Source organism: Micromys minutus, assembly GCF_963924665.1.
Source record: "Micromys minutus genome assembly, chromosome: 7".
NCBI lineage: Eukaryota > Metazoa > Chordata > Mammalia > Rodentia > Muridae > Micromys > Micromys minutus.
In genome coordinates this window covers 19459461-19603639 of record NC_137976.1, presented here as the reverse complement: position 1 = coordinate 19603639, position 144179 = coordinate 19459461, and the positions used below count along the sequence as shown (strand labels likewise).

Genomic DNA, 144179 nt, shown 5'->3' with positions numbered 1-144179 from the left:
TCAGGTTTTGTAGCTTCTAAAATAATTGGGTTGTAGAAAAAAGTCAGGATTCCCTGAAGTTGAGACAGGTCCTTGGGGTTTCAGTCTTTTCTCTTTCAACTTTTCCTATGCAGACAGGAGGAGCCAAAGCTATGCCTTATCCCTAGGTATAAAGTGTGCTTTCTGTAATATACAACATTTAATTTGAAAGACCACTCACATCAAATTCAAAAGTGACAGAAATAGTACAACCACAGTAAAGCAGAAATATGTCGTTAGGTTCAGATTCTAGCCTAGAAGATATTCGGCTGGATGGCAATACATAAATGGGTCAAGTTTTCCGTCATATTTGTGTATAATATGGGCACGTTCCCAAACACGTGAAAGAAAGAAATCTCTCTTGGCTCTAGTCTTCTAAGTAGAGGTTTTTGCATTATTGACATCTGAAGCTGGGTTTGATGGTTTTATAAGAAATGGCTCCCATAGTCTCTGCTCTCTGAACACTTGGTCCTCGCTGTTGGTGCTGTTTGGGGCAGGTTGGGTAGTGCTTCCTTGCTGGGGTATGTGCACCACTGGGAGTGGCCCTGGAAATGAGAAGGCTTACAGCACCAGGCTTACATCCTGCTTGAATTGGAAAATGTGAGCTCTTGGTTTGTTACCATGCTTCCACACCACGATGCACCTTAGCCTCCTGGAATTGGCAGCATAGAAGTAACTGAGTAATCCTTGACTGAAGACCAGTGGTGAAGACTGTCAGGTTGTGTGCTCTAAGAAGTTTAGCTGGTCTCTGCCTCTACTCTTGCCATTTGATGCCTCTGATGTTACTTCTTCCCAAGTGTGACAACCGAAAGCATCTATAGACCTGTGAAAGTGTCACTGGAAAACACGACCCCCTTCTCTGCTACTCTCCTTTTTTTTTTCTGGTAATTTGTGCTCTAAACTAGTGCTACTAATATGTAGAATGATCTCCTGATGCTGGTTTTATATAATACAGGGGGAATTTGTAGCATTATTAATTATTAGTCATATTAACTTGTTGTTCTACCACAAGTAGGTTAGAGTCAATAAAATATATTCTGATCTGTGTCAAGTTTTACACACTGACAACCTGTTTCCTTTAAGCTATATTCCCAGAGTAGACAGAAATATTTGGAAGTGAGGAGTAATATACAGATTATCCACAATAAAAATTTAATATGGTCAAATATAGCCTACACCAGCTTTATAAACTACATCATAAAGAATACTTGCAGCATCTCACAGTACCAAAAGTTTCTGTAGAATAAGTGGGTCAGAATTACCATCAGGAGAGCTGCACTCAAAATATCCACGGATTATTATAAGCCAAGTCAAAGCAAGCAGTGCTCAATTAGACTGAGGAAGCACCCTTCCAGCAGTCAGACAGCATTTGCAAGAAACACAAATCCGAGTTAACCCCGTGAGTGCTTAATACGACTTCAACTGTTCCGAAAAGCTGACACTAGACAGAGCAGGCAGAATTTTCAGATCCATTCTTACTCAAGCTAAGGTTTTAGGTAAGCAAACAACAAACAGATGAGCTCCAAAAATCACCCAGAGGAACTTTAGAATTTACAGACCATAAAACTTGGGTTGGAGCAAAGAAAGTCTTGACTAAAAATCAAACTCTAACCAAAAGTGATTTTTTTTTAAGATGTAATTTCTTTCCCTATTCCTTGGCAACCATGTAAACAATTAATAACTTAAAACTCACAAATGTAAACCCTTGACACCCTCCAGAGAACAGAACTCAAGAGAATCAGGCTGTGTAGCAGATAAGCTCTATGCCGCTTTGCAAGCCCAAACTCAATCATTCAACAGTGTCACCAAGACAGCATCCACGGAAACAGCAAGCTATGTGGACGTTTGCCCTGGTAGGGAGTGGAAACCCGGCCTGATTGCACCAGAATCCACTACCTGTGTGATCTCTGACAAAATGTATGGTGCCAGAGAGGACAGCTCGAGGACCTGCCTGCTTTACCTCCGGTTAGAAATACAGGAATGTGGAAAGCCTTGTCTCTCTGTTGTCTTTTGCAAAAGAGGCTTCCAGAGGTGGAAAAGAAAGCCTGCCACCATCACCGCTCAGAAGTTGACGCTTTCTACCCGTTCCATTTGCAAACGAGATTTTCTTCCATTTTCTTTTTGGTCTAACACCTCATTCTCAGGCAGTATTGATTTTCCTGCAATGAGACACCTGACTCTGCTCTCCTGCTAATTGTTCTTGAGCGCGGTGTATTTTGTAACAACCTAAGAACACACTGATCTAAAGCTGAACATTATAAATAGTTATAATCAGGCACATCAAAAAGTTGAATGTAAGAGTGGGCTGAAACAAAAGTCGAAAGGCAGAGTAGGAGATTGAAGAAAGTGATAACAGAATTGGGGGAAAGGAGTCATTTTTGTGGGTAAGGTAGGAGAGAAGCTATTTTTCTAGGGTTCGGGGGTGGCGGGTTTCCCACACTGAAGGAAAGGTGATACACATTGTTCTCTGCCCTTTCTGAGTGCTCCTGAGACTGTGATTAGGGTGTGGGGAGGAGAGACTTGAAGGTATTGTTTCCTTCATGTTTGCATATATGTGTATGCATGTTTACCGAGGCCAAAAGGCAACGCTGGGTGCTTTGCTTACCTGCTCTCCACCTCCTTCTTTTACACAAGCTTTCTCGCTCATTCTTTACCAGATCACTTCAGGGGAACTACCTGACTAGCAGGCTCTTGTCTTTACCTATGCAGGGATAAGAGTACACTCGTGCGCCATGATGCTCACCTGTTGACAAGGTGCCGGGAATCGGGACTCAGGTCTTCAAACTTGTACAGCAAGGTTTTTTGTTTTGTTTTGTTTTTTGTTTGTTTGTTTGTTTGTTTGTTTTTACTGATGGAACCATCATACTAACCGACTTTGTTTTATTGTTACACTGTGTGGCTCAACACAACAAACATATGTTCATAGCTAAGAAGAGGTAGCCTTCACAAACAAGGGATTCTTTGGCCAGTTTGAAGAGCCCGAATGTAACAAACAGGATCATGTTCTAAGAATCATGTAAATGACAGGTCTATAACACCAGGCACGCCCACCACGTAACAAACCAGCTCTCAGATTTTGTACAACCCCACCATTCATCATTACTACATCACCCATGACATGCATACTTTTCCATGTTTCTCTTTTGGATGTGTGGTAGCTTGAATAGGAACGGCCTCCATGGGTCATGTATTTGAATGGTTGGTCATTAAGGATTAGCACAACTTGAGAGGGAAAGTATGTCACTAAAAGTGGGCTTTGATTTTCAAAACCTCAAGCCAGGCCTAGAGGCCTCTTTTTCCCTGCAGCCTGTAGATTCACATGTAGAACTCTCAGCTACAACTCCAGCACCATGTCTGCCCATATGCCGCCATGCTCCCCTCATGACGAAAACGGACTAACCCTGTGAAACTGTAAGCAAGACCCAATCAAATGCCTTCCTCTATACAGGTTGCTGTGGTCATGGTGTCTTTCACAGCAACAGAATGTTCACTAAGACAGGGAGTTTCCAATATCTACAGGATAAAACTTTACAGACGCCTGGGGAATTTACTGATCTGCCGTCTCGAGAATGCACAAATGGAACAGACGAAGGCAGACAAAGCTCAAACTGTATAAGAGACTCCTTTGGAGATTGAATCTCCTAAACTCGTCATCTTAAACAACAATCAGGTCAACCTGATAGTTCAGTGAAACCCTGTGTTTGAAATATGACTTCTTGAAGTTAGAGAGATGGCTCAGTTCATCACGTGTTTGTCAGGAAAGTATGAGGGGAGGTATTTGACCTTCAGCATCCATGTAAGATCCAGGGTTGGTGGCACATGCTTGTGATTCCAGTGATGAAGAGAGGCAGGTTGCCTGCTGCTCTCTGCCCAGTCAACCCAGACCAGTCTGTGAGTAAGAGAGTACCTCAAAGACCAAGGTAGACAGACAGCTCTTGAGAAATGCACCTGAATTTGACCTCTGACCTCCACACAAATGCACACATGTATGAACTCCATATTACACACACATATATAATATAATTTCAATGTCTGCTTTAGGTGTGATTTTTGGTATTTTTTAAAATCTGCCCATTTAACATTTTTAACTGATAATTCCTATTGTGTGTTACTTAAATAGTATGTCCTAGAGGTCTTAATCATTCTTACAATTATCATTGTAGGAATATTCACTTTAAGATACAGTCTGAAACCTTTGGCAATATCTTCACAAGTAAAGGCTATTCAAAAACTGCAGAGAAGAAACACAGGTAATTGGCTAAAATATAAATTATTGGAATTCAATGTCTTCTGACATAAAGCTCTTGCAGTCACCAGATTGCACATGCTAAAGAGGTGGTCACAAGCTTTCACGTGCTAAAAAGGGGAAGGGAACAGCCACGAAATGCTGGTGGGAACATATGGTGTCCATCTTGTCAGCATACGGCTCCTGGATTCTTTGCCACCTTCCCTGTGCTCAGAGAAGCTGGAGGAGCCACAGGGCAATCTGCTGTCCAGTGAGAAGAGAGCCCGAACCTGGTGGGGCTGACTGCATCGGCTCCATCCTCCTGCCTGAGCCCTGAGCCTGTACTCAGCATCCCTGTGCCCCGAAGACATGCTCAGAGGAAACCCAAGTGTGAATAGTAGCTGGTCACACTTGAAATTTTTGTTTCCTTTCTATACATTTTTAATTGTGTGATTTTTAGAATTATGAGAAAAATACACATTTGATTTTTATATTTTGCTGGGCTCCAGCCATCTATTTTTCAAACGATAGCATGCTAACTTCAGAAATAAAATATTAATAATCCATGAATTCTGTTATTTACCCATCTTTTTTTCTGAGCTCTTACACCTTTAAACTTTATTTTGGAAAAAGCTAGCTGAGAAAAAAAATTTAATTGAGAGTATATCAACTGTAGAAATGATTTTAGGAACACAGATACCATAATGATTTTGTGTCCTCTAGTTTCCAAATATAAGATCTGTTTGGGTATTTTTTTAATGACTATTGGCAATACTTTAAAGTCCACTCATTTTAAAAAAAAAAAAATATTTCCACTCATTTAGTGAATTTTTCAAATGTTATTTTATTACTATGCTTTAAAGGGATTTCTAAAAATGTTATTACAAGCTTTTTTTTTCTTCTTCTTATTCCCTTACAGTGGTGCTAGGCCCTCACTGACTAATAAACAGTCCACCACTGAGCCATACTCCCTGCCTTTGCAAACTAAATGTGGATGGTGTGCCTTGAAAACTGTCATTTTAAAAGTACACTTTCTGTTTGTGTACTTTTAGCAATAAAAAATAAAACTGACTTTGAATCTTAGCCCTAAATTTCTTAAATTACTAGCTATTAATTTGTATATGTAGAATTACAATGACAATTTCTGCACTTGTACGCATGGTGTGGAGGAAAATGTGTCCAATTCTTTCTAATCTGTGTGTCTCTCTCTTTGTTCCTTTTCTAGATTCATTTCACAAGAATCAAGTGAGAACTTTATTTCGGGGTTGGATATGTGTGACAACATCACTGTCATGTGTAGACTCTTTAAAGTATCTCTCTCTCTCTCTCTTGTCTTTTTTTATACATTAAGGCTTCCTCATGGTATTACTTCTCTATGGTCCAGAGAATTTATTTAAAGGTTTATTGTGGTTACGATCCACTGTGGATTCTAAAAAAAACCTGTCAATTTTATTTTCCTCTTCTTTTTGCTGTTTATCTATTCATTCATTTATTTGCTTGTTTAGTCATTGATAAGAAAATAGGTCTTTAAGTACATTAAAGGAAGGACTGGGGTGCTCGGAGCCAAGCTCTACCTCAACCTCCCTTGTCTCTCAGAAACTATTTCATCTTCATTTCAGAAGGTTGTCTTTACAAGATAGGAAAAGAAAGTCTGGCAACCTTTTTTTTTTTTTTAAGCACTTCAGTGGCCTTCCTCCGTCACTGTTCTAGTCTCTGCCCTTCCTGATAAGAAAGGATCCATTATTCTTAGCCTTGTTCTCCGCAGTATGCAAATGTCTTTGTAAATTGTCCGTTTTTAAGATGCTCCCAAGTTTATTTTTCAACCTCCAGTCAGTTGACTACGATGTACCTAGATAAAGATGCTTTGTATAGACTCCACTTAGCAGAGACGGGTCGCACTTCTTGCGTGTCTGTCAACTACTTGGGGAAAAGGTTCCCTCATTACCTCTTCCTCTGTGTGCTGTGTGCTTCGTTTTTGTCTGTCTCTCTTCGAAGTCCAGGTGGACATATTAAATATCTACGATTTGTGTCCCGTAAGCCTTACAGAATCTGTTCCATTGCTTTCACTGTTCTGTCAACTGCACTTTCCTTTAGGTAGTTTCTGTTGATCTATATCAATGTTCACTAATCACCGTCTAGATTCCGGTCAGTTGCCAAAAAGTTCCCTAAACGAGATCCTCCTTGTACCAAGTTCTCATTTTGAGTGTGCCGACTTCTCACTACTGTAAACTGTTCACATCTAAAAGAAACATATCCTGTTCACACGTGTTGTTTTCCTTCCTTGTATTGACTACTAATTTCCTTGTGTGGCAATGTCAACTTTGGGACATTTATTTATTGTTTTATTGTTTTAATTGACTATATACCTAGTCTCTTCAACTTGCATGCATTTCCTTCTTTTGTTACTTGTTCAGTAATTTTTTTTTTTTTTTTTTTTGGCTAAAATAAATAGGAACAGAAATGGCTAAAGGAAAACAGTTTTTGTCTTAGAAAAACCATGTCTTTTGTCATATCTGAGAGAGGATTTGTGAGTTGAGTCAGTCTAATGCTTGACAAAGCTACCGCTGGATACTTTTCAGGTTTAATGAAATTCAGTTTATAGCAGGCTTGAAAATATATGAGGAAGGAAGACAGGACTTTCTACAATGGTGCTTTGAATTTCAGCACAGATTTTTCTCCTTAGTATCCACATGGGGCAGGGTGAGGAGGGGTGTCCTGCTTTCCGAAGGAGGGCAGAAAGTCAGGTGATAACTTTTGGGCGTCAGAGTCATTTTCTGCACTCTGGATTTCAGGTCAGACTGAGGTCATCCTGCGTGTTCAGGAAGATCCTTTACCTACTGAGTCATCTAACCAACCCCCTTAGAATTCTGGATGATGATGTTACCTTCCCTCCTTCCCTCCCCCACTTTCTCCCTCCCTCCTTGCCCCTCTCCCTCTGTGCCCTCCCTTTCTAAATTTATAGATTATATTTGTATTTTACTAGGCTTTATTTAGTCTCTGAAATGTTTTATTTGCATTTCTATCAGATTGTCTGACTTTTAACTATGGACCTGCCCATGACAGAGTATCTGACTTGAGTGAAGCCAGTGAGCTTTCCCATCTTATTAACAAAATAAAGGAAAAAGCATGCTTCCCATGATAGAGATTTTAAATGCACTAAATAGCTCACACACAGAAGGAACCAGTGGTGTTCTAATTGACCTTGATCTGAACAAGGCCAAATGTGGTGCAGAAAATTAAAAGTTAATACTTTGCACATTCTTCTTCCTATTGTTCCTATTTTAATATCCAATCCTGTTGAGTTGCTTAGTCTTCTATATTTATGCTATATTTCTACTATAGAACAATCAATCTCTTTATAAGGAGGAAAATACAAAGTCATTCTTATTTGTCATGAAGAGAACAGGAGCAATAGGTAAATTACCACCGAATGGATTGCTGAATGAGTTTATTCTTTATTTTAGCAATTCCCCTCGCCATTTAGAAATGTACTTTTTAAAAAATGGGTTAAAAATGCTGAAAGACAGGTAGCCTGCCACTGCTTTGTCACGCATACTTTGTGATATAGCCTTTAGCAAAGGTTAGAAACTGAGAGAGAGAAGGGTAAGTGTATGAGATTAACATTCAGCATTATTCTGTCAACCATCTACAAGGATCACATCTTCTATTATAGCTATATAGAGAGCACAAAATGTCTGTGTTCTCCCTGTAACTGCAGTTAGAGAAACCAAGCTTGTTGAAATTAGACCATATCCACTGCCCAAAGTACATGATCCGGTGGCTAACATGTAATGATGCTATTTCTGAAAAGTGTGTTGTAATTAAATGTCACAGTCTTGCATATATTTCAGACAACTCAGCACGGAAGTCAAGTCGGGTCACAGATAGAAAGTTACTGGTCAATGATCCCATTAAGCATGGGAAGGGATGCTCTATATTCAAAATGACTTCATCTTCTCTAAGGATAAAAACCACCACAGAATCCCAAAGGATATATCCTTGTCCTCATGAGAACTCGATTAAAAATTAATACCTCCACCAATTACAATAAACTGGAAGAAGATTTTGCTTTTATTGTGGTTAAACTTTATTATAATGAGAACATTGCTAGGAAATACCATCTCAAAATAGCAGGGTATAAGGTCAAGAAAAGAATTAAAGGCACCTTGTCTTCACCTTATTGTTTTACAGTAAGACGTAAGAAAATATCTGTGACCCAAGTTTGCTGCAGTATATGATTTACTGTGCCCATATTTATGAAGACCAGCCCTGGAAGCTAAATGAAATCTTGAATTAAAGGGTCTTCCTAGGACTTGGAGAAAATAAATTTTACTTTTTGTAAATCCTTCTCACAAGGGAGTTGTGTGTGTGTGTGTGTGTGTGTGTGTGTGTGTGTGTGTGTGTGTGTTTAAGACCATAGACTGGGTTTGAATTTATATTTTTACTTCACTCCAAATCAAATATTTATTTTGAATAACAAAACATTTTATTTCAGTATAAAGCTGAGTCAGTGAACCACATTCATTACGGGACATGAAGAAGATGGAGAATATGTACTATTGTGCACAGAGAGAAGGTTTAAAGGTATTAAGCCCAGTTTCCATAGTTTCAAGATTTATGAGCAATTCAGATAGGAGTCATAGGGAAGTTAATTGGAAGCTGCATTTTGGGAGAAAACTTCCTCTATTCCTTCTTCTCTCTGTCTTCTGTGCTTGATGACCTTAACTGGTCAGAGAAGAAGGTCACAACTGTGATGTCTTCTGTATCCAGTTCTAGGAACGATGTCAACCTTCACATTTGGAAGAAACATTAATTCTAAGTGTATTCTATGTACATTGGACCATGTAATGGTGACTCTCAAATACAAAGTTATAGACATCCAAGAGTCTTCAGTGTTTTTAGAAAGTCAGTAGTATAGTAATGAGGTATTGACATTACTAAAAACAAGTTCATCTCTAAGAGGTTGATAACTTTAGCAGAAGGCATCATAAGTTACATTGTAATTAACAAGCTTTAAAACTGCTTGCAAGTAGAAATGTTGCTTAGGTATCAAAGAACTTGCAAATGAAAAACAGGCAACATAGAAATATTGCTATGCTGCCAATAGGATCAGGAACACAGGCTGAGCAGTTAGATCTTGACTTGAAAGACTAAGCGAAAGCATGTTCAGACCAAACTGAATCTGCATACAAAAAGAGTTAAAGAAAACCCCCAAATCCCTACCATAAGAGTGTCACAGTAGGAGGAAAGAGAGAATATGGTGACATACATAATCAAGTAAATATATAAAAAAAAAATACTCTCGGATCTGAAAACAGGTTGGCTGGCTCTTCAAGTTAGAAGCTCTCAGACAGGTTTTTAAAGAGCCAAATCATCGCACTGACTCTTTAAAAAGCCAATTGTGGACTTTTAGAGACTGTATTAGCTCCTTTTCTACTGCTGTGACAAAACACCAGAACCAGGGCACCTCACAGAGGAATGGTTTGTTTGAGCTAGTCATTCTGTAGGTATAAAAGCACAAAGCAGCAGGCAGTGTAACCAGGGAAGGAAGCTGAGAACTCACAATCTCAAAACTAAATTTTACAATGTTCTTGAACCCAAAAAAGAGAAAAGATTGATCAGCCTGCCAGAAGTATAACTTCCCATGAGCACAATGCAGTTTTGAAAGGCAAGCAATAAACTTCCTCCAAATTAAAGGAGACAGGATTTTAACCCTTTATCCCTATTATCAGCTGTTGCGGTAAATATTAAAAAGCGGTTCCCTTTAATCCTGCGCTAGTGCTGGCTCCCAAGGGGCCATCTGGCACTCCAGGGATTTCTAACTTGGCACTCTGAGCCACCTCTAAGAACTCAGGCACAGTTCACTCCACCACCCTTGCTGCATCTGTCCAGGGTGGATATAACAGCCCCACCACCCAGTACAAACATGACTCTACAGCCATTTATTTATCAAACAGGTTTATATGTTAAATTCTCGATCCACAACCTTCAACACAATTAGCTTAGAATCAATGGACAAAGATATAAACTGCCCATCTATATGAGATAAATTAGACCCATTAGAAATAATCATGACAACCTCATCAAGCCAGAGATGCGCCGAGAAGAACATACACATCTTCCTCCATCTTCTCCTGAATCAATCTCTGCCTACTGCCTCCCTCTCTTCTTCTCCTCCAGCCTCTTTCCCCACATACCTCTTCACTGTCTAATCATATATTGCCTTAACAACAGCCAAGCTGCCATTTGAGTTAAAGAGAATATGAAGTGTACATATGCAGACAAGCAAAGCCTCCCAGTATGTACCAACCAGAGCAACCTGGAAGAAAGTTTTTGAGGAGATAATGAACCCAAAGACCTATCTTGTAGGCCTCAGTATATAAGAGTAATAAGCAAATGTTCTGTCACAATTAAATACATTTGCTGTGGTTTGAATGTGAATTGCCTTCTAATGGCTATTTCAATACATATTTCCCAGGTTGCAGTGCTATTTGAGAAGATCGAACAACCTCTGGAGGAGAAATTTATCAGTACAGGGTGAGAACTGAGATTTCAGAGTCTGGCTCCACTTTCTGTTCATTCTCTGCTTCCTGTCTCACAAAGGTGTGAGGAATGGAATAGACCCAGCAGCATGCAACTGTCTCCATGCAGCCACAAGTAACCAGGTCTGCTTCTCGAGAAACTGTGGTTCCTCAAACTGTGAGCTCACGTGACCTTTTGTTCTGCCAGCTACTTCCTATCAGGTATTTAGTCACAGAAATGAGGAAAGTTGATATTTGGGCAATATTACCAAGCTGTTCAGTGAGCTCTTAAGCTGAAAGGTTGAGCTGAAGCATTTTCAGACGAAGCAAAACTTTTAGTATTTATCGACATACTGGTACTGGCACCTCCCTTGAGCATCAAAATCCGCAGACTCTCACAACTCATCTAAAGTACATTCATATTTGCATATAGCCTTTACACATCTTACTATGTTTTCTAAATCATCTCCAGGTATTTTAGCATGCCTAACAATGCAAATTGTTGTTAGAGTGCATTAGGAAATAATGACAAAAAAGTTGCGATTGCTTTTCGCAAATGTTTTCAATTCATGGTTGTTTGGACTGTTGAATGTAGTGGAGTGTCTACTGCAGTTGTAGATCTACAGAAAAGTAAAATCTAATAGAAATGAAAATTGCGCTGAAATATAATGTGGTAAAGTTGGTAGAATAAAAGTTTTTCCTTTTGAGGAGAATAAATATAAATTGTGTGTGTGTGTGTGTGTGTGTGTGTGTGTGTGTGTGTGTGTGTGTGTATGTATGAAAATACAATCTTTCAAAATTATGCTAAAATTTGAAAGAAGAATAAGATGTATAGCTTCTACACAGTATTTAGAAAGGCATCTTAGAAAGACAAGCAAATGTGAAAGGGTCATACTTCCCATCTTTCTCTTATGCCTTTGAGACTGAAGCCAAGTGCAGTCATTTTCTGCCAAGAATGCACTCCCTATGCTGAAGTGTTTGCTAGCCATTTGTCTATTAAAATGCATTATTTCGCAATATATGCTACACCTTGCAGTGCTAAGAATGCCCTGACAATTCACACACTCTAAAGTTATAGGAAGTTATTAGATTTGCCCCAGGTGTGGTGGTTTGAATATGCTTGGCCCAGAGATCGTCACTATTAGGGGGTGTGTCTTTGTTGGCCAGTTGTGGCCTTGTTGGCAAAAGTATGTCACTGTGGGAGTGGGCTTTAAGACTCTCCTTCTAGCCACATGGGAGCTAGTCTTCTGTTTGCTTTCAGATCAAGATGTAGAACTCTGAGTCCTTCCAGAGGCTGCCTGCCTGGATGCTGCCATGCTTCTTGCCTTGATGAAAATGCACTGAACCACAAACCTATAAGCTAGCTCCAAATAAATGCTATCCTTTATAAGAGTTTGCTTGGTCATGGTGTATCTTCACAGCAGTGGAAACCCTAACAAAGACACCAGGTTATTATATCCAGGCTGTCTGAGTCTTTAGAATTTTTAAAGCTAACTTTGACCCATGGTTCACCTACAGTGAATTTGGAAAATCCTAAATGTCTTACATTCCATCTATTTATTGCTAGAGAGGTAGGATAGGTCTCTAGCATAGTTATCAAAATTTTGAAAATATACTCAACTCACATATTGTGGTACAATCTCTAGACTGAAGGACATTCCTCTGAATAATAAATATATCTTGAGATAGAAAGTAGTGTTCTCATACATCTACTTAGATACACATAGACACACACACACACACTCAAACATGTGCTCAAACATGCCAAACTCAGAAAAGTAAAATGGCAAATTCTTTAATTTCCAGTGTATTGTGACAGACAATAAAAGCTCTTTTCAGGATCTCAAAACAAGAATCCTTAGAAAAGGATGGAGTTGAAACAAAAGCTGATCTCTTTGCTACTCACTGATATTAGTTTACTTTTTGGGACCTCATTTCTCCAGGCAAGTGCTTTATCTTAGGGATCTAGATCCCCGGCCCTGCTGTTCATATATACCTGCAGTATTAACGCAATTTTGCTTCCAATAGCTCAATAATTTAAATCAGTTTTCATGAGATTCATAACTACTTTTAAAACAAAACTTTCCCTGTGCATTAGATGTAATAAACCCAATAAACCAGGGTTGTATGACTGAACATATATGTGTATTGTATGGTTTGCAATAAACCTCATCCTCAGATCCAGGTGTGAAGAATACCTAGACTTGACATTTACTTGAATAAAACAGAGAATACACAGCTCACGTGAATAAGGAAATATTTGGTTTATATCAACATGCAGAGAAATCCCACATTAGAAGATCTGCTATATATTGTATCTAGTCCTTGGCAATAAAATAAGAAAGACTAGAGTCTGGGTTAATTATCCTCCCAATTAGACCCTTCTCACAAGCCAAGCTTTTGCTGTCTAACAATGAAGAGGGGCCCACTGATTTGTGGGAGTAGAGCAATCCTACTTGGTAAATGTTTGTTTTGGAAGGTGTTCCTAATGGAAACGTGAGAGGCTTACAGCAAGGGAAAAATGAGCAGTCTTGAGAATGTTTGTTTTGCTGGGCTTTGTTCCTTCTCACACCACCTCACTATGCAGAGAGATGAACTGCAACACAGAAACATCCACGGTCATCTTATAAAGCACAATGATGTCTCACTAAGACCTCATCATGACTCTAATCTGTACTGCCCAAGCTTAGTGAGGATTCTAAGACCAGCAGTGGTCTGGACCTGACTATGTCTAGGTACCATGTTAATGAACTAGAATATTAACACTCTTTGCAGTGATCCCATTATGACCTCCTATTCCTTTTCTAATATTTATTTTATTATCAGTCATGCACATGTATTTGTAGGTGTGAGCTTGCTCACATGCATGTGGTGTACATGAAATCCAGAAGAGGCTGCCAGGAACTCTGGTGCTGAGGTTACAGGTGGCTGTATGCAGCCTGGCACTGGTGCAGAGAAGTTCAAAATAAATGTTTGAAACTGACTCATCTCTTCAACCCCTGTGGTCTATTTTTAATGCAATTAAACTAAAGCTCAGAGAAGTTAAGTCACTAATTAACATTCTATCAGGTAGTAAGTAGAAGGCCACACTGTAAAGTGAGATTGTAACCTCTAGTTTATATGTATGTGGATATGTGTGTGTGAGAGAGTGTGTGTGTGTGTGTGTGTGTGTGAGAGAGAGAGAGAGAGAGAGAGAGAGAGAGAGAGAGAGAGAGTATAGTCATGCCTACCATGTTGTCTGTCTGTATTTAGAACTGTGTCTCAGCAACATTGTGAAATGACAGAAATATATGATTTTTTTTTCTTTAAGATGTAGAGAAGAATTATAGAATAGACTTTTCCTACAGGAGACATTTTAGCATTACAATAATGCACAGATTATGGCAAAGGGAGTGTGCAAAACTACCAAACCAACAGACACCAAACCAAACTTCTTGCTTTTTAGAAAGGGTGGACACAGGGAACTGAGGTGGGAAAGGGTGGCTGGGAGAAGGAGCACCTTCATGGAGGCAAAGGGAAAGGGAGGGAAGGGAGATGGATGTGTGGGGGAGGAAGGGGATAACATTTGAAATGTAAATACAGAGACTATCTAATAAAAAAAGAAATAAAGAAAAGGTGGAGACAGTCCTGCTAAAATGAAGCAAGTCTCACCAGGAGACACATTATTTATGCTCGGTTGCAACACTGAAGCAATTTTCCAAAATATGATGGGTGGCTTCCAAGATCCACTTATAAATGTTTACATATTCATTTGATTTAATCTTTAAAATTGTATTTATACTGTTGGAAAATTAGCCAATTAACTTAAGAGCCTCCCCCCCCCTGCCACAATCTCTTCCTGACTAACTGTATCTATCTGTGGGAAGGAGTACAAGCATTTTGAAACCTGGATTCTCTCCCTGTTTCCTACGATATGTCCAAGTGAAGACAGCTAACTTGGCTTTGTAGTCACAGAGTCACAGGAGTTTCTTCTACACCCAAAACTCTGATAGTCTAGCTCCCAGAAGCTTGTATGGAGATCTCTGTAACTTGCACAAGTATTTGATAGTATAAAAAAGCAAAACAATAGCAAAACCCACAAACCTTACTGATCTTAAACACTGCTGCACTTGCAGAACTTACAGGACTTGACCAGCTTTCATATCTTCCCTAAATATAAATAAGAGATTATTCCTTAAATGGAAAACAAAAATTAAAACTAAATGTTTCCAAAGAAAAACTCCAAGGGGGAATAGATAAATATTTAATTTATAACGGACACATTTTTCTTTTAGGGAAAGAATTGGTAATGATTTCTGCTTCTTCCCATAGATTTAGTTTTTTGAAAAGCTGGAAAGACCTTTTCATTTCCAACAGTTCTTGATTAATTCATGGAGTTAGTCAGGCTTCCATCCTTGTGACAAAACAGGTAAAATGGCCAACCTAACAGAAATGAGGACAGATGTTGGCTCCCAGCCCCAGAGGCTTCTGTCCATTGAGGCTTGCCCTGGTTATGTTAGACCTATGGAGGGGCAGGGCATTGAGACAGAAACTAGAATGGAACTGCTTACCTAGTAACATCTTAGAAACAAGAAAGGGAGGGACAGATATCCCAATACCCCTTCAAGCACTTGCCTGTCAATGTCCAGAATTTCTTCTACTATGTTCCATCTCTTCTAGCTTTGGGCTTATGAAATGAGACTTGAGTCTTGGTGGCCATTTCAGATCCCAAATGGAACATTTGCCAAAGACTGACAGTTGCCAGTAGACATGATCTTACAAAAGTAGACAATGTGCGTTTATGTCATTGTTGCCATTGTCTTTACAACCACACAGATCACATGGGGGCAACTCACATCCTGTTGGACATATGCATTGAATCTTAGCACTCGTCTCTCCTCAGTACCTACACCTCATATCATCTCCGTTAACATGATCCACCAAGGTCAGACTTTGTATACAAACAAATTTAGTAGTGTTTGTGTAATGGTCCCTACATCTTAGGAACTCAAGTGACCAGCTTGGAATGGTATGCACTCTTCAAAGGTATTCAAACAACTTTTACTATCAAATCCAAGTGACAGAAAGTTACTTATGTTTAATTTTAACTCCCTCTCTTTCCTCTACAGTAATGAGAAGCACAGGGAGAGGAATAGAGGGAGGGAGGGAGGGAGAGAGAGAGAGAGAGAGAGAGAGAGAGAGAGAGAGAGAGAGAGAGAGAGAGAGAGAGCACATGATGTGTAATTTGTATTATTGTATTTATGAAGCATTCCTTAACATATAAAGTCTCATGCATACAAGGTTCTTCAAACTATTTGTGACGCAACTCAAACAGGATTAAAAGGGAATAATGGGATTACATCTCAAAAATCAATAAATACTTGTTTTCATATAAGCACTGTCTGCAATGTTACGTTTTAATGTGGAATCAAATATTTTTCAAGATGTGAGTGGTAAAATTCCATGCTTTCGGTATAATCTAAAGACTAGAATTTTATACATACTAACATTTACTTCATCATTAATGTGTACACACCACAGTCAAAAGTATTACTACTTAATAGCTTCTACTCCAATATATTAAGAAACACTGTTTGTGGGGCTGGAGATAGTTCACAAGTTAAGAGCACAGACTGTTCCTGTGGAGGACTCCAGTTCACTTCCTAACACCCACTTAGGCTGCTCACTGGCTATGGCCACTTTAGTCTGCCTGGACCAACTGGACTCCCTCTCTTCCCTCCTTCCCTCCCTCCCTCCCTCCCTCCCTCCCTCCCTCCTGCCATGTCCCTCAGTTCTTCACGATGCTTGCATCCTGTATCTGAACAGCTTCTGTTTTGGTGGCTCAGCATCAGATGACCTTAACTTTCTTGTCACATGCCACCCTTCCAAGCTTTGCGATTCTACTTACAACCAGGCTTCGCCACCAAAGCTGAGAGATTCCCAAATCCTTCTTTTCCCTTTCCCAGACCACTTAGGATTTTTCTCTAACATTGGTAATAATTTATTTATTATGACTATCTATCCCTAGTTTCTTTTATTTACCTACTAAATATAAACTCTTCCAAGATTGAAGCTAATATTTTGAGTTTCTAATATATTTTATGTACAATAGTTAGGGTATTACAGGAATACCATAAAGGTTTATGATGGATGAATGCACAGGCAGGTAGATATATATTGCAATTCTGGCTAATACTTAATTTTTTAACTTAAAATATCCAATGGCAAGTTAATGCTGAGGCTTTATACTTTAACAGGGTTATGGCAGGACCTACCATTTTTTTTCCAGCAAGACTCTTGCCATCCAGAAAAGAAGAATGAGAAAGGCTATTTTTAATTATTTGCTAAGCAGAACTAGATCCTAGGGTCATTCTCAGGCCTACAGAGCCTGCAAAGGCATCCCAGGATTCAAGTAACCAGACCACTCATGAATAATAAGAGCTAGATGAAAATGTGGCTAACTGCTCCACTGAGCTATGCATCACTGGGAGACCCCCGGAGACAGTGGGAGATTGCCACCATCATACTTCCTGTGTTCTCAGAGATGTGGCAATCTTCTTGTTGAGCCAAAAGTAACACACACACACACACACACACACACACACACACACACACACACTCAGACACACACACACAAGGGGGGGAGATTGAGAGAGACAGACAGATAGAGACATAGAGACACAGAGAAAGAAAACTGCAAAGAAATACATTGTACAGTTTGGCTTCACTGAGACACCATAGAAGGCAGTTCTTGAGTTTGCCTTCAGTTTTGTTACATGGGATTCCCAGGGGAAACCAAAGCTTACTTTGGGGCTGCTGGAAAGAATGATCAGTAGTTAGGGGCACTGGCTGCTCTTCTGAAGGATGGGATTCACTTTCTAGCACCCAGTTTTATGGAATCCAACATCCTCTTATGGCATCTGTGGACCCCAAGCACACATGTAGTACATAGACATACATGCAGTACATAGACATACATGTAGTACATAGACATACATGCAGTACATAGACATACATGCAGTACATAGACATACATGCAAACAAGCAAGCAAACAAACAAATCCATATGGATCAGGGTTCCTTTTTAATTAAAACAAATGTAAAGCCTTACTTATGTTAAAGACCCTATGAGTATGATGAACAGGGGAGAGCTTCCCAGGTGTGTTTTCACAGTCTGCGCACTGCGCCTCCAAAGTCAAATGACGTCAGACTCTCTTTGCTTCTGCTGACCTCCCTTAATATTTCCACCTCCAAATTTGCCCTTGTGTCCTTTCAATTGATCAGGTAAAAAATTTTTACTGTATCACCTTAACAAATCACTATTCTCTACTCACTCAAAGGAGAAGAAAGTCACCAAATAGCATCTGAAGGTTCTAATAGAGGTTTCCCTCCTTCCTCATACCCCAGATATTCCCACCAACATATTTAAGAAGTACTTTGATTTATGACTTCCTTCTGGTCTCTGACTATAAGTTTAGCAAACCACATACACATCGGACCATGTTATTCCGAACAATCTGAGTCCCTGTTCCTGAGCCACAGTCACCCACACTTGTCCCAGGATGAATTAGATTGCATTCCCATGGAGGTAAACAGTTATTTTACATGGACAGACCAAGGAGACATGGGGTCCAGAGTGGGAGTCTTGTGAAAATACTAAGTGAACTACAAATGGTTACCAAATTCAAATCCAATTGGCTGGTTACAAAAGAAAGCAAAACTGCAGCCTCTAAGAAACCAGGGCCACAGAAATGTCACAGAAAAGACCTTACCCTATGTGACTTTACATCTCCTATAAGAATCTATGGCTTTCAAGGGTGTCACTGAAAGCTGTTGGTCTAATTCAGTGTTTTCATTGTGAGAATGAGGAAGCCAAAGCTCAGAGCTCTGAATTGATTTCCTTAAGGTCACCTGGTAAGTTCATTGGCCAAGACAGAAGTGGAGTCAGGATCTCTATTACATCAATACCCTTTTCAAGTCTTATTTAGGACCAATACACTCCCTTCCCAAACATTCATCACCACATAACAAGATCCTATTGTTCTCCTTCTGACCTGACTGTACTCAGTTATGGCTGAGACATTTGTCAGTAACAGAAATGTATGTGTAAGCCCAAGTGAAAGCACGCTTAGTCACGTGTCAAGCAATTCACTGATGGGAAATTGGTCAAGGAAAATTCAGCATCTGCCTTCCCAATCAAGTATCTCTCTCACTGTAGATGGGATGATTAGAAAGCACAGTGCTTTGTCCTTGAGAAATAATGCACTCATGAATATTATAGTATCCCAGTCTTGGTGCCCACACTTCATGGGGTTAAGATTTTTTCTAATATTTGCAAAGCTATAAAGATTGCCACACCTTAAAGGGTATTATAGAGAATTACTGCTCCATTACAGAAATTGATCTTTCCCCTTATTTATTCATCTGTACCAAGTGAAGGGAAGTACATTGCAAATATTCGAAAGGCTCTTATTGGAATAGGTCAGAAGAAGGAAGCAGGGCACTTCACCCCACAGACAGAAAACAAGTATTTCCAACCAAGAGATCATTTTGTACTGACTTCAAGCAGGTCCATTTCCTCCAAGACTCCGAGTTGTTCCCATGGTTCAGGAGACACAGCTATTCCATTTTACACTACATGAATAACATGCCTGAGGGACTGGGACCTTGCAGAGTGGTAAAGGCTGAAACCCCTTCAGTCTGAAGCATTAGGAAATTATGTCACAACAGTTTCTGGTCCTAAACTCGGGCAGATGGTTGACTTTGGAGGGGACAACAACCGGCTTAGAGCTATTCGGTGTCAAGTGCCACCTGGTTACATGTCATTGAACAGGTAACAAAGCACAAGAGGCTGTGGTAATAGGCGGAAAGGTGTATCTCGAATTACGTTCCGAAATCACAGTCTTTCCCAAACAAATGTAAATCCTTACATGCCTCTGAATCATTCATTTTGAAAGCCCAGCAGAATCTTTCCTGGCCAGGTAGGACAGATTAAGCAACAATAACCTCTGTTTTGCTCAACTGACTTTCTTGATTGGTCTAACAAAACTCTGGTGGAAACTTGGCTCTGCTTCCTTCTGAGGACAGAATTACAATTCCCCTCTCCCCCAGCATTCTGGTGCTAGAAAACAAAAAAATGAAGAAATACATCCAGGGAACTTAGAATAGAGGACAGGTGACAGACGGGCTGGGAGCTGAAAGGGTGAAATTGGGGCTATGCGTTGGTCACGTTTATTGGGGGGATAATGATATTATTCAGATTTAGATAATCATATGGTCAGGACCAAGTTCACCTGTGACTTTGTCAACATCTTGCCACCAACCCAGTTATCCTTCTGGTAGCTGTGTATGTAGTACACAGTGCATGGGACACCTGCCATAGATCCCCTGTTACCAGAAATCCTTTGTGTCATAAGCAGAGATGAATAAGGAATCACTTTTAAAATTTTTAATCTGTTATTTAATTTAAAGAAGGCAGAAGGAAGACTGAGAAAGTTTATTTTCCTCCAGGAGGAGATAAAAGCTTTCTTTCCCTTAACCACTCTTACAGATTTCTAATTGGTCATCAATTTACTGGTTTATTTTTCCCAACTGTAGTCCCTAATTCATTTTTTCTTTTGGTCATTCATCCTAACTTCCCCCATCTGAATTCTTAACAAAAATCTTTGTGAGTAGAACAGGGAACTTGATGCTGACTGTGACTGTAAGATTAAATAATAATAATAATAATAATAATAATAATAATAATAATAATAATAATAATAATAATAGCACATAGCACCTGTCAGATGCAGTGCAGATCCTGGGGCAGACTGAATCAACTGGAACCTCAATTGGGGGAGCCAGGGCTCTGTACTGAGCCAGGGACCTTAAAAATTCTTAAGCAGAAGAGAAAGAGAGGACTCTGAGAGGAAGACCATTGTTAAGGGATGAAGAAAATAAACCCAAAGACTGCTAAGCACAAGGTATTAAGCACTGGAGGTCCTCATGAAGCTTCTGGCTAAAAGAACTCTTTAGTAGACCCAGGGAGGAGGATGGATAGATAGATAGTCAGGGCTGGAGTGATGGCTATAGAGCTGGAAAAACAGACTGGTGAAGTCTGTTTTTCTACACGCTGGCTTCTCAACCCACCATGGTAAGTAAGGTCTTCTTCCCTCCTCTGCTCTAAAGTACCTTTGTCAAAGCAAACGGTGACCTAATTAGAGTGTCTCCAGGGATGAGTTTCAGGTTTCGTATTACTGTCTTATAGATTGCCACTACAACAGAGTTTGGACAGTGAGATCCGTGTCTCCTGCATATAGGGAATAAGGAAGTCCCTTCTTGGAGAAGATTCTTAAAAATAATAGTTATGGTGTGATCAAATGTATCAAGTTTTTATGATTGTGGTGCCTGAAACATTCTAAGCAGTTCTAGTATAAATGTCTCTTCCAAGAGCTCTTGTTAAAGAACACGGTAGTTAGATTTACATTAAAGAATTTGTTATTTATGTATGCTACTCTATGATATAGTATATGTGCATTTACATGGCTGTAAACGTTACATGGCTAAAAACAGCATTTATTTTGACTTTTGGTTTACTTGCTTGTGTCTGTGTGTATTTATGCCATGAGTGTGTACCTGCCCTCGGAGAGCAGAAGAGAGCAGTGGAGCTCAGGAGCCAAGTTTTAGCTGTTGTGGGGGACTGGATGTGGGTGCAGGGAACTGAACCTGGGTCCTCTAGAAGAGTAGCAAACTCTTTTAACTGCTGAGCAATGTTTTCAGATTTAAATTATTAATAAGCATATTTTCATGAATTCTTAAATATGTCTGATCCATACCCAGAAGTTGGTTTTGGAAGCTTGAGTGACATTGTCTACCTATTAAAAATAAAAAGGCTTATCTCTTTATCAGCCCCCGAGGTCTCACTCCACGGACGCCAGTCTAGTGTGGAGCAACATGCGTTGACTCTGTCACTTGGTCCAGGAGCTACACCCTCCATGAGATTACCTTCCCAAGTGGTTCACACCGCCTGCCCTACTGCCTCTGTCCTGGGTGGAATTACTGCCCCGGCATCTTCTTTCCTCCACTGCCCATCACAAACATCACTTCAAAGCCCTGTAACTTTTCAAATGAGTTTATATAATAGATTCTCAATTCACAAACCCTCTACACAGTAAGATTACATCCAATAGACAAAGATGCAAACTGCCCTTCCATATGAGATAAAGACCTATAGAATCCCTTTAAAGATTTATATCTACCTAGCACCAATTAAGTCCACCTGAGCCCGGATCACCCTTCTCGAGCTCCGTCTTGGTCTCCCTTTCCCTCTCTCCCTTCTCTTCCAATTTCCTCCCCTTTCTCAGCCTACCTCTCCCTGTCCACTCAGGTAACGCCTTAACATAAATCTACATCTACCCAAGACATTTATGGCTACTACTACTACACCCCCTACATGGGATCATGATGTCTAGTTGTTCAGTTTCCTCCTGTCTCTTTTGTAGATGAAATTTAATAATGACCTGGAAGCACTGAAGCTGGCTTTGGGCAGAGTTCATCTCCAACCTTGTGCTATACAATCAAACAGTAGACAGCCTATGTTTCACAATGGATCCAAAACCAACAATGACAGCCCAGAGACAGCCCAGAGATCACTAAGACAAAAGCACAGACCTAGGTTAGTCCTGTCACTTTGTCACCTCTAGTAGTTTCTTCTTCAATCTGCATTTGAAATTGAAACAACAAAGAAGTGTAAACTGTGAGAAGCCCTTAGTAGATTTGGTATAAATTAAAATTCATATGTGAAATAGTCTACCAAATGTGGGTAAAACTCTTAAAATAGAATGGTGTTCATTTGAAAGTATATTCATCTTTAAAACAGAGAAAAGATTTAGAAAATAGAAATGATTGCTAATTTGTTTATGTTTATAATACAAAGGACTACTTCATCTATAGAAATACTGAAAGTGCCTCACACAAACCCTGGGCACAAGTATCACACATACTGGGTCAAGTATCTCTCACACACACACACACACAGGAATGGAAGACATATGTCTGTTTATAGTGTGATGGGCAACTTGAAAGTTGATATTAGTAATTAAGATTGGAATAAAATAATTGCTTTTGATTCAGCCAGGCTACTAAGTAAAATGGATTTTTATGACAAATTGCTGTTACTGAAACTAAGTCACTAAAATTTACAAAGTTCTGAGATTGTGGAAAGACACAAACACATTTGTCTATATTTCTGGCATGGGGTGTGTGAATCCCTGAGGGATCTCTATGGATCTGTGACTTTTATAACAGACTGACTGCAAGCTGACGGATCTCAAGACTAAACTGTTGGCCCAAAGTCTCTTCCCTGAAATCACTTACTTATCCAATTCTTTGCTGAGTATCTTTTAAAACTAATTGGGACACATCCAATTTAATTATCTCCAATTGACTTCATTCCTTTCACCTCCTGGTCAATATGGAAAGCTGGAAAGCCTCCTTGGTATGTCCTTTCCCTTCCTCTCTGTTGACTCCTCCATCATGTAGACTTCCATACATCTCCCACAGAACCTGTGCAGGATCCACATCTCTCCATCTCCCGTGTCAGCAGTTGGACTCTCTGGTGTATACATCTGCCTCAGTGGATTTAGCAGCTATGTCCTGTATCACACTTGAAGACCTTTTTATGACAAATAGATTGCTCACAGCAACTAACCAGAGCACCACCATTTAATGACCTCAATATTACTTAACGATAAGACCTATTAAGAGATCTCAGCCACTGTGATAACATTTCAGTTATTTTAATTTGTTGCCTCTTCCCCTCTCCTCCTTCTCATACTCCCTCTCACTATCCCTCTCCCCTCTTCTCCCAGCTCCCTCATTTTTCAGTGTTTGGGATCCTATACAGGACCTTGAACATGTTAGGCAAATGCTATACTACTGAGCTATAGAGCTATAAATCTGTGTAGGGAGCCGTTTGTGCCGCACCCAAACATGGCACCAGCTTCCCGCCGATGACGCAGCAAACAGAGCCCAAGAGACATAGTGCGCATGTGCCACAGACGTCACAGCCCGCTCTTGGGCATGCTAATGAGTTACTGGAGGGCACACCAATCAGGTAGCGACATGAGTCTCCTGGGCATATATAAGCAGTGCATTTTTCTTCCACGTGGGGTCCCCTGCTCAGAGTGTTGTACAATAAAGGTTGTTCGCAGAAGAATCCTGTTGTTGCACGCCTTTTCCTGCCGGCAGGAAGTGGGGCGCGCAACAAATCTGGACCCACGTTTCAAGTTTTCTGTTTCTGAATGTTAATTCTACTACTTACTACATGTTAAGGACATATTATTTTCCCTACAAAGTCTGACTGTCCTTCATGTTTGGGCTACATGCTTTCCCATTGGACATTATCTGAACAGTAACTAATGATGAGTTTGGCCTCTCTAATGTAGGCATAGCCACATCTCTGCGAGGTTTTCCTACTTCTAAGACTGCACAGTGCTATTACAAAGTGAATGTTAGCAAATATTTTGTTGGATGAATGAACATATGTATGAATTGCTTTTCCACTGAGTTTCTCTAGACCATGGATCATGGCTGTTTAGCCCATGGCTTAAAACATTAATTGTTCCATTTTTGACTTATTTCATTCCTAGAGAACTTCTATGCTTTATTATTCATAATCATATTAATGATTTATTTCAGAATGTATTATAGTATAAAAATGATATATGCTAAATGAAATCTGGCAGGTTTTATTTTTCACCCTAAGGAAGGAAGTAGGGAATATAAATACATTTAAAATCTACCATGCAGTGATGGAACACAGGGCTTTGGGCCAATCTTAGAATTTTCCTTCTTGTTTTATACTCACACTACGAATGGAGATGATCACTCTAACTTGTTCGTGCTCCCGAACTTCAGGAAAGAGGTTTCAGAGGACAGTTTCGGATTACAAATGAAGACATACACAATACTTGCCAAGTCGAGGCAAACCAGGATGTTTCCTTCATTATGGGGTCTCCTCCAAAGGCCGAGACTGCTAGTTGGAAGGACGCCAGTGGAGGGGTCTGCCCACACTGCGTTGTCGGGACAGCTTTCCTTTCCTATTTTTATCAACAGCGTAGCAGACTCCCTCCCAGCAGTCCGGTGTTTACACAGAGCTGAGGGACAACTGGATACATTGGCTCCATGCTGGCCCCAGGCAGAGTTGACAGCAGCAGGTAACAGGTACCCGGATGTGGCTTCCCAATGGGCCGTGGCTGCCTTTCGGATCAGCATCTCTTAGCTGGCAGAGTTTGAACTGTGGGTATGTTCCAAATGTGTCAGAACACATTTTTCAAAAATCACTGCAGATTTCGTTTGGTATGTCTTGCCGTTTTTAGGCCTTGACAATAAAGGGGCAGTTCTCATGAAAGAAGGACTGGGGAAGTCAGCACACACTGATGTTTTATGACATGCTCGGAGCCACAGAGAGATTAACCTAGTTCTTTAGGACCTTTGGGCTCGGTTATCTGGAATTCCTTGTGGGTTTTGTTTTTGTTTTGTTTTGTTTTGTTTGTTTGCTTTCATTCCATGACTACAATTTTATTTCGAAAGGGGGAAGAGTCAAGCTTTACTTTCATGTTATATATTCTGAATTACCGTGTAATTCATCAAAGTGTATGGTACAGGGAGGACCTTACAGAAATGCACTACTCTGAACTAACTCTTTAGAGAGACGTGTGTGCATGTTTGGACACATGCACCTGTATGGATGCAAATGTGCACCCCAGCTTAGACTATACATGTGTAAGCACGAGCATCTCCTCTGCTTTATGGCTGTCCCTAGGACAGTAAGTACGCAGTTTCTACCACCATCTGTTTACACAAAGGACAAACCTCCGACAAATTTTGGACATGTTTCCTGGAGCTCCTGTCTACCCAAGCAAGCTATTTGGGGGACAGAAATGTATTCTTCCTAATTTTGTTTCTATCTCACGTAATAGGCAGTAATAAGGAACCTTGACCAAACTGGAAAAAAAAAAAAACCTAGAAATTTTCAGTGGCTTTAAATAATAAAAATTTATATTTGCAATGGTCTAGAGACCAGCTGTCTGAAATCATTGTGAGTAAACCAAAGTCAAGGTGACAGCAGGCCACACTCCCTGCAGAGTCACTAAAGGAGACTATGTTCCTTGATTCTTCCAGTCTTGGGTGACTCTTAGCATGCCTTGGCATGTGTGCCCCAAACACCAACTCCCTGTTTCCATGGGCACACTTTCTTTCCACTGCTTCTTCTTATAAGAGCACTGTTGATTACATTTGGTACCTTTGTTTAAATTAGTTATACTATTTATTCTACGGAAAATCCAAACCTTAATTACCCCCTCCAGTGTGTGTGTGTGTGTGTGTGCAATCATCTAAGGTAAAATGTGTAGGTTCTAGTAATTTGCAGATAGTTTGGGGGTCCTACTTATCCTATTGTACGTGATGAGAACACTCCCTCACTGAAGAAGAAGCAGTGGGAAGCAGTGGGAAGAATGACTTTCACAGTGTGACTATGGAACCAGGGAATAGGTGTTTGAGGCTCACATGCCAAGACATGCTAGGAGTCGCCCAAGACTGGAAGAATCAGGGAACACAACTTCATCTGGGGTTCAAGCACTCTGAAGAAAGGGTAATACTTCAATACCTTTATCATTCTGAGCCAAATGAAGTCAATTAATGTAATCTGGGGACAAACAACATTGACTTTTATCCTCTAAAATCGATTCTATGAAAACAGTAAGAATTGTAATACTCAACCAAGTGTGTGGAAAAACATGTACATCAATTGTATATATAAACAAAAGTTGGGAACAGGAGGCTGAGGCAGAAGATTTGAAAGTTAGAGGTCAGCCTAACCTGCACAGTGAGATAATCCCTTAGTCTCTCCACTCTGAGAAACTTGCACACACAGTGAGAGAGTAGCTATGCGATAACCCACAGAGATTTACATAGCACGCGTCAAAGGCTATCAGGTTAAGCTGATAGAAAATGACGACAAACATAAAAAAGTGGGCATGCAGGACTTGACAATGTTTATTTTGGTGACTAATCTGTCATTCGGACATGGCTTTTGGGGGACACTTCTTTCCATTTCATTTGGTTTTAGCTAAAGTAGCCCTAAGGAAAGAATCAACCCCAAGCTTGTTCACTTGTAATTGTAACAGATATGCTGGACAGAACATCACACAGGCTTTTATTGTGACCTAGCCTTTCTCACAACATGGTGGCCTGTGTCCCAGAGCTATTGTCCAAAGCATGAGAGCCAACAGAAGCTGTTGCACCACCTGCTCGGACACAGCCTTACGGGCCAGGCGATGTTACTTGTGCTGTAGTCGATTCATCAATGAGGTCACGTGCTTTGGCCAGGTGAATGTAGGATGAAAACTAACGCCGTGCTGATGAATACAGTGCGTCCACATTTTGGAAAACAGAGTCTGCTATACAAGACCACAAGCTCCATACGCAGCATAATTTTCATAATGCAAAACACATGCATAACTATTAAAAAGATAAGAAAATATGAATACTATTTTAATTAACAAGAGACAGCATTTAATTTGTCAGTAGTAGATTTACAATATTTCAATTTTTTAAACATACATTTCTGGAATTTTGATAGTTTGTACAAACAAATACAGTTCCTATAATTGAAATTATAGGCATGCTCAGAAAAGCAAGCAGGTGAAAATCACTTTGTCTAACGTGCTGATGTAGATGACATGGTGTTCAGGATACCAGGTTCATTTTCAGATAATGGGGCTGAAACTCAAGCAGGTTCACTACAACTTTTAGAGTCTTTAAATTCAAGACTTGTGATTCAAAGGCTTGTGTTCTAATGTATTGTACTTCTCAAGGCTTCTCCTGAAGACATGTTCAAATGGCAGTCACCGTGTATCACGCTGGAGGGATAATCTTTCCTGTTTTCTTTTTGCTTCTTGTCTCACTCATGAACCAGTGAGTCCTGTGCTCTGTGCCAGCTTCTCTCTAGAGGTAGGTGTTGGGAAAATGGAACTAAAAACCCTGGAGAGGTTTATGGAGATGCTCATATGGAAGAAAAATAAAGCTTGAGATAGGATCTAGGGAGAATTCTTGTGTAAGAGGGTCTTAAGTAGGAACAGCAGGATAAATTGGATCCTGTTGAACCATAGCTCAAATGGCACAGGAAGGACCAAACAGGGCCATGGATTGTTCATGAGCCCAGCAATGCAGAGATAACATACAAGAAAGAAGGGAGGAAGCAGGGAGAAAGCTTCCAAGGTCAGCAGGTTAGGGCGGAAGAGAAGTTTCTCTGGTCAAGCTAACAAAAGAACAAACATCTAGTTCTCAGAATGGTTCCAACAACAATAAAAAAACTTTCACAAGTTATTTTGTGGTAATCCAGACATTGCCAGCAAGTTATGAAAAAAAAATAATTTATTCAGGCAATGAGTTCAAGAGCAATGAATGGAAATGTTCTAAGTAAAGCTTGTCTTTTGAATTTAAAATTTGCTTTAGGACATTGTCTTGGTTCCAGTTTCATTGCTGTGAAGGGACACCATGACCAAGACAACTCTTATTAAAAAAATCATTTAATTCGGGTGCTTGCTTATGGCTTTGATGGTTAATCCAGTGTTGTGGCAGCAAGCAGGTAGGCCTGGTGCTAGAGAAGTATAGCTGAGAGCAATATTCTTATCTGCATCAGGTAGACACTGGGCCGATCATGGGGTTTTGAAATCTCAAAGCACACCTCCAGTGGCACCATCTTCTAAGGACACACCTTCTAATCCTTCCCAAACATGTCACAAAGTGAGGAGTAAGCATGCAATCATGGAAGCTTCTAGGAGCCATTCTCATTCAATAATTGAATCATAAGTGAATACCCTTATATTCATATGCTGACCTGAGATAAAACAAATTTATTTTCATTCACTTTGAGTTCTATAGTGTTAGAAAGCCCAAACATAAGCAATATCTTAGTAGATATGTTCATCTTCTTTTTTAGGAACTCCAAAAAGCAGACTTTCAAACTAAGCCTCTTCCTTGGAATTAGCAAATATTGTTTTGAGTTCTCAAAACTCGATATGTGTTTGCTTCCAGACACTATTGTCCATATTTGGAACAAGAATGTCAAACATCAAAACACAATTACATTTAATTTAGTGACTAAAGATCATTCTTATGCACTAGGATACAAAGTACTGAAATGCGTTAGTGAATGTTTATGATTATTCTTTCACGTAAGTGATATAATTATACTTCCTATCCTGTTAGAACAAAGCAAAACAATACTTTGTTTGGAGTAATATGGTGTTAAGTTCTTTAAAAACTCAGAACCCATTTTCCCATTTTCTCTCCCATCTGCTATAACTATCCCATTGATCATCTGAGGCAGTGTATGTACCATACTGCTGACCTCTGCAGTGAGGGTGAGGTAGAAGAGAGCATCTTCTTCTGATTCAGGATAGACAGGTATCACAGATATGGATTAGACTGGTGTGGTTTCCTGCCATCACCTGTCTAAGGTTGTGTAACACTGAAACCTGATTCAGCCAGTGAAACGGGTACATTCAGAATGGCAATTGAGCATTGGTTGATTTCAGGGAAGTCGGGAAAATTACATTACCGAAAGGCTGAGATTTCTGTAAGATATTTTCCAAAAAAAAAAAAAAAATGTGGCGAAGGAGAGACCAGTGTTTTCACAGAAATCTACACACTAATGTCTATAGAATTTTATTTATAATTAATTATCCAAACTTGAAAACAGCCAACACGTCTTCCAATAGGTCAACATGCAGGCAAACTTTGTTAAGATTCAGAAATGGGTTGTTATTCAGCAATAAAAGTAAGTGAACCGTCAAACCACAATATGTAGAAAAATCTTCAGTGCTTATCACTAAGTGGAAGAGAAAACTCTGAAAGCCTACGTACAGTTAGGTTGTGACGACAGGACACTCTAGAAAAGGAATGACTTCTGTGTTGGAGTATTGTCGTAGATGTGTAGTCAGGGAAGGAGGGAGCCATAAGCAAGGGGATTCTTCAGAGGCTAATCCTGTTCTACAGGATGATACAATACTGCTGCACACCATAATTTATCAACTAATAGGTAATGACTAAGCACGAAAATTGAAACTAATGTCAACTATGGGCCTTAGGTATCAACATAGTAATATTGATTCATTAATAATAGCAAACTCACTACCTCAATCAAAATGTTACTAACAGAAGGGAAACTTGGGTGAGGTGTGTGGTAAATCTTGGCTGCTTCTTGCTCACTTTTAAAGTAACTTTAAATAAAAAGCTGGCACAAGCTGATGGGGAAGCACATGGCAGAGCAAACCATCCTCCTTGTGGCCACCAAGAGATGAAGAGATGACATGAAGAACTCCTGCTAGGTAGCATAGCATCTGCTCAGGCTCCACCCCTTCTCAATAGTGCCTCCTGGGGCCAGTTACTTACCATGTGGGATTTGGGGGTATATTTCAGATCCAAATTATACCCATAGGGCCCTTTATCACCATGAAGTCCATGATTTCCGTGAGCCTACATTCTTACCCCCGGGGCAAAATGACACTAGAAATAAATCTGATTTAAATGTATGGATTCCCAACAGACTTCTTATCTTTGGTGTAGGAAGAAGGATTATCCTTTAAATAGTTTAAGATTAAAAGACATCCTGCTTTTCTCAAGCAAGAAAGCAAAAACTCTTTTTTTTTTCCATTTTTTTCCTTTTCAGTCCAGGAAGTCAAATCTGGAAGATAAGAAAAGGACCTCACTTGAGCAAAGGTAGGGATGCTGGACTTGTAACTGCTGTCCTCATTCTTACTGTAGCCATCTGTCCTCATGGTCCTTCAATTAAGGACTACCTCTAGAATATCCCTTTTATGTTAACAAGCCCTGACTCCAGACCTCCGTTCACTCTTCCTTACAGCCTCCAACCTTATGATGAGCAGAAGTCAGGAATGATGTTTATCAACTCTGCTCTGCTAGAGAAAGTGAACTAGTCCATCCTCACTGAAAACACCTACTCATCCTGAATATACTCTCCATTTACATTTTCAGGACCAGTCACAAAGATTCCGAGTGCAACGAAATTTCAAAGATCTTATTTCTTCTCTGGGGATAGGAAATGAATTCTCATGCCAATCCTAGGCAAACAGAACACACTCGTTAAACATACTTATGCTAATTCTGTGGAATCAGAATAAAGGGAAATCCTGTCTAGCAGTGTAGCATCACAGAAGATAAGCTTCGCCCCATCCTATGTACACTTATTGGACATGCAGCTCCACCAAAATCCGAGCGGTTTGGTCATAATAAGGAAGTTGCTCCATTTAAAACACTCCAGTGGCTGACGGGTGAGCTAGTTAGCATTTGGTACCAGTTGGCGTTTCTGTACCCACAGGAATTTATAGTTCCTTGGGGGATCTGAAGTAGGCTAATATTAACTGTAGCTTCTGTGAGGTCGAGAATCTTTATCATGAAGAACTTTGGTTGGAGTGCCTTTTACATGTTAAAAGGAATCAGAAGTATATTGTTTATTCTAAGGAGTGCAATAACAGAAGTTTACCAAAAAGTGCTATGCATTTGTAGAGGGCTCAGCAACACATTTATCAGATCCTTTGGCAAAGAATGTTAAAGGCCCGAAGGTACGGATGGCACAAAGGGAGGAAGGCTCAGAGACACCGAGTCATACTGCAGGCAGGGATGGCCTTCTAATACCTTGGGTAAATTGAATAATCCAGTCGAATTCACACTAGGCTTCAGTTGTGCTTTGTTTGAACGGCACAGTGAGTTCTTATACTTTTGGACTAGAATGTCTTTAAGAGATGAGAGGAGGAAGACCAAGCAGATGCTGAAAACTTGAGATGACAAGATAAAGCTCAGAGATGGGTTCGGGAAGCAACAAATTAAGGAAATCTCAGATGAACGATAGTGACCATAAGCCAAAGTCACGGAGTGACATGTTGACAAGGTAGATAAATTAGAGGAAATAGCCAAACTTAGGCATGGCTGGATATTTAGAAGGAACTGATATTTAGTCTGAGCTGTTTGAAGAGCAGAATGATTCGTATTGTTGAAAGTAGATACAAGAAAAAGTCTTAATGGAAGAGAACGTGGAACACAGGTGATCTTAGCACCCTGAAGAGGACTGAAAGACATTTAGCTATAAAACTAAATAGGTCACATGTCAACAGCTCTCCCTGGTTAGGATGGGAGATAGGGACAGAACTTGCTGTTTCTACCTCTGGTTGCCGGGTTTCTAAGATGGTGATCTTTAATTTCTGGAGACTATTGAAGTCACATTATAGACATTAATGAAAGCAGGCCAGGACTTTCTCCCTGGAGCAGCTCTGTTTTTTTTTTTTTTTCTTCTCCCTAAGCACACATCTCCAAAGTGAAAAGAAAACGTCCCCTTTAGAGGGTCATGGTCTGTGGCAGAGGAGCTGGCAATGATGTTGATGGCATCTCATGAGTGGAAATGACACAGGGGTCTCAAAACCCCTAACTCATGCTCATCATGTTGGAAAGATGGCTGTGGAAATTTTTATTGTTATTAAACTAGGCAGAGTGAGGTTATTAGCACACCTGATTGGGGAGGTGAAAGTGTGCTTGGGCCTGTTACACCCTACGTTACTCCAGATGACCAGAGCAATGTACAAGAGACCCTATTTTTAGACTCTAAGATATATAAGTCTCTGTGCATTGTTGGGAGAGGGGGAAATGAAAGATATTTGCTTTTAATATTCTAACCTCACATCTTTAGAAAAACAATAATGGGTAGAAGATGGTGGCTCATGCTTGTAATCATGATAACAAGTTGCTCAAAATGAAGGGTAGCATGCACTCCAAGAGTACTGTACTACACTAAAACCTTGTCCTGCCTGGAGGCAGGAGTTGATGTAGAGGCCATGGAAGAGAGCTGCTTACTAGCTTCCTTCCCATGGCTTTCTTAGCCTTTCTTGTAGAGCCCAGGACCACCAGCCCAGAGATGTCTCCACGCTCAATGGACTGGACTCTCTCACATCAATCACTAATTAATGCTTTCTAAGTTTGCCTACTTCCTGATCCTATAGAAGCATTTTCCTTATTGGGATTCCCTCTTTTCAGATGACCCCAGCCTGTGTCCAGTTACCATAAAGTGAGACAGCCCAGAAGGAGCCTATGGAATTATGAAGGACAGAGTAAAGATGGCTCTTGCTTTCTTCCCAGACAACTGCACTCAAAGATGTCCGCATGACCATGAAGGATGAACGTAAATTGATGCACAAAATCAGGCTAGAGGTAAAGCACACTTCAAGATACCACAAGGTTGGCTAACACAGCCGATGTGGTGTCCCAGACCTCAAGGGGTTACAGCCAAAGACTCACACAGTGGCCAAGAGAGGAAAGGCTTCAGGCTCTGAGTAAAAGTGTACTTTTCTGATTACATGAAAAGCATCCCCATTGTTGTCTTTGAATTAAACAGCCTCAGACAATAAACCTGTGCTGGTCCTCGTCTCTAGAGCACTGATCACAAAGCTTTTCAAACACAAGAACCACACCTGGAGAACATTACCTCCTATACAGTGGTCAAAAGTGAGAAATAAAAATGAGAAGAGATCAGTAGAAAAAGACTGCAGTTTTCTCAAAGTTGGAGGAACATTTCTATTGTGTTCTAAAAAAACCAAGAGGCAGATGGCAGCTCCTCTTTGTCTGTGACATTACAAAGGCTGTAAAAGGCTCAAAAACTCCAATATATTTACTTGCACATGCTCATAGGGGTGGGTCAAGTGTCGCAGAACTTACAGGGTTTTAAGACTGTTTCCTACTGCTGATGCCAAGAAGTGCTTGCTGACAAGAGCCTGGTATGGATGTCTCCTGAGAGGCTCTAACAGACCCTTACTGATACAGATGAGGATGCTTGAAACTAAACAGCTGACTGAACATGGGGACCCCAATGGATGAGTTAGGGAAAGGACTGAAGGAGCTGAAGGGGTTTGCAACCCCATAGGAAGAACAACAGTATCAACCAACCAACCCCAGAGCTCCCAGGGACTAAACCACCAACCACTGTGTACACATGGGGGAACCCATGGCTCCAGCCACACATGTAGCAGAGAATGGCATTGTTTGGCATCAATAGAAGCCTTTGGTCCTGTGAAGGCTCATTTCCCCAGTGTAGGGGAAGGCCAGGATGATGAGATGGGAGTGGGTGGGTGGGAGTGGTAGCATCTTCATAGAAGCAGGGGGAGGGAGTGGGAGCATGGGAGGAGGGAAGAGGATAACATTTTAAATGTAAAAATATAAAATATCCAATAAAAATATAAAAACCCTATAATTTCTGGAGGTCTTTAACCTACTCCAGAAGGCAGCATCTTGAAAGCATAAATAGCATTGCATTAAAGACATACGGAATTGGAGTATTAACTCAACGGCACCTGCTGCCAACAGAATGCCAACCCTTAAGAGTCACCATAGCATCCAGAAGGGCGCAGCATATTTACCAATTGAACATTGAAAAATCTATTTGCTCTGGCCCATCAGGTCAGTTTAGTGATCCCAGAGGCAGGGAACAAAATTTCAGTTTGTTGTTGATAGCTCCAGGCCAATTAAGCATGAAATAGAACCTTGCATAGCACATAGCAGGGGCAATTCTAACTCTATTTGGCTTTGAAGACTTTTCATATTAAAGACACTATGATATAATATACACATACATACATACATATGTATATATATATATATGTATGTATGTATGTATATTGTCCTGAAGCTGTTAGTATTTTAATGTTAATTCTACTTCCCCAAGAAGGGCTACCTAGTCACGTGATTCTAAGTGAACCTTCCCATTTTAATTAGTAAAATAAAGGGAAGCCAGTGACTGCGCGTGGCGAGGGAAGTAGAGAGGTCAGAGGAGGTCAGACAATGGATAGAGAAGATCATGGCAACACGGAGCTTCCCAAGGACCAGCTGGACCCAGGTGGGATTGGTTGGTGTTAAAAAGCTATGAACATTAAGGATTTTACAAGTCTAGTATCTCATATAAAAAGGCAGTTTGTATCTTTGTCTATTTGATGCAATCTTGTTGTGTAGAGGGTATGTGGATTGAAAGTTGGATATATAAACCTGTACAAAAAGCTATTGGGCTGTAGAGTTGTGTTTGTGGGATTTGGGGGTACAGAAACACCCCAGGACAGAGGCAGAGACCAGGCAGTAGTAAACTGCCAAGGGAAGGGAGTTGCACGGACAGGTTGCATGGTGGCAGCTCAGACCAGGTGCCAGAGGTATATCCAGCTCCGTATCAGGGCCGGAAAAGAGACAAGCATTTTTATTTTTTAATATTTACTGCAACACACACACACACACACACACACACACACACACACACACACGTATATATTGGTGGTACTTTAAAAAACTTATCGCAGGCAGTGTACTTAGGCTTTCTCACTATGTAAATAAAAACATGTTCTTTTTCCACTTCTCATTTTGAAGTTACCATCTATAGAACCAGCCAGACAAAAGCTGCTGCTATGCAGATACTGTACAATAGCAAGGTGTGTCTCTAGGTTCTGGGCTGGGGCTTCGTGAGTGTTTGAGAGGGCTTGCTGCTGAGCTGGGCCTCGGCCTAAACATCTATGAACCTGTTGAGAATACCTGCTGAGACTGTAAGAATATTTTCGTGCCAGGAAATAGAATTTGTGGTCAGGAAAAATGCCTTCAGCTCATGAAAAAATATAAACCGTCACTACATCAGAATGCAAGAAAGACAAATGTTAATTTTCTTCCCCCTTTTCCCCCCCTACAGAAGCTTGTCTTAGCTGGGTGTGATGGCTCAGATCTATACTCTTTTAGCTCCTTGGGAGGCTAATGAAAGATGAGTCTAAGTTCAAAGCTTGTGTGGACAACAAACTGAGCTCAAGGATAACCTAGGCAACACAGAGAGGCCTTGTCTCCAAACAGTGAAAACAGAGTTGTGAATACAGTTCTTGTGCAGACAGAGGCCTTGGGCTCAGTCTTGGCTATTGCTAACTCAGAAGTAAAATGGTCTCTATTGCTGATCACATGTGTACTCAGGTCACCACATTCAACTATCCTCCTGTATACATGCAGCTTTGTTCGGAAAGTGACACATTCTTTTGTCTCTTGGATTTAAAACAAAGAGCCCCATTAAAAATGAAAGAAAAGCTTCCGATAAAAATCTTAGGACAAAGTATATGTATCTAATTAACTTTATTTGGAACACCGTACAAACTCCAGTTTAAAAAAAAAAAAAAAACAAAACAAAACATGTAGTGGTCATTCAGTTACATACTGAGAAATGGAAGACAGACCACAGGCCAGCTGTCACTCTGAGCTACGCTTTAATTACATGTTTCCAAATATACTAACTTGCTGGTCAGTTGCTTATTTTACCTTCATCTTTTTTTCTGAAACAGATAAAATACATGATCTATTGCTTTTTTCTTTTTCTCTTTGTGACCTTGGACTTAAACAGGAATAATGGGAAACGTAAAAATCAGAGAAAGCCCACAAAAATAAGTCATTTCAAGTTAGAGACAGTGCATTTTTTTCCTCATTTATTCAAATTCACTGCAGGAAGTAAACACTAAAAGATTAAAAAAAAAAAACCAAAAAATTCACACTGCAGTATGACATATATATACAGTCCGTGACATCACATAAAGAAATCAAATTTAATAATAAAAATGGCAAATTATATCACTAAGCAGATTGCATCAAAACTGGCTGTAAACCCCAAGACTCTTACCATGAATGGTAATGTGCCTGCACTCTAGTATTTAGGAACACTGAACTATTCCTGGTTATGTTTCCAATGGCATTTTACGATTTGTGAAGTTGCTATGTGAGTTCTTTATGTTGAAAGTGGTTGATTAAAAAGAAAAAAAAAAATTAAGACCCTTGGATTCAAAGCACATTTTCTCACAAATCCTAAGCCACAGAGGGTCATGTCCAGAAATGGAATACTGTCGTTTTGGATGACCATCTGATCTGACTTGAGACATTTTCTGTCAAATGCACAGATGCACAGGGTTTCCCATGCACGTGTCATGCAGCTTGTAATCAAACTTAAATAAAAGGTTTATTTTATACATTTGTCCAGACTTGCAACTGTATACATACATGCACATTTTTAAACCTGTCTGATTATATTTACACTTAATACATGGAATATACAGGAACCAAAGAAATTAAAAGGTTTTTCTGTTGCATTAGAACAATACAAAATATGTATTTTTTTCATTAAGGAAATCATTATTTACATCACCTTTAAAAACCAATTTTAACATCTTCATGTAACAAGTCAATATATATATATATATATACACACATTTATATATATATATAGAAAATATATAATCTCACCAGTTTATTCTCCTGTAAGATGTAGCAGAGAATAAACAGGTAATGCCACCTCAGTGATGTCAATGAGGGCTGTAGTGCCCATTCACAAAGGACGGTATTAGGAAGAAACTGCCCAGATGTCAAAAATAGTCCTTGAAAATGTGTATGTGCATATTTGAATCTACATATGCAAATAAGGTGAATTTGTGGACATATGCCATTTCTCTTCTTTAAGATTTCTCTAAACGAAACATGGGGAATATTCTCTAGTAAGTCAGAACAGCATTCTTTATAGTCATATTTATTTTTGTATTACATAGTCTCATTCCAACAAAAACAAGACAAAAGAAAGCGAAGCGATGCTGGCTCTGGACATTTCCCTGACCTAAGTGCTGTTCCATTGTAAGGAAACTACTGCTTCTGACTGAGGATGGACTCCAGCAACCTACAATGTATTTCTAAGGCTCCAGCCCTGTCACCATGACCAAGAAAAATGACTTAGTGTAAAGCTTATTTATATAGTGTAGACAATGAGATTGTCACAGTATGAACATGGAGTAAAGTGTCTTCACTGGCCAGTGGAATTTTTCATAGCAGAATAAGCGTACGCCTTCTCCTTCCTCTGACGTAGCATAATATACACTCTGATTACCATATAACATATCCATTAACTATTTACAAATCATCTTGAGAGAAAAATAACCATTTAGAATTTTAGATAATTACGAAATAATGTCCATTTGTAATATAAAAAATCTTAGAAACAACTTCAAGTACACACAACAACTTCAAATAAACTTCTGCCTACCTAACTGCTGAGTACTCAGTAATTTTTGTTAAGTCAGTTGTTAACCTGGCTCAAAATCGAAGAAAAAAAAAAAAAAAAAAAAAAAACAAAACAAAAAATCTGGAGGACACACTGTGGGTATAAAAACTGAACTCAAAAAACCAACTTGTTTCGAGATTGAAATTCCACATGGCTCAATTATATATTAAGTTCTTTCAAGACAAGTGTCTACTTTTAATACCTGTTATAAATGACTCGACCCATGCAGTGACTGTGTAGGTCCTGTCGTGGATAAGTAAGTGCCCTTTGATTTGGTTTCAGGTAATCTGAGTTGGATAACTTTCTTGGGTTGAATCTGTTAGCTCTCTGTGTGCAGAGGACAGTTTGAATAGAAGGAAAGGATGTATTCAAGAGAGGTTTCCCAACCACCCTGGGATCCCCTGAGTTTGCTAAGTGGCCCTGTTATTCCACCCCTAAGGCTAATTAAGTTAATCTTACTAATTAGAGCAAATAAACAATCACAGATTTTCCTGAGATGTTGACCCAGATAGGAAAGTTGCCCCCTCTACCCAATTATTTATTTAGTTTTTTTGTCATAAAAAGTACTGAATCTGATTTCCAAAGATATAACAGCAATATAGGAACTACAACATTGCAAATTTCGAGTGGATATGTGACTGGATTGGGGGAAATATAGGCATCAAATAGTTACTTTAAAGTCCCATGTTCTGGAAAAGTCATAAGCCAAGGTTTTTAAACATCAGTGTGCAGAAGAAACATATACAGAACACGTCAGGACACAGGCGGAAGGAAGACTCCTGGGTCCACTCAGAGACCCTGTTCTGTAGACCTGAGATGCTGCCTATGAATTTGCATTTTAAACAACAGCTCCATAGAGTCAGATAGCACGAATGCAGTTTCTGTGTCCAGAATTAAGAAATCCTGGTTGTAAGGGTTACAGGTCCCACAGGAGTGGTGAGGATTAACTTTCAAAAGGGACGGTGAAAACCATCCAAAGAAAACCCATTTCTGCTTTTGTTAAAAACTATTTCTAAGTAGTCAATTATTCAGGAAACAGCCTGAAGGTGAACATTACCTTCTCTTTTTGAAAAAGGAGGAGTATTAATTTAGTAAAGTAGTCAAAATATTAAAAAAATGGGAATCTGCCTTTTATTTTTAAGGAGCTATTAAACTGCCCTCTATTGTAATCAATTGTTACTAAACAGTACAAGGTTTAAAGAAATAGATATTGAAAAGGTCTGGGCGGGGCAGACTCATGGGGAACTGTAAAACCCCTTCCAAGAGTTAAAAAGAATTTTGTTTAGCAAAAGTGAAAAATGTAAGCATTGCTTTTTCTTACTTTCAGACAGATGAGGTGTGAATCAGCACAAGGCTTCTGGGTTTTTCCCAATTTGGTTTTCTTCCAAATAGCTAACAATTTGGACATTACAAACATGTTATGTAGGCTGGCTTCTGAGATGGGAAATGAAAGACCCTAATAAAAGACAGCAGGTTGCATTAATCCGCTACTGGTGAAGTTGTGCATTTTAATGTTTGCCTCCTATTTATGATTATAAAACAGGTTCATTCATAGGCGAGAGACAGTTGTTGTCTGATGCATACGGAAATATTAAACAACCAACCTCTAGTTTCCTCATGGCATCTAATGTTTAGCAAAAATTAGTATGCATATTTAAACATCACCAGTGACCAATACTTTCAAAAGGAAGGACGTTCAATTATACATGCTTTGCTCAAATCATGCTCTTATTTATACAGATCTCAAGTTCATACCGACTAATTTTAAAAAAGATCCAAAATGGTGCGGCAGGTACACATTTATTCTGACTCTTTTTTTATTGTGAGCACGCTTCCCAGAAGTCCGTAAACTTCTCCATTTGTACTGTGTGGGAGAGAAGCATGATTTCCCATATGGCTATTGTAAGGGCTTCTTAGATTAAAGAAAGAAGCCTTCGGATCTGCAGTAGGAAGTAACTCTTCTTTGACTGTAACCTGGGGGAGACTCTCGGCAGATGAAGGCTCCCTCCAGATGTCTTTGTCCTGTGTTTCTTGCGTGGTAAGAGAATTGCCTCCTTTCTGGAGCATGTAATAAAGGATTGGATTGGTTTTGGTCAGTCTCGGAGAGTCTTTTTCATACTCATTCTTCCCCATATCGGTGATGACCCACTTAATGGGTCCCTTCTCACTGGGCATGGGCACAGAACATTCATTCAAAAGCCCAGGTTCAGGTCTGGACCCCACACAGCCCAAGTGCTCTGGGAAAGGAGGGCTCAGGGGGTTTTTTACCACTCCCGGGTAGGGAAATGTCCTATGATCCACAGAACCGCCAGGCTGCGGGGAACTATACACCAGGCCATTTAAAGAAGAAATGTTGAATTCAGGTTTGCTATTGGGCACACTGTTTTTGTGTCCTTTCTTTTTATGGTCGGCGACAGAGTTACTCCTGTGTGGGGACAAATCTCGCACACAGTTCTCTGAGAGAAGCAGCTGCTTGAGAACATTGAAGCTTTTGCTCTCTCTGGCCCAACTCCTATGTTCACCATCGCTGGCTGAACTCTGACCAGCAGGGTATTTATAGTCGAGATCATTTCTGCTAAATTTCAGCTCTTCCTGATTAAGCAACGACCCATAGAGAACCTCAGGGCCGCCGTGATTACTGGCAGTGTCTACCGCACTAGTTTTCATCTTTTTAAATGGGTTTTCTAGTGGTTCCGTATAAAGCTTCCTTTTCTTAGGGACCATGCAAAAGTTCTTTGACTCCAGGGGTGTCAGCTCACTGTTTCTGTGACTCTTGTCCGGATCGTCTGCCGGGTAGCTCTCCGGATTCTGTCTCAGCAGTCGACTTAACAGACCGTTCTTGGAGAAAGAAAAATCCTGAGGTGAAGCAGGCTCTGATTTAAAGTCCTCCGACAGTGGTAAGGCCGCCGTGCTCCTCTGGATGGTGGGAGTCCCGCCTAAGAAAGGGGTGCTCTTGGCATCGTGGTTTAAATGCACGTTTGTGTTGTGGGTCTGAAAGTCATCACAAGGCTCGGATTTAATTTTTACCATGAGTATCTGCTCATTGCCGGCTCTCTCCGGAGGCTCCTGAGGAGCCTCGTCGCGCACGGGAGTTTTCTCTTTCTTCTCATTCTTCCCTTTGTTGGGATTGCCCAGGAGCAACTGAAGGACAGTCCGTCTCTCCAGGAGATTTTCTATCTCACAACCAGGAAGTCCCGGTTCAGGTGTCGCACGCTGGCCGCCGAAGGCTTTGTTTTCTTCCGCTGCATTTGTTTTGTTTGAGAGCAGAGGGCTGTTTAGTCTGTCGATCAGCCCGAGAGGTTTGTCTGCGTGTCCACTCCCCAGCCCTTTGCCGGGTCTCTGCTCTTCCACTGCCAGGGACGACTGCATTCCGCACTGAGCCAAGTTCTGTAACAGTTTGCTGGCGCTGAACGTCGCCGAAGTCTGCGCCCCTTCACTCAAGGCTGGCTTCTCGGCTGGGGATTCTTTGCCTTTGGTGAGGTCCATCAGGTGGCTGGCCGCCGGATTTGTCAGTTTCGAAGTGGGAGGACTGCAGGCATATGGTGGGGAATTCCACTTGATGACCAGAGAGTGTTGAGAGAGGTTGATGGGAGACTCTCCTTGGCTGGATGTGTGCAGTGGTGGAGTGCTCACTGGGGTAGTCCTGTTGGTACCGGGGCTTTCAATGACAGAAGTCCTTGTGTAGTTCTGAGGACTGAACTTCGTCACATCGCTATGGACTTCCTGAGGGCTAGCATTCCTTTCAACAGTCTCTTCACCCTTGTGGCCAAGCAGCAGTTGAAGAAGAGTGACTTTCTGGTGCGAATTCAGCTTGGAGTTTGTTGAGGTATCTTGATCTTCTTTGATGTCAACGCCGGGGACTTTGGGATCCCACGTGTTTAACAAGGACTGGGTTAGGTTCTCGAGAGAAACGGGCCGCTCGGCTTCCGGTTTCTCGATCCGGTGTTTGCAAGACAGGTCTATGGGAAGGCAGTTAGAGTATGAGCTCTCATCTCCGCTGCTGTCATCTGTGAAGCTAGGATTGTTATCAGAGAACTCATCAATCGTGGTGGGTGTGCTACTCTCAAAACTGCTTCCTCTCTCATTCTGGCTGTGCCCGTTCATGGGCGCGGGGATGGTCTGGCTTTTGAGCAGGTGTAAAAGCAGACTGTTGTTAGCAGCCTGCTTCCCGTTGTTCCTTTCCAGCGAGTTCTTGTAGCTCGTGTTTTTGGGGGAGGAAGGAACGGCGCCCATTGGATTCTGGAAGCTTGCAGCGTTATTCTTGCTAGCCACCAGTTTGCTTGACGGCAGTGTTCTGGCCTGCCCATCGAGATGGCCAGGCACCCCTTTGGAGAGCTGGAAAGCGCCCATGTCTTTCTGACCGTTCTCTTGCAATCTGGCCATGGCTGCAAGTCGTTCGCTGGCTGCCTGATGTGCATTCTGCGTTTTCAGCGCGTGCTCCCGGGAGTACTGCTGCAGGTGGGCTTCGCTTGAAAGGAGCAGCGCTAACTGGCTGCAGGCGACGCTGGGCTTGGGGGAGGCGGCGGGGCTCGCCCTTTTCTCCACCATGCTGGCAACAGCCTGTAATCTGGCGGCACACGACAAGGGCTCACTCATGACCTTTGTCCCACTTTGTCCGACATGATGAGGTGACTCAACAAAGCTATCTCTGATAAGGTTGGGAGTCACGTCAGGGAGGGTGGTACCCGACTTTTGATCCTTAGTTTTACTTTTCTTCAACAGAGTTTTTAAGTGACTCGAGGCCACGCCGTAGCACCTTAAATCCTTCTCCACTTTTAAAGCGTCCTGACTGAGGGCATATCCTTGCTCCTTGAGGCTCTGTCTAATCTGCTGTGACAGAGCAACAGTCTGCAGCCTAGTGCTGAATGACTGAAGTAAAGAGGCCAGTAACGTGCTATCCTGTTTGCCTTTAGGCCCATTGTCAACCACGCCAGCCAGCAAAGCTTCCTTCTTTACATTTAAATTCACGATGGAATCAGACAGCCTCTTCCGCTTTGCCGCGTTCCAGTCCTCAGAAGACTGAAGCAGTCTGGCTTTTTTGAGGTGCAGCATGCCAGATCCTTGGTACGTCTGCGTACTGAGGGTGGGACCATTGCTTTGACAGGTGGGAAACGTGCTGCCAGAGAGGTTAAAGTTCTGGTCTTCTTCCTTGTGGCCAGCAGACTTTGTGTCAACGGCAGTACCTGGTCCCCCTGCTGCCTGATGCATTAGTAATCCTTCTAGGTAAGTTAAAACAATAGAATCCTGATGCACGTCAGAGCCAAGCTCTTCTCCATGAGTCATGTTCAATACAAATGCTCACAGGGGCTCAGCTTCTGTTCACTTTAAAGATGCTTTTCTTGTCTGTAAGAGTCGACTTCAGTAAGTGAGTGTCGGTCAGTCACCTCCAAGATCAGTCAGAGAGATGCACTGTTACATCCTGACCATGGTCTCTTCTGGCAGTGACACCCGAGAGGCAGGCAAACTCTAATGCAGACTACAGCACAGATTACAGGGCAGGCAAGGACCAGTCTCACAACTTCCTGGACACAGTGGCAGCGGTGACAGCCAGGTCTTAGGGAATATCCTGTTTCTCTTTCTTCATCTTTTGTTGTTCACCAAGCGCACATGTCAGTATCTGAAAATATAAAAATAAAAATAGTTAATGTGTCTATCTTATATGAAACACTTGTGTAAGCCACAGTTGATTACCAAGTTCAGAAAGCTTGATAGGCAGGTAGATTTTTCTCAAATTCAAGAACAAAATGAGTAAAGAGGTCGCCCTAAAGATAACAAGAAATACAGGGTTTTCATTCACGGAACTGGAAGGACTTCAGCATTCTGAATTTTTACTGTTGGGAAGCCAGAACCCCCTCTGTCCACCAAGACTCTGAGCAGCCAAAGTTCATGCGAGACTCTTCGTTGAAGTGGGAAAAGGCTGAAGGCAGGTTCATGACAAAAGAAATCAGAAGGAAAGAGACGATATGAAAATGAAACTATTTATGCAACTGGTTAGCACAGTTGCAGCTGATCTAAAAATGAAGAATATTTACCAATTATTAAGACAAGAAAGGTTCCTGCCCTCGATTTGGCATAATTGGCTGTAAAGGTTTCAGAGTAACACATTCTGGACCGAAAATGAAATAAAATATAAATATGAGTCTACAAGTAGGATCTTGCAGATTTTGGGTGTACAGCGTGATGGGTTACACAACAGCTCTGCAGACGGCTCTGAGGGCGAAGACACTTTATGACTGCCCCGTCTGCTCAGGGACTCCATTACTTTCCTTTTGTCTTAAGCACAGTGACTTGAGATGATCCATATTCTTGTCATCTTGCTGAGATTGAGAAACACCTAGTTCAGTAAGGCCCATCCCTGGGCGGACCTGGATTAACTGCGGAGACCCACCCTGGGTGCAGGCAGCACCGTCCCATAGCCTAGGAGCCCATGGGAGGAAACTGACGAAGAGACAATGCAGGATAGTCTCTGCCTCAAGTCCACCAGGATGTGAGCAGCTCTCCACCCGACAGACGGAGCCACCTGTGAACACGTGAGCCTAAAACTTTCTGTTCTTTGCTTTGCTCTGGCATTTCAACATAGCACTAAAAACTCCAACAACAAAATGGAAAAATACTGAAAGTGCACTTATTGAAAAACGCATAGAATATACTATAGACATAATGGAAAAAACATATAATAATATATATATATATATATATATATATATATATATATATATAATTATATTCTAGAAACACACTCCTGGGTGGAATACAATTCAGTGTTAAGTGCTTGCTTCCTATGTACAACACATAATCCACAGGCCTTGGGTTTGGTCTACAGCACTCTATACACACAAACATGAAGATCACTGTAACTTTAAAGATATTTTCATGTAAAGTAATCCTTTTTGTCAGTTAATAAATATCCTTTTAAATAAGCCTTAAAGATCAAAACAGGGTCTAAAGAACCATGAGAGTGCTCTGGGGACTAATTCATTTCATAGAGAATTAATGTAATTCTGCTCATTTAATGAAATATCTGTTATTCAACAACATTAAAATTATAAAGCAAACCCTGCTTTTATTAACTTAAAAGTACTTATAAGCATAAAAATATCTTCTATATCTTTTTTATGAAATAAAATTTACTGTTTATTTTTTTACTATGCAGTAGGGAAAAAACAGCATTTCTGAGAGAATTCTAAAAAACTAAAATATGAGAAAATTTATGGAGTCTTGATATTACTGTTAAGACAGATAATTAAACATAGAAAACGTTAGTGAAATACTTGGAAATGTTTGAATTAAAAGAGTGTATTTTCAAAAGGGGATGAACGCAAGAAGTTCACATGTGAGCAGGTTATGAATAACTATAATATAGCCAGACTATTTCCAAAGCAAAGCTTTCTAATCTCCATTACTTTTGGTTGAAGACACACAATAAAGACTAGTATCCAGGTGCTTCTAGATTCAGTATTTATAATGTCATATAGCACGCTACTTCAAATAAGCTTAAGCAATGACTTCCAATTGTCCCCCTGAAAATTTACCAATTTTCTCACAGGCAGGTCATAATTACCTGAGTATTAAAATCTCAAGAAATTTCTGCACTGAATCTTTAATGAACGTTTTGGTCTTTGGCTCCAGCTCATAAAAATATAGAAGGGCTCAAGGACTTCTTGCTGTTCCCCTCAGTAGTAGTTCCTTTGACAACTCTATCTACTTTGGGTCCCTTCAGGGGCTTTCTTCACACAGAGTTTTTAAATAGGACATTAGAGTATTTCATCAAGTATTAATAGAAGACATACGAACATCCCAGTCTTGCTCCTTGACCACTTTATCCAGAGGGATGAACGCGCTTCTCTAACCAAGTGTTAGTGAGAAAGGACCCTCGCCTTTTCCAGGAAGGAGCGCCCTACTGTAAATCACACATGCGGATGCTGCTGGGCCCGAACACTGAAGAAAGAGTAGAACACACAAGCCTTAGAAGCTACCACACAGCAGGGATGACAACTGGAAGGGAGGAGCCTGAAGGGCAGTTCTGAGTAAATACTTAACCTCTTAGCTAAATGTGTGTCTTTTCCTAGAAGCCAGGATACCAAGATAACTTTGCAGTGTTACTTCCATCTGAAGATTGATGTGGAGCTGGAGGATTAATAAGTACACACACACACACACACACACATACACACACACACACACACACATACACACACACATACACACACACACACACACACACATACACACACACACACATACACACACACACACATACACACACACACACATACACACACACACACACACATACACACACACACACACACACACACACACACACACACACCACATGCAAAAGAACTTATTTAAATCAGTTTGCTCAAATGAGATACTCACTCTGGGCAATTAAAACTTAAAAGCTCCCTCCTTCCCCACAGAGGTAGGGATTGCAGGAGGCATCCATCCACTGACACCCAAACTCCTCTGTACTGAACATGGAGGAGGGGGGTCATCAAGGCTGTACTTGCTCCTAACTTCCAGATACACACTTTTAACTTGCCTGTAGGGGGCTTGCACAGGTTCAAATCCGTCGCTTAAGTACCCGCATTTTTAAAGCTTCACCAGGAGACAGAGCTGTTTGACCAACTCAGGTGTTCTTTATGGGCTGGACTTAACTCCATGATTCCAAGCATCTTGTTAAACTGTAGTTGACAAAATAGCACACAGCCAGAAGGATAGGCTGGCATAGGAGTGTACCAATGGCACAAGTCTTAGAGGTTTCTTAGTGAATTCTGGAGGATGGAAATGGTTTTGAAGTCCACTCAATCCCCTATGTATCATTTCTTTTCATGAACTTCATTTTCTAACACTGCCAACATTTTAAACCCATTTTTATTTAAAAAGCTAAGATGAACATACTCACACTGGAACTTTCACTTGTAGTGGTTATACAACTAAACAAAATGCAAGAAAATGTTCAGGATCTCTGAGTACCCAGACAAATGGAAGAGACATGACAGGAGCATCCTGGGGACAGAAGCCAGCATCTCCGTGCTGATGTAATAAAATTCAGAACTATCCCCAGAAGACTGAACATCAGAAAACAATCATTAACAAATTACTTTGGTAGCACATTTCTTTTCTTTCTCTCTTTTTCTTTTATGTATAAATCCATAACTAACACAGGGGATTGCTTTTAGGTTTTCTTTAGCACTTCTTCAGAATCACGAGACCACTCTTTGACTTGTGAAGTCTATTCCGAATCTGTCAGAGGATGAGTACCATGAAAAACAACATCCCTTCTCTTGGAACTGCCCATCTCTAACACGTATGCATGGGGGCATCTTTTGAGACTGATGCGTAATTCCTATTGACCTCAACTACAGTTTCTCCATCCCTAAAATAGATTTGACATACAGACAGAAGCCCAAGGTCAAGGTCACAGACCAGCAAGAAAGATTACCAAGAAAACTGATGTAACAGCTGGCAGGTGCCCAAAGCTCCCAGGGTTCCTAGCACACTCCACAGACATCCTGTCTTTACTCACAGGATACACTCTAGTTTAAAAATATTCCTTTCTTCCCGAAGACAGGATCTTCAAATTCTTTTTTTCCTTACAAATCCCGATTCTACTAAATATATTGCCTCAGCTCAAGGACAACTAACTCTTTCCTGCCTCAGAATTGTGAATTTTCACCTGTGCATTACATACACATGCTTGTGGTTTTGTTTGTTGTAACTCATCTTCTTCATAAAATTTTTGAAGGTAAACGTAAGTTGCATATCTCCAAACATACACTGTTCCCGTACAAATCCAATCCAAGTGAGATTAAATTAAATACTGTTTCACAGTATCTCACACCATGCCTAGATTTAACTGTTAAGTAGTGGTTCTATAGGAATATTTTATAATATTTCTATCACAATCTTTGCCATATATCTGGGAAGAAAATTTAGTTATCAAAAATTGCTACAAAAGTGCTTTATAATGAGATTATTATCATCAAAGGTGCAATTAGGTAGCAAAATTACAAACATGCAAGGAGGATGGTGCACTTACAGATCTGTAAATTAATTTCAAATTGTCATATCAGCTTCAGATACAAGCTTAATGTCTCTGGGCATGGTGGCATGCGCTTTTAGTCCTAGAACTCTGGAGAGAGAGGTGTAGCTGGATCTCTTAGTGAGTTCAAGGCCAGCCTGTTCTAAAGAGCAAGTTCTAGGACAGCCAGAACTATATAATAGACTGTCTCAAGGAAGGGGGACACTTAATATGTAAATTATAATCCATTCATTATTTTAAAAAATAGCAATCTATTTCTGCCAAGAAATGCAAGTTGCCTTGATGAGTTAGTTCTTCTAGAAAAGAAGTAAGATTCCTTATAAAACGCATCATCCAAGCTGTCTTAGTGAGAGGCTTTATCAGTTACCGATGCATTTCTCCTTTTCACATCTTGCCTAGGCAAAAGTACTGACTTGCTGTGAACAGACCATAATTTCCCAGAAACGGTTAACATCAGGCACCATTGCTCTTTCTGCACCGGCCCAGAACACAGGTAGGTTTAGATGGAATGTTCCATTATGGAAGACAGATACCACGGCAGACACAGTCTGTGGACAGACGGGCACACAGTGACAACACAGCAACAGGAGAATTTAATACAGCTAAACTCAGACGTTAACCACAGCACAAGGATACAACGTGCATACTGCTCTTTGGAAAGTAACTTTAAATATTAGCACGCACACCAGTCTTTCCACTGGTAAGTGGAAGATACTGTCAGACCGTTACTTGGCTACTTTAAATGGTTTCCTATTTATTTAAGAAACTGCCATGCGTGCTTTTCTCTGACCTCTTTCAGGCCCATCTGTGCATATGACCCAGTGTTTGAAGTGATCTCTAGTTGCAGCCAGGAACTGCTAATCTGAGGCAGCTTTACTGTTATTCAAATTTAAGTGTCCGCCACAGGGGTGGCTTGCTGATAGTCCTCCCCAGGGCACCTGCCAATAGGAAGTAGATTTAGACAGGGTGGGGGGGGGGATAGGAAGGGAGATCAAGAAGAGCACCCTGGTGAGCTGCCAGAGAAACAGGAGTGACATGTCTGGCTTTTGTGACTTCACATACTGGGCTTAGACTATGCGGAAATCACTTTTTACTTAGCAATGATGTAGACAATAAAAAAGAAAAAGACAGAACTTTTTACTATTTTTATCATTGAATAGAATCAAGTGTGCCATTGCTAAAGAACCAAGTACCTCAGCCATATGGAACTCAATCCTTGTTGGCTAACCTCAGGGCAGTGTGTGCACAGCGGAAGACCGACCATGGTCCTTACTTCTCTGCTTAGTGCGTCCAATTCTGAAATCACCTAAATCCCAGCAGCGGTGGTTCTTAATATTTACATTTGGCTTCGAGTTTCTGTTTTCTCTGTGCCTTCCACTAGAGCATTTCTAGACATAGATCATGTTTTATGTTTAAATTCCTATCAGTACCTATAGGGACATAAATCAGTGTGTAGGGGAGAAGCAGTGTGGTATGAGAGAGGGGACATGTGCTCGGTAACTTTCTTCCCATGTGTCCCTCCAATCCCCACTATCGTCCAAATTCCACACACGTCCATAATGTGCAGACCAGGGGCAGTGTGTTCTGTGTGGCACGCAGAGGGGTTCTCCATCTTCTCACCTGCACAATTGTGTGTCCTTTTGTTTGCTTGTGTATACCTTGCTCCTCAATGTGGAGTAAGTTCTTTATAGGCAAGAAGCAGATCTTCTCATCCTGTGTTCACAGAACTGGGCAGACAAAGTAATCTAAGAATGCGCCAAGAAGTCAACCATGTGGTCTCACTTTTACAGAAGAGATGGGAGGCAGGGTGACAATGCATCTCTTTGGAGGTTTCTGAGTCTGATAACAACAGAGACACTGTCTTGATCCAAAAGGTGCATGAGGCTCTACACTGGGGCGTTCTTCTTCTACATACATGCCATGGCATGCACATGCCAAATTCATAGCCAGATCATGGGCACACATGTACACACACACTGTACACATGCACATACACACATAAGCACACATGAATATGTACAGTAACAAGCCTCGATTCAAGACATAAATCAGGGAAACTGAAAACCAGCACATCACAATGAGACATCACCAAGGTGGACTTCTGGCCCCGAGCAACCTGCTATCCCCGGGGGACTTCCATTCCCCTGCCTCCTCTTCTCCCACCTTTGTCAGACATGCTGAGCCTGAACCATCCAGGTAAGCTTCCCTTCCCCACCATGATAGAATTTCTTGAATATTAAGCCAGGTGAAGAGCACACTGTTTACTGTGTCTTTAAAACACTGGCCTATGGCCATCATTAGAAACACCAGGGAAGGCATTTCTGGGACCTGTGTTAAGAAGGGAAGGCTCAAGGTCACTCTTGGCAGTTCAGGACCATTATTAAATAAAATTAACTCTGTGATTTTTAAAACACAGAAAAGAATTATTTCGTGAGGGAAGTTCTAGTAGTAGTAGAAGTAGCAATGCTAAACCTGACTTAAACCAGAGGCTCAAGGCAGAGAGAGTTCAGTTCAATTTCTAGGCCTTTGATTTATCAACTGTTTAACCTTGGGCAAGCACTTCTTTGAAGTGCTGGTTTTTTTTTTTTTTGTTTTTTTTTTTTTGTTTTTTTTTTTTTGTTTTTATAAATGTGCAACACTAACTCCTATTTCATACAACCATATTGAGGAATAAATGTACTCAGAAGGAACACTTGTTGTGAGAATTTGTTATATATTGGAACAAATCAAACTATGAAGTTTCCCCTTGTACTGGACGACAATCTGCCTCTCATTTCATCTGTTAACTTATACCCTCACTTATTTTTGTGTGTTCAAATGTGTGTGGACATGCACGTGTGTCCACAAGGTCAGAGGTTAACCTTGGGTATGCTTTCCTCAGGAGACATCCACATTTTCCTTTCCTGAGACAGGCTCTTTCACCGTATCTGGAGATCACACTTAGGCTAGGCTGGTTGGCCAGTGAGTACCAGCTTCCTGGCCCTGAATCCACAGTACTAGGATTACACATGTGAACCACTGCATCTGGGTGCTGGGATCCCACTCAAGTCCCCGCGGTCAATGCAGCACTCAGTTCACTGACAAAGCCACCTCCACAGCCCCTGCTCCGGTCTGATCACTGGTCCTTTTGGCAGACACAGGACAGAAGGCTGATCACCGCAAACCCAGTGTCATGCCTGACAGTCTGGGTAACATAGAAACATCTGTTGATTGGAATCTATCAAAGGGCACAGAAAGAGAACAAATTGGTGTCACCATTGCTTACAAATTCTTGACATGTTAAAAAGTCACGGGAACGTTGTCACAAACTGTAGATCCTACGAAGCCTACTACTCTGCCTTTCAATCTTCTGCTTCCCCAAGGCTGTGCCGCCATATACCCTGCTCCAAGGAAACGACTGGATATATATGATTTCCCTCAGGAGGTGGCTGATGTATTATTTACCTTCATTCACATCTCACCGGGTAAGGGCACTGGTGTTTGCAAGGACTAAGAGACTGGTTGATGGCTTCAGCTGGTGGCTGGCTGGTAACCAAATGAAGGTCCTTGGAATTCCAGCCCTTCTTGCTACATCAGATCACTACAGACATGGATAAAAAGGTGCTTGAAGATATTTGGCCAAGCAAATACTTTTGTAGCCGTTGGAAAATGGTAAGGTTACTTTTCCCATTCTAAAATCTTATCTCTGCTATCCTAACCTCAAGGGTTTTTTTGTTTTGTTTTGTTTTGTTTTGTTTTGTCTTGTTGTTTAAATTGTTTTAGAAGGGCTACAAAAGTACACTGCTAGGAAGGGGCTCAGGCAATCTGATTCCTGACTCTGCAACTCAGCAGGTGAGTGAGTAACTCTCTGCGACTTATTTTTCAAGTTGGAGCCTCAGTTTCTTTAAACCGTGAAAAAAAATAGAATCTGCCTCATACATACATATATATGTATATATTCATATATATTTACTGTTAATACTCTCTACAGTTACCTCGAATTTTCTAGACTAGTGTTAATGATTCTTTTACTTATAGATGGATAACACAGTGCCAAACCAGGGAACTTTCTCCTAAGTCGCTGTTTCTGAAGCAGTCTTTAATACATAGCACAGGTAACTCACAATCCTGCCCTGGCCTATGCCTGGCTTTTTTGACTTGTTTTTTTGACTTGCTTGTCACCCCCTATCATGCTTGTAGACAACAGGTTGACTGCATGTGCCTTTGTGTTCCCATATTTTACAGGTCCTGACATTGTCTGTTGAATCTTTCAGTGCATTCAGTGTGTATATGGGAAGGGGTGCACTTGGATCCATGACGGACTTTAACCTAGAAAATTCTGTAATCTTAGAATCTTCCAACATAGGTTTAAAGGAAGGAGAGACTGCACAGATAAAAGGTGACCAGTGAGCTTTCTTTCCTTAGATCATTTTCTTCAAGCACCTGGGAACCTAACCAAAATGGATATTCCTTCCGCTCCTAGGGTGCAGAACACGATGGCATTACTTGTGGCCTTGATGAGGACACAGTTCACAAGCATCTGAGAGTGGTACTGTGAGACGTGTAAGACAGAGACTCAGCCTGGAACTGGAGCCAGGCCTTCCTGTCGTAAGGAGCTGCTGAGAGCTGCCATGTTCCTGAAGATCTGGCGCATGTCTGTTATAAGCCCCCTGCATTTGAGCCTGGTCCAGAGAGTGTCTGCTCCATGTCATCACACCTTGGCCGCCACACTATGTGCTCAGTGTGGAAGGCCGACTACATCTGCATGATCCTAAAGAAGTCCTACCTTTCTCGCATCTCCTCCGTGACTTTCCCTCACTAACAGTTGAAGAGCAGTGTGCTCCTCTGATTCTCAAGAAAAGAAAGTTAAAGACACAAAGAAGAAAACAAGGATGTCCAAGGTCACACTTAAGTTTGGAGGGACCGAGCTGATGACAACAGCCTTTCAGAAGTCTTATTCCCCAGGGTCTGCACTAACCAAGAATCCAGCTGCTTCCCCTGACGGAATGAAAGGATGCCAATTACTCAAACTGTGTAGAAAACACTGACCAAAACAGGGGTTAATTGGACATTGGTTGTTTTAATTCCATAATCAGCTCTTTGCCTGAGCTACCCTGGGAGGGAAGAACATATCTTTTGCAGGAATGGGAAGGAGGCCAGCGCAGGCCATCTGGCTGCACATGTCCTTTCCTGAAGTTATCCCTGCAGCTGTGTGAAACTCAGTGATGGTGAAGAACTCTTTACTTTAAATGGTTTTACTATTTCCCTTCTAACCCACTAAATGTATTTAAAAACTTTAAAATTAACTTCATTGTAAAAAAAAAAAATTAAACAGAAAAACAAACCAAAAAACAAACAAAATAAAAAATAAAACAAACAAAAGACATCACACTGCAACTAACCAGACTCAAAGTATATAAATCTCATTGAATTTGTATTCTTTTTAGAACAGGCATTCTGAAGCTATGGAGCTACAAGCTATTGAATTTCACACTTCCAACATGGAGTATGTTTTTATGCATCTATCCATCACCAAAACAACCACAAACATTCATGACAGCGGCAGACTATTATGTTTAATCTTTACACACCAACAAAACTTTGACTATTTCCAGGTCACATCTTGTTTTACATGTACTTTATGCTCATTGTCACTAGTAAGATCTTAATGCACACTATCAAACCTTTAAAAAAAAATCAAGTACTGACAAAAATATATTCATATAGCTTCATGTAAAAATGTTTTTAAAATCTGTACATTTATGTTTTTTTTAAAAATAAAGTTTAATTAAAAGAAAAACATTTATCTTTATGTTCTCTTATAACTCATCAGTACCTATATTCTTATCCTGTGAAATGTGATAGTATATACATTTTCATTTTGCATAGGAGCCATACAATTTTAGTGACTGAAGTTACTGTGTGCACATGAACCAAAGCGTCACTTGTGTGCTAGCATGCACGTGTATGTGTGTCATGTATGTGAACAGGGGTGGTGTTGTAGGAGCTGTAGCTTGAAACTTTTTTATATAAAATTCTCATATCCACAAAGACGACAATTAAGACTATTAGCAAGCAAATACTCAGACGTGGACAATGGACACTTTTCACACAACCACTAAACATATGGGGCCTCCCATCAACCCAGGAAAAAGGGCCTGAACACATGCATCCTCCTGCCTCATTCATTTGCCTTCCCTTACTCTCTGTAAGTCACAAGTTCAAGAGAAACCTGCCCAATACCTGCGACCAGACAGACAACCATCAAGTGGGACTCAGATGGGACATCAGTGCCACTCAGCATTAGGTAAGCATACGCTCCTCCCCCCACCATAGTCCTGCTTCCCAATTTCCAGTCTGACAGGGTTTATACTTCCCTCCCCTCACTTGATTAATTCTCAGGGCTTAAATTCTTGGCATTCACAACTAGAAAGGATTCTGAGGTGAAAAAGTAGTTGAATTACAGCCTTAGCTCCTCCAGCCTCTTTTCCTTGACAAAACAGACAGTTTAAATAAATTAAGAAGCAAACAGATAATACCAGGAAATGCCATACTGGGGTGGGTTACTCTGACACATTTGATTGTGAGTCTAGTCTTTAATGGCTGAGCCATTTCTCCAGACCGGGGTTCCTCTTAAGCAATGCATGTAATCATCCTTAACTGTGGGAGAGAGTAGGCTTTCCCAAGCCTTAGGTGATGATCCTTGAAGCTTGGACAGTAAGAGAAAAGCAAGCATGGAGGGAACATCTGTACCCAGCATGCAATCCTGACGCTACATGTATAATATGTTAGGAGTCCAGGCCAGGAAGCAAAGGTAAGGATCAGAGAGGAGGTGATGGAGCATTAAAAGAGACAATGGGATTCAAGCTGGATGAGTACGCAGATGAAGACGATTCCAAGCAGAACTTAGAAAAGATGGTGGCTAAATGGTTAAATTGGCATTGGCTAGCAAAGACCACACACTCCTTCCTTAGATGGTGAGGTACATCATGATTCAGCCAACTTTTAATATCACTCGTCAAATATGGTCCCATTTTGCATAGAAAATATTCATGGCATCTAACAGCAAGCAGCCTTCACTCTATGTCCAAATTCACTGATGATGTGGAACAGAAAGAAGGGTTACTCTGGGGCAACTAAGGCTGGCTGTATCAGAGCACTCGGGAAACGTCTCATTTCTTTGCTACCATAAACTACTCCTGGGCCTTTCCATGTCTCCACCTCTACTTAAGCTTTGGTAGTTCCTGGTTTTATATTACAAGCCTGAATGTTTAGACAGTTGCAAAACTGCAGAGTTAGATGCATGAATCACTCCACAATAGAAGACTTTGGGCAGGCTGACGTAGAGCCTTGATTGCTCCAGATCTCTGGGTGCATCACACTGTGTTACTTCCTTCCTACACCTTTGCCTTTTGCTAACGGGACAACGCTGGGAGGGGAGACAGAAGCACAGAGTGGGCCCCGTGGGCCACGTTTTGAACTCTGGTGGGACAAGAGATACGTAAGAAACAACGCATAGCATCTCCTCTGTGTCCTTTGCTTCACTCATTTAAATGTAGAAGACTCCACAAGAGCCTCTGTAAGATCCCACTGCATGTTTCTGAGTTCTGGATACTTTACCTCCTTATTACAAAGGGCTGGCACAGCTAAATCTGATCCCTCTGCCTTTGGTTGCTCTGCTCTTTAGCACAGGCATAAGCATATGCAGCCAATTCCAGATGGGATAAAACACCTATTTGATCTGCCTTCTTCTTTAAAAAGAAGGAGGAGGAGGAGGAGGAGGAAGAGGAAGAGGAAGAAGAGGAGCAGGAGGAAGCAGCAGCAGCAGATCTTCTGGATAACAATGCAGACTTTTTTGTAGTAAAGTTTTAATGATAATTGTATCTGGTATTAAAAGGAAAGTATATGTGGCTCCAAGTTCCCCCGGTTTCTTCTAATAAAGAAACTAATATAGGGGTATGGAGAGATGGCTCAGTAGTCAAGAGCATGTACTGTTCTTGCAAAGAACCTGAATTTGATTCCTAGCATTCATGATGTGCAGCTCACAATTGTCTATAACAGAGGATCCTAGCTAGAGGAGATTCCACACTTCTAGCTACTGCAATACTGATATTCATATACACAGACGTACACTCAGATGCATATACATGCAAGTAATTAAAAGTAATACAATTATTTTTTAAGGAAGAATTTTTTATGGAGAGAAAAATAATCACGCTTCCCTTCAATTTTTCTACAACATTCTTAGAGGCCATGTGTATAGGATAAAGACTTAAAAAGTATACTGTAAAGCCAGAGAGAGCCATGGACAGCTGCTAAGGAAAGCTGCTAAGAGGAGTGGAACCAGCCCAAGAGAAAGAAATCTGCTGCAGTCAACAACGATGAATGAGCAGGAGAGATGAAGAATGCTTTTATATCAGACATAGAGATGTAGAGTTTGAAGTTTGCCCAACTTTTGGTTTGTGATCTTGCTTTGGTCCAGTATTTCCACACTATGATGTTTTGATCATATATCCTGTGATAGTGGAGGCATGTAATCTGCCGTTTAATTTTGATTTTATAGACTACAGTTAAGTGATTGGATGAATCTAAGAGACTTTGAATTTTGGACTTTTAAGATTGTTGAAACTGTTACAGATGATGAGACTTTTGAAGTTGGACTAAATGTATTTTGTGTTATGCTATGGTTAGGTATGGCCCAGACTGATTCATGTGTTTGAACATACCTACAGGGGCAGGAAGTGGAATGTGGTTGTTTGAATATGCTTGGCCCATGGACAATAACACAATGAAAAGGTATGGTCCTAAAAAGTAGGTGCAGCCTTGTAGTAGGAAGTGTGTCACTGTGGGGGTGGGCTTTGAGACCCTCAGAAGTCAGTTTTCTTCTGGTTCCCTTCAGCCCCTCCTGTACCATGCCTGCCTGCATGCTGCCATGTTTTCTACCTTCATGATAATGGACTGAACCTCTGAACCTGTAAACTAGTGTCAACGTTGTCCTTGTAAGAGTTGCCCTGGCTGTGTGTTTGTTAAGATGGTGTGAAACTGCAAGTGAACAGAAAACAGTTTCCCTTTACATTTAAGGACCTCATCCAAGGCTTTAAAAGAAAAACCAAACCCTGCTTTTCCTTTCGCTTCTTTCTTTTTTTCCCTACTCATTCTGATTCTCTTGCAAAACCTAATGAAACCCTTTAAGATAAACAAGAGACAAAGGTACCATCTCAGTGACCCATCAATCCCTGAAGTACAGTTCATGATAATATGAAGAAAATAGTTGAATTTCTACATCCTGTTCATAGGTAAGGACGTTTACAACAACACACCAGACCCTTACTCCTGCCTCAAAATGTCAAGCTGCAGATGGTTTGGTGACCAAATAAGAAAGTGACCCTCCAAAACCAAGTGTCTATGCAGCAGGGAGCTCAACACAAAGCAGAGTAAAAAGAGAAAAATAATCAACACACTTCACTATGATTAAAACCAAAACCTACAGTACATTAAAACTGTCCCTAAATTTGGTATTTTTTTTTTCTAGTTTTATCATCGGTTAGCACAAACTTTACAAAGCAGAACTTGTTGGAGTTTATGTTTAAAATGAACGGGACACATTGACTTCTGCCTACCTAGCAGAAAGGAAGACAAACTGAGATTAAAACACAGAAATCTATGACACTGGTAATTTCATGGACGGTATGACATATAGATGAAGATCTATATATTGGTAAGAATTTACTTCCTTACCTTCTTTTGACTATATAATTTAAAAGGTAACCTGATAGATGGCTCTAAGAGAAATTTAGCAATGCTATCATTGAGAAGAAAAAGAAATCAATGGTTTCATGTCCTTAAAAGTCTCAGTTTAAGTCAGGCAGAGGTTCATGTAATGTTAGCAGTTGAAAAGCTGATATAGGAGGATTACCATGATCCTTAGGGAAGCTTTGATCACAGTATGAGCTCCAGCCTAAGTCACAAGTGAGATCTTTTTTTTAAGAAAAACAAAACAAAGAGAGGAAAAAAAAATCAGAAACCACCTGTAAAATGAACCAGACAGACATTTGGCCAAGGAGATCTGAGATGTACACAGCTCCAACCAAATCACCAAACTAAAAACTTTGTATTGTATGTGCGTTTATATACTCTTTTAACGTAGTAATGTTTGTGTGGATTCAAGATTGTGGGAGGTTAGGAGACATTTGACTTTGTAAATATTGGATGTGCCATAAATAAGACAGAAAGATGGTTCTCAGACTTGTGAGACCAACCTAAAGCCAACATCCATATTTTCTTCCCAACAACTGTTGTGCTGACTGGCTTTAGGCTGTGCTTACGCATGTGTTTTGCCAGATTTGTTCCTAAGTGGACTCTTCAAACACACCCTGCAACCTGTAGTCAGACCTCCTGTATGTTACTCCGTCATGTTGCATGTTACTCTGTCATGGGGTGCATGTTACTCCGTCATGGGGTGCATGTTACTCCATCATGTTGCATGTTACTCCGTCATGTTGTATGTTACTCCATCATGTTGCATGTTACTCTGTGATGGGGTGCATGTTACTCTGTCATGTTGTATGCTATCCTTCTAATTTCACTTGGACCCACGCTGAAATTCCTTCCTAACCCACTATTGAGACACCAAGGCCCGACTGCCTTGAAATATCTGAAGCTCAAGAATTATCCCGGGTCATCCAGTTCATCTTTTTGATCAATGCAAAACTGTAAAGAAGGCCACAAATACTATTTTAATTTTCTTTTATGAAAACTCCTTTAAATGTTAAAAGGTTAAATGACAGAATCTTTTATCTAATCTAAAATATTAATTTGTTGCGTAAAAACCAATAACAATTCTTAGGTTTTACTAGATTCTTTTATCTGTACGCCCTGTGCACATTATCTCACTGTGCTCTCTGCTGGGGTGTGGGCGGTACCTGGGGCTTTTTCTGCCCCCCCAGGGCCAGAGGCTCCACACATAGAATTCCTTGCATCCACTTCCTAAGTTAAGCCTTTCCAGTGACCACTAGTAAACCATCTGCACACATTCCCTGATAAAGTACTCAAAAGACCCCCTGGTGTTGGTCCTTCTTCATGTGGTAACTTCTGCACCTTTTACTTTCTTTAACACTGTTTATTGATGCCTCTTGCCAGCACTGGTCCACAACAGTGGGTTGTTAAAGGAAATACTGTGTTTACTGTTCTCAATAGGACATATTCGGCACATTTTGTTGAGCAAATGCATGTCTAGTCCTTATGAACATACACACACACACACACACACACACACACACACACACCTCTGCACATGCATACAATCCAAAAAACAATGGGTACAACTGACTTGCAAGGGTTCAAATTGTTGTAGAATAAATGAAGGTATGTTTTATAAGAGAAATTGTTATTTTCTTTAAGTACCATGCTTGTATGGCCCACAGAACTAATAATTACTTCTTTTACAAACAGAATACTGTATGATGAAGAAGAGAAACATTATTTACACTCACAGCAAATCCCAAGGTGTGTCTAACATTCCCAGTGCCTGGCCTGTCAGAGGGGCTTATTCCGCAGGCCATTTATTCTTGTTCAGTCACATCATGCCCATTTTCTCTAAAAAGAGGAAACTACCCAAATTATATAAATGCTCAGACAGAGGAGGAGGAGAAAAGAAAGAAGAGGAGGAAGAAGAGAAGGAAGAAGAAGAGGAAGAGGAGGAGGAAAAGGAAGAGGAGGGGAAAGAGGAGGAAGAAGAGGAGGGGGAAAAGAAGGAGAAGGAGGAAGGAGGAGGAAGGAGGAAGAAGGAAGGAGGAAGGAGGAGGAAGGAGGAAGGAAGGAAGGAGGAGGAAGGAGGAGGAAGGAAGAAGGAGGAGGAGGAAGGAAGGAGGAAGGAGAGGAAGGAGGGAGGAAGAAGAGGAAGGAGGAGGAAGGAGGAGGAAGGAGGAGGGAAGGAGGAGGAAGGGAAGAGGAAGGAGGAGAAAGGAAGGAGGAAGGAGGAGAAAGGAAGGAGGAAGGAGGAGGAAGGAGGAGAAAGGAAGAGGAAGGAGGAGGAAGGAAGAGGAAGGAGGAGAAAGGAAGAGGAAGGAGGAGGAAGGAGGAGGAAGGAAGAGGAAGGAGGAGGAAGGAAGAGAAGGAGGAGGAAGGAAGGAGGAAGGAGGAGGAAGGAGGAGGAAGGAAGAGGAAGGAGAAGAAGGAAGAGGAAGGAGGAGGAAAGGAGGAGGAAGGAAGGAGGAAGGAAGAAAGAAGGAGGAGGAGAAAGAAGGAAGGAAGAGGAGATGCTGCAGCAGCTACAGGTCATGAAACTGAGCAGTAACCTGAAGAAAGCAGATGCTACAATGTATGAAAAAGTCTTTCTCTGGCCCACCCATTTTTCCAAAACATCACTGTGTTTTTGACTGAAAGTCATGGTAGCCTGACATACAAGCATGTGCTCACTAAAAGTTTTGTACATATTTGATATCTTAATAAAAACAATGTAAATAAAATTATCTAACAGATAGAGGCAGAATGTGCACTCTGGGAGATCCATATTATTACTAAGCCACAGACTTTATTTTAGGCTAAGTCTGAGCAAATGTTACTAGATTAAAGCAGTACAAACCCCGGAAGTAAAGGGAAATCGCATTAGTAACCTGGAAGTTCCAGAATGACCATCAGCTGCATCCCAGACTGTGACCTGGTCATCCCCTGTCAGTCAGAGGAAAAGATGCAAAGTCATCATCTCATACATGTTGCTCCATGACAATCCTATGTCTTTTCAGTGGGGGACACTGAGGCTAATTTGCTTGTAAACTTTGCCTAATCGTTGACCTAAAGGACCCAAGCCTGAAGATTTCTTTTCCATAATGGAATGGGGTGGAAAGGGTTAAAAAAAGTTAAACTGCCTACCCGATGACTTGTAAGCTACTAATCATATCTGTGTTACCAGACAGGTCAAGTCCCCACCCACATGCCCATCGCCCATTGGTTTCTCAATAACTCCATTGACTTAGCTCTCTAGAATAATCCTGATTCCTTGCTCATTTCTCCCCTGTAAATGAAACTTAAGTCATTGATATGGATCCAGATGGATGAAAGACTAACTAACACACGTTCTATCATCTGCTCACACCGACCTCATCTGAGGACCCCCTTGCATTGCTAGGGCGTGCTCTGCAGACCTGCAGTCCACCCCTGAAGTCTAAGCTCTCCATACGATCAGAGTAAGCATGCTTCTTGAATTTGACAGCTCAGTATGTAACTGACTTTGAAAGACTCCACGTCTGTCAAATGCTCCTCTCAGCTAAGAGATGGCTACGCCACCAAAGAGCACAGTGTCCTAAGATGTAAGTTACCAAGAGACTACAGTGAGTTTATGAATATAATATTCAGAAATTTATTGCAAGTCTCTATGAAATGGTCTTTAAAACTTTTATTTTTCTTGGTGATTTTTGTCACACATTGTTGGCATAAAAGTAATTCTGGTTTTATATCACTAGGAGGCAATCCATAATAGGTGGTACATACATATGTACATATATGTACATACTATGTACATACATGTATGTGTCTATGTGCAGTGTCATTTTACTTCTATTTATAGTCTACTTAGTCATAAACTAAGTTAACTGTGGGTACAAGTGTAAAACTTGAATAGGGTTAATATTTTAGTGAAATTAATTCAATTCAGGTGATCTCCTAAGACAGAAAGAGAGTTTCAAGAAGCTAGGAGATGTCCGTGTCAGGTCCATGCTAGGTGCTAAGCTGTCTGCATGGAACAGCATACATGAAGCCTAATGTTCTAATGATTTCATGACCTCTGCCACCAGTTCCTATGTTTCTTGTTCCTAATGACAGAAAACAAAAATTATAAAACTCAAACTTCTCTTTAGCATTTCTGCTCTCCTGCCCTTAATTTCTTTTGTTAATATCCTTGGTCTCAGGGCTGAAGGCACGCTGGTTCCTGCCCACAGAATGCTAACTGCCAAATAAGAACTAGGGTTGACGAATTAAGTAGGTTTAGAAAGGTGTCACACACATAATGCTGTTCTTGTGAGAAATTTTAACCCTACAGCTCCGATTAATTGTCAAAACTAAATGTTTGTTAAAGTTGGCATTCAATTTTCCTGAACTTTTAAACTAGTCAATATTAGTTAAGAAACAGGCAAATTCACAAATGGAATCGTTATAAAATTGTATAGCTTTATATAAAAACAGCTTTAAAAACACTCGAAATCACAACAGATCAGCAGACAAGCAGGGGAAAAGCAACACCTGCTGTGGACAGGCTCCTCAGCACACAACGAAGGCGAAGGGGGCCAGTGTGAGGCTCAGTTACACGTCTGAACAAATAAGATAAAGAAGGGAAGAAACGGTGTCACAGCTGGTTCTAAAAACTGGAATTCCTGATTCTTTAATACCTATACTACTTCTAGAAGCCAATAGGTGCTAAGAAGTTCACTTCCATGGGCGCAGTGCTAACTGAAGATGGAAACAGACAAAAGAGAAAAGGTGTGTGGGGAGGGGTATCATATCTAGTCTAGCTTCCGTTGTTCAAAATCAATTTATTGAGCAGCTATTATGTACCTGACAACATGCAAGCATTATGAATATTCTGAAAAACAAAATACAGCCTTGGTTCCTTGATAAGAAACAAAAAAATATAAAAATAAAACTTTTCTTTGGTTATCCTTTTACCTTTATTTTCCTTGGCTAATTATTATGGTATATATATATATATGTGTGTGTGTGTGTGTGTGTATGTGTGTGTGTGTGTGTGTGTGTGTGCATGGTTATACATGTATATGTGTATGTGACACACACACAAACACATGCCTAGTATTTGTTCTGAAAGTGGGAAAGACCAAGACTCACAAGAAACATCTTGGGAATTGCTTAGGAAACCCTTGGCTTTTAGACCCTGAATTCTTCAGCCACGTGTGGTTTGACCCTTTAATCGTTTTGTCACTGGATTACAATATAGCAGGCTTCCAAGAGGATTTCCACTCTTTCTTTGGGATAGCCCTCCTCCCTGATCCCTGAGTCTCTATCCTTGGGCAGATTTAGCCAGTCACATCCCCAAGGTGAACCCATCAAATCCATGGTCATACGTGGCTCCTCATACAACTTGTTGGGGTACAAAATAAAAGGAGAAAACAAGTTGGAAGTGGAAATGGAAGGGTGATGTGGACAAGAGCGGATAGAAGATGGAAGAGGGTGTGTGTGGTGGGGGTGGATGGGGTGTGTGTGGTGGGGGTGGGGGTGTGTGTGGTGGGGGTGGGAGTGGGGGTGTGTGGTGGGGGTGGGGTGGGGGTATGTGTGGTGGGGGTGGATGGGGTGTGTGTGGTGGGGGTGGGGGTGTGTGTGGTGGGGGTGGGAGTGGGGGTGTGTGGTGGGGGTGGGGTGGGGGTATGTGTGGTGGGGGTGGGAGTGGGGGTGGGGTGGGGGTGTGTGTGGTGGGGGTGGGGGTGTGTGTGTGGTGGGGGTGGGGTGGGGGTGTGTGTGGTGGGGGTGTGTGTGGTGGGGGTGGGGGTGTGTGTGGTGGGGGTGGGGTGGGGGTGTGTGTGGTGGGGGTGGGGGTGGGGGTGTGTGTGGTGGGGGTGTGTGTGGTGGGGGTGGGAGTGGGGGTGGGGTGGGGGTGTGTGTGGTGGGGGTGGGGGTGTGTGTGGTGGGGGTGGGAGTGGTGGTGGGGTGGGGTGGGGGTGGGGGCAGAGGAACAAGAACGCATTGCAAACTTGTGTAAGACTGTCCAAGAACAAACTTAGGGCAAGATACAAGTTCTTACAAAGAGGGAAAATATTCCGACACTTTATCAAAATGTTAAAGTAATGAAAAACTATACAACTAAAAACAGCAAAGACTTTAACTTTTCTTATCCTGGAAAATCAGAGATTCTGGCTCTTCTGTGCCTGTTACTCCTTTACCTTTTCTGATAGTAAGTGACTCACAAACTAGCCGCACTAGATACAATTTAAAATATACTTAGTAATGCTAATTTTGCCACGTAATATTAAAGTTTTTAAAACAACGTCATGTCCTTGCCAGGTATTATGACCTGAAGAGACTGATTTTCATTAGTATTTGATCTTTAATTCATCACATAGTAACAGCCACGGATCAAGCACTCAGACTGTTCAGCAGGCTGAGACGTGGTCAGAGGAGGCAAAGGGCACCTGGAGTTCACATGAGGTAAGACGAGAGGGAGTATGGCTCTCCCCACACAGGACAGACGTACACACAGCCAGACCATGCAGTGACCATCTCAGGAGTGCCTCAGATAGATGAGGTGTCCAACTCTAACTGCACTTATATGAATCATAGTTAAAATTTTAATATGCCCATTCAGTTCATATATCCCAATCCCAAACTGCCCACTACAAGTCCCTATCAGAAAATAAGACCTTTTTTTTCTTTCCAAAAAGATATGAGGAAAAAAAAAAAAAAAACCACGTAATTTCTTTTCGTACCACAGAACCCTAAGGGTATGCTTACACAGAAGACCCATCGAAAGAACAAACGAAGTAACACATTTCTTAATATAGTTTCAGACAACATAGCAGCTGCTTCCCTTCTTTCTAACCTGAAAAAAAAGATTTCTTACTTATCTTCTCTACTCCACTGGACCTTTAAGAATAGGACATATTAAAAATAATTTCCTAGACTAATTATGTGCAGAACAATTCCCACAGCCCCTCCCACTCCATAGTTAAAACCTCACGGAGTTAGCATGAATCTCATCTTTGCCTGACACACTCCGAGCAAGGGAACACATTAGTGCCTCACGATTTTCCAGGGTCTCAATATCAATCAGGTTACGTTCCCAGTGGCTGCCTTTTAGCAAAATTATCTTACTCGAATGAACTCATGGCTGAAGTGAACCAAGCCTTAGCCTACTCCTCCTATAAACCTTCATTCATTTCTGGTTTTTCTTTCCTCAGACGTACAGCACGTGCCACAGAAGGAGCGCATGTTAAATATTCCTGGAGTGTCACAATATGTCATACAATCAAACAGATCACAGCCCTACCTTTCTTGCACAGCAGTGGAGCCAAGCACAGGTATACCGGAGCAATCAATTTGGTCTGCAGACAGTAAGGCTTTCATAGCATACTAATGCAAACCTCTTTTCTTTCTCCTTTGCCTTGACTCCCCAGTGCCCGGGTCCCGACCAATACAAGGAGGAGGGCGGTATGTCTTCTGCTGAGATAACCACAACTACTAATCAAGTGTACATGTACAAGGGCACAGGATTAAACCTCCACCAAGCCCCGAGTCAGGGTTTGAGAACAGCTCAACACATGCCCAGTGTAGGCAAATCATCATCTTACACGTGAGCACACACACACACACACACACACACACACACACACACACACACTATATTTTATTATTCTTCAATTTTTAATCTCAGAGGGATAAAATTTCCCACTGTTCCGCTGAGAGCTTCCACCTAACAGCACGTAAAACAATTGTTTTTCCACTACCGAGAATCATGGTCGCTTCTGTGTTAAAAATGCCCACTGTTTTCAAAAACGACACATTCCTACAAATTGTGCTACGCAGTGTATCACTCACAGATAGAACTTCCAAGTATTGTGATAGGGTTAATAGATTCAGCATGGGCTCTTCTGATTTTACACTTAAAATGGAATAGCTCAAACCTACTATCAAAAGAGCATGTGCCGTACTAATAACAAGGAAAAAATTTCCATTTATCTTGAAGCTATTACACTAAGTATAATTCCATGCCATTTAAAAATACGTTCAGGTCTCAGAAGTGGCTTAAAGAGTATCTGTAACACTTTAGAGTCTGGAGGCTCAGTTCTGTGTTTGATCCCTTCAATCTAGAGTTTTCAGGTTCTCTTTAATTATCCAGTTACAGTTGTCTTATTTTTCTTTTATTCAACACACAAAAGCTATGCCAGTCATTGGGGAGCGTGAAGACAGAAGGGAAATACTCTTAGAACAACACACATTCCCTCATTTTAATCTGTCTGCCCTCATGTTTGAATACCTTGAGAAGTCCTGTTAGTCAAAGGGCTGCAAACTAAACTATAATTAAGAGCAGAATAGAACACCCCGTCTAACTGAACAAACTTCATTAGGAAGCTTCCTCTGCAGGTCTGTTTTCATGTCAACAAATGCTCCAGCAGTTAAAACACTGCTTACTGCATCCTGCGCCCTTCCTTTGCACTCTGAGCTCTTCCTTCTTCCTAAAAAACTCAGTAGCAATAATTAAGAAATAGGGATGCAGTGAAGTATTGCAGGAATGCTTAATCAATACGGGTACCTTTGTCCTTGACATGCTGACCATGTCATCAGGCTACTGTCATGTGATATCATGTCATTTCTCCACCTGGCTCATGACCTTGTCCTCCAAATGACCTAAAGCCTCCCTCAAGTAGCAGGAGGCCCCTCCCCGCTGTCTCAGCAAGGTCGAATGGGTCAGCCTGTCCTCATCTATAATCCACCACCATTTGTCAGCAGGGAGGCTGGAGGAGGCAGGCTTGCTACAAGGGGAGAATGCCCAATTAGGCAGCTGTCACACAAAGCATAGGCTGCAAAATTATCCCCTGTCAAAAGAAAGAGCAGCTGCGGGTGCCAATTACAGCAACCTTTCAACCCTTTAGGTACTGGAAACTACACACAAGTAAATGAAGAACAATTAGCGATAACAAATCGATGAATTAGGACGGTAAATTAGACCGAGTAGCAGGTGAGCTTGGGTCATACATGACATTTAGGGCACACCAGACTCCAGGCAAGGGCAAAGCTCATGCCTGAGCCATGTCCTTGCATATAGATTCCCTTGCAATATGACTTTTGGCAAACCTGAAATCCTTTTAGATATCTATACCTAAAACTGTGTGTAAGGATATAAGGATCCTTTTCCTTTGCATGGGCTCAAGCAAATGATTCTTGACAGAAAGAAAAACCCCTCACAATAACAGGTCTAGTAAACTCTAGATATTTCTTATACAATTTGCCACGTTATCCTCTTAAACTTAAAAACATTAAGTGGAGCCCACAGAGTCCACACAATCGGTTCAAATACTCACACTGAAAATACTGTACTACACATCTTTACAAACTCCTTGGCCAGATTCCCATTCGCTCCTGTTTGCAGAAAAGCAGCAATGGTCTGAATTCTGAGGAAATTCTTCTGCCAGTATCATAACACTGAAATCAAATTCCTCTGCCCAAATGTGATTTTCTTTCACATAATGAAATAACAAGTTTAATGGTTTTATATCTAATACCTATAAAGATAACAACGATAAAATTATTCTCTTCCATTATTGGGCCCCAATACTATACGAATGCCATGCATAAAGTCAGGCAGAAGACACTGACTCTCCTGGAGTCTAACATATTGAGTACTGGCTACTTAGCACTAGTCCGCAGCAGAGCACCAAGCCACAGTAGAAAGGGAATCCAACATGGCTGCTGAGTATTCATGGGCTAGGCTTCATTAGCCTTAACATGTCAACTACCCTCAGAAACAAATTTCATAAAGTCCGTTTTAAATCCATATCAATTCCCAGGAATTTGAAAAACCTGAATGGTATCAGCTGGTGATTTTAAAGAAACAGAGGCTAACCTGTTCAGTGAGGCATCTCCATCAGAAATGGGTGTGTCAGGGAGAGAAAGAAGGGATCAGGCCCTTTCCTGACCTCCCTCCCTTACAGTACAAATCAATTACAGCGGCCAGAGGGTCATCCCCAGTTCTTTAAGACATTTGATAAAATTTCCAGGACCCGTGTCATGGAGAGAAAACTTTATTAAAAGTTTATCTCACAATTACACTTATAAATTATGTCTTGTCTCAAAAACTAAACTAGACATTTATAACAAATTTTCTTTATGTCAGAATGCAACCCCACAATGTCAGACATGAAGTATGCAAAGAAACAGCAAGTCTACAGGGAGGAAGGAGTTAATGCCTTTAGAATTCAGTTGCCATCATACATGGGTGACTATCTCTTTAAATAATTTAAATCCTCTCCATCAACTACAAAGCTGTTTTGAAGCCATTTAGCTTTGTTCTTTACATGTGTTCTAATTAAGAAATGACCTTGTCATCACGCACACCAGAAATCCGGGATTATTTCCTACAGCAAAAAATTCACAAAGCCTCCCCCAAAAAAGAAAGGGGGAGGTGGGGAGAGAGAAAGAGAGAGAGAAAGAAAGACTTCTTCCCCAGTTCCCTCAGTGAGGAAGTTGTTGGTTGGCTGAAGGCTGAAGCAGTTCTACCGCATAATTTTTTTTCTGTTGTTGTTGAATGTCACAGGGCGGGTTAGTGTGACCTTGAGCTGTAGCGGCAGCTCAGCAAGGGTCGAGAAGCCTGCAGGCGCCCTTGTACTGGATTTGCAAGACAAAAACCTTCAAACTGGCTGAAGGACATCTTAAATCTCTTCAAAGGTTTCCCGAACTAATCTGGGCTGCTCTTAGCAGGATCAGCGCCAGTATGAGAAGCAAAATTAAAAACAAGGTCTTTGACAGGATGCTGTCTCCTCTTAACCCTTCCAGAGCAGAACAGAACACGTTACAGGCATTCTGGAGAGATGGCTTACCTAGAAGCACTCTTTCATAACGAATTATGTAAGCAAGAAATCACAAAAAGAAGTGTCTGTGTGTGTGAGGGGGGGGACTATTAGTCCTCAAAAGTAAACACTCCTTTCTGTTTTGTTTGTAAAGAATTCAAGCTGGGTATTTTTTCCTTGACTGTACTTCAGTGTCACGGAGATAAACCTGCAAACTACAGCTCCATCCTTTAGATTTGCAGCACAGTGACAGGGGAAGACTGAAAATCACTCCATGGACGCAAATCTAGGAGTTTCAGTGTTTGAGAAACAAGCTTTGGGCTGGTTAAAGCCCAGACTTCATGCAACTGCGTAAACCTTGCTAAAATGAGAAGCAAACATTGTCCTGTGACTAGAGGAAGACAAACTGGGGGGTGAGGGGGTGGAAGGAGGGGCAGGGGTGGGGGGAGGGTCAGTGGGCCCTTGATGAATCCGGTAAAGCTAGCTTAGTGCTGCTTGTTGGGAGACGCAAACTTGCCCTTTTCCACACTATTCTCAGCATCACCATGCACAGGCCAAAAGAGAAAGAACAAGAATGTGGAGGTTAAGGCTTGCTTGCTAGGGTGTGAGTGTGCCCCCCCAAGCCCCCCAGTTTATGTGTTTGAAATTGCAATCTTGACTTCTTCCACTAATGGCACTAACAGGATGAAATGACATCATTAAGGTGTGGCCCCTGTGAAAGGAGAAATTAACACTTAGAAAGGTAGAGCTCTGAGTGCTCTCACCATAGGATGCCCCATGCTAACCAGTGACTCTGCAGTCTTCAGCAGAGAGCAAACGTCAGCACAGTGCTCTCAGAATGCTCAGTACCTGGGACCCCAAGAAATCCACTCATTCCTCTTCCAACGCTCAGCCTCAGGTGTACTGTTAGAGCAGCAGAAAACAGACCCAAGAGAGGTGGATGTTTGCTTTTTCCCAAAGCAATGCATTTGGATTTTAATGGAGCAGCTATAGTAATCCGTCAAGGTTCAAAATCATTATTCTAAAACAAAACAGCCACAACAAAAATGATAAGAAAAGACAAAAACATAAAACAGGTCTGGCCATAGTAGTGCACACCTCTGATCCCAGAGTTCAGGAGGCTGAGGCAGGGGGATCTCTGTGAGTTTGAGGCAGCCTGGTTTACAGAGCTGATTCTAGGACATTCAAGGGCTACTACAGAGAAACCCGGTATAGGAAAAGAAAAACAAAAACAACCACCACCAACAAAAACCAAAACACACACAGACACGAGCACACATACACACACGCACACACCAGCTCTAGCACTCAGAATACAGTTTTGTGGAGTGAACTGGGTACTGTTGTTCCTGGACTGAGAGATAGCTCAGCAGGTAAAACAGCTTGCTACATAAGCTCCTCTACTTGAGTTTGACTCCTGGAACCCACATAAAGGTAGAGAGGGAGAACTAAAGCCAAAGTTGTTGTCCCTTGGCCTGCACACGTGCACACGCCATCCCATGATTTAAAAAAAGAAAAAAAGAAAAAAGCAAGCAAGTAGATAGCAGAAGCAAGAGGTTGTAAATTATTTCATTTTAGAGCAGTGAATAAGTAAGTTCAAGATTCTACTGAACCTCAACTACATTTCCACTCACATGAATTCAGGTATGAAGTTGCAGGAAACACAGGGTCAGGGCTGCAATACCTCACTAGTTTATGACAGCACTGTGAGTGGCACATCTTTTCTTTGTTCTCTGTGCAAAGAGGCAGTGATGCTGTTAAGGGCTATGCTGCACACACTCCTGTAACACATGGAGTAGGGGAGTATCGATAACTTAAGTTTCGGTTCCCTGTGTATGAAGATGGTAGGAAATGGTAGCTAAAGATGGAGATGGCCCACTACAAGAGAATGGCCACATTCTAGGTCACAGCAATGGAAGTGAAGGCAGTGCAGAGCTGGTGAGACACAGGAAGGGGTGGCTATTTATTGTGGCTGGAGATTAAGCTAACAATGCTTGCAGGTCCAAGGACTTTTGAGTCAAGGCCATGCCAAGGAGCTTAGGCCTTTATCTGGTGGGAATGGATGGTTTATAGGAAATGATACGAAAACAAAAGAAACTGTGGGGTTGTTGATGATTTAGTCTGAAAATTCGGGTAGACCAGTTGGTGCAAAGCAGAAGTCAAGAGTCAAATGAAGGCATGGGCAGCCAAGTTCAACACAGTTCAGAAAAATAATGCAGCCAAGACTGAACATTTAGGAAGCAATTTGTGTAACATAAAGAGTGCTACAAAATAGACGTTAATTAACAGCAAAAGATGAAAATAACAGAATCACTAGATTTCTAGCTTAGGTGTATAAAATAAGTGTGTTGATATGATCTGTATGAAACTTCAAAATTCCAGTAGAAATCAGAATTTAAAGTCTTAACTGTATATAATTCAAATATATTCTCATCCTAGGCAAAGGCTTTGTTTATTATAAAAGCAGTGTTTAACATTTTTAAACAATGTGAAGGCATATTTCTGCTCTTTTGTTTGTTTGTTTGTTTGTTTTATTTATCTGATAAAGGGTCTTACATCCTATGTAGTCTCTGCTGGCCTTGAACTCATGATTCTACTGAAGTACCAGGATTACAAGATTGGGTCATTGCACCCACCTAAAGGCATATTTCTTTTGGCTAGGAGCCAGAGGCTGGAGTAGCATTCTGGCTTAAATTATTCTATGGTTGCTAGAGCTAAGAGTTTTATACAACGCTAATAAAGAAAAAAAAAAAAACTTGACAAGCATTAACTGAGGACCTACTATGCTTAGAACAAAAAGAAGAAAAATTTGGATTTCTTGCTGTTCTTCCAGATTATCACTGGTAATCACATGAAGCCCCAAATTCCAGCTCATATCATGACATCACCATACAATAAGAGAGTATGAGCTGTTAATAAATCAAGAGTCTGATGAGTAGCCATTTTGGGATTACCATACAGCTGCAAGGTACACGCTGCATTCCCAGAACTCTCGGGAAGACCCAGTACTCAGGGAATCGAAGAGTCGTTAAATACTCTAGAGACTGACTGTCCTGCTAAGACCTCAGAAGGAATTTAACAGAGTGTCAGCCAAGGTAGAGCAGGGGGGTGTGGGGAGCAGGAGTCACTAGGGCCAAAGAAGTATCTGCCAGAGAACAAAAGGCAAGCCAGCATCAGGGGTCAGGCTGAGGCAAGAGAAAGGAAAGGGCACACAGAGGAGAAGAGAATGAAACACTTGAAGGGGAACCTACCATTGTCCCAAAAGAAGACTATGGATTTCATCATAAGACCATTAATAAGGAAGCCTCCACAATCTCAACAGTGAGATTTCCACAGGAGAAGGATGTGGAGTGTCATAAGTCATAAAAAGGGACAGCTCTTGAAAGCCAGGGTTACTGACAGTGCCTGACTAGGAATGACCTTATGAGTATCCACAAATAAAATGACTTCTTGAGTAAGCATCTCTGTCTTATGACTGCCAAGCTGACACTGGTAATAGGTTCCAGTACATTCTATGTCTAGACATTAATAGAAGAGTGGGTAACATGATGAACTCTGTAGACGTTAAGAAAAAAGCATGCAAATGTACAAACACAAGTTAGGTTACATTAGGAGGAATGTATAGAACATTCTGAGGGCAATTTGAATTCTAATAACAGCAGCCTCAGAATATTGAGTCAGTGATCCTTAGTCAGGATGCAAAAGAGATCAAGACTATCTTCATGATACAAAATATATGTGCTTTGGGGTATCTTTCTAATGTGTGTACATGGTGCCATTCAGAAGCCACATGCCATTGCTTTAATGGCTGTTGAAATGCATCTTTGAATATTTTTTCATTTCAGAATGTTCTCAGTTCAAATTTCTCATATGGTTAAAAAAAAAAAAAAAAAAAAAAAAAACAGGTGTTATGGCTGACCTAGGTGAAAACTCACCTGGATCCCCAACAGATTGGGGATATAAATCGGTCCTGGAAAGCCCAGGAACCATGGATGACACACTAGGGCAAAAGCCAAGAAGCAACATCTTGACTCCCATCAAACAAAGGACATGTTTTCTAGCTTCCAGGCTGTCCACTATAACTATGCCAGATAAAGAAAGCTCTCAGCCAGGGATGTGGCTTGGTGGTAGAGGCTTGCTACAGTGCACAAATCCTTAGATAGGTTCAATCTCTCCTACCATGGGAGACAAAAAAAAGTAAGCAAGAAGAAAGGAGGAGAAAGATATTCCCTGAGTCAAAATGTCCCCAAGATCAATTTGAAGGAAGAAAAGGATGTTAGTTGTTGATGAGTAGAAGACAAAGGAGGACTCAAAACATTTCCCATCTTTGCAGTCAGCATCTTTCCAAACTTAACATTAGGCACATTCACAAATGCTGATAAAGAAGATGCTATATGGTAAGAACCAAGGCTTCCAGGATGATCAGTGGCAAACCTTCCTAATCTGAAACCAGCCTTACAAGCTTCTCAGTCATACTGAGATCATAGTTAAACAAAGCCACGAATAAAATAAAAAAGCACTGAGAAGAAAGAGCAGGGTACCAATGGCAACCCAGCAACAGACGTGGCATGGGAAGTGGCTTAAGGGACAATCAGGTGCTTTGCCAACTGGGACACTTTAGGGTGTGGAAGAGCCATGAGAACAAGGAAGAGATGCACATACACACAACACAACACAGTCTACAAACATTGTTACCTCATCAAAATACAGAATTTCCCAGGAATTAGGAACTTTCTCAGGGTGTGGCACTCATAAGGTATCCTCAAGTCTGGTGAAAAACTGGGACATAAGATCTCTATGCCTTTAGCTTAATTTCCATCCTAACATGACAGAAGCCATTGAAAAGCCATAGTGAGTGGGTGCTACTATAGCACCAAACTGGACTGCAAACAGAAGAGAAAGCAGACCTTCATCGTGCACACAGTAAAAGCACCAGCTCGGAGAGCATCTGAGTCTGGCAAGGAGGGGTAGGGTTAATGGCAAGATGCTAAATGAGACTTCTCACCACATGTAACTCGGGCTTTCTTCGTGAAATCACAAAGGGACCAACAGGGTTAGAAAATGAGACTGATGTCCAATTCTACACAGGGAAGTTTTGCTACCAAAATAAAAGGCTCTACTGTTAGAAACATGCCAAGTCAGGGTGGCCAAGAGTGCAGATAATCCAGAAGATCAAGTTAGCTACCTAAATGAAAAGGAAAACCATCTGAGCAAGAATGTGTGCTTAAAGCTGGTTCGGCAGTTTTTTTCATTGTTTTATTGACGTCATTTGAACCTATCACAGAATAGCAAAAATTCCAAGTGAATCCGGAAGTTTGGTACAGTAGGGATTTCCCTCCCAAATGACGTTAGTCATATTAATCATTCAGAAGAGTCAAGGGAAGGCCATTCTTTACAGATATCAAATTTAGAAGAAATGTTAATTATGGTTTTCCCTCTGTAATAATAACTCAGGATTAATTAAGAAAGGCTTGTTATTGTCCTACGATCATTAAGCTGTGAGAATCACTCAGGCATAAAATGACAAGAAAAACAACACAAGTAAATTTGAGTTTTGGGGAAATGTGGTGGCTAAGACATTGGGACCAGGACCTCGGTAAAGGCTGTAGGCTTAGCCTCTGCAATAAGATGTCTGGCTGCAAGGAAGGGAATTATAAGTAGATGGAAGCAATGTTGGAAATTAACAACACTTCATGTGAGCCAAGGATCTAGATCTCCTTACCCGGGTTGTCCATGGCCAGAGAAGTTCCAAGGGGGCAGCCAAACTGGTTGGTGGCAGCCAACTTGACTTAGGGCAATTAATTCCAATTAAACTGACTGATCTGGGTTTTGCCTGCACTACATTCCTAAGCCCATTGTGTAGAAGTCTAAATGCTTTCACAAACTGTTACAGCAAAAGGCAGTGCATCAGCTCTGTGTGGCCAAGGCTCTGCTTTCTGGTTTAAGTCCCCTTGGCCCAGAACAGTTAACATAATATAAGATGCTTCAAGATAAAGATAACTCCACAAAAGGTTTACTATTCCTTATTTTCACATTGTCTTATTAGTTATTATTGCTAAGCTCTTATTATAGCTAACTTGAAATTAAACTTCATCACAGGCACATACATAAAATATGGTGTACTGTTCCTAGAAAATTCTGTATTATACCTGATATCAGGCACACACTGGGGGCCTCTGGATCTGAAGAAGTGGTGTTTAATTTTTTTTAAATCTTTCCTTATATTTATTTAATGTATTTGTGAGCACACATGTGCCACAGTTTCTGTGCATTAGAAAACAAATTACACAGAATGTGTTCTCACCTCTGTCTGGAGCGTGAATTGAGGAATGGAAGACCACATCCTTACATGCTGAGGAATCAGCAATCCCAAAAGGGCTCTTCCTAAATTAGAACATTTTAGAAGGACAATTCCATGTTTTTTTTTTTTTTTTTTTTTTTTTTTTTTACTGACCTTACCAACCTGACATCCTGATCTCTCAGAACCAACTAAATCTCTGGCCATTTTCAGGTTTTTACAGAAATATTTTTTTTTCTGACATAAAAGTTGAATACTCAATACTTGTTGAAAGTTATCCACAATTTAATTGGACTAAAAAAAAACCATTTATATATAATTTTTCCTAGTGAAAAGGCATATCACAGAAAGGGTTTCCTTCTGTGGAAATTTTATTATAGTCACATATTTCAGCTAGAATGACTCAGAGTCCATTATCAATTTTATTTAATCATTATTTATAAAAATAAACTAGTGAATATTGTACAAAGGAAGTGAGCCAGGCTCAGGGTCCTGTACAATTCACCTTAAGAGTAAATTTCTTTGGTTAGTTACTATATAGAATTACTCCATTTCTTGGGAAAAAAAAAAAAAAAAACTGAGCTAACACATAGAAAAACTGGTATAAGTCATTAAAACCTTCATATGTGTTCCATGCTTTATATGGCTTTCAATATTCAATAATCTTCAATCTTCTTCATTCAAAAAATACTACCATTCTTAGAAGTTTAACGCTGGCTTCTTCAGTGTGGTTATGCAACAAACTATGATAAAGAAAACGTTTTATAAATAATTGATATGTCAAACACTGTCAACCACATCTTGCTTAGGATAAAACACAGCACACTGACTGATGGGAAGACATTAGAAATCGTGACCCGGGGCTGGAGAGATGGTTGATATTCATGACTGTTTTCTCAGAGGTCCTGGGTTCCGTTCCCAGCAGCCACGTGGTGGCTCACAACCATCGGTGATGGGATGTGATGCCCTCTTCTGGCTTGTCTGGGGACAGCGAGAGTGTACTCATACATAGACTAAATAGGAAAATGTTTAGAGATGATGACCCTGTCATATCCCAGGTTTCTTGACTATGACTCTGATGAACAAGTGTTTAAGAATGAATCTATACATACACATATACATATACATACACCTGGTACTGGGATTCTGTAAACCCCACCCCAGGTATTCTCCACCCCAATTGCCTGGCACTATAAAAGGGGCTGCTTGCCCCCCTCCTCTCTCTTTTACTCTCCCACCCCCTTGCCTCTCCTCTTCCCATTTCCTTCCATGTGCTCATGGCCAGCCTTTACTTCTCTACTTTTCTACTCTCCTTTTTCTCTGACTCCACTACCCTCCTAACTCCCTGCTCCCCCCACCTGAATAAATTCTATTCTGTACTATACCATCATGTGGCTGGTCCCTCAGGGGGCAGAGGTTCCCAACATGGGTCCCCCAGAGGCATCCCCCTTACCCCATGCCTCGCTGCATCTCCATGGGCCATATCTCGCCACCCCCCCCCCCCCCCGTCTTCATCCTTTTCCTAACACTGGGTCTTGTGTATTTCAGGCTGCCTTGGGACTTACTACGCAAGCAAGGGTGATTTGGTACTCTTCTGCCCCCACCTCCTGAGTGCTGGTGTCACACGCCTGTGCCACCAGGCCTGCTTTTATTCCACATTAGGATTGCATGCAGAAGCTACAGCCCCCAAAATGATGCATACATTTTACAAACAACAAGCTAGATATATCCACCTTAAAAATCTCGAATCATGTTAAGTATATGTAAAAGATCTTAAATAAATATGCAAATAAATCAGCCTCGATGATTAACTTTTTTGTATTTCAAAAGCTGTCCACAGTTCTAACTATTCTTAGCTTCCTTAAAAGGAAAATCTGCACTGACAGTTTCCGCTCCCCCACTTCTTTTCTAGAGCTAGGCTGTCACTGGCTAGTACTAGGTGGCCCAGTGTGACCCGGAACTCGGCACCTGACTTAGGCTTTGGTGAGGGAACTGCAGAGCCACCACAGCAGCTAAAAGTGCTGTTTTTCTAAGAACTTCCGCACGGCTGTGCTCACCAGCAGAGTCACCTGTTCAACACTTAAGTGACTGCAACTTCTTGTGACTCAGAAAAACCTGGGTGTTGGCAATCAACAAAGTCGATACACTTTATGTCCTCCCTTTAACAAACTTATAAGTTGAGAGAGGAGTTCCAGGCTTCACCATGTGAACAAGCAGATTCCGGCCCGGGAACACATGACGCACGTGGATGAAAATGAACTTGGGAATAAGGGAAAGTGGGGTTGATATAAGTTCTAATTTACAGGAAGAGGATTGATACAGCATAAAAAAATAGCCAGGGACCAACTACTGCTGCTTTTAGGCATTTCTGAAAACAGAACGCTTTAAGGATTTTCTTGGTGAGATGAGAAAATAAATGTAAACATTAAGAAAAGCAATTAAGCTAAGCTCACTGCTAGGCCTTCGGATCAGAAGTTGGCTCAGAATTACCACCCCTTTTCCCCAACCTCATATGGTGAGCTTGCGGTATGGACGCTGCTTTTTCTGACCAGTTTCCGGGTTTCTGCTGAAAGTGAACTGGTCTGAGAACTTACAAGCACAACACTGAAGCATCCTGCCTTTCCCCAGCTCTACAGCCTGCTACAACCAGGAATAAATGGGAAGGTCCAAGGCTGCACTTACCCTAGGAAAACTGTCTCATTGATCCAACCAGAACTTACTCTTCATCCATCTCTTTTGCTTGTTTTTGACTCAAACCAAATATTTAATCATTTCTCAAAAATGCCTTATAAGAAGTAGCCAGAATTTTATACAACTCTAAAATATGAGTGAAACCCACAATAACTAAACATTTCTATTATCTTCTGCAAACAATAACTAACTTTGTACATGAGTAGGCTTACCACTGCAGACACCAGCTTTACAACCTCTATGAATCTGGGTAAAAACAAATTATCAGCTTCACACACTTTTTATTTCTCAACCATCTCAACAGAAGGAATCCTCCTGATTCTATTCATGAGAATTTTGATGTTTGGCTTTTCTTCTGGCATTGAATATCTCACCATTTGCTTACAGTGGTTTGACTCTTTACTGTAAAGTCCTTAGATTAGACCTTACATGTTTTCTTAACCACACTGCCTAAAGAAATAATTCGTATAGATAAAACACAAAATAGTTATCTGGTCATTTATGACCAAGAGAGAACTGTCAAAAACTGATTAAAGCCAAAGAGAGGAGGGAAAGGATTCTCACCGTCTGTCTTGGCCTGAGCCTCTGCTATGTGGGAAAGGAAGCTGAGAAGGTTGTAGAATCTGATGTCATCGGAGTCTTCAGATTCTCCGGTCGTCCGTCCTCCTCAGTCAACTGCACACCTTAAGAACAGGAAAAGGAGGACAGTGTGGCAACTATTCCAAACCAGATCTGGGAGAATTATTTTGTGACAGTCAATTCTATCCCACAATCTTCCCCTGATCAAATTCAATACAGAAAGAGTCATTTGGCAGGTAGATATAAATTGTTTATGACTATTGGTTTATTAAAGGAATGCAAAAGGTCCTTGCTATGGAAATAATGTTTGCTTAATTATGAGATGATGCTATGCCAAAATAAACCATAACAAGGGTGTGTTGTTGCTATGAAGTGCCTGGAAACATACATGAATTGCAAATTTCCTAGTGTTCTGACAAACTCCTCCATTATGATTCATCACAAAATTCTATATACCTCTAAAGACATTGCAAAAAAAAAAAAGAAAAAGAAAAAAAAAAAAAGAAAGAAAGCAAGAAAAACAACTGTAGCTTCTCTTAAATTCCTTCAGTTTCAAAATAGCAACAATTTAACCTTCTCAACACAATAAGCATCAGACATCTTACATTCCTACAAGGACAGCAGAGAAAAGCTAAAACCAGTTTTGATGGTAACAGTCCTCAGAGTGGAGAAAAAACAAAAAATAAACCACATGGACCAACTGGAGAAAAAACAAAAAATAAACCACATGGACCAACTGAGGTAAATAAACTACGGCAAATCCACACACTTACAGTCTTACCTACAGCAGAGCTCAGCCTCACTAGATTATTGATACAATAATAATGAACACAGAAATTATCCCATAAAGAAACTATAGGAAACAAAAACACTGATGGTGATCCATTTGCAGACAATGCAAATTAGCCTACTATGGGAAAAAAAAATAGATCCACGGGGTTTCCTGGGAAAAGAGTACACAGGCTGCAAACAGTCCCCAACAGATGCTACACTAAAGCGTGGTGGTGCTTTCATTATGACCTGAAATGCCACAAAATGGTTTATGCGCCTTAATGTCGAAATTCTGATCCTAAGATTTACCCCATTTTTGAAGAAAACAAAGAACATGCAAGGATATAAAATTTGCAAAAATAAAAATTTATAGTATGTATTATTTCTAACAGCAAAAAGTAGAAATAGCTAGTATAGATTGAAATGAAAAGCCCTAAAAGAAGCTAAACAATAATCGATTACACCATGAGGTAGTATATACCATACAGTGTCTTACACAAAGCCTTATATAAGAAAACTGAGTTCTGCTGTGTGACATGTATTAAGAATTAAAGAAACAACCCTACGTTTAGCACAAATACTTCTACATTCAAACCGTTCAAAGTATTGTCATCCTTTCTGTGTGCAGACATACTTATGTTTTCTTTCTGCTGATAAAATCTTTTGTAACTTTCTTCAATGAATGTGAATTTCCAACAAATGAAGGCTGAAAATTACAACCAGGGAAAAGTGGAGCTGCTTGGGACAATCATAGTGAAAGGCATCTAAGAGGTATCCCAACTTGGAGGTGGCTCTGCTGCTACCATGCTCCCCAGTGACCTACTAGCTAGTGAGGAGGGTTGAGTAAACCGGGGAAAACCGGAAGCCATCAGTAAGCTGCCTGCTTTCCCAGTCACAGGGCTTTATTAGGCTTGGGCGTGTTTAACCTTTAGAGCACGGTTACAGGGCAACCACACACTCAGAGGAGGGTCCCAAGTTCGGTATTTTGGAGTCAAATCAAATCTTGCCAACAAATTCTAACAGGAGTTCTTATTAAAGTAAGGGGGGGGGAGCTAATTGCATTTCCTGACTATATGTAGAAGGAAGTTATTCACATGTGATCTTTAAAACAACCACATTTGCAATTATATTTATTAGACACAGAGACCTTGAAGGATTGTCTACATCCTAATTCCTAGCCTTGGAAGCGATTCCCAGTAAATCGAGCTTGATGTGGTTGACACCTAGCAAACCACCGAAATCCTACTAATTCTCCAGTATTTCTTCTTTTTAAGAAAGACCATGACTTGGTCTTCAAATACGGAAGAAGAACATGACCTGACTGTGTTTAAGACACAGCACAGACAGAACTTTCCAGTTCACGCTATATGTTCCTCAGTAGTCTTCAAACAGGGATTCTCTATGAAGAACTCGACCTGTTCCTGTCTAGAGGAAAAGGGAGGATTTGTAGAGTAACAGATTAAACAGCTGGTCCATGTCTGCTGATGACTGGAAGTCTAGAAACCTTGACAACAGAAATCTTACTAACACCCTGAGGACAGTTATCCAACTCTGGCAGAACATGAAACCTTCTGCTTTCATGCAGTTTGAAAGAACCCTATAAGCCAACTGTTATCAGTTCTATTTGATGGATGAGAAAACTGAATTTAAGCTACCCTCCCACAAGTCACCAAATTAAAGGAGGCCAATGAAGAAATCACTTTGTGGGGTCAGATTCAGACAGGCAGATCTCTGTGAGGTCAAGGTCAGCCCAGTCTGCAGTGAGACTGTCAAAAACAAAAACAAAACAAAAAAGAAGAAGAAGAAGAAGAAGAAGAAGAAGAAGAAGAAGAAGAAGAAGAAGAAGAAGAAGAAGAAGAAGAAGAAGAAGAAGAAGAAGAAGAAGAAGAAAGAAAGAAAAGAAAAGAAAAAAGAATAAAGAAGAAACCAAACTCTGGTAACATTTAGCTTGAAAAGAAACAAAAGATCCAAGCCTTGGAAATTATCTGAAATATTAACAGTCACCCTTCTGTAGTAATATTCATTTACAGGCTTCTCAAATCATATACATATTGGGAAAAATAAACACTGAAGTGTGTCCTTCCCATGGAGAAGGTAAAACCCAGTCTACATCTATGTGGACACTTGCTGCATTGTAGAACTATTCATTTTGACGGGTACTCTCTACCAGTGTTGTTACATAGTTTTTGAACTAGGTATGAACACGGGAAAATATAGATATTTAAATACAACAAAGATTAACACAGAGAGAGTAACAACTTTCACAGATGAACGTTTACAAAGTTCTTGTAGAAGAAAATGCTTAAGTCAGTCTCTGGCACAAGTCAATGACTCAGCGTGTCAATTATGTTTTGAGTGAGGACAACAACGGGACAGACTTCCAAGGAAACCCTTTCTCCGCTGGCAGGGGTAGTGCTGGTGGGACTCTGTGCTGCCTGTCCACACTGTGCTGGGCACTGTCAACTGCTCTTGCTACATACGGCTCCTGACATCCTATGGGTTTGCCCTCCATCCCGTTACTAATGTATATTGCAGTTTGTTTCACGGTTAAAACAACCCTCCCTTGCTGGTGTAAATGCAGTTAGCAACACATCAGTGGTTAAAGACTGCAGACTTTACTGACATTGAATGGAAATGCCATCCATTCAATGCGAAACCCAAGCAATAAATATAAATATAAAATTTGGGACAAGTTACAGTCAACCTCACTGGGGTGCTAAAGAGGTGACTCAGAGGGCAAGAGCACCTCCTCTTCCAAAGGATCTGGGTTAGATTTCCAGTACCCATTCTGTGGCTTACAATCATCTCTTACTCCAAGTTCATATCAGATGCTCAAATTTCTCTCCACAGGTACTCAACTCACTTACATGCAGGTACCTAAAAAAACATGCAGGCATGCACCCATACATGGGCGTATTTTTTTAAAACAATATCCTAAGTGATCAAAATAATATAAATTATTGGAGAAAAGAAAATCCTCTTTCTCCACAGGCAGTGTAATCTTGTATGATATCTACCACATAACTCTTAAGATTAATAAGCTTACAAAACTTTATGATAGATGACAAGACCCAGAACAAAAAACCCTTTCACAGAGGTCACGCAGGACCAGGACCACAGGAAACCACAGATATTTACATCATGATTCATAACAGTCACAAAATTACAGTTATTAAGTTGCAAGGAAAATAATTTTATGGTCGGGGGGGTCAGCACAACATGAGGAGCTATATCAAAGGGTTGCAGCATTAGGAAGTTAGAGAACCATGGCTCTAGGCTCTAGGGGATCCTTCTCTGTCTTCTGCAGGCAACTGTGCCCCTGTGCACACACTGACCCAAATATTCTCAAGTACACATTAAAGAAATCTTTGTTAAAATGGTTAACTTTAGAAGACTTAAAACCACCCAATGCCAAAAGCTACTCTAAAGCTATTGTAAGAACCAATGCATTCCTATGTTCCTGATAAGAACATAAGAGGCCTGGCCACTCTGGGAAAGAGCTGGGCAGTCTCGGACAGTCACATGCATGCATACATTCAAAACATCAGGACAACTTCACATGAGGCTATTAAGGAGAAACCAAAGCATGTTTAACAATTGTATGCAAATGGGATTGGTATCAACCCTCTTAGCCAAGACTGTAACAAAGCAACCATCCACTGATGACAGGACAAGAACGAGATAGTAACCACAACCAAATGCCACGTGTAGTGCTTTGCAAAGCAAGATCTACACAACAGAAGGGGAAGGGGGCACAGAAGGAATGTTCAGACCCAGTGTCTGTTCATTTTAAACAAAGATGCCACAGAAACTCAAGGAAGAAAGTACAATCTTGTCCATAAGTGGTCATAAAATCCTAACAGCACATGAGTAAGTATCATCCTTTACTGCCTATGAAACTAATTATCTGGACCACTATTTGAAGCAATGAAAGAAGACACAAGAGAATTTAGGTTGGAGGAAAATTCCCACGTAACGTAGTAGAAGCACAATCCATAAAAGTGGAACAACTGACCCTCCCTAAAGTCTCTGTTACCTGTTACGTAAAAAAGCCATCACCAGAATGGAAGAGAAATGTCTGCAACATATACATGACAAAAAAAAATCATCCAGTACATATTACATTCCTTAGAACTCAAGAATGAGAAAAATGAGATAATCTAATCAAATAAAAACTAGTAAACTGGATGAGGATTGAAAAGTACTTCAAAGAAGGCTTAGTCAGCACACAATATGGCAACTGTTAGAATTCCTCATCATAACTGTTGATGAAATGACAGAGACCACATTACCAACACTACAACACCTACTATTTTTCATTTGAAACAAAACATAAGTTGGAAATGATGGTTGGTGGATCTGGTTGTACTAATTGACTTTCTATTGCTGTGATTAAACATCATCATCATCAACAACAACAACAACAAAAACTACAATGGGGAGGACTTCCATAAATGATAAGTCAGGTCAGCAATTCAAGCAGCAACTGAAACAGGGACAGTGGAGGAATGCTGCTTACTGGCTTGCTCTTCCTGACTTTCTCTGTTTGCTTTCTAACCCAGGGTCACCTACTCAGAGGTGGCACCACCCATAGTGGGCTAGGTCTTCCCATACTAATCATTAAAGAAGAAAATCCACCCCCTCACTCCTTCCATTCCCCTACTCCCTCCCTCTGCCATCCACCCCAACCCCACCCCATCTCACACTCCAACTTGCCTACAGGCTTAACTGGTAGAGATATTTTCTCAATTGAATTTCCCTCTTCCCAGAAGGTCCGATGACAACAACAAAAGTGACCACCAGACTTCTCCACTCCAGATGAGAACATAAGGGGTCTGGCCACTTTGAGAAAGAACTGTAAAGTCTTGTACATTTACATCCATGTATATATTCACAATGTCCCAAACTTGCATGAAAATGAGATTGGTATCAATCCTCGTAGCCAAGATTGTAAGCAATGCAAACAATCATGCAATGCAGTGATGGACAGATAAGTGTGAGGTGGCAACCAGAAACAAAACACAAACAAAGGGAAGCCACTGTGACTACGGAGCAAGGCTCAGCACCTAAGGATCAGTGAGGAAGGGAGCCACATGTAGTACAGCCGCATTCCATGTGGAGGGTGGAACTGAGACAACGAAAGCAGGTCAACTCCTGGTCAGGGAAGGGACACCACTGTAAATGAGCAGGGGACACTGGCGAGACCACCATCTTCAAAAAAGACGGTTGCAATGACTGGTGTCTGGAAAATTTATTTGAAGTCATCAAACTCAATACTGCCAGTTTGTGAACTATATGGTATTTCAATGACAGTTCTAGCTGGAGCAGAGACTATAGAAAACACACACTGCAACATCTAGAAAATCAAACTGTCTGAAAAGGAATCTCATGTAAAAGGAAGTCTCGCTTTTTTTCATTTCTATTATTTAAAGAAAGATCACAATCTAAGATAAACATAATAGATTGCAATTACTTCTTGGAGAATTCAGAAGTAGTCTGAACTTTCATCTCCCTCACATGCTGCAGAGGGAATGTAATCTACTGCACAGAAGCCATGAAAAGAATTAAAGAGTTCTTTAAAAATTAACAGCTGCTATACTGCTCAGAGATTCTACTCCTAGGTATATCAAGACAGGACATGATAACTTTGTCTACACAAGAATTCCCACAGTATTATCACGGTAGTAAATAACGTGTTAAACTGGACCAGTCCAATATTATTCAACTATAAAAAAGAATTCAGTAGCCCTGCATTCTACAGACATTTTTTTTTTTTTTTAAATTACACTTACTGAAAAGAGCCAATCAACAAAAAGCACATGTTGATGAGGGTGGGGGACCCAAACAGAAACTGACACAGAAACACTCAGCAACAAAATATACTTGAAGAATACAAGTAAGTTTTAAACACCATCAGCTTTTGTCTGGGGCAAGAACATTGAAAACCTTTTCAGGAGAAACTAAACAACCTAACTTGCCATGTGCAGGAAGCCACGCTTGAAGAAAACAATTTTTCTCAAATCAAATGAGCACGTTTCATACAATGTCAATCTAATGGCAAAAGGATTTATAAACTGACTAAACAGACCCGAAACAGCCAATCTCATTACCCCATCTGTCCACAGAGACCACAAGAGGGGCCTTGCTCTGCCAAACACCAGGGCTCGCTTACTATAAAGCTCTGGAAAAAACATACAACTGGCGTCTGGGTAGGAACCATCACAGGTGACACACTCTGTATTGTAAGTCCCAGCGCCTTTCAGTGTCCTGACACAGTTACTTATCTATCAATAGAAATCGAGGAATTAAAGTTTTACATATGAAGGCAAAGGTCTAATATTTTACAAATGATGCAGAAGAGATTTTAAACCCCAAGCTAGGCAGTGGTACAGGCTGAGGCAGAAGGATGGGGAATTAAGGCTACCCCCAGCTACATGGCAGGTTCAAGTCCAACTTGGTCTCTTCCTGGAGAGAAGAGAGTGATATAGAAAGGAAAAAAAAAAAAAAAAAAAAAAGACAGCCAAGGCTTCTTGAGGCACAGAAAGAACTAACTAGAAAGCATAATAAAGTCAATTTCATTAACATTAAAAACCTTCCATTCATTAGTAAGTAAATTTTATTTTAAAAATTTTAAGATGCGGACAAGGTAGCTTAACATATTACTATTATCTGTAGTGCTAAGGCTTGAAATCAGGACCTGGTCCATGCTGAGCAAACACTATACCAACTGAGCTGCAGGCGGCCACACCCATATATAAATATGCCATGGAAAAATACAGTAGTGAACAGTGATGTAAAACAATGTTTAACATCTCATTAGAAAGAACAGAAAAGCAAAGTAATACCAAAAATAAAAATGTTACCTCCTAGAGCACACACTGTGTCTCTGTTCATCTCCCTCGGCCCTTAGGATGTCTCCCCTCCCATCTTTTCCCACCCCCAGGACCCCTGATAGAAACAAGATTTAGTATGGCTGTTGTTGAATAGTGACTTCTGATACTGTTTATACTTCTGTGTATGTATTCTAGAGTCTTACCTGGTGAAAACCCATCAAACCAATGTTGACTCCATCAGTATTCTGTAACAGCTGCTGCATCACATGCGTGTCTGAATATGTCAGCGCAGATACAGCTGATGTGGTCTTGGTGAGAAATGTCTTACAAACACTCACACAGCTGCACTTGGTTCCCAGTTGGTGGCACTGTCTAAGGAGGTTATGGAGCCTTCAGGTGGTGCAGCTTGCTGAAGGACTCACATTACTGGGTCACGCTTTGAGGATTTATGGCCTCATCCCACTTCCTGTTTGCACTCTTTCTCTCTCTGTTTCCAGTGTATAGATGAAAGATGTAATCAGCCACCTTCCTGTTCCTGCCACTGGCTGCTATGTCTTCCCTTGCCGCAATGGACTCTAACCTTGGAAACCACTGCAAGCCAAAATAAACTCTTAGATCAGTTGAACATGGTCTTGGTATTTTATCACAGCAACAGGAAAGGAATGAATAACAAACCGAATGGAAACAAGCAAACAAAAGGACCCACATATCAACCAACAAAGAAAAGAATGAATTCACACAACATAATATTACCCAGCAGAGAAAATAAATGGACCATAAATACAGCAGTACAAATGATTTCCAAAAACCTACAATGAATTTACAACAACAAGTCTTGGGAGACTACGTTCAAAATACTATGATTTCACAAGATGTAACAAAAGCATAAAATTAACTAACATAGGATATAAGTATCCAGGTGGGAAAAGCAGAACTATTAAGAACAACATAAGTGACTAACATAAAATTCATAAGTGGGTCCAGGGTTGCAAACAGTGGTGAGAATGAAGTAGTGTGAATAAGGATGGATGCTGGCTGACAGAAGGGTCACATTAGTGATGTTCTTTTTGTAGTAGGGGCCAATTCTTGGGATATCATTTCAGTATTGCATCTCACAATTGTAACCATAGGCAAGCAGCCTTCACTTGAGAATCTAAAATGCAAATGCTCCACACCCTAAACTTCTAAAGTCTCTGACATGATATCAGGAAAGCTTCAGGTTTTAGAACCTTTTAGTTAGTTGGGTTAAGAGCCCGGTTTTTTTAATGCAAATATTCAAAAACAGCAAGAACTCTAAAGTATGAAGCACCTTAGACGGGGGGCACTCATGTGCAGCCCCATTTACAGTTAGTGAGACAGAATGAAAATTAACAAGCCTGCTGTGCTGTGGCCAATGAAACTCTACATGGTGAAAAGCTGTTGGGGGTTGCTTCTCAAAATGTTCACATATGCATGTCAAACTCTAGAAGGTAGCCTCTCTACCCCCACCCCACTTAATTAACAATAAATAAATAAAAGTAAAGGAGCATATTAAAAGATGCATACATTCACAAGAATGTGAAAGCAGACTTGCAGGTAAACACTTACAGTTTGCCAAATCTAAGAATGAGGCTAAATCATCAGCAGTCACTTAAGGTCCCTAAAGAACCGATCCAAAGGTCTACTTTGGTCCCTCAGTGAGCTCCAAGAGCTTTGAGGTTTTTGTAGGCTCTTCTCCCCAGTTGAGGGTCAAGGCCAATAGTCATAGATCTGTTACAGTTAACAAAAGGGTCAGGAGTCTAACTTACCCTTCACAGCAAAGTATAGAATTCCTTATATTTGTTATATATTGCTTTTCGCTCAAAAGCAATTAAAACTGTCCAATGACGGAGCTTCAGAGGTGGGCATATTGATTAAGAAAACTGCTGTATAAAACCTAGTATTCATTTAAATAATGAATTGTAATAATGTTCTAGATCAAGTTTTCTATTTAAATATTTCAGGCACTTTGAAATGCTCTGAGATCATTGACCACACACACTTAAACATTCTTCACTACTTGTAGAGTTCAGATGAGTGCGGTATTCTGACTTCTTGGACAGAAAGGGAAGCAAAGCCACCCATTCCAACATCACATGACCATAGGGCACTGATTTATTCTGATAGCTTTCACCTGCATTTATCTGTCAGTTGATCAAGAACTACACTAGTGTGTGACAAAAACTTTTTCTGGGGCGATACTATTGGACACCTCAATGGCTCTAAACCTCCTTCAGGCAGCTTGGCTAGTATTCTCTTCTCCCAGAGTTTGAATCTTCTTTGTAGGTTACTTTTGTAAAGGAGACTCTTAACTTTTACTGCTTGCACTGAGCCTGGGAGGGGGTAACTATAGATGCCCATCTATGGTTAAGAAATAAGTTATTGAGCCCTAGCAATGGTCACTAGTTCTTGGGAGCTTCACAATGTCTTTCAGTTGCTGATAGCAACAGTCATTTCTGGGTGTAAACACATATTTATCATCTAGAAGTTCTTTTCTGCTGGGTTCTGTAGTCTCCCCAGGCACAGGTTTTTATTCTGGCTTACTGCTGTAGGCCTGGTAACCTCCTTCTTGTAGATAGGGCCTCAAATTTTATGAGAAGGCTATTGATCTTCCCGTGATAGCCGAGTCATTATTGCACAAGCAGGTATTTCCTGCCTGCCATGTGGTAGGTATCTTAGCACACAGTGTCCACAGCCAAGCAGGAATGTTGGTGACACCATTCTACCAGCAGCCTGCATGGCTACCTCTAGCACTCTAAAAGCCAGCCACCAAGGTGGGAATTTCCAGTTCAGTCCCAACTTAATTTCTTCATGTCCTGGAATCAGAGCATGCACGCATAGTCTCTTTAGCAACAGGGCTCACAGTCTAGTTCTAGAATATAACCAAGAGCAGTAAGAAAATCCTTTATAGGGGGGCGGGGGCGCTTCAGGGGCTTCCCTCACTAACTGACAGGAGGCAGTGTACCCATGGCTGGAGGTTTTCATTCAGTAACCATATGGCTTCTGGGAGTATCCTTTTCCATCCATGTCAAAGTATCTTTTGCATTTTGCTTTTCAATTGGCTCAGCCCCAGTAGGTGGACATGCCATCACACCTAGCTGTCTCTCCAGTGGCTTCCCATGTCTGCAAAACACTGTTTCACTTTACATCATCTCTATGAGAAAATCCTTTTCTAGACAATGGTCCAAACAAAGCAACAGAGTGAACCATCCTTCTGTAACAAATAATGGATTACGAGGGAAACACGGTGAAGCTCTTGAATCTGCTGTCATCTGTCTGGAGCAGTGTCAAGTGACCCCAGAGACTCAAAACTAAGCTGATCCTAAAGTGGAGCACAGGAGAGACACGGATAGCACAGAAAGGTCCCATCCTTCTGTACTGGTTGCTTCCTCCAGAGATCAAAGTGTGTACAAAGCATGGATAGGAGATGTTGTCTCCCTCTAAGCAGCCGTCACTCTCTCTGAGCCATTGTGCTTCCATACCTATAGCTCATCCATAGAATGCCTCCCCAAGCATTTATTCATGCACAATAAGCTTCAAAAGTCTGACTTTAATTTGCTTAGACCTATTCATGGCCAAGGAGGAACATACCCTGCTTCCCCTGCTGTACCTACTGGCTCCCTGGGTCAGAGTGGCCCTGGGTTAGCACATTGGGTGAAACTGATGCTATTGCTTTCCATTCACCATCCTTGGCTGGTGAGGGAGTTTCTGGCTGGGCAAACTATTATCATCCTGGCATAGTATCTTGGTGGAGGGGAATGTATCTTCCTAACATGGGGAGGGAGGCTATGTACCCACTCCTGGGACAGGTTAACATGTTCACCCATACTGTTCTAAAATAGGTGAATTCTATGAAATGTTCCTAGGGCAGCTCTGAAGAACACAACTTGGCTTTCTACCAATTCTTTCCTTAGGAAGTCCAGCTCAATAAACATCTTGTCACATCTGTCTTCCAGTAACCCAGACAGATGTCTTTCTCTGTTTTACCTTTTTTCTTATTTCCTCTAAGATCATCTCTCACTTTTCCAACTCTTTTTACATGCTGATATAAGTTAATGAGCCCAGCCAAAGCCTTTCCTACATTAGAAAGACTGTGTTCCACCAACAGACTCAGCAGAGACATTAAAGCTCCAGACCAGACTTGAGGTCCCTGCAGGATCATTCATTTCTTTATCTCCTGTGTGACCACAGTTCTGTCTGCACCAGCAGACCAGGGTTCAAAGACAGCTTCTCTTATTCCTGGTTCCCTTCACAGCATCCCCCACTAGAGTACCTCAGCCCCTGCCACTTGTGGAGAGCTCAGATAGAAATAAGCAACTATCCCTACTGGATTTAATAAGGTAGTCCACCAGGGACTGATTTCACTCAAATTGTCTCAGGTTATAAGCCTTCATCTTAAAGAAGGATGGTTGGCATACACCATCCAGTTTTTCTGCATTCACAGCAGTCTGAATGACCTCATCTGCTCCCATGTTCCACAAGTCAGGCTGTGATAACCTTTGGTTGCTTGTTTAAGGCTTTTCCACTTTCAGCAGTTCACATGTTGAATATTTCCTGATCCTAGTTTCTTATATGGGGCCACTGTTTCTATACACTGGACCACAGATTTCCCCTCTTTTTCTACTTAAGGACAGACTTGAGGGGTATCATCTGATGTTACCACCTCTCATCCTCTTACTTGTCTAATGTACTTGCCAAACCAGAGACCAACACAAAGAATCTCCCTTACTGCAACTGCTCCTTTACACAATCAAGTTCCTACATGGTCACCATTTTGTCCACTGATAAATTTCAATTGCACACAACAGTGGCAAGTAACCTCTGCCGCTGTTTGCCATTCCCCCACCTTTGTGTGCTAAGCTGAAAGACATCAAAATTTCAGCCAAACTTTTAACTGTTCCCAGGGTACCTCCATATTCCTGTGGTGAACCCCACTCACCCAGTGGGCATGCCATCCCATGCCACACAGATGAAGATTGATGCCCTGCAATTCCTCCCATAGACACTCCCAATCCTGTTGGCTCAGCCTCACTTGCAGATCTCACTATACATAGCAAGAAACAGGCAGCCCCTGTTGTAGACAGCACAATGGCACATTAACATATACCACTAGGTAAAAGAACTGTGCTGAAATTTTCTCCGTGGATGCTCTTGTTCCGGGCTACCTGGCATTGCTTTCCCCAGTCACAAGCCTTGCTACCCCATAACCAGGACTCACTCCTCCCCAACTCATCTGGGTCTCTGTCATGTCCATGTTCTGTCACCAATTATGGTGTGTGACAAAATTAGTCACACAGTCTACACGTCCAAGATCGGATACCATTATGGTCCAACTTGGGGTTCCAGGAGTGAGGGTGAGGGGTTTCTTACAGAAGCAGAAACCACACAAAGTCAGCTGCTTTCTGCCTTTGGCTCACCCCAGCATGGATGGCAGCTCACAATGCTCTGGAGAGTGCAAATTGCAGGCAGCTAAGCGGGGTGGAGCGCGTCCTTTCCAGGTGCCTCCGTCTAAGGGTTTTCCGGTGCAAGAGTGTCTTGGCAGTCGAGAGCCAAAGAATACCACAAAGTCACACCACAAGACAAACCTCACACAGGAGGAATTATCAGGGAGAAGAACAGAATGGCAACTGCCTTTGAGTGGGAAGAGAGACGGCTGAATGCAGAAGGCTTTTATAGATTTTGGAGCATGTGCATTGGGCTTAGTAGGAAATATCCTACTATAGAAGACCTTGTTTAGTCATTAAGCCTGAGTGTGCACAGGAGGCGAAATGGTGGTGGGGGACAAGTTTCAAGTCTCAGAGCTTGAGGTTAACCCAGGGGCAAGGGTCCTTTTTGCTTTTGTTCCGCCCAGGTGCTTGATGTAATCAGGGTTGGGGTGTTCTTCCCTCAGCCCTGGTCTCAGGGTCAAGTGAGGGTCGGGGTGGTCTTTCCCTGGTCCTTTGAACTTACACTCAGTTAAATCTAAACCTCTTACAGACAGTTTAACTGGCTTCTGCTTCTCCCTGGGTCTCAGAGCCTTCTTTGTAGCTTGGCTTGTCTGAGGGACTCACAGCTCTTATTTCTTACTCTGGCAGGGAGGGGCCCAGTGAATCTGGTCAGCTTCAGAGACTTCCCGAAGCTATTTGAGTTGTTCCCCTGCCTGCCTAAGAACCTCCCTTGTAAGATGGAATGTTTCAGCCTCGGACGAAACTGTTAAAACAACTAGGCAGCTGGGTGGGAAAGATTATCTTTATACAGTTTGGAAGGCCGAGTTACTGAGAAAAAGTATGTTTAAAAAACAAACAAACAATTAAAAAGAAAACCATTCTATTGGTTCTGAGATGTACTGCTTATGGCTATTACAAGGTTTGTGCCTTCAAACTTTGAGGCACTGATTCAAATAAGTACATTTAATATGTAATCTTAAAGACTAGAATAAAATGGGTCTTGGATCCATGCTCAGCATCTGACTCCTTTGCTCTAAAGTTCCTCCCAAGTTTCCATTTGTTTAACACAGAATACTCGCTCCCTTTTATTTTTCATTATTCATTTTGGATTATTTTGTAAATGTATACCATAGATTTATCTATGGTTTTGTACTGCTGTAAAAGTGATCCAGTAAGATGCCGTATGGTCACTGCCATTGCAATCTGACTAAGAGCTTCCTTTCCCATCCACCCTCATGCCATGCGATTCCTCCTTATTCCCCCAGAGCAGCCATACGTCTCCTGACAGCAATATTCCTGTTGAAGACGCTCTATCTCGAACCTCCATCCCTCAGCCTTCTGGCAGGTGAGACCTTCGGGAACTCAACCTAAACTGGCCGTAGTACTCCTCCGGGGTTTCCCTGCTGCATTCTCAGCTTCCATTCCTGTCTAGCTCTGAAGAAGACACCGTAACATTCAACTGCTTTGGCTGCCTCACCACCAGGCACGCTCTGGGACGACAGGGAAGCCTTTTGCTTTTGAGTTCTCTACCCACAAAACACAAACAAGCAACCGGGAAAGAGTGTCACTGCCGAAACACGATGGTGTTTTGTGATCACACAGGACAGATTCTGGAAATCAACATAGCTGCAGTCTCCACAAGTAGGAACACTGGTGGTACACCCCTCCCTGACCAGATGGCCAAAATCAGGCAGCTTCTCTCTAATTAAGTCCAGCTACGTCGAGCTATCAATGATTGACAAATATTATTTTCTCTGATCATAAGGGACATAGCAGGGGTAGATAATGAGACTTTGGCCCTTGAGTTTGCTGGGAATTGTTTTCTCTCTCGAATAACAAGCAAACAGCACAGGCAAACAGCCATGTTGCAACCCAGATGAGTTAAGGGGATGAGACATCAACACGGCAGGACATCAAGAGGGAGAACACCAGGATCCATCCCAGGAAGTGACTGTCACTGTTCCAACTCTCCATGTGTGGGCTGAGGACCCCTTAGCACAAAAGGATTTTTCAACTACGCAATTCCAACAATGTGCTAGATCAAACTTTTTTTTTAAAAGGTAGATACATTCATTCACCTAAGGGACCTGAGTGTTTTGTTTTTAATTAGCCTTTGTTACGATGCATGCGTATAGAACATGACCCATGGGAGAAACAAGAAACAAGGCATTTTAACATTAATCTATTTTCTCCTGGCAATGTTGTGAATGTCCCCATGATGTAACAGAAAATAGGGCTGACTCTGGTGACACATGCCTCTGATCCAGGTATAAAGGAGGTACGTCTGTGAGTTCAAGCCAGCAAGTACCTGGCCAGTCAAGAATACATAATGAGACCTTGCCCCCCCAAAATAAAATGCCAAGCAACAAAAATGAACAGAAAACAAACATATGACCAGAGAAGAGGGCATCCAAAGGTACTGTTTAGCATTACTTAGATTATAAGATTATGCTCAATTCCTTATGTGCTGAAAACATTCTTCAAAGTGACAAATGCTCATGCACACTGGGGAGGAGACAGGGAAAGCTGTGTATAAGAACAGAGGAGAAAAGGGTTCAAGGCCAAATATACTAGAGGTGATAATGAATTAAGCGAAGCTACACAAGGTAATTATGTTCTCTGTGAGTGTGCACATTATCCAGAGGGCACTGTCATTCATGACACATGGTACCCTTCATCCCAGAGAAATCCTAGACTGGAAATACAGTGGGAGAGAGAGGACAAATGTCAGTTGGAGTCAAAAAGTCCTTTGATTGTTAATTGATTGTTAACCTTCAGTTAGCCACAAAGCTCAAACTATCTGTTTAAACTGAGAACTTAAGGGCTCAGAACTGTAACACCACAATTGTAAAAAAAAAAAAAAAATTTTCTTTTACAAATTCATATGATTTTTATAATAGCAAAAGAAGATACTCCAGTCATAACTGGATCAATATAGGCAATGTTACAAAGCTTTCCTGGAGGCTCCACTTAACTCTACATTTATGGTATCTGTAATTTAGACCATAACTAGTTACCAGTATTAGGTCTAATTTTACATGTTCTATTACATTATATAGCTTGCTGATAATATTTTAGTTGTGTGTGTATATGTGCAGAAGGATACATAAGTGGAGGTCAGAAAAGTTGGTTCTTTCCATTCACCATGTGGTTCTGGAGATGAAACTCAGGTCATTAGCCTTGGTGGCAATTTTGTTTACCTGCTGAGTCATCTTGCTGGCCCTTGGCTAGCATTAAAAAAAGAAATATTTGGCTCACTGTGGCACAGAGAAAGACCTATAGGGGCAACAATTAAAAGAGATGTTTCCAGCAATATTTTCTCATCAGAGCCTCTGTGAGCAAAGTAATGGGCAGAGAGAATTCTATAGTGTGGCTTTAACTCAATCACTGAATCTGTTTTTAAAAGCAGGCCAAGGAAGCCATGGGTAGCCAGCCAGTTCCTCCATGGCCTCTGTGTCAGCCTCTGGCCCTAGGTTACTGCCCTGTTTGAGTTCCTGTCTGGATGATGTGGAAGCTTAAGTCAAATAAGCCCTTTCCTCTCCAAGTTGGTTTGGTCATTGTATTTCCTCAAGGCAACGCCAGCCCTAGCTATGGCAGGATCAGTTATTGCCAGTACTGCTAAGTCTTGATTCATTTTACAGTAAAATGGAGAGTAACCAAGTGTCAGGACAAGGCTCAGTAAAGTTGGGTGATTTGGAGGTAATAGGTGGGGCTGGGATTTGAACGTGAACCAGTTTGGCTTTGTAATGTAAGTCACAGACACCACTAACAGACCCTGCATAGTATCTCACCAAACCTGCCTGGGTCAGCCAGTCCCCAAGTCATTCATCAGAGGCGGACAGACAACCTACTCAAAAGCCATGCATTCTCTGCCTACACCTGTGCTACAGACACAGACAGACTTATATCCAAGTTCTTTTCCACGAACTTAGACACTATGAGTAAGAAAACATTATTAAGTATTTTGGCCTCTGACAATTCTCAGCTGCAAACTTACAGAATGCATTGCTTCTGTGACGACCAGGAAATAAACACCCTGGATTTTCCTTACTGAGAGAAAGCTGGTTAAAACAGTCTGCAGGAAAATCTCCAAAACATGCTTTGTGTTTAAGTATAAAACAAAGAAAAGAAAGTTTTGTAAAAAAAAAAGTTGATATTTTAAAATAAATCATGACCCAGTAAGAAGGCAGGGCCTTTCATGTTGCTGTAACAGGTGCACTACACAGACAGTAGTTAAGGACGTGTGTTTTGAAGCAGTTCCATGTGTAGTGAGCCAACTTCCAAACTCACCCTTTACAGTGAAAGGTTTATATTAACCTGGATATGTCAAAAGAAATCACGTTGAAAACCTATAGCCTTCCATGAGAGGAAAATCAAATCCATGTGAATTTTACTGATTATTTTACCTGAAAATCATTTCCTGGGAGAAAAAATGAAAAACCATCCTTTTTAATACACTGCTTTGTGTTACAACACAAAGTCACAAAACTGTGGTCACTAGCCCTGTGCCATTTGGACATCTGCAAGAATGAAGTGTGGACTGGTTTACACACTGCACACAAGCAAGGGGTTCGTTCGGGCAAAGTGGAGGAATGGGGAACTGTCAGCAGCTGGAAGACCCTGACACGTTCAAACTTTAGAGCAATTAAAAAACCGAGTTGCCGGAGTTGGGGCAACTCTTAAAACATCCGAGAAGAAAAAGAAAAGCTGGTGATTGGCGGAAAGACAAGTCCTGATTTAGAAGGACACCCAACTGAGTCACCATGATCATATACAATGTCAAATACCCAATGCGGTCCACTGCATTTTCTAACAAGACACCAGGGACCACACACTATGTCTCCTTGTTCATTTCTCTCAACATTCTAGAGATGTACACTGGAGCCTCAGGTTGTAATCAGGAAACGCCTAATGAAGAGAATTTATGAAGCACTCTGGGCTAAAATTTAACTCTTAGGCCCTTACAGGTTGCATTCCACATGCAGCTAAATTAAATGTTGCTGTGATGTGGTAACCCCACATGTCTACATAGGTGGTGACTCTACATGTCTACACAGGTGGTGACCCCACACATCTACACAGGTGGCTACCCTACATGTCTACACAGGTGGTGACCCCACACATCTACACAGGTGGCTACCCTACATGTCTACACAGGTGTTGACCCCACATGTCTACACAGATAAAGTAGAAATACTGATGATGTGTATCCACCCATGTACAAAAGTTTAGACAAACTGGAAGGAAAATATGTAATGGGGATATTCTATTTCCTGAAAATGCACAGATTGTCCTATGCCCAATATAGTTGAGAGAGTAATGACATTATTATTATATAATGATGTGTAATAATATTAATGATAAAATAATAATCATAATCATAATCATAATCATAATAATAAAAAGAAGAAGACATTGTGCTCCAAACTTTACCATATACAGATATTTACATACCATTTATATTGCATTTGGGTATATTCTAGAATTGATTTAAGATACAGTCAGAATAAAGTGGGTTCTGTGCAAATGCTACAGCACTTCATAAGAAATATGAGGATCTGGATTTTCATAGACGGTCCTAGAACAATTCAGAATTCACTTCCTATTGATTCAGTTTTCTAAGATCAACTATGGCCGCCAAACATCAGTTGGAGAAGCCTAGACAGGCATGAGGAAACATTACTTTGATGAACGTGATGAACCCTCAGTCCATTTCCACAAGTGGAAGACTGCTTCTGTCCAGCGTGTCCACTTTGTATATGTTACCTGCCCACTACTCTGGATTCCACCTTGTATTAGGGGCATCGTCATAGTATCGCATTATTTATATAACAGTGGTCCTCTGAGTGTCAAATAAACACAAGGTGCTTCCTTCAGTAAAAAACAAAGTCCTCCACTTCCTGAGAAAAGCTCATAGTGAGGCTGCTACAGTGGTAGAAGGGAAGAACAAATCCACCCATGAAATTGAGAAAAAGAGAAAAGCGATTCCTGTTAGTTTTGCTGCAACACCTCATACTGCACAAGTCATACAGAGACACAATGGTGCTTAAGTAAGAGAGAAAGGGCTCTGGACTGGTGCATGTACAGGGGAAGCCAGAAGCCAGAAATCAAAACTAGTCGTCAGTGATCTGCTGGGGGTTGGGACAAATCCACTGCAGAATGTGCTTGCTCCACAAGACTCTGGTATAAAAGTTAAGTTAGCGTCATAATCCCCATTGGGCATCAAAGTGAGCAAGGGGACGAGAGAGGCTGTGCAGTGAAGGGCTAAAGGCGTAAGGAAGGGACGTGCTCACCAGATGGAATTTCAGTCACACTTGACTTCTGACAAGTGCCAGAAGGCTGCTTTGCACTCTGCACAGAGAAACGTGAGCACACACCCGTGGAGCATGACAACTGAGGCACACACTTACTCAGAGCTCCCAAGGATCGATGTCTCCTTTACAGAAGGAAGCTCTACTTCGGTGAAAGAATGTCTTAGAACGCAGCGGTGATGAAAGGAGCCTTGAATATTGTATCTTCACAGACATTACTTGAAAACAATCGCTATTCTGATTTTATAAGAGGGGCTGTCTGCTTTATACTTCATTTCAAGGTTGACTTTCTCCTTAACGGTGGCATTTGGTTCAAAGCTCATCAAACACACTCATCTTCTGAGATAATGATACATTTTCATAAATGGAAAGGCAGGCGGGCCTTGAAAAGTGAACAATTCTCTTTACTACTACAGTTGAATGCTTCTACCTTTAAATGTACAATTATAATACATTAGTTCATTATCATCTTCAGTTAATAAAAATGATTTCAAATTCCTTTAAATCCTGATTTCATCCCCCCCCCCCGAAAACACAGTAAAAATTCCAAGATTTTTTTCAGAGCAAAACATCACAGAACGAAGCTTTCTAATACTCTGGAAGATAAAGCAATGCACACTCCATCCTCTATCCATACTTCGGGAGACTTGGTTGTGATGACAAAGAAGACCGATATCTGCTGTGTCCCACGGATATGAACCATGAATCTCCACTAGTGAACTGCTCATTGTAACCTTACCAGATACACATTACATCACCGACCGTATCTGTGCATTCTCCTGACACCTATTTCTATTCCCACCAAGAGAATTAGCCATGTGGTTTAAAGGAGACGTTCAAGACAGAAGACTCAGGAATTGGGACATTAAAAAGGAAACCTTTTCATTGGGGTTTACCAATGAAGTGGTCTCCAAGAAGGCTCATTTACTAAAGGGTGGTGCAGCTCTCCTGACTTACAGAGAGGGTGCTGGCCCAGGAGGACATTAGTACATCGATGGATTGAACCTCTGGTGAAGAGACAATTGAATAGGAAACTAGGAGGTTGGTCCTTCTTTAAAGAAGTGGGAAGCTACCGAGGGTGTATCTAGTTCCTGTTCTCATTCCCCAAACCCCAGCTCCAACTCCGGCTTGCACCTTGTTCATAAAGGTTTCAGAGGTTTTCCATCACCACACCCCGGGCTACCATAACTTACTGTACCAACCCTCACAACAAGCCAAGAGATAACGTTGTTAGGATAGGATAGACTGGGACAAACGTCCAGTTCGTTTATCAACAGATGAAGATCCGGGAAAGTAACAGAATAAAGCAAACGGTCTCATGCGCCTATCACCAAAAAGATCGACTATAAGAAATCTGTTTTAGAAATGGAGCAACCAGACGAAGTACAATCAATACCTTTTGGATGTGTTTCTCCCAAATGTTAAAATAAAGGGTCCTGAGAACAGCTCTGCAACCGCTCACAATCCACACCTCCTGAAAGAGAGAGAGATCCGTGTTACTTTGACTGTATGAAATGATATCAACAATGTGTTTGAAACTGGAGTATCAACTGGGAGCTAAACTAAGCTGTCTCAAAGAAGTGACAGATGAATGCATTTTGAGAGATTCTCATGTAGGCATGTTTTCCTTGACTGTGGCTGCCGACCGCATCTGATGAAACCACTGATACTAGAGAGTTACTTAGATGCCCATCTTCACACTACCAGTAGACTATCCCTTGCTAGGATAAAGATGAATTTCTGAGGAAAAGCACATCTGATATATTCGACATTCATCGAAGGGTTTGAAACACCTCTCCCAGTAGGAGCAGAAAGTTAAAACTCAGAATTAGAACCATCCTGAGCTCAGAGTGGCAGAGACATGAAAAAGGTTGGAGTTTGAAACCACAACTTGAACACTGTCTCCTTCTCTCAATTCAAGACCTACACAACTGAGTCCCCCAACCCCCACCCCTGCCCCCATCCCCTCTCTTGCAAGTAGTTAGGACTCTGTAGCTCTATCCAAAACTATATAACTATCCTGGGACACAGGCAGCCCAGGCTACAATGGATATGCTTGGCGGATGGCTACACTTTACCAGCAGAGTTGTGGTCTCCACTCTATGGGTTGATCAATGGGCCATCGGTGTGGTCAGCCAGTGACAGGGAAGGTATGAGAGACAGAGTTTACACTGTTGGCCTCTTCAGTGTCTAATCCATAACTTACGATAAGTTATCTAGGACTACAACATTACAACAACAACAACAAACCCTCTATAATCAAGAATGTGAAACTACAAAATGAAGCAGCTGGATCACCTTTATTTTACTAGGACCTTTCAGTCTCCTTATACAGAGAGCAGATTTCTTGGTGTGGTGCCCCCTCCCCCATGATAACCAATCCGGCCTATAACACTGCATCTCTGGGTAATGTCCTCTGTGGCTATTTATCTCATTGTGACTGGGAGTCATTCATTTTTCTCTTATGTTCCCCAAGCACCTGTCATGTCTGCTGCAAAAGCACCTAGCTGACTCGGTAGATAGCTGTTAAGTACACATGAGCCTTACTTACATCCTGAATCAATGAATACAATGGAATCGTACTTAGCTCTCTTTTAATTGCTTTAGACACACACAGTCACATCTTCAGTTCTTTCTCATACAACCTCCAGTGTTGACCTTGCTGCTCTCTCTATCCCACTGATAGTAGGCCTACCCATGTGGTGGGACTGTCTTTCCTAGAGTTTAAAAGTTCTGTATCAGCTGCCTGGTAATTGACACATCACAAGTCCTCTACACTAGTAAGCTCGGAGCCACCTCCCATCAGCAGCCAAGGTGTCAGCTTTGGTGTGTTTGACATTGCACCTAGAATTATAACTGAGTATGATGTTCCAAGGTTTTACAAGTAGACAAAGGACATCTCCTTTAAAGTGTTATTTACTACAGAGAAATCATCAAGCAAACAAAACAAAACTAACAAAAAGAAAAAAAATGAAGAAGACATTCAGATAATCAGAAAGAACATTATGATTTTTCTATTATTACTTTTTTTCATCAGCTTAATAAAAGCATCCCTGTATCATTTAAGGTAATAAAATTTAACCTTATTCTGACCTTCCACGTGAGGCAAACAAAGCTCTCCATCCAGTCAGGTTCCATCTGAACTACGTATGACGATAAGCAATACCTTAATTGCGCTCAATTACGTGACTTTGAAACTATTCTGGGTTGAAGTCAGGACTGCAAGGTCACAGAACTCAAAGAGTAGAATGTGTACAATCCACACAGGAGAAATGATCCACTGAAAACCGTGGGGAAGCTCCTCCCCCATGGAGAGTTAGGAGAAAGCAATGCTCAGCACAATCAACAGGTGTACACATCCATGTAACGCAAGCAGGTAGTGGTTTTACAATCCTATACAAAACAGTAAGAATATGTTTGAATAGGTCCATCACATACTCGGGCTCTCTTACTGAAATGTATCTGCCTAAAATTGAGGTAAAAAATAATTCCACATACTTGGGCAGCATTAAAAAAACCAAAACACATAATACACCTAGTATTTTCTACCATCACACAAAGATTTTTGGAAACTAAAAATAATCCATAGAAAAATATATATGACATGATGTATATTAAAACACTAACTCTTTAATGTATGCGACGCTCTTTGTTTATAATTGTTTTCCTAATTGACATATATACAACACAACTCCCTTACCTAAGAGTCAAGGAGCATACATTGAGGAGGGGAACAGAAAGATTATAAAAGCCAGAGAACAGAAAGTCCTCTGTGAAATTGTATCTGGCAAAAATGACTGGGAGACTTCACCCACGAATCCTCAACAATATGGCTGTGTAAACAAGATCTGGACAATGACACCACTTAAAATCATGCAACCATGAGGGAGAGGGACTGGGGGATCTTACAGGGCCCTACCCATAGGCACAGAACTATGGGTAACTATAACAGAGAGGCTAAGAGAGAATGGGAGAATAGTAAAGGGACTTGGTAGGTTGTTTTTATACATCTTTTGCATTTATCTGCCTGCTTAAGGATAACTTCTAAAGAAAACCAGGCTATGAATTTGAATGGGGGCAAGTGGGGGCTCCATGGGAGGGGTTGGGAAAAAGAGGGGGAATGGATGTAGTTATATTTTAATTAAGGTTTTCTTTCCTCTTTACAGAACTAAAAAAGATCTATAAGGCTCAGTTGGTAGCTCTGTGGTGGAGCGCTTACATAACACGCACAAGGTCTTTTCCCTCTCCAGTTTAAACGAAAAAGCCAGGAGTTTCTGTTTCATTTTTAATGAGTGGGTCAAGCTTATGTTCCCCTAACTGACTAGAGGACCGTGCTTCCAATGTCCCGGGTCCAGTCAGATCACATTAATAAAAGAAAGGAAACACCATAGGTTGAAAGAAATCCACTCCCACAAATGACAGGGCACAAGGAGTGCTCTTCAAAAATGCCAAAACAGATCACAATACACTGAAACAACAACCCCATAAAACAGTTCCTCTACTGGAATACAGTATAAGTCCAAAATCAATTAGGTATCACAACTTTAATTCACCTAAAGAAAGGAAACTCAAGAATGAGCTGTAAAGTACCAATATATATGTATGTATTATTACACATTAGATTGTTATTTTATATCTATAGATATATGTATTATATAGCTAATATATACATTAGATATATTAACACGAACAATAAGCATCAAATGTTTCTTGGTTCGGGGTTTCATGTACTATCCCAGGCATCTGTCCCAAAATGCTTTTTTCTGCTAAACTAGGGAAATCTCCAATATTTACTAAGCAAGCACTTTGATATTACACCACCTAAATCAACATTTTGCAATTTAAAAATGACTTTGGGGAACAGAAACGACACTAGAGAAATGCAAAAATGTTTGGCTTTATAAAAGGAAATTCTCCCTCGTATTTTTCTTTTTTATCAGAAGGAGGACGAGGCTGAACGCTAACTCCCAGCACTGCTCCCAATGGTCTTCCCTGCAGCTTTTCACTTGAACTGACACCTATGATGTCACAGGCCCAGCCCACTTCAACCTCTGCTTCTCTAAGAAGAAAGTGGGGTGAGTGCACACTTACCACGGCATGTCTAAATACACCCCAGTACCATGAGATCACATATAGTAAACCTCTTCTTTTTCTGGACGCTCATGCGTGTGGAGGTCAGAGGCTGTCGCTCGGTGCCCATCATGTATCCTGAGACAGAGACGCTCCCTGAACGTGGAGTTCATCCACCCCGCACATCCAGCCGGAACCTGTCTCCACAGCCCAAGTGTCAAGGCTGCAGATTCTGAGGCTCGAACTCCTTGTTCCCCTGTTTATCAAGCACCTCACTGACTGAGCCTTCTCCCTACCCCCACTGTGTCCTTATAAAGTAATAAATTAAAAGGCTTTATTTGTATCTATAAATTAATCCACTTTGGATGATCTTAGTTTTGAAATACAATTCAAGGTCGATTTTTTAGCTTTATAAGAGGAAATTCTCCATCATATTTTCTTTTTAATCAGAAGGAGTATGAGGTTGAATTAAAAGTCCCAGCACTGCTTCCAATGGACTTCGCTGCATTGTTTCTTTACTTGAACTAGCACCTCTGATGGGATATCAGTTTTCTGATAGAAAGGCCATCCTCTTGCTCTCCACACCTCTTCACAGCCACCTCCCTGACATCCATGTAAGTGTCATCTCAGCACATCAATCATGGTGTCATCCTAAGTTCTAGAACATCCACAAAACGTCGGGATTCTTCCATTCCTCTGGCATTAGAAGATGTACAGTGCAAGTTCTATAATCACACCTTAACCACCATCTACTGTTAAGTATTGGTATAATCTTGAACGGAAAACCGACTGTATTAACAGTACAGCGTGGCTTTCTGGGAAAAAAAAATCACACAAAATAAAAAAGAACACGAGCAAAAGTGATCTCCTGGTATTGGATCCTATTTAGAAATGTAATATTAAATATATGTTCATCTCTGTGTTTGTTGTGGGGAAGCATTGGTTGAAGAGGGCTGGGCCTATATAACGCAGCTAAACTGAAGGTCTGGCCCACTTCTGCAGAGAGAAGGTGCGCAGGCAGATTCAGCATCTCGTTCTCACATGACTGGAGCAAACTCCACCCATACGGCATGCATGCAGCTCACACTGTAGATCTCGATGTTTCAACATCTTAATGATCTTTTCATCTGAATGACTCCGCCCCCTCCCCTGCCTCCCCGGAGACAGCACAGGAAACAGTGCCACCATGCCTCTGATATACACAGTGATCAATTGAGATCCCACCCAGTCCACGTGGCCCACAATCTAGGGGGCAGTATTTTTCTGCTTGTTTCACACCACTGATGTAAACTAAGATTATTCCTGTATATCAGGTATATATCTATAGCTAATTCAAAGCTACTACGTAATATCAGCTATCTGGTATATAAAAAGATGATGTAGGTCATTAGTACCTAACCATTGTACTATCCAGTCTTAAATGTAGCCATTTAAGACTATCTACTCTTGAAACCCTTCATTGCTTGTTCCACAGAAACTCCAATATATGCCAGTCTCCTCCCTAGCTCCCCCTGGGGTCTCTTGGCAACACCGGTGCTTCCCCACATCACCGTGCCCTGACCTGACATGGTCTGAGAAGCTTGGGGTACAAGAAGTGCTTTTCCTTAGCCACTTTCCCATTTCTCTGTGACCATACATTCCTAAAGAAGAACAGCGTGTGTGCGCAGGACTGTGTAAACTCCTTTTATTTCTCTCTTCACCTTGTAAAATGCATATAACGATACGGAGATAAACCACCCATCTGCTTGCAAAAGAGGCGCCTAAAGAAAGACGCCTATTAATTCTGGAAGCAAAAGGAAATCCTGGACGGACAGTGTTGTTCAGATTAACACAAGAGAAAACTCTGACGACGACTGCAAACGGGAGGTCAAGAGAGCGTCATATTAGACGCACGTGCTACAGAACATGTTAAGTCGTAATTTCACCTAGGAAACATTTCCCGTCCTTCCTCACCTGCTCACCCACCCATTTTTGCATTCGGCTCCATAAACAGCAGTTATCCCCCATTATAAAACAGTTGACGGTTAAAGGAATGAGCCAACCAAGAAAGTACAATATTCCATAACTGACATTTACAGCATCGGCCTTGGACTTCTAATCTTTCCCAGACGGGCACACAAATCAATCCATCAGCTCATAAAGGTGTGCTTTTTTAACCTCTAAATCAGATGGGATTGGCCAGAAGTGTCTGGCATGTCGAACTGCTAATCACTGCTGCCCTTTGCTTAAGTTGAGGCATGGTTGCATTGTAACCGACATTAGTCTGTGGGAAACCCATTTAACTGTCACACACCCCGGCCACTCCTGCTATCCCTTAATTAAGCCTAATGCCTTATGCTCTGACCTTTTGTTCCAGCCTATTAACCCTATCCAGTGCAAGTTCAATTACGTTACACTAAAAACTTTGCTGTAAAATATTAAATGCCAAGCTCCAAAAACCATGAGGGGCACCATCCTAACATTAGGTTCTGGGCACCCTGATGCTCAATGCATTTAAGAACTAAAAGAAAGAAGGAAAGGAAGGAAGGAAGGAAGGTAGGAAGGAAGGAAGGAAGGAAGGAAGGAAGGAAGGAAGGAAGGAAGGTAGGAAGGAAGGAAGGAAGGAAGGAAGGAAGGAAGGAAAGAAGGAAGGAAGGAAGGAAGAGTTCCCTTCTGAAGCCAGGCTGGATTTTTCAGAGTTGAGAAGAACCCCATCACAGTTCTCAACCAACCTCCTTATTTTATAAAAGGAACAGTTCAGAAAACGTTAAACGACCCACCCATTCCATAGCTTTGCTGTGATTATCAAACACCACGGTGATTAACAACTAAGCTACCACAGACAGCAATACAGCATTGGGAATACAATTTTACTGTCAGTATCTTTTAGAATACATCATTCTGGATAGATGGACGGATGGATGGATGGATGAATGGATGGATATTCCTGAAACACAATAAACCACAACTTCAGTATAGTTTACAAGTGATGTTTCCTTTCTCCCCCAAGACTTCATCTTCTTCTTCTGCCTCTTAGATAACATATCGCTATGGTCACCAAGGACTGTCAAGTGCTGCAACACCCCGAGGTAATATGTGCAAAGGTAATGCTCCTCTGATGTTTTACTGACGAGTTCCATTGAGCCAATAATTGGACCTACAGAAAGCAGCGTCGGCAGACAAGCACACCACCCGTATGTATTTCTGAATTGATCTTTTCTACACACGTAAATATGGATTTCTGTCCAAGTGACAAGACTCTCCAAAGTCAGAACCGAGAAATGTTAAAACTTCACAGCAGGATAAATCAGACACAGTCCAAACTGGCATGCTCGTTTTATTACATAGTAACCTATTATCCATTCTCTTCCATATACATCATACCACCACTAAAATAAAAAAAAGAAAAAAGAAAAATCTTTATTGCTTTCACTGTAACGTAACAAACTAAAACACAATCAATACCATAAAGTTTAAAGTGTCTATAGCAACTAGGGTAAAGGGCGTGTTAAGTTTAGCTTTGTGGGGGCTGGGGAGATGATGAGTCAGAGGTTAAACCTGCTTATGAAGAGGACCCAAGTTCTGGTCCCAGCACTGCGTCTGACAGCTCACAACCAAGGGTCACTGCAGCTCCAGGTGTGGGGTACCTGCTGCCTCACAGGTACCTCATGTATGGCGCAGATAAACTCACACAAACACATGGATAAATAGAAATAAATAAATACAACTTAATTTTACCCTTTCAAAGTGTTAAAAACAAGACTATTATCATTTTGTGTGCTGCCAAAAGGACCTATTTTTAAACTGATTTCTGTATTAAGTAATACTCTTACCTACTTCTAGCTCTCACCCTCAGAGGTTTAAGGTAACCTACTATTAAATGGTACAGGCATGTCTACAAAAACAATATCATTTAAATGTGTGCAAGCCAAATGATAATTCTACCATGAAGGGTGGGAGTTGTAAAGAAAAAAATAAAATCAGGAAATACATTTGTGTTACTAGAACAATGCCCTTAGAAAAGGAATTTGGGGGCATTATTGGGAAGAATATACCAGAAGACATAAAAGGTAAAGTTTGTGGATAAAGAATTGGTCGAACCCAAGAAACACCTGACATTCACTGCCAGGTACAGAAGTTTATGTCCACTAGAAACTTTGTCTTGGGCTGGTGAGGTGGCTCAGCAAGTAGGAGCATGTGCTGCCAAATCAGACGACCTGAGTTCAACCCTTGGAACCCAAGTAGTGGAAGAAAACCAAGCGCCACAATTGTGACCTGTGACATTAGCAAGCAGGTGGGTGTGCATGTCACACAGACCTCCCCCCCACACACACAGACACACAGATACACATACCCCCCCACACAAATGTTTTCTTTTTAAAAACTTTGTCTTTACAAAACATGAACCTATATGAAAGTCATTTCAAGAACACTAGTTAAAGATCAAAGCTAGTAACAATATAGGTTTTAATATTTATAAATATTTATGTTTTATTTAGCATTTGAAACTAAATCTTTCAGCAGCTAGATATTTCTGAACTGCATTTCCATATAATTTTATTTTCCGCCTCCCACCAGCAATTATTATCAGTCAACACAATGATACTATGACATAACAGGATCCATGTCCAGAGAAGAACAGACCTGTCTTTGAACCCTACAAAGGGCTTCAAATGCTACTGACATCCTACAATGTACCAGGCTTTGTTTGGGTCATCAACCACTCTTGATACGTTGACTTTGTAAGACTATTAAAAACCAAAAATCATCCAGGTGTAGTGGCCTTGCCTTTAATCTCTTTATTCAGGAGACAGACACAGTCATAATTCTGAGTTCGAGGACAGCCTGGTATACACAGGTATTTCCAGGACAGCCAGGGCTATATAAGGAAACCCGGCCTCAAAACCACAAAGAAAAAAGAAAAAGAAAAAGCAAGTACTTTCCCACTGGCTGATGACCACATTCCCACCCTCAAAATTAAGTCTGCACATAAAGTTTGTTTGGTTGGTTGATTTTGCTTGAGACAGGGTCTCCCGCTTCTCCCTGCCTTCCTCTCTCTCCTTGAACTACTCTGTAGATCAGGCTGGCCTAGAACTCACAGAAGTTCCATCTGCTCTGCCTCCTTTGCGTCACGTATCTGGCTAGAAATAAAATCTGAAGATGTGTCTGACAGATGTGTTCATCTCCCGAAACAGTCACATCCACAAGATTAAACAGGCCCAGTTGGTCAGTCCTTTTAGATTACTAGACGTGAAGGAAGAAAATTTCTGAAAAGGCTCAGAAATATTGTTTCACTTCCTTAAAAATAAATATAAGAGAAAGAAATTAAATGTTGCCTACAGACTTTGCTACACATATTTCCTAATCTAATTTGTATAACTTGAAGACACTTAATATTTATTATAAAACACATTCTCATTCCAACTGTCAATTAATCACAATGTCAACAAGTTACGTTCATGTTTCTCTCCTATAATTAATACAACTGAGAAGATATATCTTAAGCATACAACATTATCCCTTTTAGAAGTGCTAATTTAAATAGACCAAAGAAATGCAGAACAAGTTTGATTCTACATAACCAATGTCATGTACCAAAGACTGAGATTGGTCTCATTCGAGACAACAAATATTCCTGGACTGGACAGTCCCCTCCATGGCAGGTCCTATGGCACTAAAAATCTACCAGTGAGCATGCGTGGAGTTTACTACTGTTTACACTTGTCTACTGCGAAGAGACACTGGACAAATGGGGCTCTTGGGATCAGTGAATACATACCAGTGTGTGAGACAGATCACACTTGAGGGGCTTCTGGAAGCTTCTGAACTCTCTCGCCCACTGTCACTATAAGCAGGACTCCTCCAGTGTGCCTTCCACACAGCTTGTGGCCTGTGTAAAAGGCTACACACAGTACGGCTTCCTATTTCCTATTTTCTCTTCTAGGAGTGTAGACTATGGTATATTTGGTTCAAAGCACATAAAAACTGCACATGCTATGTTCAATGAACTAAAAAGATCCCCCTGAAACTCCTCTGATAGTTTAGAACATCAGTCATCAGTAAGACAAGCTAAGCCAGTCTAGAGTAGTCTGGTCACACCAGTCAGGTAATGGTGCCAGGTTCTGCTAAGACTATAAATAAGATGCTCTCTGGTTGCTTTTTAAAACTTTTGTTTTAAGATTATAATTAAGTAATTTCTTTCCTTTTCTCACTACAACTCTCTTTAAATATTGTAGCCTTTTTTCCTTAATTGTTAAGTGTGTGTGTGTGTGTATTCGTAAACACAAAAATTCAACTTGCTCAGTCCATATAAGGTTACATGTAGGTATCTTTTCAGGGTTGACTATTTGGTAGTAATTAACCAATGGGGGTGCCCTTCCCTGGGGAAGTCAATTTCAACTCTCAGCATTCCTTAGTGGCCTGTAGTTCCTTGTCGAGGGGAACCCAGAAGCATCACATCACTAAACCAGCAGAATCCCTAACTGCATCCCAAATACATGTCCTTATCCTATATTATAGTCTCCCCTTCTCAGCAAAAAAAGTTCTTGTTGCAGCAGACCTAAAACATCACGGGAAACAACAACTGATGATCCAAATGCCAGGTCCTGCACCTATGCCTCAGGGGTAAAAAGAACTAGAAAGCCAGAGGATCCAGGAGTTTACCATTAGATGGTGTCTCCTAGACAAGTCACAGAAGCCACTCCCTGAAGCTTTACCAAGAGGACTACCAAAAAAAAGAAAAAGAAAAAGAAAAAGAAAACAGATGCCACTGATAGACGCGCTAATGTAAAAGGAAGAAAGCCCGGGAAACCTCAAGGTTGTTGCCACTTAAACAGAACTGAAAATGCATGAAGACACACAACAGAGTATCTTCGAGAACGTGCCCATACCTGTTCTATACAAAGACCTACAATTCTATTCAACTCACAGGACTATGGAAAGAATCCAAGGCTGCTCTGTAGACCCCAAGAAAATGAAGTCCCAAGGCCACAGAGACGTACCTGCTCACCACTTGGCCTCTGGACCCAGTACTGAGTATGATACAGATCTCTCCCCTCTATCCAATCATAATCCTTGTTTCTACTTGAACTGCATCAAGAAGCCCCGAACAGAAACAGATTTGAATCAAGACATAAGCCTTCATCCTGGGTCGATCCAAACGCCAACTATGTAATCTTCACAGTTAAACTTGTACAGGCTCAGTTCCTCCTTTTTGGAAAATTTGAAGTTAACGATGACAAAATGTATTAACAGGTTCAGTAATGGGTGGCCCCATTATATCACCTGGATCGCTTCGGGTGGGTATGTAGGAAATTCAAAGAGTTAAGGTAGGCAGTATGAAACGGAAAGAATCGGGATGGAGGAGAAAGAATCATTCTTAAGTTCCGAGTATACTTGCATGCTTGTACTTACAGGAGGCAAGATCAGATCACCTACACAGCGTGCTTAAACTCCCTGGCTTTTCCTCCCAGCCCCTTGCTCTCAAAAATAATACTCAGACTCAAAATATATTTACAGATGCCTTGGCCATATAGCTAGGCTCTTCTCTGACTAGATGATAACTAGAGTAACCTGATAATTTTAACCTACATTTTGCCATATGGATACTTACCTGAGCTCAGGTACCGGGTGCCCTTCTTCTCACTTCATCCCCAAGGCTCCTCCCAACCCCAGAATTCTTCCTCTTCCCAGTTGCCCCACCTTCTATTTCCTACCTAAGCCATAGGCTATCAGATTGTTGACAGGTGATACATCTATACAATACACAGGATGGTCTTTCTCCCAATAGCTCTTTATCAGGTTCCGACCCGAAGAGATACCATATCATTATTTCAATGTACGAAGATTCAAAATTCACTACAGGATCATATGGGGAGTTACGGACCTCCTCAGCCCCAGAACTATGCAAGGCCTGGGGTTTTGCCTCAGTGATCCAAAGTATGTGGAGACTAAAAAAGTACCAGAGGGTAAAATAAAAACTCTCAGCCCAACCCTGTTTGCTATCACACAGATTGAGTCTATTTCAATGGATTCAGAAAAGGCATGGAAGGGTTAGAGAAACAGTGTATAATCTGAAATGGAAGATTTTTATCCGCAGGTTGCTCACTCTGAAACCTCTTCTCTTTTCTTATTTAGCTATTATAAAATAACTATTCTCCTAATAAATGGCAGAACCAAACCATTCTCTTGTAGCTTTAATGGAAATCCTTTATTTCCCAACATTTACTGAGCAATTCGACATCCAAAGCAACACTAGAAAAATACTCTGTATAGTTGCTTTCTGCCTCATTCAATGTTTGCAATACGGTTCCAACCTGTACCTTTCAGTGTACAAGGAACCACTCAGAGTGGTTTGGGGTTCAACATTCCATAAATGTTAAATGAGCCAAGTAAAAACAGGGGTGGGGGTGGAGAGGTTTATAACTCCATTTCTCATGTCCTTAACAATAAAAGCTCCTGACTGTTGTGTACTTAAAAACACACTCTGTGCCGCAAGCCTCCTAATTCAAAAAGCTCCCCCCTCACCAAGGGTTAGTGCCCAAATGCAGCCAACTCTTCCTCATCTCTCTCTCTCTCCCTTCAAGAAGCTCACAAATGCCTCCGAGTTCCTCTTTGGAGCTCGGAGACTACTTTAGTAAAGTGTCACAGTCTTTAAGAAAACTACTGTGAATGAAGGAAAGGTAGTAAAAAACAAATTATAAAAATTTCGCTAAGGATAGTCGAGAGTCACGATTTTTCAACCACAAACGCTACAGCATCCCTCTGAAGTGGACAAACACAGTTAGCCTTGGGAACACCAAGACTGAGACCACGACAGGCTATTTTAATGAATTATATCAGGAAACACAGCGGTGTTTGTCGCCTTGAAGAACACTGCAGTAATTCTGTGGTACACTTCACAAGGGCTACAACTGGCTAGTGGGAGGGTGCCCTTGGGGACCAAGTTTGGGGGAAAGTAGTCAGTTGTCCTTGGGGACTAAATTTCCCTCTGGTTAAGGGGGTGGGGGCAGCTGAGGAAACCACAGAAGAGAGAGAGGCATTCCTAGAGAAATCAGGCTGTGAGCATCAGCCTGGGAGGTTTGTCCTTGCATCCTGGGTTCTGTGGCTAGCAGGTAGGCAGGAGAGCAAGGTTTCCTTATGGCTTTCTGACAAGTCAGCCGGCAGCTTAGTTTCCTCTCCCACTGATGGCATATTCTCAAGGAAAACGAAATTAGCTGTGTGACCTCAGGCAAGTGACTCTGGAAACTCACTGGTAATATCTATAAACTAGGGAAAATAATATCTATACTGCCTCTTGGGGGAAGGGAGGGAGTTGTACGGATTAAAAGTGAAAAATGCACATAGGCTGACTAGAACAGTGCCAGCCACAAGCAGGTGCCTTCTCCTAGGGATAAGTTCGATTCCTTTCTCCTTTCTCTGCTCCTGCTCCTCCTGCTGGGAGGACAGAGGGGCTAAAAAAAAGTAAAAAGACACACACCAGTGTGACCTCTGCACCCCCAGTCAGCTCCAAGCCATCTAAAAGTACCAGTTTGAAATCACGAACAACAACGCGTTCTAACATTCTACAGCGGAACCTCAGAATTTAAAATCACATCTGACCTCTCATGCTATGGCTGTTGTTGCCCAGGGAGACAAAAGGACTTCCCTTTTTCCAGAACCGTGAACTGATTTAGGAGAAGACAACCCAAGAGAAAGAAATGAAGAGTGCAAAAGTGGAAGTACTATTTTTAATGTCCTTTCGGAAAAAAAAAAAAAAAAAAATCAAACCCTACCTGTCCTGTACAACCCTTTGTGTGAATGATCCTTCTGGGGAGACATCGGAAAGGTGATTACTTCATTCAGGGTTTTCCAATGTCTCCCAATGTTTTTTTTTTTTTTTTCTTCTGCCTGTTCCATCTTTATTTGGCTTCCTTTCCAGTGTATAAATCGTCTTCTAATGGTCAGATCATTAAAATCTCAAAATTCAGAAATCCAATACTTAAAGCTTTGCTTTTCCCAATACAGTTATCTTTCTCCACTTAAACAAACCATCTGTGCAGGTGTACGTCAGTGGACACGCCTACCATGCAAAAGGCCCTGGGTTCCATCCTCAACAACTCTCTCTCTCTCTCTTTCTCTCAGACCCATCTCTCTCAGTCTCTAGAGAAATTCCTCAAGAAGTCCCATTTCAGGCAGAACTCCCAAATCTCAAATTTTGATCATAACAGTACGTGTTGGGTTCCAGCCCACATTCCAAACCCATGCTGTAGTATTTATTCTCACTTTAAGCTCATAGCAAAGCTTAATTCCCCACCTTACTCTATAATGCTAAGTTGGCATCTGACATTCTTAATGAAGTGATATTTAACATGGTCAAGTGATATTTAACACGGCCACGTGTCCCGTCTATGGAAATTCAACAATTAAAAGGTCATAAGCACAAGCAGCCAGCCTAACCACTGCATGCAAGTACAGTTCCTAGCAGCTTTCCTCCTAGCTTTATTCTACAGGTAATTGACACTATGTCTTACCCTCGAGAAGCTGGTAAAGAACCTGAAGCAAAATACTGACCTCAAACTACTAACAATGCAAGATGCCAACTCCTTAGCTCCGGAGTTTCCCATAATCCTTTACAGCAGACAGAAAGCGCTGGCTTCAGAAGGAGTAGCCCTGCCTATCATTAATCAGGCTTCCTTTATTAGTAGACTAAAGGTGAGAGTCCTTTGCACTAAGTCCTCAGAAAACAGCGGCATGAGGCTCCCAGAGCCTTCCTTGTCTGCGTGGGTGGGAAACTGAGACTGAGTCAGGGCTTCGAAGCAGGCTTCTAAATCAATGTTTCTGAAAAGTTCAAACTGAAGGCAAACAAGCTGTAGTTTCCTTCCACCCTTAAATGGTATTTGAGCAGGAGGTGGCTTTTTCAGTGGGAAGTTTTCATTCCTAGCTATAGGAATCCCGCTAGTGGGAAGTGAGAACTCTGGGGGAGGGGGGGAGTGACAGGTGGAGATATCAAAGACAGCTACTCAGGTATCCCCTCCATCAGATGCTAATTCTATTGCCAAATGTCTTAACAACATCCAAGGTGTGCTCCAGTCCTGTTAATTGAAAGACAAAGGAAGATTGAAGGAAGGGAGAGAGGTGATCGATACACGGATGTCACAATTACCTTTTCAGCCCCTGTAAGCCAGTGCCTTGCTCAGCATTACTTCAGCCAAAACAAACACACGAATGAATCGTAACTTCGAATGATCCATGTGATTATCTTCAAGAATAATCTATCTTAAAAACTAGCATAACATTACAAATATTTTTTCAGCCTACCGATAAGTATGCTTTTCTTCAGAACCCAAGTGACTTCTCGCTTGTTATTTGGGGTTGCCAGCTTTTTAAGTTCTTCAGGCTTGCTTTTCTCTACAACACTTTCAGAGTTCTAGGCTAAATATGTATCCTTAGCATGATTTGAAAATCCCCATATACCTATAAAATGGACCATGGTTTTAAAAAGTTCACACCTTTTCTTCCCTGTGTGAACTTAATGAAGATTGTCTTGCTTACGGCATGTTGATGATCAATAACACATGTTTAATAACAAGTCTTATTTGACATATCTGCAAGAAAGTGTGGGGGTCAGTTACATCATCAAGGCCCACGATACAGAATACATAGTAAGAGTTACGAAGAAAATGGCATGCCTTCTTGGTAGTCCACAGTTTTCATCACGAAAAACTTATTTCATCCCCGTAGCAAAACAAAAGGTCTTGTCAAAATAAACTGCGACTTGACTTTTAGAATTTCTACATACTTGCTATACATACATTGAATGTTCATAATGAAAAAGGAAAAAGAAAAATGGATGGGTAGCTACGTCAGCATTTGTAAGGAAACCCTGATGCGATTCTGGTCTCTCTGTTGTGTACCACCCCCCTTTGGATAACAGGACAACATACCTAGAGCCCTCTTCCTGAGGTCAGTTATACCCAGTCATCTCCATCATGAGGATGGACCAAGGATGTTGGACCTCCTGCTTCTAGTCTGGTACCCAATTTTGACCTTCCGCTTCAGATACCCTTAACATTCGACAACCAAATGTGAACCTGCACAAATGGAGAGCTTGTCATTTCATCCTCTCGAACATTCACTCTTTATATAAATATTGCTGGTCTCATAAAAGGGAGTTCATTACTGTCAGCAATTCGCATGCTTGCTCAGATGCAAACAGGAACGGGAAACAGGATCTCTCTCCATTCACTGTCTGTCAGTCCCGATGATGCTCAGGTCCTAGCTCCATCCCACTGGCTGCTTCATCCCAAGCACCCTGGCTTTTACCTTCCTCTCCCGTCTAAGTTCGTTCTAGTGTTAGCTTTCCGACCGTTATTAACTAAATACTACTGAATAAGAATGCTCATCCCCGGGTTCTTGAAAAACTACAATCAAACAGTTCAGTTCACAGATCCAAGAAGGACCCTACCACATTCTGTCCAAAAAAAATAATTCATTAACTTTTCAACAGAAGTCAAGATATTTTAAATAAAAATGCTGTCTCTGGTTGGATGATAAGGGCACACAGGGTTTTTGCTAAGAACAGCAAATGCTTTTTTTTTTTTTTCTCAGTCATCACCCCGAGTGAGTAAAGCATCATCTGAAAATGCAAAGCCCACGGATGAGTGTGTGTCTGTCACCTGGAATGAAAGGGGGAAGAATACAGAGTAAACTTCACCCAAGCACACATACAAAGCAAAGGCAACAAGTTAAGGCAGTCTTCACGCAATGGGGGAAAGTGACTGAGGATGTGGAACTTGTTCATTTTAGAGGGCAGTGAGAGGGAGGAAAGGGAAGGGAGTGAGGACGGAGACAGTACCCAAGTGACTAGCCACAGCTTAAAAACTGCGTCAGGAAGCCTAAATTTTAAGACATAAAAGAGAAATGGGACTCACAGTTTAAAAATGAGCAATTCTTTTTCCTGATTAAAATTTAAATGCCTTAAACATATTTTTAGCTGAATGATCTTTTAACTTCATACATCAAAGTGTTATTGCTGTACTGGAAAGACAGGAGTTGCTTGCCATCTTCAGACTTACAAAAAAAAAAAAAAAAAAAAAAAGAAAGAAAGAAAATCTAACACCTTTAACCTCATAGGCCCTAAGCCACTATTATTTAAAATGATCTTCATGTCATGATCTTCTACTGCTGGTGTGCAATGAAATGTACATATGATTAATAATAATCTCCTTTTTTACCAACTGTCTAGAAGCCAAGGATCGCACATCTCCTCTGATCTCCCAATGTGTTCCATTAGATTGACATATTTTACCTCATCTGTCACCTTCCTCAATACTCTGCTTTCAGATATGCGTTAATTCATTTTTTTAGTTGTCCTCAATGTTCTAAAATAGTGACGTCTGGCAGAATGAATACAGCGCTCTAGTTCTCGCACGTTCGACTGATCTTTAATTAAAGATCTTGGAGGCCATCTTTCAGGCTCCGCGGTTCAAGGAGGAGTTACTTCCTCTTTGGACAACGTGATAAGCCACATGGCCGAGGCTGCCTCCCTCGGGCCTCCGTTTAGCAGATTGCTTTACTACACATAAACCTCCAGCAGCCCAGGTGATCACGCTCTTTCCCACTAGTCTTCTCCAACACCCGATCCCACACTCAACCACTACCTGACCTTTTCCACATCTAAGGTGTTGGCAGTGGCCACACAGAGTCCTCCTTCCTCTATATATTTTTTACCACTGCTTTTGTTCCCCCCGGAACCTCAAAAGCACCGAGAACCCTTATTTTGTAATAGTTCTTGAATCTCTACTAACACAGAAAAATCTTTGCGCAGTCAGAGCCACCTTGGAGCACGAGCTAAAAGAAGCTGTCTTTGAAAAAAATATTATTTTTGAATTAATATATTTTGGAGACTAGCCCGCTTGAGTTGATATGTCATAATTTTTGATACCGAAAGTGGCATGGATAATTTAAATTGGCACTTGCTATGCATTACTTAAATAATTGTTCTCCTGGATGGCCTTTGGAAAGACTGAACTTCTTAATCATGTTTTGACTATACAGTAACCATAAGGACATGTCAATGTAAGCAAACTCCAGGAGCAATAAACTAACAAACCGACTCTAGGTGGTGGTGTAGGTTATTTTTTTATCACAATGTTTTGCTCTTAAAAACTGCAGGAGTCAAAGGAGCCCTGGCCTCATCCACAAACATTTATCCATTGCTAACGCACAATGTTTTCAGGGATCTCGATTAGAAAAATTCAAGTTCTACAAAGTTTGGAAACACAGATTTCTAAGTCTTCTCGGAGCTGGTTTCAACTATCTTAAAGGCACTTCACAGAACTCACTGTATATAAGCAGCAACCAAACTGCCCTCTTCGAGAGTTTTTTCAGAATACTCTTAAAGTATATTTTCCTCACGCCCCTTGTACTTGAAAAGCTAAGTGTGGAGCCTCCCCAGTCGAGTATAAAGCAGGCTGGAGTAAGTATCCAGTTTGCCATACTGACTCTCCTTTGTCTATACTAAGTCCTATATAGAAAGTTCCCGTTGGAGTTACAGTCAAGCTCCCTGAATCAATTAAACCCTATGGACATTACCAAGCCGCTCGCTCACTTGTAAGTGGACGATTTCACCACACTCCAGGCTGCAGCAGCCACTATCAGAGGCCATGCAGCGAAGCACCCACCGTCTGTTCAAAAAGTCGACTCATCTCACCGTCTCTTAGACAAAGGTGGCAACCTGATGATTAAACACTGGATAATTGCATCTGGAAGATGCCGCCCACTCGCTTAAACCTATGATTCACTAATAAGCGGGTTCAATGTAATTCATAACTTTAAAGAATGAATTACTGAAGTCCCTGCTTTACAAAACCCCAAGAGATACAGACTATACATCATTTTAGCATATATTCATACACACAGACACAGACGGACAGACACTCCAATCCTGTCTTACTTTTAGACTGTCTCTTTCTCTAAAAACAGTTTCCCCTCGGTGTCACAATCACTTTACATGAGCAGACAAACTCCAGCCTGGTGCCACCAAAAAATGAGTTGAAAGTTCTTGCACCGAAGAATCTCCGGACTTTCCCCTAAGTAAAATGACCCATTAATTTTATTTTTTAAAAAGTATTTTAACGTAAAATTACCTAACGTTCCGTTCTTCCTTTACGACCGCCAGAATCCAATTAAATTACTGGCATGATGGAAGGTGGAAACTCCTGGAATGCCTCAGAGATCAACATGTGTCAGACTTACTGCCTGTCCGCCTTTTAAACACCGTGGATTCCTTTGTTCCTTTGGTCTGAATAGCAACTCCTGCTTAAAATTTGGAAACTACTTTGGGAAGGATGGGAGGGTCTGGGGAATGTTTCCTAGGAAGAGGGTTTCTTCTAACAACAATAGTAGTAAAGACGACAGTGGCACCAGAGGGAAGAGCGGTCCCTCAATACTTCACAGGCTCGCGCGAGTGAACCCCCTCTCGGATGCTGGGGGAACTGGGCTGAGGCCTTGGGTGCAAGGGGCCTCGCCCTCCCTCGGCAGGCAGGGAGTTCGTGCCCAGCAGGCCGGGCCTGGGGCTCAGCACTGTCCCTTCTCCAAGTCACTTTTCCCCTGGCCGGGGGGATAGGCGAGCACCGCGCAAGGAAGACACCAGCGAGAGGTGGGGAGCTGCGCGGGCGCCACCGCGAGCACCGCTGGGCGGCAGGACCGAGCAGCGCGGCAGCCAGCGCCCGGGGCTCGGGGCCAACGGGGGCAGCCAGGCGGGCGAGCTCAACCCGGGCCCCGCGACCCGGCCACCCGCGTGGGTCCCGGCGCAGAACACCCAGGGCGGCTGCGCCCCTCGCGCCCAGGCTGGCACGGACGAGCCCGCGGCTGGGAACTCTACAACTTGGCGGCTGCTCCGGCCGGGCCCGCGAGTTCCCGGGGAGAACCGGAGCGGGGCGCGGCGGCGGGCTGTCCCCGGGATCCGTGTCCCCGGCGCCCCTCCGCGACCCTCCCCCCTCCCCCGGCCTCCGCCGCCTCCACCGGCCGCGCACCCAGGCCGTGCCGGGGCGGCGCGGCGTCCGCTCCGTGAGCTCCGCACCGAGCCCGGGGGCCGCGATCGCCACTCACCGAGGCCGCCGCGGCTCCCGGTTGCCGATCCGCGTCGCTCCCTCCTTCCCAGGTTAGCGGAGCCCTGCGGCCGCGCGAGGCCACGGGCGCTGCGCACGGGCGGACTGGGGCCGGCTCGTCCTCCGCCTGCGCCGCGGTCGCCGTCGCCTCCCGAGTTCGGGGCTCTGCTGCAATGTCTGCGAGGCTGACTTTGAGCGCCTCGCTCGCCGCCCGCCCGCCGCAGCCGCGCTCCTCCCTCCGCCGCCGACTTCGCGGCGGCCGGGTCCCTCCCCTCGCTGCTCCACGCCATTCAGCTCTTCAGCCAAGTTTCTTAACCCTTTTCTGCCCCTCCCTCCCATTGTCACCCGGGCCGTGAGCGCACCCGGCAGCTCACCGGAGCCCGGGAGCCCACCCGGGCATCTGCAGGCCTTCTCGTCGGTGCTCCGGGTAGGGGTCCGGGTCTGAGCGGCCTTGAAGGCAGACAGAGGATGCGGTTGGACCCGGAGAAGAGGGGTGCTTTGCTCCCCGAGCCGGCGCCCTGGTTTCCCAGCCCCGTCCAGCCAGCCGCCTGGACAGATTCCCCGCTAGGGGCCAGGCGATCGCCCTTGTTACCCATGCCGGGGCAAACGCTGGGGGCACCACAGGGGAGACGGGGCGCCTTCACCCTACCCCAGGTTCCCTACCTACGGGCTGGCACCTTAAGTGTCTTCCTTTCTCCCGTTTCACCCCACAAACACGCGTTCTCTTGGTGCCTTAACCCCCCCCCCCCCCCCCAATTTCCACCTCCTTGAAATCTGTGTCCTGCTTAAATTCCGGAAGCTACGGCGCTATAACTCTAGGTTATTTGGACCCAATTCTCAGCACCTAGTAGGACCCAATAATAAATATGGCATGATTCCAAGCGGGGAAACTGGGAAGGAGACCTGAGGAGTGCACACAGCTCGACTCCCTAGACGGACGCAGGACCCAGGAACCTGGTTTATCTTCGGCTGCTTTGTCACTGCGAAGTCTCCAGCAGGGTCTGCCCGCCACTCTGGGAAGGATCTGACCCAACCGGACTAGGAGATGGGCTGCCACTTCTTTAAGCAGCTCTGCTGGGTTCAGAGTCTCAATAAATAACAATTACATCACGAAGCCAGGGTGGCAGTGCAGCGAAACCTGGGTTTCCTGCAGCCCGGTCTTGCTGAACCCGCCTCTAAATTTGAGGGGGGCTAACAGATTGGTGAGGCGAGAAAGTGGAGGGAGGAGAGAAAAATATGAAACCATTGATCTCTTCCTCTCCTTGTGTTTTCTGCTTCAAAATCCTGTTCTCTGTCCTCCGCTCATATCTTGTGAAGCCTCCCTCCTTTTAACGCTCCCCTTACCCCAGATGTCACGTTTGTTAAAAAGAATTTCCTGAGTGTTATGGTTGCAGAAGTTGTTTTTGTTTGACATTAAAAAAAAAAAAAAAAAAAAAAAAAAAGTCGGTTCGCGCTAAACTCTGAAGTGCCATGCGTTAAAATACTTACTGAGACAATTTTTCTGGATGAAGCTATTTATTCTCATAAATATGTTTTCAGATCCTTAGGAATTTCGGTAGCATTTGGAGGCAGTTACTGATGCACACCGAAACCAAAAATTCTCCAAGTGACCCAACTGTATGTATTCTTTACTGTTATATAATAGCTCTATACCGATTTTTCAGAATTTTCAAAGGCGCAAAGGTCTGGAGTATCTACCCAGTCTTTAAAGTAAAGGCACTTTTTTCAAATTAATTTTTAAGAAAGCTGTATCTAACATGCTAGAAATATGTTTGCTTCATGGTGATAGTGCATTTTAAAATATTTATTCTCTCTTCTCCTGGCGACTTATCTATGCGATCTGTTGTCATCAAATGTAGTTTAAATCTCCTGTAACAGCATAGTATCTGTTCATGCCACAGTTCAAAATCGTCTTAAAGCAAATTAGTAAAGGCTGCATTTGTCCCAGGCTTCATTATCTGTTGGGCAGCATTTATCCCGGATTGACAAAAAGCAAATGATTGCAAATTAGATGACCAGCATAATTGTAACTTAGCTCAATTTTTTTTTAATATTATACAAAGACGTTCTAAATGCATCCCATTTTATTGGGAGTTATTTAGCTATTTGTTGGTAGTGGTGGTGGTTTTGTTTTTGAAAAACCCAATGTCAGTTTTATTAAACGTCATCTTTGTGGTAGATTGTAGCCGATTCTACAAAGGCTTTCAGTTAGCCAGGGTGGTACTAGCCTGTAATGCCAGCTATGGGGAGGTTGAGACAGGAAGTGGGACGCTGGAGGTCATCTAGCACTTTTTAGCAAGTTCAAAGACGATGATGTTCCGAAATGAGACCCAGTTTTGTAAAACTAAAATAGGGATGCAGCAAAGAGATTCATTCAGACTTGACTAGTATGTGTGGCCCCTGACACACACACACACACACACACACACACACACACACACACACACACACAAGCCCTGAAGACATTACAAGCTTCTCTTACCAATAGGTGAACATTTTCTTCTCTTTTGATTGGTAGTTCTTCTCTGGAACAGACCAAGGGTCCAGACAGCCTGTCCAAATGAACATGAAGTTAAGCTGAGTAATAAATCGCATGTGAGAGAGTGACCACAGTGACAGACTTGGGGACAAATATCTGAGCCCATTCCAACGTCACTGTGTAGAACATTATTCTCACTTTGTAAAGAGGTTTGAGATCTCCGACATTGCCCAGCAAGCTAAATCTTGTTCTTCTTGCCCAGTATCAGTGTTAGAACTTGGACAGCTACATGTTAGGTGCTGTACCAAAGCTGACCTCCTCCACCCAAGGGAAGAAGTAAAATCCTGGACTCTCCTTGATAACACATTTATGTAAAATTAACTGCATACCTAAGGTAGAATTGCTAATTGTGCAAAGATCATTTTGTGTTTATTCTTTCTTCTAAAAATGAAAACCAGTACTGAGCCCGTAAGATGGCTCGGGAATGAAAGCACTTGGCGTGCAAGCCTGGCTACCTGAATCTGATCCTTGAAACACACTACATGAAGTTGTCCTCTGACCTCTACACATATACATAGCACATATGTCTACACCCGTCTTCACGTTTTTCTGCTCCCAGGAATGGAGCTTCCTACATGCTGGCTGGTCTCTCCATCTCCTATTGTTTATATAATAGTTTTATATTTAAAAAATATAAATGTCCAGGCTAAGGTGAGCATTATATGGATATAGGATCATATAGGATGTACAAATGCCTCTGCAGTGATTTGTATTTGGAAATCAGTTCTCATAAAAGCATGTGTAATGTGAAAAGATGTCATTCAGTTTATATACTTAAGCATGTGGGTTATAAAAGTCTATCAGTTGCTTCTAGAGAGATGATTCTGTGGTTAAGAACATTAACGACTCTGTCAGAGGACTCAGGATCAATTCCCAGTACCCATATGGCAGCTCACAACTGCCTGTAACTCCTGGCTCTTACACAGAAATATGCAGGTAAAACACCAATAAAATATAAATAAAAATTTTAAAATGTTTATCAGTCCACTGGAATTCAGTATTTTAGTTTATCTTCCTATGCATATCTATAAGTAGTCTGAGATATACAGATTTTCATATGTTCTCCACATGTCTCATGGCCAGTTTTCCTTCAAGCTAGTTTTTGTAATGTTTAGCTGGTCAACATTTCTGTCTAGAGTGAAGTGTGCTGGAATAAGGTCTAAGCCCCACCCCTGTTGACACTGAGCTACCTCCAACACTTAGCCTGGAGATCAGCAACCTGTAGGCATTAAGTAGGTATTGGCCAAGTCACTGTCATGTTTTAGAGGACAGAGTATTTATTTTTATCTGAGGTATGGATATTAGGCCAAGGGGGGTCAGAAAACATTTTATCAGGAATATGGTACTTCAGCTGGCTGGCTGATGAAAGGTTAGAATTTGCTAAGTCAGCAGAATGAGAATGAAGAAGGAAATACAGCATTAACAGAGTGTTGTTACCAGTCAAAAGTTCCGAGAAAATAGAAATGCACATCACAAAAACATGAACACACATGTGCTACGTGTCCGTGCATAACTGATCACACACAAATGGAACCACTAGCCATTTGCCTCTTGAGCATGTAAACCTCGCCCTGAAAAACGAGGCATGAATCACAAAGGTTGAGTTCCATGTGTGATTTAAAATTTGCAGTAGTTACATCTCATGGGTACAAAAAAAATACTGTTGGCTTAAATTGTATTCTACAATTAAATGTATATTCTGTTATAGATATTCAACATATATATACTTATATATACTATATAGTATATATTTTTATATATTGTATATAAATATATGTGTGTATATATGTATATAAAAACATTTCTACCATCTTTTTAAAAACAAAACAAAACAGAGTATTGTTATGTATACCTGGCTGGCCTGGAACTCATGGTGAGTGCTGGGGTTATAGGTATGCTCCACTGTGCCTAGATTGTTTACTGTTTTGAACACTAGGCTTCCAGAATCAGTGCCTTTTCCATCTCACCACGCCCGGCAGTTTAAACCACGGCCATATTGAGTCCTACAGTTCTAGGCAAGGAAGACTGCAGGAAACTGTTAATGGTATCAACAAAACAATCTGTTAAGGGAAAACCTAGAGCGTGCTAAGCATAAGATGCTATTTGTCAGTTACTGGTGTTTACACTGTGTTATAAAGCCCACTTCAGGGTGTGGAGGCTTTGATACCAATCAGAGAATTAGCAGAGTTGACATTTTAAGTACTGTGTCCTCATTAACCGTGCTGCTGTTACAACTGTTCCTGTTTCGGTTAACTTTTGGTGGTAGACTGTCAATGTAAACTGCATCTGCAGCAGCAATAAAATGCTATACATTTTGAGTTGAATAAGCGAAAACAAACAACAACCAGAAGCATCAAAACAAAACAAAAGAAACAAACAAAGCAACTTCTCTAGAACAGAAGACCTCCTCTTCTGTTCTAGAGACTTGAAGCAACTAGGGGACTGCCTCCACCAGCCTCTACCCATGGACTTCAGAATCCATCACGACCATCCCAACCATGTTGGAGGCAGGTACCTATCCCAAGCTGGCTGCATGAGGGTGTGGCAGATTACTGAGGTGGAAAAAAACTCTGAAGGGGCAAAGATGAAGACATTTAGACACCCTGGCTGCATGTATTAGTGAAGTTTTTCCTAACGGGACTCCAGCCCTTTTGCTTTTAGTGCAATTTTGGGTCCCAAGGTCTGCCAAAATCAGGGCATTCTCTTTCTGCACTATTATGAATCCTGAAAACTTAATCTCAAAGACAGGCAAGTCTGGAAATGATTATCTACAAGCAGCCCAAAGTGTGCATGAAAAAGGCAGACACTTCTGTGGTCGGTGCAGGATGGGCTTCTTTCCTTCCCAAACAAGGCAGTGCATTCGACGCCCACTGAAGCAAGGGAAATATGCCAGTTTTGATGGCAAATCAGTTTACTAAGTATAAACAATTAAAGTAAATATTACACAAATGTCCATCTTCAGGATCTCACAAATATGTATGACAACATAATGGGAAATACAATTCAGTTCAGTAAAAACATACTCCTATTGATTTTTGGACATGTCTTCAAAGAGCCTTCAGCTAAATAAAGTACACATCTTGTTTTCCAAATTATTCAGAGGTCTAGAGTGCCAAAAGCTGTAAAGAAACTGCAAAATACATGCCCATTATGTGTGAAGTCATTTGAATCCCCCCAAAAACATAAATAGGTATGCACACAGATTTATATCCTTAAAAAATGTCTGATATAGATTATCTTTTCACAAAGCCAAGCCAAGTTGTCTTCATTCTTGATGTACAAGCATACTCCAGGCACATGTGCGAGCAGACCATTTTTATACTCTTCAACAGAAAATGAACTTTTCCACAAAGAATGTGGGGGTGTTTCACATACACATATGCATGTGTGTCCATGAAGAGGATGAAGTTGATACCATTTTTCACCTCATATCTAAAACAAACTGAAAATGGATCAGAGAGCTCACAGAACTAAGCAAGGAAATCCTGGAGAAAATACGGCTCAGTAAATCCCGGTGACCTGTGTCCCTAGTGAGGCAAAGTCACATAAGGCATAAACAAAAAGCACTTGTGACTAAAGAAAACTGTGATGAGCATACTAGACCTAGATAGACAGCGAAATAGCTGTGGTTTTAGAACATATAAAAACACAAGCATAGAACAGTGGAAAGTAGTTTAAAATATATATGTATGTATATAGCAATTTGTTATTCAGCAGTAAGGCATATGTAATATGTATATATATATATATATACATATAAAACATGTATATATATACATATAAAACATGTAAAGAACTCTTACCACTAAAAATGCAAAAAAAAATTTCATTGATTTTTTTTTTAATGAGCAAAGTTTCTGGATAGGTTTTTCTCTGAAGATGTACACAAAACATATGGTAACATGTTCCATATAATTAACTATTAACAAAATATAAATAAAAACAGCCATGGGACAGAACCCCACAGGCAGCAGAAATAGCCACAGTGATGAATAAAGATGCTGTACTCAAGACACAGGAAGGAGCTGGAACCTTCACTTTTCTTTCCTTATCGCTGCATAGCAAATGGCCCCAAATTGCAGTGGCTTAAAACTACAAAGAGTGGAATGGGATTCACGGTTGGGCCACAGATTCGGGGACTGCCTCTGCTCCAGTTGTTGGGGGACTGAAGACCAAGCTGCACAACTGCTACACATATGTGCAGAACACAGCTAGGTGCAGCCCATGCTTGCTCTTTGGTTGGTGATTCGGTCTCTGGGAGCCACCAAGGGCCCAGGCTAGTTGATTCTGTTGGTCTTTCTGTGGAGTCCCTGTCCTCTTGGGATCCCTCTTCTATAAGACTATGTCTAGTGTTTGGCCTTGGAGATCTCTGCATCTCTTTCCATTGGCTGCTGGGTAGAGCCTCTCATAGGACAGTTATGTTAGTCCTGTCTGCAAGCATGACAGAGTATCATTAACAGTGTCAGGAACTGGATCTTGCCCATGGGATGGGTCTCAAGTTGGGCAAGCCTGTGGAAACTCTTCTCCTAACTGGGTCACGTCTTCTAGCCTCAATGGAAGAGGATGTTCTGAGAGTGGAGTGATACCCAGGGGCCCTTCCCTTTTTCAGAGGAGAAGGAAATAGTGGAACAGGTGGAGGAGCTGGGGAATCTGAGATCAGGATGCCACATGAATAAACAAATAAACACAGGAACGACTGAAGGGTTACAAATGGTCATCTCAAAGACTCTGGGGATAACAAATGCAGGCACTTCTTAGTTCCATGCTCCTGTTATCCTCTGTCTCTTGTGGTTGCAAAGATGATGCTGGTGATGCTGCAGATATCTGATGGTTTACTTGGGTCTGGGGTACCCAATGTTAAGATGCTTCCCTTGCTTGACTTTTGGCATGAGGCCTCAGGTCAGAGCCATGAGGATGTCTTCACAGTTCGCCTGAGTAACATCAGCTCGTGGAAGTGAACTTCTGCCACAGCGGGTTATCGAAGAAGAGCAGTGATGAAGTCACACTGTCCCCCATGACCTGGTCGAATTCACACACAATTACTTCCATTTTATTTTAATTAGAAGTGAGTCACCGGGTTCATTCTATACTCAAGGGGAAAGTCATCTCGAAGGCAGGGGTATCAGATAATTTGTAGACATGTTTTAAAATCACGACAGTTAGATATTGGGCATTTGTGCTCTAGTCAGGCCCTTTGGTTTCCCAAAGATGCTTGGAGCAGGCTCACTGTCACCTTTAGGGAAACAGACTTAAATCTCTTCCTGATACGGCCACACATCTAGGACTGTCCAGGATTATAAGATGGTATTCAGTCCACTGCAGTAGGTCTGGATTGGGGTTCCTTGGAGGTTGACACTCCAAAGTCTGAAGATACTTTCAACAACCAGCACACTGAGAATCTTCACATTTAACCTCTCTGTTTGGAGATGGAGGAATGTACCACCATCCCATAATAATTAGCAAAACCTACTAAGCAGGAATTGCCAAGACTCTGGCCAGTCTTGTTTGAGCAGTTCCACACTCAGTTCTTCCACCAAAATGATCTTTTTCTTTCCTTCCACTTGTTCTCTGCTGCCCCTAGACTTTCCTTTGGGACATTCACACTTCACAAATTTCCTCAACACATACACCTGAAACAGGCTCTTGGGATGATATTTACTCTCGGAGAGCTCACAGATTTTAAAATATCATGGCTTATTTAAGTTTTCACAATAATGAACGGCTCCAGACAAAGTTGGGAACTTCTCTGGCAAGACCATGACTTCAGCCATATGGCCAGACTGATTTGTTTCCATTCCATGGACAGTTACCACAGCCGAAAGCCTTGCCAGCCATGGCTTTCCTGTCTGTAGACTGCTTTTATTTAGTGGGCCCTGGACTCTGCCCATCCTTCTGGTCCTTAAATTAACGGTGGCTACCTTGAGATCATATGAAATAATAGGCTTAGGTGGGAAGGCTATTCAATTTATCACCTTTTACTAGCAAAACTCCGGGTGCTTTATGACAAGGGAAGAGTCTTGCCGCCTGCTCTGCCTGCCGTTTCATGGTCACTGTGGAAAAGTTCAATTTTAGGTGCAAAGCGGATCACTTTTAGCACTGTAGAGACCCAAGTCATTGGGCTGTCCATCAGAGCAGAGAGCCGCCAGCAAGAGAATGGCTTTCATAGCAAATTCTTGCTTCACTGTTGATTCCAGGATACTTACTTCTAGTCAGCGTTCTGCTAACTTATTATGAATCTGCAGGGAATGGTGTGCTACTGGCCTTAACTACCACCTACCAATATTCTGAATATTTATGTCAAATGTCCTAACATGATAGCCTGCACTGGTAAACAGCCTGCTTTTAAAGCTGAGGAGACAGCAGCCTAGCCAAATATGTTTTACCACATTAAAAGCTGGTTTATGTCACTGCCTGAGTACATTAAATAGTTGCTACTGATAGGAAGAAACTCAATACACTGAGTGTCATACTTTTTTTTTTTTTTTTTTTTTTTTTTTTTTTTTTTTTTTTGACATAGGGTCTCTCTACTATGTAGCTGACTATCCTGGAACTTATTATATCAGTATCAGGTGGGTCATCCTGACCTCATAACTCCCAGAGGTCTGTTCCCTTCTACTGGGATTAAAGGTATGGACTACCACACTCAGCTAATGATCGTGATTCTTGATCAGTGTATTGTAACATAGATATTCGGCCTCCGCTGTATGATGATCCAGGATTGGTGGCACATAGGGAAAAGGAATAGCTGCACAAAGGAGCTGCCAAGTGGCAACTGTATGTCACTCAGAACTAGCTTTCTTGCCCTAGGACAGAAGGTTTATTTTGGCTCCTCGTTTCAGAAGCTTTGGTTTGTGATTGCTTGGTTTTGTTGCTTTGGGAATCCTGTGAACACAGTCTCATGGCAGAAGCATGAACTGAATGAAGTGAAGTTGCTTGCTTTCTGGAAAGAGAACCCCAATATACCCTTCATGTGCACGCTCTCAGTGAGACACTTCCTTCAATGAAGATCCAGTTCCTAGAGTTTCCAGGGATATCCAATAACCCCAGCAGCTGTTCCATACCCTTAGCACACGAGCCTTGAGGGACATTCAAGATCTCATTAAACATCAGGACCTGCATAGCAAGTACACAGAAGCAAACACCTTAGGTAGCGCTGCAGAGGACTTACCTTTTCCAAATTTATACTCATCTTCCTGTGACACATAGACACAGTTTGTTGATAAACAACCAGGCTCTGTGTAAAACGCCAGTGTTGCCCAAGTCCAATTTTAAATGTAACATGCAGTCTTCCAGTCTGCACTGGAAAGAACACCAGAAAGACATTACTATTATTAATTGCACCACTCTCTAGTTGCTTTTATTGTAGGCAAAGATTTATTTCTTAACTTTAATAATGCTTAATTGATAGCATGAAATTGAAGTAAATTCATGACACACACACACACACACACACACACACACACACATTCTTTTGCAGATAAATCCCAGTTCACTTCTATAGTTTTCTATTCTAATAGATAATGCCCCTATGTGTCAAGCCCTTACCTAGTAGACACACAGGAGTAGACAATGGGATGAAGACATCCTGAGGTGCTATGAATACCAGAGGACCTCGACTGTCTGATAGAAAGAGAAAACTCTTGTTCAGGGTTAGCACGACTCCAGCCCAAGGAGGAGCACAAAGCAGAGGCACTGGAAGTAGTTGAGAGCATAATGTAACAGCTCATCCAACACTATATCATAGTTTTATGTTTACATTTCATGTGTTTTAGTCTTACAACCCTGGCTAATGACTATTGATTAATATTCTGTATACTGATCAGGTTGGTATTAAAAGAACTGACTCCTGGACAAGTCTCTTTCAGTGTAAAAGAATGGGTTTGATCGTCACATTTTTTTATACATGCATACAGTGTGGCTGGATCAGAACTTGTCTACCATATTGTCTCCAGGGGGACCACACTCTTTCCCCCTGATGATCTACCACTTACATGCCTTAAGTCTATGCTTGCTTGGACCATGGATAGCTATCTAATTCTCCAAACAAGAAACTCAATTTGCTCTTACACAGCTCTTTTTCATCTTTATCTGCATAGTTCTTACCCTAGTCTACACAGCCATATTCATGGAAGGTCAGGGAAAGTTCACTTAGTAAAGACGATTAACATTCCTGAGTCAGTGGATAGGGCTAGCAAAATAAGGATAACGTGAGTGTGGTAGATGAAAACATTAATTCGCTAGCATAGCCTGTAATACTACAATGACATCATTAATCTTATTTTAGAAATTCTCTGCTTACAAAATTAATGATGTGATTTTTCTGTGTACAACAGACTAAATATATTCATTCTTTTTACCAATTACTTACTAATTGCCTACTAAGTCAACAGAATGCACTGTGTTGTGTTTCTTTGATACCCAATAGACAAATAAGTTACTTCTTCTTCCATTCCCAGGAGAAAGAGACATGTAATATTTAATCTCCATACATTTTTAAAGTAAAGATGCAATTAAGATAGGTGCTATAAGGAATGGGAAAAGGAGCTGCAGTTCATAGTTTGGAAATTTGAACGATGTTTCCTTCCTTTGAGCAAATGCTTTTGAACACTGTTGTGAATAATGAATTTTCTAGCCTACTTTGCTTTTACAATTAGCACTAATCAGCTTTCCTATATTTATTAAGACATCTTCTCACATCAAGCTTTGCAGGTGTCACTAACTTTTTTTCCTTCCCTCCCTGCACATTGGTGTACAGGGAGAAGGGTCTTCATATGGAATGTATGTGGACATTTAGAATGAATGTTTAGTCCTTAAACATAGAGTTTAATCCCTTAGACCATGGAAAACCACTGTTGTTGATACAGCATTTCGCAAGAGTTCTCTGATGCTATTTCTGGAGTTTTCTTTTCTAAGGGAAAAAAAAAAAACCCTTTTTTAACATCTCCATGGCTTGCATACACATTCCAACTTTGTATCTTTACCAGCAAGAGTTGCTATCAGTCTGGTGTGTCCCTAGTTTTCAAGGCTGACCTTAAAGCTGTAAAACATTCTAAGCTTACCTGTTTTCCCCCAAAACACATACTATTTCTAATTCACATTTAAAATTGCACTCTCTTTGCTGCTTAGTCACTTCAAAATGACACTGTAAGTCTGTGTATCTTATTTGTTTCACCTTAAACACACACACACACACACACACACACACATACACATATACACACACACACACACACACATACACATACACACACACACATACACACACACACACACACACACACACACATACACACACACACACACATACACACACACACACACATACACACACACACACATACACACACACACACATATACACACACACACACATATACACACACATACACACACACACACACACATACACACACACACACACACATACACACACACACACATATATACACACACATACATACACACACACACACACACACACACACACACATACACACATATATACACACACATACATACACACACACACACACACACATACACACACACACACACACATACATACACACACACACACACACACACACACACATACACATACACACACACACATATATACACACACATACACACACACACATATATACACACACATACACACACACACACACACACATACACACATATATACACACACATACATACACACACACACACATACATACACACACACACACACACATACACACACACACACATATATACACACACATACATACACACACACACACACACACACACACACACACAATCAAGCATTTCATGGATTCCTAAGAAAGTCTGTAATCAGTTAAGCAATGTCACGATGCTATCTCTTATTACATAGACTTGTGTTTTTTTTTTTTATACTTACTGGGGTAGCTCTTTCAAATTAATATTCAAATGCATATACACAATCTTAAAGGAGTCGTCCATAAAATTACAAGGCTAATGTAGGCAAAATAAATTCTTAAGTATATTCCTATGACATTGTCACATTGAGCATACATCCTCAGAGTTCAATTTTGATTTAGACATGAATGTTTACTCTTCCAAAAAAATAACATTTAATCCTTTGTCCATCAAGACATGTTGCTGAGGCAGCACTTCTAAAGACTGCTCTGTTGTTGTGTTGAAAACATAAACTGCTAAGGTGGTGCTCTATGAGCTAGAGATGACCCATTATCTGAGAATCTCCGAAGTGTCATTCAGCATGTTGTGTGTCAGGTAGACCTTGACAGATGAAGTGCTGGATGGTTCAACATGAAATAGCCTGCTATAGACAACGTTAAGGAACCAAAGCTATGGTTTCCTTGGGAATTAGGGTGTGGGTCACGGACAGTTCGAGCCTTTCTCAGAGATTCATGGTTCAGCTCTTGAGACTTCTTGAATCTTCACAGGCCTACACTATCTTTCTCAGCCTCTTTCCTACTGAAGTTCTTAATTCAACCGTTCACACGTTATACTGTAAAAAACACCAATGTTTGATGACTTTCCCTTCTTCACAACCAGATTATAGTGGACTAAGTTAGCTCCCAGGCCGTCTTCAAAAAGCTACCATTTTCTCATAGTTTGTTCCTGACTTATGCTACCAGTTGGGAAACTAGAGTCTTATTTCTTATTGTATCACATTTACATAAAGCATAGATTTGTACTTAGTTTAGAATAACAAGCTCTCGGAGGATTCTGGAGAAAGGGTTCTACAAGGGCTTTCTCTCTAGAACAAATATAAAAAACCCAGACTGAGTTCATTCTTCAGGGAGTCTACTCATGGTGCAGATTTGTTAACTTCTGTTATAATGCATTAGCAAATTGTTGGTGTAGACTCCTTATTGAGAGTCTTCAGAAAATTACAAGGGTTGTCTTAAAATGTTGGAGTTTGATATATACCAAAAGATAACAGAGGATCTAGCCTTTGCAAACTGTACTTTACCTTTTCTTTTTCAATCACATAACATGAATAAGAAAGTTTAAGATTAAGGTAGCCCTACCTGTAATCAACACTTTTCTTGGACAACTTTTAGAATAAGGGAAATATCCCGTTCTTTATCAAAGACCCAAATGTATAGTTCATCCTGGTGTGCTTAATTAATCCATCCAAGAATCCAGGTGAACTGTCATTACTTCATGTTTTCTGTTTAAAGCATGTATAATTTGATCCTGCCTGGATGGTACGTGGAAGGGAAGGGATAAAAAAATGGCTAGAAATCTCTGAAGTGAACTGAGCTATGTAATTTGGGCGTAAGCATTCTTAATGCTACCTTTAAAAGAACGTGACATGTATCTGGCAGTGGGAGAATTTATATATATATAAATTTGAAGATTATCAGGCAGCATCTGCCACCTTCTTCGTCTTGATGGAAACATACAGGGAGAAGAGTCGTTTGCCTGTGAAGTCAAACACTAATGAAACATTTGCTAAAGTCATCTCTTTAATTTGGACAGCACATGGCAATAACGTGTACTCCGTGGCTCGTTTGCCTATATTTCCTTCGGAGTTAACTGAGCACTGCTAAGTCTCATATGGTAATGAGCTCTTTGTTGAGACCTGGGCATACGCATTTCTCATGCTCTGTTGTGTTCAGCTGTGGCGACAGGAGATAAGAGGTGCTATTGTGATGGCATTAAAGGTCTCCCATTGACATATCTAAACACCATGAGCCGGAACAGTCTCATTTCATCCTGTCCTAGATGTTTCTAGATATCTGCTAGATCAAAGGCACCAAGCCTGTAAAAGGTCCAGGTGAATAATGAGGGTGTGTGTTATTAACCAAGTCTTCCACATAAAAGTTAGTCATTAATTTCCAAATGCTTAAATGTTCTTTGAATTAGTCTAAGGTAGTTTGTATGCAAATGTCATATTTAGGACAAGTGAAACGAAATAACAGCAGAAAGTAGGAAGAACTCATGTCACCATGATATACTATTTTTAAATTTCTTTCTTAACTTTCTATTTATTTATTGCTTTACTCTTTATGTGTATTTTGCCTGCATGTATATCTTCATGTGATATGTATGGCTGATGCCCCTGGAGACCCAAATATGGCTGCATATCACTTGTAGCTGTACTCCCAGACAGTAGCTAGTTGTCAAGTGGGTGCTGGGAATTGAACCTGTGTCCTCTAAGCACCATGCCACCTTTTGAGCCTTGATGTACTGTTATTTTATAAAGATTAGCTTTTTAGACTTCAAGTTGCAGGCTATCTCTAAATGACTGCTTAGTGTGTGTTTCAGTTTGCACGTGTATGCAGACAGAAATGACAATCTGTTTAGAAAATTGTGCCATGGCCTGAAATGGTCTTGCTTTTACTGTTTGTCCCTAAACAATCCTCTCTACTTGGACAACATGGTCGACAGGAGATCTCTATCCCTGTATTTGTTTCTTACATCACTGTTTACTTCATCTGGGCTGCACTACAGTCAAATGTTTCTGTGCCTTGATCATATCAGAGTAAGCTCCTAAGAGGCAGGGGTTTTGAGGAGGTGTAGTGCAGATGGGATGGCACAGGCCAGAGCTAAGGATGCTCTAGAGAAAACCCAGATGGCATCCCTGTAGTGGCTGGGGAGGAATGACCAAGCAGAGATGCAAGGCAGTGGGGTGGGGATGGGGGTTAGGGGGAGAGAGAAGATGGAGAAGCAGCCAATAGGCTTGGCTTCATTCCCCAGTAGGAACTGTATCAGATTCTAGTGTGTACTCCCAAGTCACTCCTATACCATGAAATACATTTAGAATAAACTTCTGATAATAGCATGTGATTACATAGGCAGTTAGAATACTCTTTTCATAGAGATATTAATAAAATATACCGCTCTTAATATTATTTCTCTGGATGAATCCTTCAATAGAAAATAGAAAAGCAATTTCTAAAAAATCTTCTGAGTGGAAAATTAGAAACCTTATAAATATTATTTTTTCTGTATGTATACATATGTATATGTATGCATATATGTGTACATATATAGCAGAGAAAATTATATATGAGAATACAAAAATTCACAAGTTAATTGTTTAACAGATTATTTCTCTTTATGTGGCCAAGTATTCCCAAGGATTAGCCCAGTGCTCAAGACACACAAATATTTGTTAACCAATAAATATTTGCCAGATGATCAACTAACAATAAATAATATTTACTCGGGGCTTATGGATGTCAGACATGCTACAAAATACTTTATAAATATTGTGTCACCTAATAGCAATTGCTATTATTCCAGTTTTATGAAAAAGTAATCTGGAACTCAGGAGATTAAGCAACTCTAATAACTCACTTAATGGTACCGGGATACTAGGTGGCAAATTTGATTTGGACTTGTGAGACCTATATCCAAAGACAGACTTTTTAACTATATTATACAAGAATACAAGGCTCTACCATGGAGAACACACAGGAATGAATAGTTGAACACTGAACACTTGAAAAGAAAAAAAAATCTTACTTTTATAACTCAACAACAAAGCTAGTTGGGACAATCACAGGAGTTCTGAACACTGTTTATCTTTTCCGTCAATTTACTGTTGAAATAGCAAAGACTTCTGGCTTGTATTTTTCTTGAACTTGGATGGCATGCTCTATCAAAACTTCCAACATTATTTTTAAACGTACCACATCTACATGATAAAAAGAAATGTAAGATGACGACGATTTCAGCAAAGAATGATAAGTGAGAGACCAGATGCTACATATTTGCAACTGCAAAAATATCACCAGAAGCCAGCTGTAGCTTCTAAAATTTCATGATGTCATCATATGGCTTCAGGATCTATTTAGTTGCTTCATAATTGTATTAGCTTATCTCAGCTTCCAGTCATGCACTGAGCCTTAATTGCATAGGTTTGTTTTTATACTGTTAGAATCAGAGGGCTCGTGTTTCATGTAAGAAACCTCTTAGAGGACAGTGCACAAACACTTGTCACCCTGAGCAATCCTTTGTGACCCACTGCAAACTGATGTCACTGTAGACATCATCCAGAAAGATCCTTGCTTCCTGGCATTGAGTTATCACACTAGTGACTCAGAGTCTTTGGTCTTGTTCAACTTTTCCCAGGAGTTCAAATCTTGGATTGAGACTTCAGAGTAGGATGGGCATAGGGGGCTGTTGTCCAGCCAGTTTCAAAGTCATAGCAAAATTTTGCAATGTTTTTCAGTCAGATATTATATTCCTGGGTTCAAGGATACTTCAGTTATATTAAGAGAAGAAAATAATGTTACTGTTTCCAAACTTCTGCTCTGAAATACATTGTTGCCGTCACTTCTTTTTGTCCCAACCCCCCTTTATTCACTGATTTTTCTTCCATCTCAGTTCTATGTCCTTTCACATGTCAAGATTTTCCTGTGGGTCAATGTTCAATAGGCCAACTTCACATACTTTCTTGATGATGTCAAAGGTAAAGGACACAGGTCTGCCACTTCTAAAGGCAGTTAAGTAAAACTACCTGCAACCATTGCCTAGTTGAAGAGAGGATTGCCCCCAGTTACAGGAGCTAGGCTCCTGGGAAGTAGTGGTAAGTTATTTATATAAGACATAATAATATTCCATGTCTTTTACTAAAGACTATTTTTCTTATAGTCACTTCTGTGTGATATGTGTACATATAATTTATATGGTACCTATGTACATTCACAGACAGATGATAGATAGATACATAGATAGATAGATAGATAGATAGATAGATAGATAGATAGATGGGTAGATGGGTAGATAGATAGATAGATGGATAGACAGATATACAGATAGATGTTAGATGGATGGGTAGATAGATAAATGGATAGACAGATAGATACACAGATAGATGTTAGATGGATGGGTAGATAGATAGATGGATAGACAGATAGATATACAGATAGATGTTAGATGGATGGGTAAATAAATAGATAGATGGATAGACAGATAGATATACAGATAGATGTTAGATGAATGGGTAGATAGATAGATATAGATAATGGGATTCTCTTTCATACATACAGTAGAAGCACAGTTTACATTGGATTTAAAAAGAAAAAGGATTTAATTGATGACCTATGTATCTAAAAATGGCAAGAGTAAAGTCGGATGGGAGCAGGTTGGGCTGGATTAGGTAATAGCTCAAACAGTGCCCTGGGGGTTCCTTTTAGTCCTCTTGGCTGACCCTACTCTTCTCTCTGGTTCTAGCTTCACCCTCAGCTTCATGATAGAGGAATATGATAGAACCAACTCCCTACATTAAATACAGCATTAGCTAGTTCAGCTGAAAAAGAAACAGAATCTGATATCTAATATAGCCAATAAACATTCCCTCCTGTCTGTGAGTGGGGCTTCCATTGACCCCACCTGTCTTGGGAGCTAATCTGAAACAAATGGTGTTCTCTTTAGGATAAGGATGCCATTTTCTTTTTTCAGAGGCCCACACAAGAAGTCAGATACAGGGAAGTACAGATTGCTCAAGATTCTTGTATGTTCATCTGTATTTTTATTTTTAATAATTTAAATAATAATTTAGTAATTTAATAACGATGTATTTTGATCACATTTCCCTTTCTCCTACTTCTTCCTGATCTTCCTTCTCCTCTTTACCAATCCAACTTCATGTTCATTCTTTGTCAACAAATGAACAAACAAACAAAAAAAAACACAACAAACACAAAACAAAAACTTGGTGGACTGTTCCTGAGCAGGGGGCCTACCTCAGAATCTTGATGATTTACTGAGTGTTACTCTACAGGATAAAACTTACTTTACCTTCCCAGGCAGCTATTAATTGCAAATAGCTTCTTTTGCGACAGGTGTGACTTTGTGCCTACTTATCTTGCTCTATGCCATGTTTCCCCCTGGCATGCCTTAGGTGTGCTGTCAGAGTCCCTGTGAATTTGTATGTGTAGCGGTAAATATTAGAAAAAGTGGAATGGTTCTAGACACCACACCATGCTACCCTTGTTACTGTCTGCCCTCCACGGTTCGTCCAATGCAGTAGCACCCTTCTTGTGCCTCTCTGTTGTGGCCGCTGCTCACATTCCCAGCATCTGCCCCTTGAGGCTATAGTCACAATTCCTAGAAACCTGACAAAATAAAAATTCTTGAGGCTTGTAATTTATCAATCAGATTTATATCAGTAAATTCTCACCCTACAAAATGTCCACACAATAAATTCAGAGTCAACTGATAATGATATAAACTGCCCACCTATATATAAGGCAAACTGCCCTGTAATAATCTATAAATTATAAATCCTCCAGTAGTAGATCCCAATGGATCCACCACCTGAACCGAGGGCCTCCCTTACCTACTTGTCTCCATCGTCTTTGCCCTCCAAAAGCAGGTCTCTTTTTCTGCCTCCCCTTTTCCTCTGACATGGAAGTCCCGCCTACTCCTTGCCCAGTGATTGGTCCCCTCAAATCTTTATTCATTAGGGGGAGGTTCTTGCCACAGTAGGTACATATCGGTCTTGTTGTGTTTGGAAAATATATTACCTCTGGCTCTTATCATCTTTGTGCCTCAGCTTCTGCGTAAATTCCTAAGGCTCAAGGGAAGGCTATGATACGTACATCCTATTAAGGGTTAAATCGTTCAAATTCTTTTCCTCTTTGTAATTGTTCAGTTGTGGGTCTCTATATTGATTACTATATTCTATAAGAAGTTTCTCTGATGAACAATGAGCATGCACTGATCTGTGATAATAGAAATGTGTCATTAGGAGTTGTTTTGCTACTGAGTTTATTTAGTAGAATAACAGTGAAGGGTTTTCACCTCGGTCCGTGTCCTATCTAGCATCATATTCTTGGCCTCAATATCAGTGTCAGCTCCATCTCACTGAGCAGACTTTAAATGAAATAAGTCAATAACCTAACAAGCAGGTAAGTTTAAGAATGGAAAATAGAGAAGTGGTTGGTTGCTCCCGTAACGCTTGTGCCATTACTGCACCAGTAGGCAGGTATTGCAGGCAGGTTATAGAGCTCAGAGTTCATAGCTGGGTAAGATTTTTGATTACTTTTCTTTTCCAGGAACATGCGTAGTACCTTCCAGCACTAGAAGTGCTTGCGAATTGGGGCAAGGCTTCTACATAAGCACCAGCTGAGGTTCTCAGTGCTCGTTAGCTTTATTTATGTGGTTCAGCACCAGGATCTTCTCATTAGGTTACCAAGAGTAACCATCAGAATTGGTAATAGCCTGCAGTGTGTGGAGGGGGATCTATAGGAGCCTTTTGGCCAGTGACTCAGAAAGATGTGAGCTATTCTTGGTACAGATTTTATTTGGTGACATAACATATGAAGTTGGGATACTGTCTGCCCCGTTGCGTGGTGAGTCCACTTACATTCCTTTAACATTTGTATGTAGTTCGAGAAGATTTTACATGACTAGGTTTCCATGAGTTTTTTTCACAGACCCTGTGTACCCCTCCCATTTTCCTTCCTTTCCCCTGCTCTCCCCTCCAGCATCCTCACCACCTCATCCTCCTGTTCTAATGTCTATCTACCCCTTTATAATGTATTTTATTTTTCCTTCTTTGGAAGAGTCCTTCCTTCCCACCAATCTCTGACTATCTTCCTAACCTCTGGGCATATTCCGAATGAAGCACACATATCTGAAGCTTAAAAGCTAACCTCTTCATATAAGAGAGAACGTGCAATGTTTGGTTTTTCAAGGGTGCGTTCTGCACCCCTTTTAGGATAATTGTCTGTAGTTCCATCCATTTACTTGAAAATTTGATAATTTTACTTTCCTCAGCAGACAAATAATATTCTGTGGTGTCATTGTATCCCATTTTTATTACCCATTCATCCACTGTTGGGCATCTAGGCTATTTCCAGCTTTTGGCTGTTATTAATAGAGCAGCAATAAACATGGATGAACAAGTAGCTAGGGAGTAAAATACAGGATCCTTCGAGTATATGTCCAAGAGTCACAGAGCTGGATTTGTGGTACAGCAATTTGCAGCCTTTAGTGGAGCCTCCATACTGATCTCCATGGTAACTATGCCGGTTGGCACTCCCACCGACAATGAACAAGTGTTACCCTTGCCTTGCATCCTCACCAGCATCTGCTGTCGCTTGTTTTTTTGATCTTGGTCATCCTGGCTAGGGTAAGATGAAATCCCAAAGTAGTTTTGCTTTGCAGTTCCCGGATGGCTGAGTATATTGACCATTGTTTTCCTCTTTAGTGTTCCTGGCCATTTGTGCTTCAGCCTTTGAGAACTCTTTTTTTTTTTTTTTTTTCATTTCTATTTCCATTTTCAAACTGGGGTTATTTGTTTTCTGATGTTCAGGCTTTTGGCTTTTTGTTTGTTTGTTTGTTTTCTTTAGTTGTCCTTTGTGTACTCTAGATACTAACCCTCCGTCAGATTTAAAACTGGTATCTTTTCCCCCACTCTGTAGGCTGCCTGTTTGCTTAACCGACGGTGTTCTTTCTTTTACAGAAGCTTCTTAGCTTCACGAGATCCCATTTATTAGCTGTTGGTTTTAATGCCTGTGTTATCAGAGTGATGTTCAGAAATTTTTTTTTGTGCTAATGAGTTCAAGTGTACTTCCGAAGTATTTATGCTGAAAACAGAAATCAAAATAGGACAGGCAGATTTTAGCCACCTACTAAACAACAGCTGTCCAGTACTGTACCGTCTCTGTTAACTGTTCTCTGCCTTCACGTCTTTGCAAATTGTTTCATATATTTTCTATCTGTTTGCACGTCTTTTATTGGGTGTGTGAAACAATTGGTTTTATTTTTCTGTGATGCTGTTTTCTAGCATGCATACTTCTGTCTGGACATCAGTGTTCATTCTTGGGTCCTGTGTATACCATTTCCTTATTAATTTCTTATCTTTATTCTCACTGGATCCTGAATCATGAGTGTCTTTTCCACACCGGCCACAGCGTTATTTCTCTAATTTGTTTTTAAGAACTGATATTTGAAAATTCATGTTAGAGAGTTGAATGATTGACTAGTAAACATCCATTTAGTCCTTTATGTGGTTTATAAATTTAGGGAGTAACAAATGTGAACAGGCAGCAATTAAAATTCGTTGATGTAAAGAAATGCAAATGGAAATAAAATAATACGCTTATTGAAAGAAACCATCCTAATCACTGCCCTCTCTCAATAGAAACCTTTTTACACACATGAGGAACTAAATAAATGTTTTGGGGTTTTGCCCATTGGAGCTGGTCATGAATAGGAAGACAATTAGACGGCAGATGGCAGAGAGGTTAGGATATGAGTCAAATAGTCTGGATGGTACACACTCAATAGTGGATGCTGAATAATTGATCTGTTGGCAGATACAATTCACGGAGCACAGGGAAACACAGAACAAAGTTCTATTGTTACGTGTGGTCTCAGATTCCTATCCACCGATCCCGTCTATATTCACTTCTTAAGGATAAAAAAATAGACATTGTGGAGATGGTGAGTTCTAAGATTATTCTGGAAGACTTTGGGTAGATACATACGCACCAGTCTATTTTACTCAATAAAAAAAAAATCTACTATAAAAACCAAAACAGGTTCTAAAATCAGTTCTTTGCTTATTTTTATTATCAATACAAAAATATCAGTTTATTGACATGTATCCTACAAGGGGAAACAGACAGGGCAATAACTTGAGTACTCACAGCCTATATATACATTTAAGCAGGTGCAACATATGGACTCACAAGGAAATTAGACAAGGTATATAGGGAAAATGAATTTCTCTCTCGCTAGTAGCTACGCTTTTCTCTTCAGGAAAATTCTTCCTGGATATGAGTGCCTTCTACCATAATTTAAGCATCTTAAAATATGTATACATCTAAAACCACAAATGCCTGATTGTATATATGTTTAAAAACAGTATACACATTATTTCTAATTAGATATATATTGAAACCGTTTCTAGAGGCTGAGGTAGTAAGAAAGTGTTAGTTTGGTTCAGTTTTCTAACAACTGTAAACATTTAGAAAAATGGGGTTAAAATTGTTAGGATAGTAGGCATAAAAACATTTAAGCAAAAACATCATTATAACTAATAAACACAGGGAAAAAATACTAATTAAAACATGAGGAAATTATGTCTACCTTCAGTAATGTAAGTACCTAATATAAAAGACCTGTAAATAATAACAAAACAGTTCAGTAGCTATATAGATTTATTTTCAATATCAATAGTCAATTGCTGAAACCCAAAACCTAAGAATAAGTTATGGTTTCCCATATGTGTGGGAGATATTAACAGAAGACATAGCCGAGATGCTCCCAGATTCTGACCCAGAAAAATGTAGGATGATAATTGTTTTAAGGCACTATGAGTATGGTAGTTTCTTTCTTTCTTTCTTTCTTTCTTTCTTTCTTTCTTTCTTTCTTTCTTTCTTCTTTCTTTCTTTCTTTCTTTTTCTTTCTTTCTTTTCTTTCTTCCTTTCTTTTCATTCTTTAAGAAACTGTATTTGTTTCCCTATAGCAGAATAGGGTAGCTGAATATGACTGTGCAAAGCTCATGTCTGCAAAGTGGGTCTCAGATCTCATCCTTTCTAAAGCAGGCTTCTTGCTGCAACTTCATTCCTGGGCTTTGCAAATTTGGCACAAGTACGTCTCGTCTGTTTTGGCCTTCATAGCTGCCTCCTCTCTCCGACAGGCTTTCCTTCCTAGGTTCAAGCGAGTTAAAGACTCATGTCTTCTCTCAGCCCTCTCGCCCTCAATAACCATATAGATGCATCCTGCTACGGTCAGGGCAGCCATTAAATAGCTGACCCTCACTGGCTCTCAGATGAGGTTGTCTCTGGGATCTCTTCCTCCTTGAGGTGACCTGAGCACAGCAGGATCTTCTTCTTGAAGTGTGTGGGCTTGTGCCGCGGCACCCTGTGTCTGTAAGACTGCACCCTGTGTCTGTAAGACTGGGCTGGAGCTTTGGGACGTTCCTGTGGCTTGGTGCAGAATCCGTTGATCCTCTGTTTCTGGTAAACCTTAGAGACGAGGAAGCATTTTTCATATGACCTAAAACCATGTCCAGCCGCCAGGCGCAGGCCGTGGAGGCTCCGAGTTGCTGCCTGCTCCACGGACACAGAGCATCCCTGGTAATTTTTTATATAAATAACCGATACACATCAAAGTATTTCTAAAGCTACATTGCTGCCCCCTCAAATCCTACCCCCCACTTTTTAACTGCCTTATCTAAAAACCATTTCTTGCTAAGTTGTTCAGACTGGCCTTGAACTCATTCCGAAGAGCTGAAGCATTAAGTAATCTTCATTTCTCAGCTTCTAATGTACCTAAGACTATAGGTCAGATGAGGCCTGGGTAGTACTTTGTTTTTTTTTTATAATCATGGTACATTGCGAACTTTTTCATTGATCATTCTGATATTTACTTAATGTCTATTATCTTATATTTTAAACCAATCCTAGGAAAGCAAGAATCCTGTATATTTGATTCTCAAAAGACATGCAGCATTTAAGACGGTTTTAAAATTCAAAAAAGAAAAAGGTCGACAGTGGCACGTGCTCCTGATGAACACATCAGGATGAAGAGCAAGCTGATGTAAACTCACCATTATGACTGTGCAGCAGATTTCTGAACTACGCAAAGCCTTTGAAACAATGCGCTCACTGTTGGCAACTAGAATGTAGAAATTTAACTCAAATAATTTTATTACAGCTGTGTTTGTAGCAGCAAAATATTGTAGACACCAGCATCTAACAAGAATGTACAAAACTATTATGCATTCTGTTTATCTATGAGAAATTATGCCAAGTAATTCTGCCAATATGGAACATATTTATGGTATACTGCTGAGTAAACGGGAACAAATACCTAGTCATACATGATGAGAGCTCATGTTTCCTGAATAGTTACTGTATTGCAGCAAATCAGTGAGAAACAAACTTTCCATATGCTTATATGTGTGTGTTACATGCGGTATGTGTGTGTCAATAAACTTAGAACAAGTCTAAAAGGATTTGCCACTAAAATTCTTACAGTGACTATCTGTGAGAGAAAAAGTGGGGTTATATTTGCTTCTGGTTTCTTTGCCTCATTTTTCTACAGCGAGAATGAACCTAAGGCCTGAAATGTCAAAAGGAAAGCTGCCAGATGATAAGGGTTACAGATACCAAAGCGAGAAAATGGAACCAGAGAGACAAAGAGCAGGGTCATAGATCAGGAATTGGGCAGTAGTCCAGGACATGCCTAGAATAAGGAGCTATTGTTCACGGTTCTGCTGGGGTATGCCGCCACTTTCCTAAGATGATAGGGATCCTGGAAAGTCTGGGAAAGACTTGGTGAGGCACTGATTCAGGCACTTATACTGTCCAGAATGAAGTGCCTCTAGCAGCCGCTTTATACTGCTGTGCCCAAAGGTCCCCAAGTCCGAGGAGTGGTGATCCACATGTATGTTTTCCTGAGATATGTGTATTATATGATCATACAAACTGGTTGCCTGCTTCATGATGACTACTCAGGAATCAGGCCACAGGTGAGTAGACACAGCTAAGGAACACAGAGCATATCATCTGCCTAACCACACTGTTCTGGTTCCATCATCTGTCCTTAGCAACAGTGTTTGGGTGTTTTGTCTTCCCTTGCCTGGAGACATGACTGAAAATTGGCATCAAGTGTCAGAAATTCCCGCACCGTAAGCAGTGTTGATTTCTTTACAATGATGCTCTTGCAGAACCATTTTCAGTGTTGGTAAGGTGCCAGGTGGCGTCAGTGCATCTGGCAGAGTTTTTGAGGAATAGACTAGTGATGGATCATCCATGTACTGGGCTACTCATTTAAGAACCATTTGATGTGGTCATGGTATAAACGAGTAGCATGAACCATGTCTTCCTGTTTCTATAAAGTCAAATGAATTGTACAACATTCTCACTTAATATCCCCCAAGCCCTGCATGGTTACAAATATTGTGTCATTCTAGGAATTTACACCCAAACTTCTTCATATGTGTTATTGGGTAACAGTCCCATTTTATGCAAATTACCATCACAACAAATCCTCAACAAGAACTGATGGGAAAGAGCTCAGTTATACACCTCAAGAAAACATCACATTTATGGTTCTGTTTGTATTAGAGACCTTAGCACCAGCTGTCGGACACATAATATAATTCGACCACATTCAAAAGTTGTAAAGAGTCATCCATTGGTGTCTCCTCAGATCAAGGTTCAG

General features: G+C 41.2%; 1 protein-coding gene and 1 pseudogene across 2 annotated transcripts; both read right to left on the bottom strand.

Moving 5' to 3' along the window:
• Positions 1 to 35925: 35925 nt before the first annotated feature.
• On the bottom strand, positions 35926 to 118639 carry NRIP1 (nuclear receptor interacting protein 1). The gene is made up of 4 exons (XM_080919386.1): positions 118500 to 118639; positions 98755 to 98832; positions 77985 to 78103; positions 35926 to 43517 (listed from the first exon to the last, which is right to left on the bottom strand). The coding sequence occupies exon 4, from the start codon at positions 43181 to 43183 to the stop codon at positions 39701 to 39703; it is 3483 nt and encodes a 1160-aa protein (XP_080775512.1). The 5' UTR covers positions 43184 to 43517; positions 77985 to 78103; positions 98755 to 98832; positions 118500 to 118639; the 3' UTR covers positions 35926 to 39700.
• A 22930-nt stretch (positions 118640 to 141569) lies between these two features.
• LOC308422609 (protein FAM162A-like) lies at positions 141570 to 143769 on the bottom strand (annotated as a pseudogene). Its single transcript has 3 exons — positions 143643 to 143769; positions 142561 to 142628; positions 141570 to 142084 (listed from the first exon to the last, which is right to left on the bottom strand). The product of its transcript is annotated as a protein FAM162A-like (transcript).
• Positions 143770 to 144179: the final 410 nt, after the last annotated feature.

Excerpts from the sequence above, each read along its gene's own strand:
- NRIP1 (XM_080919386.1), bottom strand. The coding sequence starts at position 43,183 with ATGACTCATGGAGAAGAGCTTGGCTCTGACGTGCATCAGGATTCTATT.